At 35.7% G+C, this 144,179-nt stretch overlaps 4 protein-coding genes across 11 annotated transcripts; 3 read left to right on the forward strand and 1 right to left on the reverse strand.

Annotated features, from left to right (window-relative positions):
• Positions 1 to 441: 441 nt before the first annotated feature.
• Positions 442 to 50,485, forward strand: cdk17 (cyclin-dependent kinase 17). 2 transcript variants are annotated; one of them, XM_052553997.1, is made up of 17 exons: positions 449 to 808; positions 26,079 to 26,227; positions 34,029 to 34,193; positions 37,938 to 38,071; positions 40,245 to 40,370; positions 41,842 to 41,898; positions 42,862 to 42,976; positions 43,093 to 43,187; positions 43,278 to 43,340; positions 43,478 to 43,601; positions 44,568 to 44,688; positions 44,770 to 44,867; positions 45,607 to 45,712; positions 46,056 to 46,098; positions 46,284 to 46,374; positions 46,464 to 46,541; positions 48,859 to 50,485. In XM_052553997.1, exons 2-17 carry the CDS (start codon positions 26,101 to 26,103, stop codon positions 48,894 to 48,896), a joined length of 1,581 nt encoding a protein of 526 aa, XP_052409957.1. In that variant the 5' UTR covers positions 449 to 808; positions 26,079 to 26,100; the 3' UTR covers positions 48,897 to 50,485. The 2 variants fall into 2 exon arrangements, with proteins under 2 accessions (XP_052409958.1, XP_052409957.1); XM_052553998.1 differs by lacking the exon at positions 34,029 to 34,193 and having other exon boundaries at positions 442 to 808.
• Positions 50,486 to 50,564: 79 nt separating this feature from the next.
• On the reverse strand, positions 50,565 to 67,198 carry LOC127956211 (ETS domain-containing protein Elk-3). The gene is made up of 5 exons (XM_052553999.1): positions 66,890 to 67,198; positions 57,691 to 57,899; positions 56,667 to 57,437; positions 53,418 to 53,540; positions 50,565 to 51,628 (listed from the first exon to the last, which is right to left on the reverse strand). Exons 2-5 carry the CDS (start codon positions 57,895 to 57,897, stop codon positions 51,512 to 51,514), a joined length of 1,218 nt encoding a protein of 405 aa, XP_052409959.1. The 5' UTR covers positions 57,898 to 57,899; positions 66,890 to 67,198; the 3' UTR covers positions 50,565 to 51,511.
• Positions 67,199 to 68,915: 1,717 nt separating this feature from the next.
• On the forward strand, positions 68,916 to 79,633 carry lta4h (leukotriene A4 hydrolase). The gene is made up of 19 exons (XM_052555068.1): positions 68,916 to 69,125; positions 70,023 to 70,153; positions 70,569 to 70,689; positions 71,572 to 71,640; positions 71,788 to 71,892; positions 71,972 to 72,024; positions 73,219 to 73,291; positions 74,328 to 74,468; positions 75,129 to 75,152; positions 75,263 to 75,333; positions 75,425 to 75,536; positions 75,720 to 75,864; positions 76,516 to 76,619; positions 76,862 to 76,932; positions 77,015 to 77,069; positions 77,172 to 77,267; positions 78,797 to 78,879; positions 78,964 to 79,068; positions 79,213 to 79,633. Exons 1-19 carry the CDS (start codon positions 68,970 to 68,972, stop codon positions 79,328 to 79,330), a joined length of 1,833 nt encoding a protein of 610 aa, XP_052411028.1. The 5' UTR covers positions 68,916 to 68,969; the 3' UTR covers positions 79,331 to 79,633.
• Positions 79,634 to 110,204: 30,571 nt separating this feature from the next.
• Positions 110,205 to 124,475, forward strand: LOC127956893 (transcription factor EC). Of its 7 annotated transcripts, none has more exons than XM_052555167.1 (8): positions 110,205 to 110,430; positions 114,424 to 114,669; positions 114,989 to 115,090; positions 117,435 to 117,552; positions 119,562 to 119,618; positions 120,350 to 120,425; positions 121,201 to 121,348; positions 123,533 to 124,475. In XM_052555167.1, the coding sequence occupies exons 1-8, from the start codon at positions 110,374 to 110,376 to the stop codon at positions 123,980 to 123,982; spliced, it is 1,254 nt and encodes a 417-aa protein (XP_052411127.1). In that variant the 5' UTR covers positions 110,205 to 110,373; the 3' UTR covers positions 123,983 to 124,475. The 7 variants fall into 7 exon arrangements, with proteins under 7 accessions (XP_052411127.1, XP_052411132.1, XP_052411126.1 ...); XM_052555172.1 differs by lacking the exon at positions 110,205 to 110,430 and adding an exon at positions 111,637 to 111,742; XM_052555166.1 differs by lacking the exon at positions 110,205 to 110,430 and adding an exon at positions 112,454 to 113,602.
• Positions 124,476 to 144,179: the final 19,704 nt, after the last annotated feature.

Raw genomic sequence — 144,179 nt, forward strand, 5'->3', positions numbered from 1 at the left:
ATTACTTGGAGAGGCATATACAGAAATAAACTAAAATAATAATAATAATAATAATAAACTAACCTTAAAATGATTTACTAACCCCAGTCTCCTCTATAGATTAACAATCTTTATTAAAACCTGGACCACAAAACTAGTCATAAGTTGCATCTGTATATTTGTAGCAATAGCCAACAACAATACAAAATTATTTTTCTGTTATGCCAAAAATCATTAGGATAGTAAGTATAGGTTTTTTTTTTTTGCACCTTTAGGTTTCAGATTTTCAAACATGTGCATTTCAGCCAAATATTGTCCTATACAAAGCATACATCAGTGAAAAGTTTATTTAAAAAGCTTCAAACCTACAACCTTTTGCCTGTCAAATTAGGTCGTAACCACGACGCCAGTTCGCCCACGAGAGCAGATGCGTCATAGCGGCAGTTAGAGAGCAGGTGGCGCTGTTTGTCAACTTTCAGATGATTGCTATGTTCAAATAATTGTTCGAGAAGGTTTGCCTCTTCCTCCGATGTCACCCCTGCGCGGAGGCGTCAGTAGACGGGCAGCAGCAGCACCCCTCCCGGCCACGAGCACCGTTCAGCGAACGCTCCAGGGAAACGATCGCCATAGTGAACCGCACGCGGAACGCTCTTCTGAGGACACCAGCGCCAGTTTGACCGATAAAGGTCGGCCGAAGAAGCTGAGCGTTTTGCGTCGGAAAAATCGGCTTGTGTTTGTGTGTGTTGGCGGAGAGTGGAAAGACGGCATCCGGCCTCCGAGAAGCAGGCGAGGGCAGGGACTCGCGTCCAAACAACGTTTACCGTCTCTGGTGAGTCTTCCGTGGCGTTTCTTGTAACGATCCGAATAGGCTGAAGGTAGACGTTAGTTGCGACGCTCTTGTAATGTTTGTCAGTTATGTTTAACCAACCAAACTGCCAGGTTTGGGGAGTGTTTGGAACTGATTAAATGTTGTTTAATCGACCGTTGGTTTGTCAACACGAACTATACGTCATGTTTAAATGCCGTGTTGTTGGTTTAGCTATGAAAGGAAAGCACAACCGTTGTTTTGAAGTGTTTATTTAAGCTTTGACTAGTACCGAATTCCACCACCTGGTTGAATAACAATCCTGACAGGCTTTGTAACGTTAGAGTTGTTTTTGTAGTTTTGTTTCACGTCTGTCTTTCCGTAAATAGAATCCATAATGTTGGAACTCGGTTGTTGGTTTGAATAAACATTATAAAAAGAGCTGTTCGGCTGAAGTAGTTGTTATGCTGTCGGGGAAAATGCAAAGAATGTTAAACAATTGAATCCCATATTTTTCTGTTTAAAATATATTTTATTGTCTGGAAAAGTTTTCAAAAGTTAGTTAAAGAACTTATTTGTTGTCAGAAATTTAAGTACAAATGTATGCGTGTATGTAATCATCCAAGAATAATAGGTGCTATTTTAAAATAATGTAGCATGCAGTTTTACAAGGAGAAACAATCAGTTGCTTATTCAAAATTGTAGTATGATCAAAGTCATGCTGATTTATGATCTTGTTTTATTGTAATAATGAATAACACCCTTTAAACATTGCATCTTTATTATGCCATTAAAGTGTTCACTTAAAAAGAATGCAGTGCATATTTGTAGTTGACAGTCTGTGCACTTTCAGACCCTTTAAATGTCAACATTTATCTGATTATCAATCAGTGTTTCTAAATGGCTTAATAGACAAACCACAGATTCAGTCCTCATCCACACATCTTCCTACAGTCAAACCACAGGTGACTTCGTAACGGGGGGAGATGTGTTGATGGGTTTAATGAATCGTGAACGTGGACAAATGTATCTCCGCCCTCCAGCAGAGCAAAGGGGGTTGCATTAAAATCTGTGACTGTGTAGGATATCAACGTGGTACAAACTTCACATGCCCTTCGTTATGCCAGGTCTATTTGTGAGTCGTGCAAATGTGGAGGATGAAGATGTGCATGCATTGAATTCTGCAAATGAGCACGCATGTATGCACGGATATGAGTGCATGTGCCTTCTTTGGATGCGATTATTGGCCCGTGGCCAATTTAGGGATTTGCCATCCCCGGGATGATGCCTATTTCTCAATCAGGGGCTCTTGAGATGGAAATGAGGGTGCGTTCCACAGCCTGGCATGCCGTTGTTGCATGCATGACCCAAATCAGGGACTGTGGTTTGGCTGTTCTCAGTCTGGACGGCTGGATGTAATGTGACCCACATGGTGATGGACGATTGTTGAGTATATGAGATATTATAGGCACGCCGTTGTTTCTGTGTATGCTTTAGCGTTTGATGATGATAGTCGGTGTAACAGGAGGACAATGGGTCCATGCCTCACCCAGATGAAGCTCATAATACAGTTTCACGTCGTGTTAGTGTGTTGTGAGGAGCAGGGTTACATGGCCTTTGTTGCTTCTGGGCCCTTTGTACTTGTGGTGGTGGATCAAGCTGAATATGCATGTCCCATAAAAAGGCGTCATGAAAAAAGCATCTCTCACTCTTATTCTCTGCTTGATTTCTCACACACGCCCACGCACACTTTGCGCTTTTATTTTTGTCTTTCTGATAAACTGTTCGTATCCATATTTCATCCCCCTTCTAGCTTTTCCAGAGTATGTGGTTGTGTAATGCGCCGTCTGATAGCGTGAAGTGTATATGTCTTATTTTACGGTTGAGCTGCTTTGTTGGTTGGTCAGTAATTGGTTGTTTTGGAGTCTTCAAAACATGTTGAAAGAGTTCCAAGCTCTGGAAATCTACAATTGAGGTGCTACAATCCATCAAACTGGGACTGTTCTGGTAAACTACTTGTCTAGTTAACTAGATTTCTACATTTAAAATATATATATATATTATTATATATATATATTTTTTGGATATTGAGTCTTTGTGCAAAACCCATCACCATATTGTTTGGGTGTGCTTGGTTTTTGTCAGGGGGCCTGTTCTTCAGTCATCGCTTATTACATCTGAGATGATATCATCGCGCTAATCAGGATCTGGCAAATTCAGTTCTTCGAATGCACCTGTTGTTGATGATTATAATGTCTGGATTGAGTTATCTGAGTTAATTGTGTGTTCATGGGTTGGTTTAAAAGGGGCTATGTATCGGTGCTCAAAACCACGATCAACAATGCAGCGATTGGCTGGCTGCAAGACAGCAATGTAATGACATCATATAATTATAAAAAAGATACCAGACGAAAAAAACATGACACATTTTTTGACTTTTATAAGGAAACAGCCAAGCGAACAAAACTATATTAATGTTAATAGATAAATGGAATGTGCACAGTTTTTATTTTATTAATTTTTTTTACATTATTCCCAATTATTTAAATTATTTTATATATAAATTATTATAAAATTATTTAAATTTCTAATATTTGTACAGGCTTTACACCTTCTTAAGGGTCAAGATCATGTTAACTGCATCTTCCGCACTCCCATCAAGCTTCCCACCCCTGAGATTTTAAAATAAGCACTTTAATATTTAGGTATCATGCTTTACATGTTCACAGTTTTAACATTGGTTATTGGTCACGTTATAAGCAGTTCATGTGAATGTAAGCATTTAAACAGAGTCTAGAAAAATTAATACGGGGGAAAAAACAGAATCCAGATCGTTTTTAATGGAAAATATAGAATAAAAAAAGGCCTTCAGAATTATATATTTTTTTTCAAATTTTAATAAGTTGCTGTTTAATATTGTAGGTTTCATGTCATGATTTCAGAGTCTAGAAAAACTAAAATGGAAAAAAATAAAATTTGGAATTTCATAGGGCCCTAGGAACATATTGCCATGCGAGTGTTGTTGGTGGTTACCGACGTGTTGCTAAGGTGTTCTGCTTAGTCACTAAATGGTTGCTTACCTTCAGTTGATCCTTCAAAGTATGCAGTATTTTCTAATTCTATATCTCCAGCTGAGTGTTATAGTTTCCCATTAAAAGGGTTTGTGGGAAGGAGACAAAATGATGAAAGAAACAAATTGAGTGTAAAAGTGAGAAAATGAAGTAGCAGCGTGTTTTTCACTCTGGAGACATGCATTGATTTGGTCTTATTGTGTTTCAGCAGAACGATTGTTCTTGCTTTCTTGTGTTTGTGGATGAGGTGAGCAAGGTGGAGGAAGCACATTGTTGCAGGCATTAATGTAACTTGACCTGTGCAGAGCAGCTAGCAGTCAGGCGGTGGGTTGTGTTATATGAGAACCCATGTCTCTTGTTCTCTCTGCAGTGGGTTCTTGTACTATCAGTAGGTCAAGGACATGATGGATACAGTTAATTTGTTGAAGAACAGCTGATGCTCTGCTCTTCATACAGTACAGATACCTCTGACTGCACACCCATACGCCTCTTCCCACAACACACTATTTTCATACACACCTATTCACACAAACCAGATACAAAAGTCAGTGTTGCTCCATGTGGTGGTCTTTCTCTGGTCGTTGTTCTTAATCTTGATAACTATCTTTCTCATGTAACCCACCAAAAACGTTGTCCAGTGTCTTTCTGAGTGCATCTGAAATGGTTTTTGGTTGAATCGGTTGAAAGAAAGGCACAGTATTATTATAACACTGGTTTCGGGTTCATCGTAAGCAGATTTGGTGCATATTTAAAGGCTGCATTTTGTGCAAAAAAATTAAAAATAAATACTTGGGATTTTGGAGAATTGCATATCAGAGTGACATACTGCCAAGTACGTTTATCCATACTCAGAATTCGTGCTCTGCATTTAACCCATCCAAGGTGCACACACACACACACACACACACACACACACATGTTTGTTTTTGTGAAAAGTGGGGACATCCCATAGGCGTAATGGTTTTTATTCTGTACAAACTGTATATTCTATGGCCCTACATCAACCCTACACCTAACCCTAACCCTCACAGGAAACTTTGTGCATTTTTACTTTCTCAAAAAAAAAACGAATTCTCTATGATTTATAAGCGTTTTGAAAAATGGGTTATGTCCTCATAAGTCACCCTCTCCTTGTAATTCCTGTGTCATACTCATGTCATTATACAAAGTGTCCTGATATGTCACAAAAACATGAGCACACACACACCATGAAAACACACCCAGAGCAGCGGGCAGCCATTTATACTACGGCGCCCGGGGAGCAGTTGGGGGTTCAGTGCTTTGCTCAAAGGCACCTCAGTCGTGGTATTGCTGGCCCGAGATGCAAACTAACAACCTTAGGGTTAGGAGTCAAACTCTAACCACTAAGCCATGACTTACCCTTAAAGTACATAAAAATACAGCTGCAAAAAAATTAAAACAATTGTGTTATAATAATTTTATTGTATATAATATTATTTTTATTTATGTAATTAGATGTTAAGTTATAATTAAATTTTAATAAGTTATTTAATGTAGTATATAATGTTTATCATTTTTAAGGATAATAAGGATATATACATTTTATCATTTATATATTTAGCAGAATATTTTTACATTAATTTTGATAGCAATTATAAAAAAAAAAGTTAACTGTTGTGACCCATGCATAGTGCTCTTTTTTTAATTATATATATATATATATATATATATATATATATATATATATATATATATATATATAATATAAATTTTCCCCCTTTATTTATTTATTTAAATCATTTTTGGTACTGTTAAAACAGTTGAGACTGATATAAAAGTAATTTTTTCCTGCATGCTGAATGTAGGTTAGTTCACAATCTTGAAGTGGTTCACACTTTTTGGACCCTGTTAGCAATGTAGACGTCTTCTGGAAAGTGCATATTGCTATTGGCAACAAGATCTCACTCCATTTCTCTCTTTCTCGTTCTGCCGCTCTGGTTCTCGTCTCTAATTGTCAAGAATGTGACCCTGATCAGGCCATCACATTTAGTGTGTATTGACAGTGATTCTTCCAGTTGTGACTATTCTCACTAGTTCAGTGTCACTGATCATATTGGAGGTGAGCACACATTGTTCAGAACCTTCTCTTCTGCCACTGAGGAAGTGGAAAACCTCACAGGAAGTGACCTAATTAGAGAGTTTATGCATGTCTGTCTTGTTGCTTTAATGACATCATAATTCTGTCATGTTCAGTCCCCACACATTTCTGTAAACTGCCGTCGGCTATTTGAACAATTGGTAACCTTTCAGGAAAAACAACCGGTTCCCAAACACAGGAAGAGAGGCGTGTAGTACAGGACCTGGATGTTGGTGTGTGATCTGGGTGAACCATTACTCGACTGTCTGATACCTGCAGCCCTGGACCCTACACAATGAGAGCTATTTCAGCCATGCAAAGAATGTACGTGTGTGTTTATTTGTGTGCAAGTGCTTGTCATTTCCCTCAAGTCCCAGGCTGATTTGAAGATGTAGGCTATTAACTAGATATATATATATTTCTGATATTGACATTTTGTTACTTACTTGGTTATATTAGTTAAAACTTTTTTTTTAAACGGTATGGAATATTACCAAAAGGCAACAAAAAAAGTCATTTTAAGTTTAACTTGCATTCATTTGCATCAAAATAATATTTCATTATGAAAAACAATAAATGTTATTATTTTTTAATAATAGTTATTTATATTTTGTTGATAGTTGAATAATTTTATTATTAAGTGTGATTATTAGATGTTTTATTTTTAAGAATGTACTGAAAGTTAAAGTTTATAAATAATAAATTATAATATTAATAATTAATATGTTATTACATTAAAGTTATTATAGTACTACATAATATTTAATAATTATTATATTATTATTTATAGAATTTGATGAATAATATCTGAAGGATAGTTTAATTAATTAGTAAATTTTTTATTAATGCTTTTTCCTGATTGCATGAAAATTGCATAAAGTATTTGAAAATAAATAGGCCTAGTATTGTTACTACTACTACTAATTATTATTTATTATTTTGATGACAGTTTAATAATTTAGTAATAAACTTTTATTCATATTGTTATCACATGAAAGTTATTAAAATAATACATTATTTATATTTTGACGATAATTTGATAATAATTATAATAGCAGAAGCAGTAATAATATTGTTAATACTGTATAACACAATAATATAATGCTACATTAATGCAATACTATACTATTTTTAAAATGAATATAGTATTAAAAATTGGAACTGAGTATTGGCCATTGGTCATTTAAACAAAAATCAGTACTGGTGTTAGGGGTGTCACGATTTCGATTTTAAATCGAAATCGATTGAAATTAAGTCACAGTCTCGAACTTCGAATTAAAAAATGGAATCGAAGCGATGCGAAGAAACGGGAGCCCGCGAGCTCATTTCAAACTCTCGCGCGCGTGTGACATGTACTCTGCGCGCAATAAAAGCCCTCGCGCGCGCACGCTCATTCCCCACATCCTCGCGCTCGATCATCTCACCTCTGCTTGCGCGAATAATTTTATTTTTGTCAGTCGTGGGGCGGGGCTTGCTGTTTTAGTTGTTATCTCAAATGTCATTGGTTATTCCCCTTTTCCTAAAGTCAGTATTCGACGCCTGTTAGAAAATAATAATTCACTTGACTTGACCCCATGACTTCATCAGTGGACCAGATACATGCAAGTAATCATTTCTTTTGCTTGTTTAATTTATTTTTGTCTTTAATGTAATTTAATGCATTGTTTATAGAGTAGATCTTTTGTAGATACTTGATTAACTGGAATTCTACTGATTGCTAGTGATTGCAGTCTTGTAATAAGAGATACACATATTTTACAGACTGGAATGATGCACACACACACACACACTGTACATACATACATACATACATAATATATATATATATAAATCTAAATCTAAATGAATGACAGTGAAGTGTTTAACAAGTGTTTTATCTTTAATCTTTTAAATAGATACATCGTAATATTTGAAGGTTAGTTTAGTTAGTTATTTTTTAGTGTTTTTGTTTGTTTTGTTATGAACTTGAATGTCATCTTTTGTGACTGCACTTACAAAAGAGAAACTGGATGGCAGTTTATTTTAAGTTTTCAATTGACTAAAGATATAAGTTATTGTTACATTATGTTGTTAATAAAAGTTTTAAATTTGACAGTGTAATGTGGTACATTGCAAACAAAGGTCAGATATTATATTACATAAAAGTCTAGTTTGAAAAATGACAATCTGTGCTTTAAAGAGAATAAATGTAAAAATCGAGAATCGAATCGAACCGTGACCTTAGAATCGAAAATGCAATTGAATCGAGGATTTGGAAAATCGTGACACCCCTAACTGCTGTAGATCACTTCTAATAACAGAGTTCCTGAAACTCTTATGGTAGTGCATGGCATTAGCAGCTGCAAGGTCATGAGTATACATTGAATGCACTGTAATTCGTTTTGCATAAAAACGTCTGCCTGATGAAATAATGTAAATATAAGCAGTGCATTTAGCATGTAATGTGAATGTATGTTCTGTCTCTGTGTGTGTGTTAGTCTGTTCCTGGTTCAGCTCTCTTTCTCTCTCTTGCCAAACTTCACATTCTGAAAGGTTTCTTTGTATAGTGCCGCACTGAGCCGGACTGCTTCAACATCCCACAAATACACTCACACGCTAAATTCTTACAGTACCATCCAGTGCCCATCTCACATTTGGGCCAACTATGCTGCATTCGCTCTGTGTGCCATGTAGTGGCCTACTTTCCCCTGTGACCAATTGTGACACCAATTGTGCCGTGCATGTCCATCTGTATGTGTTACGCTCTGATTGGCTGATAATCTCTGGATCAGATTCAGGATTGATAGATAGTGTTCACTAAGCAAAATTATTATTTTTTTATTTGAAAAAAAAAAAAAAGTCAATTAAAAATAAACAAGTTGTATTTGTTAATCTTTTTTTTTGATGTTCAATATGAAAATAAATGTAACTTAGTTCATTTATATTGTGTATGTGTCATCTACACCGTAATGTGACCCACAGACATAACTGCATTGAAAAGGTCACATATCATGTGTTTTATGCTCACGCTGTGGGGAATTGAGCTGAATTAAAAGGCCAGACTTCTTGTTACTGTGGTTATTGTACCTAAATTTGTATAGCTCTGTGTAAACAATACTTGCACAATGACTGGTGGGAAAATTTCCCTCTGCACTTCCTGTGAAGTGATGTATTGAAATGATGTGCATCTTTTCCCTAAGCCGTTGGTTTTGCACTAAGCATCGCAATTGTTCTTGGTGGTAACTTTTTTTTTTTAATCATTTAAATTGTATTTATTTATTAGTTTTTTTTTCTATTTGATTTTTTTTTGGTATTGTTTTTTTTTTACAATTAAAAATGCTTAGCTTTTTGTGCCAGAATATTTTTTTTTAATTGTAATATTTATTTGTAAATATTTTAAAGCATACAGTAGCTTAACTGTAAGTTAACTATATCATTAGCTTGTAAATTGGTGAGCTACTGCTTCTTCAGATGGCTTTGGCTGTTGGGTTGTGTTTCGCAGTATTTATTTTTTTTCAAAATCTCTCACCATGAATGTGCCATTTTCAAGCCACAGTGTCATAAATAGTTCAGTTTTTAAAAAACGTGTCTCGAGCCCCTGCACTATTTCATTCTAGCTGTTTTGGAGCACAAGAATGCGTCCTGTGTGAAAGGCCCCCTAGGGACATGGTTTCAAAAACTCTGTCTGTGAGACTCCGACAGAGTGAGAGTGTCTTTGAGACTTCTTTCATCCTTCTAGCTTTAAAATATTTATGGCGAGGCACATCGATAGGGAACAGACGCTTTGGTGTCACTCACGTTCGACTGAAGGAGTGTCTGTGTGTGTGTGTGTGTGTGTGTGTGTTCTCACAGTGATCTCACTGCTTCTCTCATCTCCCATGGTGTTTACATTCCAGCGTCTCTAAGCAACAGCGGAGCATCGCAGATCTCTACACTCACCCCCCCCCCCCCCCACCCCTCCTCGTTTTACTGCAGTAAAGCACACTTTGTTCTTGTACATAGAGGTTGATAAAGTTACCTGGAGTTTGCTTACATGGTGTCACCACAGAAATGTTCTTTCCCCCATCAGTATGTTATGAAAGTCTAAGAGATCAAATGTTTATCACTTGAAATAAAATCAGTTTAACTGAAATGATTTAAAATGTAAATAATAATCTAACAAAAATTAAAAAAAAAAGTTTAAAGAAAATAAAAACTCTATAAACATGTTTTAAAATAACATTTTATTAGTTATATTTTAATATAACAAAGACAAACAACAAAATTACTAAAACTAACTAAAATGAAAATGTAAAAACATAAAAATAGAAATGAATTCAAAATATTCATAAAAACTGTAGTATCTCATTGTTACTAAAATGACACTGAAGGTCAGTCAGTGCTTATATTGATTGTACATTTATTTTATATTTAATTCAGTGCATTAAAATGTGATATTTGAGCTGTAAAGCTGTCATTTAAGGTTTAACTTTTTTTTAATTATATTTTATTTGTATTACTTTTTTAATAATCTTAAATGGTTTTTATAGGTTTTTATTAAAAAAAAATATAATTCAGAATTGTATGTCCTCTCAATTAAAAAAAAAAAAAAATACTCTCATAATTCCCTTTTTGTGCAAGGTCTGCTTTCCAAGCATATATGGTTTACCCTGGGCTGTCCTCGCCGTTTCCTTCAGCTGTGATCGATTACAGTAGTTCGTTCTTGTTTTATTCTCCAGGTCTTGGGTGATTTAGCTGATGTCTGAAAATATGTGCACATGTGCACTGGAGATGTCCTTAAAGAAAAAATGAACATTCTGTAATAATTTACTCACCCTCAAGTTGTTGCAAACCTATATGATTTAGTTTTAACTGCTGAGCATAAAATAAGAAATTTAAAAAAATGTCAGTAACCAAGCAGCTGCCAGTAGCCATTGACTTTCATAGTATGGGGAAAAATACTATGAAAGTGAATGGTTACCATCAGCTATTTGGTTACCAACATTCTCAGCCCTCTACGTTGTGAGTAAATCACTCGCACACGCGACTAAATCTTCACTCTTGAGCGACTAGATGTCTAAAATTAGCCAATGGTTAATAAATTCTCAGATTTTACTCGCCATTATGTGAATTGGAGGCTAGGATTAAGTTTAGCTCAGATATATGTTCACTCGCCGAACACACTCTGACTGAGTGCTTCAGAGTTTCTCTCTCCGTCAAGCAATCTGTGATATTTTTCAGTTCATCTCATTGGATGTACCTGTGTTTAACGTTACCGTAAACTCTACTGTAAAGCACATCACTTGCCGTCGCTTTGGTGAGAGCAGAGAGATCGAGAAAGTCTTAAATACATGCAGAATTGATGATGTACTTTGTTGAAATTTCCTGTCAAAATAACAGAGCTCCTATGATTTTTTTTTTTTCAGCTTTTAAGAACTGCCGAGTTTTCGGTAGCGGGCGGAGCTAATGCGCAAATGACAGTCTTATTGGCTGGTGTTCACCTATTATCATCCCTGTTTTGATTTCAGCAAATCAGTTCACGTGAACAAAAACAACCTGATTAATATTCTTGAATCCAGCAGCTCGCTAATCCTTAGTGTGTTTTATAATGTGCTTATAAGTAGAAATTATCATCTTATGAGTATCAATATTCGTTTTATTTAATTATTTATTTTATTAACAGAAACAATGAATGACCAACAAAGCACCACCACCAGTCCAGTTAAAATGTCTATGCATTCATACATGGTAACCAAGTTTTAATTCTAATTACTGAAGTTCTATCAGTAAATAATACTTGTTTATCATATTATAATGCTTCACTGACTGATGTAGGTGTGTACTTTCAGATATTTAAAAAGCAGTGGCATTTAAAAAAATAAATTATATAAAAATTTTACTAGCCAATGGCGATTCAATTGGCAAGTTAGGGTTGATTCTTCAAAATGTGTTCAGTAGAAAAAAAGAATTCATACAGGTTTAAATGGAGTAAATGATGAAAGAATTTTCCTTCTTGGGTGAACTTAACTTCATGCTTCCAACACCAGTTATTATTGAGTGCAGAGTTGGCAATGGTTTAGTTAGCACTGTGGTTAATAAACTGGGCTGTTGCACTGGGTAAAGAGTAGGTCAGGAGATGTAGACCACCCTTCCCCCCATTAGTTGGTCAATCTGGTTGACTGTTATCTTTTGACAAATGCATTTCCTATTGAAACAGGAAGTTTAGGTGTGATAGGCCCTTTGTATAGCATAACTGGCATAACAAAATCATTAGTTGCTATCCATTTACATCTTTTGCTTGTACAATACAAGATGAGTTATCAATTTGCTGTCGACACATTTGCACACACATTTATTGTCCAGGTCAATATGCATTGCTAATTACTACATTTGGAAAACTTTATAGGCAATTTTCTCAATATTTAGATTTTTTTTGCACCCTCAGATTGGTAGAGCATTGCGTTATCAGTGCAAAATGTCATGGGTTCAATTCCCAGGGAACACACATACTGATATATATATATGCATATAGCCTATAAGTCGCTTTGGATAAAAGCATCTGCTAAATGCATAAATGTAAATATTGTCCTATACAAACAAACCATACATCAATGGAAAGCATATTTACTGTATTCAAGTTTCAGATAATGTATAAATCTCAGTTTCAATGTTTTTTTATTTTTATTTTTTTTATTTTTTTGTCGTTTGAAACATATGGTTTAAAAGCTAAACACATGAAATGCATGATGGTGGTCACTTTAGGGGACAATGATAAATATAAATTTTTTTCTGTACATTGTACAGTATCATTGAATGTATGTGTATGTGTGTTAGTGCTGCAACGACTCGTTGACGTCATTGATTACGTCGACTACAAAAATACATGCGTCAACGCGTCACACTCTTTGTTTACATCTCACGTAATGGCATACTGGGAATGGAGAAAGTTGCATTCTATCACAAAAACAGAGACCACTGTTATCAAAATTATGGGAATACTTTAAACAGAGGACAAATAAAATGGCACTTTGTTCCCTTCACAAAACCGATATGGTGGACCACGGCAGCACAACTGCGATACGCGAGCACCTCAGAGGAAAAGGCCTGGAAAAAACAAGCGCGTCGCGACCGCGTCACTTCCATTATGAGCGCGCTTATCGCGCGGCTACATTGGAAATAACGAACTTGAGCGCGCAAAAGACGTGAAATGACAACAGTCACAAACCACCGAGCTACCCAGAATCAGCTCCAGATCTCTGGAAACCATGCTAAACCATAGCAGAACCCTGACTACATTTTATGGTTTGTGATGCTAAAGAACATTTCATGACATCTCAGACAACTGTAAATTTATGGCTACTGTGGTTTAATTATAAACGCTATCATAAACTCATATTTACCATAGTAAAATAATTTTCTTTGCCTCTTTATTATTTTATACTGTAAAAACTTCAACCACATTGGTTGAAAATGAATAAAGGTTGAAATATTATATTAGAAGTTGTACTTCATTTATTGTAATACAAATAATCGTTAGATTAGTCGACTAATTGAAAAAATAATCGTTAGATTAGACGACAGAAATATATATATATATATATATATATATATATATATATATATATATATATATATATTAGGGGTGTAACGGTTCACAAAATTCACGGTTCGGTTCGATACGATACACTGATGTCACGGTTCGGTTCGGTTCGGTTCGATACGTTTTAGATACAGCAAAATGTAAAAACATCTCAACTTTTCAGAATGCCGCAAGCGCACCGCGGGTCATGTGACAAGAACCAACCAATCAGCTTCATCCTTTCCCGTAACAACGTTGAGAGCTCAGCCAAGATGAAGGAACAGCTGATCATAGTTGTATATGGATTGCAATTTTGAAATAAATTCAGTAGCAGAGCTACTGCAAGCGATTTTTAGAGCTGCAAATCCATTTATCCTTCGCTGAAATTTCCGCGTCTCATGGAGAGAGCACGTCATTGTTGCTTAGCAAAGACAGACGCCTCATGAGCGCTTCTGCCCGAGCGCTTTGGAAAGGAGGAGAAAGACGCGCTTAGCGTTTTCCATGCGTTTTTAGGCACGATATGTGAACGGCCCCTAAGGCGCTCGCTCACTCAGCACGCGCTGAAGGCTCGTTGCAAAATGTCTAATGCATTTAACAGACCAGAAATATAAGATCCTAAAATAACCAACAGGTCTGGTGTTTGGGTTGGATTCCCTGTAAGCTATAGTGTCTAAATGCTGCAGGGATAGTTTGCTGCGTGCATGTTTCTCCTTTTTTTCGTCTTTTCCCAGATAGTACTGACGCATATATCCCAGATATTCCCGATGTTTTTTTTTTTTTTTTTTTTTTGTAATCCCGCTGGTGTACCCTGTCATGTTGCAGATGCGACATACCGTTGTTTTTTTATCCACCACTCTCTTGCCATCACCATTATAGCTTAAAGGGAATCCAAAGTGCACCCAAACACCAGACCTGTTGGTTATTGGAGGATCTTCTCATTTCTAGTCTGTTAAACGCATTGGCTATTTTGCAACGAGCCTTCAGCGCGTACTGAGTGAGCGAGCGCCTGCTGAGTAGCCTAACATAAACATATAAGATGGTGTTTTTTTCTTCTTCGGGAGTGTCAGGGGCGTTGCCTGTTACGTTGTTTGGGTTATTGGGCTACCTTGTTGAACGCATATCATTATATTTCTTTCTCTCTCTTTTTTTTTTTTTTTCAAATATAATTAATTACTCCAACGAACCGTTCGGTATACATAATGCGTACCGCGTACCGAACCGAAAGCGTCGTACCGAACGGTTCAATACGAATACGCGTATCGTTACACCCCTAATATATATATATATATATATTTTAACTTGGTTTTCCATTTGTCTTGTCTTATTCATGCTTGTACAGCACTTTTGTATACACGCTGTTTCTAAAAAAGTGCTTTATAAGTAAACTTTGAAAATTGTTAAATATTATGTTCTGTACAAAAATTCTGTACAAAAAAACCATGTACCAAAATTACTAAAGCTGAATAAAAATGAAAGCTATATATATATATATATATATATATATATATATATATATATATATATATATATATATATATATAAACTAATCCAAATTACAAAAAAATGCATAAACTTAATTCAAACTGAAAATTTTAAATAAAATCTAAATAACAGTATATAAATAATTCTAAAATTACTCTGCCAAGCAGTTATTGGAAATTTAGGTCAGCCTTTTCGATTAATTTTTGATGGTTAATTGTTCAGCTTTTTAAAGTTCACTGGTCTATTGATTAAAAATGTGTTTTTGAGTTGTTAGTTCAGGTCTATGCTAGCTAAACCTGTTTGTTATTGAGAGCAGAAGAAAGTCTGGAATTATTAACTTTGAGTCAGACGGGCGTTAAACTCCCTGTCCAAAGTTTGTTTAGATTGCATTGCACGCTAAAGAAGCTAGCACACTGCAGTGCCACCATTCCTCATAAACCGACCTAGCTGCTCACATGCACTGAGTTTTCAAACCTTTTAATATATTTATAGTATCAAAACCAGTAAGTGTAGGTTTTTTTTTTAATTATTTATTTGTAGTTATTTTTAAATTCCAGAACGTTGTCCAAGGATGCAGGGAAATCTTTTTGGCGCATTACCCAGAGGGCTCAGCATGCTTTTGTTGTTTTATTGTGCTATTTGTTTGTGATTCTGCACTGGAAAGTTACTCACATGCTGTTTTTGTTATCATGGCATAAAATAGGATCATGGGATTAGAAACCTGATTCAGTCATTCGGGTGTCAGGACAGTCAGATGAACTGCCACCCGACCCATCAGCTGAGAGCTCTGAGCGAGTGCTAAATGTGCACTTCCTGTTTCAGCAACGTTGATTTTGACCTCTGTCTTGCAGTGTGTTTTGCTGAAAGGTTTGTGGCGGGAGGCAGAAGCCCGGCTGATGGAGTGCCGGAGTGACACATCTGGGTGATGGAGGGAAGCTGGCCTGGGCTACGGGCTAAAAATATAAGGCTAAGTGGAGTAATGGAGCATCTCTCTGGCGTAGAGAGAGAAACCAATGTGGGACATTGTGGATGCTTCATGGACACAGGGAGGGACGGGTGCTCTTATTCACTGAGCTGTTAGTACTCGCCCCCTTAAAAACTCTTCTATCAATCGCTCACCTGACAGTTAATAACCAGGAGTACCATTGTAGTACAGTTACAACACAATGTGATAAGCCAGATAATTACATGTTATGATTCACTTTACTTTTTGTCCAGAGCAGTGCCTCATAAGTGGTTTTGATGGCCCGCCAGTTTCAGTTTCTGCTTGTTTAGATGACCTGCTTCTGATGATTTGAACTGTTGCATATGACACAAATACCCATATAAACAGATTTTAAAAATATGTATACAAGGATCAATATTGATTCAATATCATGAGGGGAAAAAAGAGAATAGCTTTTTATTGATGTATTATTGTTTCGAAACTGCTTTAATTACAATGCCTTGTTTTTTATGTAAACCTTACTTATAAACAATTTTATAAATATTTTTTTTATTTGTTTGGATTTCGGTTGTGGTTTTACTGTGCTTTTGAGCATGTAAAAGTATTATTATTTTTAATTGTTTATTTTTACAATATTTACAAATGTTTATTATTATTATTAATATTTCAGTTTGATTTTACTATATTTACATGGGTTTTAATAATAATTATAATACATTTTATTATTATTATTATTAAAACCTAATATTGTAAAAACAAATCAATAACATATTACAGTGTTATTTATTTAATTAATATGAAGTTATTTGTTTAAAACATATTTTGGAATTCTATGTAGTTTTGTGAAATATCTTGGACTACTGTGCCAATACCTTGGTGCATGAATATTTATTCATCTTCATGGTATTCCTTTCTGTACATGCTCCTTTCAAACTTTCATCCCTGTTGGTCATATGGACACAGACTGTATTATCAGTCTGAGTCTGACCTTCCATTGACACTACGTGTGTGTGTGTGTGTATGTGTGTGTGTGTAACAGAGACTGAGAACAGGCAGTTCCCTGCTGGAGTCAGTGCTGCTCGGTGCTTCATTCGTCATGGGGGATTGTGTGTGTGATCATCCTCTTATCTCTCGCAGACACAAACACGTGCAGACACATTAATGAGCACAATACTTTCTAGACTGCTGTGAGTGGGTGTTAGGCAAGGTTTTGTCTATTTTCATTCATAGGCAATCTCCTATATTTGTCTAGTACTCATAATTTTGTGTACAGTACGGAAGGACAATACATTTGATAACAGTTGTATTCCATCCTGTGTGATACATATTACTTTGAAATATGATTGGATGGCATTTGTGTAGATGATCTTGATATTAGTATCTTTTAGATACTTCCAACAGTGTCAGACACCTGAGTTTATTGACATGAGAACCATAATTAGTCATCTAAACAGGATTGGGAATAAGGTACTGATTTGCAAATATAAATTATATTTAATATTTTACATTCAGTTATTCAGTAGTGCTGTCATGGGGCTTCAGAAAATAAATTATTAAATTAGATTATTGTGTTAAATTATGTAATATATCAGATTATATTTATATTTATAGTAGTGAAGTTTGACCATTTGATTGCACATTATTTCTTGTAATAAATGGTAAAAATGTTATCAGAAGTACTGATGTTTTGTATAGTAATTGCTTAATTGCTATATGACTGGTCCTTTGATCTAAAATATAGTAATACTTTGAAATAATATTACAATCAAAAATAACTATATATATACTCATTTATTTTCTGTTTGAATGTTTAATGTAATTTATTCCTGTGATCCAAAGCTGAATTTTCAGCATCATTACTCCAAGCTTCAGTGTCACATGATCCATCAGAAATCATTCTAATATGCTGATTTGCTGCTCAAGATGCATTTAGGATGATTATCAGTGTTGAAAACGTATATACTCAAATATTTTTGTGAAAACTGATATATTATTCAAAATCTCATTCTTTTCGGACTCCTCTGATTTTACATATATTCCCTGGGGTATTCATTTATCTTTCTTTTATTCTGTGTTCTTGTTTATTTACGTGTAAGAATTTGCTTACAGAAGGGCAAATGTGGTCTGTTGTTGTGACGCTTCATCGTTTCATATCCTCAGAGTCTCTTCTCGTTCGGTCCTGCAGCTGAGATGTTTTGATTTTAGAGAATCATGTGTGTTTTTGTTTACTTATGGCTGACAGACTGCATTATCTGAGTATCGCAACATTCCTGTCTCAAGGATTTTTGTTTGTTTGTGTGAGCGAGACGGATGGAATGGAGGATGGTACTTCACATGGAGATGCTGTTGTGACTCCTAATGATTGTGATTGAGTTTTTCTTCTGATTTCTGACTTGATACTCGAATAATTAAGTTGTGTGCTAAAACTCTTATGAATTATGACATTTGAATTCAAGAAGGTCTTAAAGTCTTGAGCAGCATTTGAGAAGACATCTCCATCAGGACTCTGTCTTCATGAAAAATTAATCTTGTTTTGGGTCTGTCCTGATGGATGGCTTGCTTTGAGATTTTCCAGCTGAATATTTCAGTGTTTATGTTGATACGAGTGGGCTTATATAAGATTCATTGTGACTGATACTGTAAGCTGCCTAATGCACTTAATTGAGTGTTTGTGTGAGTGTTTTGTATAATAAACTTTGACTCAACATATTAACACTCAGCAACCAAAGGGAATTGTGGAAAGAATTCAGGAATAAATACTCAGGTCAAAATGATTAAACTGATATATTTTGCATAATGGGATTTTGCAATGTTTCGAAATGTAAAATAAATAACTAAACAGTACCATTCAAAGCAATTCAAGTCACTTTTATGCTTGATCAAGGCTGCATTTACTTAATCAAAAATGCAGTAAATACATTATAATTGTTCAATCTTATTTCATTTTAGAATAAAAGTTTACCACTATAATATGTATTTAAAATGCAATTTATTCCTGTGATGTAATGCTCATTTAACATCATTACTCCAGTCACCAGTGTGACGTGATCCTTCAAAAATCAATCTAATATGCTGATTTGCTCCTCAAGACATATTTCTTATTAAAATTATCAATATTGAAAACCGTTGTACTGATGGTTTCTCAGGATTTTTTGTAACTTTACATATGTCTTGATTAGGGCTTGATAATATATGATCATGCGCATTTCGTCAGTAAAGTCGGTTCTGTGATTAGCGGTAAATCCCCATCACTTGCAAATTTAATATGCAATAATATGCAATCTTAAGGCCATAAAGTCCTGGCAACCTAAAACCAAACTATACCTGAACAAAAACTACTGGAGATCATATTACATTCACCAACACTACTTCTCTCATGCACAAACACAAAGCGACACGTCCTTTTGCCTTCGTCATTGTGCCTGACATCAGCCGTCCTGCGACTCTGCAGGCAGTCGTCTGTATGAATGCATTTATTCCATCTGTCTTCCCATCAGTCATCATGAGAACATTGCTTTTTTTTTTTTTTACAGCTGGGGGCGAGAGTGATTTTGAAGAGCGTGCTAATGACGCGCTCAAGTGCTTTAAGCATCGTGGAGAGGACGGACAGATGAAAGAAGCTCAGAACAGCCAGATCCCCCGCTCGTGCTCCTCTTTCTGCGGCTCTAATTATGCTACACTGTGTAAACGCCGGGGACGATGCATCTTTGATGTCCTGCGGAGGGCAGATGTGCTAATGCACGCTAACAGGTCAAAGCGAACACGTCAATAGGCCCAGATATCTTTCTGACGTCAGTAGCTGATCTCTGGAGCTTGGCTTTTTCAAAGGTGAAGTTCACATAATGGGTGTAAGCAGATGCTTTCACCAGGCCGGGTATGAAGCAGCTTGTACAGTCATGCGTGTGATATGCCTAATTTCACTCGCTGTTAAGCGTACTAGCTTTCTCTATGTTAGCCTTTTTTTTGTCATTTTAGTCTCACTTGCCTGCAGTTTGGCGCAGACGAGCAGAGTTGCCGTGGAGATCTCATGCTTTGTAGTCAAACACAAAGACATCATTCTGCTTCTTCTATGTCTCTTTCTCTTTCTCTCTCGCTCGCTTGCTCCTTCGCTTGTTTTGTGCCGCTTGCTCACCCACTCAAGTCAGCCGCTCCATCTCTCTCTCTTTGGGTGTACGGAGTGGGTAAATTCCAGATTCTGATCTGTGAGAAAGAAGATGCTGAGAAATCCCAGGAAAGACGTGTTGCCATGACGACGGAGATGGACTTTTTGTTTGTGTGTATTTGGGAAGAGATAAAAAGAGAATCGAAAATTCCCTGGCTTGTCAATCTTAACCGAGAATCCTCCAATATTCATTTGAGATTCGAGATGTGCTTTTCAGACTTCCCTTATAATTTCTGAGTGACGTAAAGGTTAAACATTTGGGTAGATTTTGAAAGGGAATATATATGAAAAATACGACTTTTTAGGTTGAATTCTGGGGATTTTTTTTTTGTATGGGACCATATCAGAATAAACCAGTATTTGCATTTATTTTTAATTATTGTTCATATTATCTATCTGATTAGTGCAAACAATGATGGTTGCAAACAATATCAGGGTTTTTCTTTAATATAATAAAGACATTAAACATGTAGGTAAAATGTAAATACCATTTAAAAAAATTTAGGTAAATAAAACCAATGTGTTTTTTTTTTTTACAGACATACCATGGCTGCATTTACTTGATAAAAACAGTAATGTTGTGAAAACAAATGACAATTTAAAAGCAGTTTTATATTATAATATATTTCAAATATCATTAATTCCTGTGATGCAAAGCTGAATTTTCAGCGTCATTACTCATTTTTGAAATCATTTGCTGCTCAAGAAACATTTCCTATTATCTGTTTATAACAGTTATATTGCTAAATATTTTTGGGGGAAAAGTTTGAAGGAACGGCATTTATTTGATATATAAATCCTTTGTAACATTAAAATTGTCTTCTAAATGGCCAAGGTTGAGAGCGCAAACCCCGTATTATCTGTTATTCTGATCCCAAAATGTTTGTCTTTGGGATCCATTTACCTTTTTAATCCTCACAGGGTGAAAATAATTTGGTAAAGAAGTAATTGTAGACTTTTCTATAATAAACCAAATGATTCAAGGTGTCTGCGGCACAGACCGTCCCGCAGGTTTAATACTTGGGGATTGTGTTAGTGTTCATCTCAGTGTGTCTGTTTGACTCACTAACCCAGTTTCTGTGTCTCCAGGCTACACTTAATTAGCCTGTTGTTTGATGCCTCTGGCTGGTGACTGGTGTGATGTTTGATGTCAGGCCTTTCCGCTCTAATTACCCTCGGCCCGTGGTGCCACCCGGCTGCTGGGGTCGTCCCAGAATTCATCAGTCCTGGTGTTTTGTTTGGATGTGTGAGTGAGTTATTGGGTAAAAAGCGGTAATGTTTGCAAGCTCTGCAGGTTTGTGCAAGTGCATGTGTTTGTTTTCGGGAAACCGTTGTGAGTTTGGGATGTATTATCTGCTCCTGGCCGCCCCCAGCCCGCACGAGGTGCATGAGGGTTTTGTTATGGTGTGGGTAATACACCCTCTCTGTCCTACACAAAGACTCCTTATCTCTCAAGAGGAGCGCATACAGTCGAGGTGGGCTAATCCCAGCCCGAGGGATGTAAACAGATTCTCTCCCGGCCTTTGATTCCCATGCTCATGTATGATTGGATGACTGTAAAACTACTCATCTGGAGACAAACAGAAAGATGGAAAGAGCAAAGTAAAAGAGACGATAGCAGAACAAATTTAGCAGTGTCTGACAAACTGTGTCATGGTGGATTCTGTTATCTATCTATCTATCGATCTATCTATCGATCTACTGTATATTTAGATCTTAAACTTGCCATTTATAGACTGGAGAAATGATGCTGAAAATTCCGCTTTTCATCACTACATTTTAAAATTATATTAAAACAAAAAACAGTTTCTTAAATTGTAATGATATTCCAGATATTTATTATTATTAATATTATTATTATAATTTTTTCTTGCATAATTTTTTATCATATAAATGCAGCCTTGATGGGCATGAGAACATAAGGTAAATAAAATAAACAAACAAATATCTTACTGACCCCAAACTTTTAGTGTATGTTAATGTTGTGGACAAAATGTTTTTTATTGTATGCGTTTAATTTAAAATATGATATGATGTCCACTGTTGATTACATTTAATAATCTAGACTGTATAATTTCTGTAGACCAAAATCCCCAACTACAACATGCATATCAAATGACCTATAACCATTTTTGCATATTTTTCATTATCAGTCTTAATGCGGCCTGCTGTTCCCCCTCCAGCAGCCCACTTTCCTATCAGTGTGATCCCCCGGAGAGCTGCTGTCTGGGGACGGATATTGCACCAGGCCGGGGGGCTTAATGATGGGAGGTGGCGCATTGACAATAGACGGCACTGTCCCAATGCCATTCGCTCATTGGCCAACAATGCAGCATGTCACTGTAACAACAGTGTCAGTGTCCTGCCGACCAAAAAGTAGACAAACCGAGAGAAAAAAACAGTACGCCTGTACACTTACTTTTGTGACGCGTTTATTTTATTGAGTCAGATTCAAGAGTAGTAGAAAAACCTTTAGAGAAGCCATGCATGAGTGATTTTACATTTTAAAGGGTTGTTATTAGTCTTGACGCAAAGTGATTAACCTTTATAATCATGCTAAAACCACCTGAAGAAATTGCAACAGCAATAGAAGACCAAAATGTATTTGAATAATTATTAGGAATGATTTAATAATTTATATAAATTATTAAATTTTATATATGCATTTATTTAAATGCATTAAGTTAATTTTTTTATATTTAGTTAGTAAGTTTATATTTAAGGGAAGATAGTGAAAAACTTTTTTTTTTTTATGCAATGGTCAGATTTGAGATTTTGTGGAAATAAAACATCCAAAACACATTTTTTTTTTTTTTTATTGCTCTTTATCTATTTGTATCCGTATATTTCAATTAAATACTTAATAAATACTTAGCTAGAAATCTCTACTCTAGCAGTACGTATATAAATTGTCTCTTTTTTCATTTAATAAAAAAAAAAAAAAAAAAAAAAAATTATATATACCTGGCTATGCGTTCTATACTAGACTAACTGAGACTTGTCATGGCACTTGTATTCTGTTGTTGTTCTCTTGTTGACCTGACTGCTTCTATTGTTCTCATTTGTAAGTCGCTTTGGATAAAAGCGTCTGCTAAATGATTAAATGTAAATGTAAATGTAAATGAACGGGATGGTGACTTCGGTGAGTGTTAAAGTGTCTGTATGTGTGTGTTCAGGCTGGTTGTTCCTTTTCCTGGCAGGTCTGACAAAGGAATGCCAACTGTTCAAACACAAGCCCATGAAAACACACGCTTATGGCCACAGGGTGTGTCCAGACCCTGCCGTCCTGCATAGCAGAGTCAGATACCAGCTGTTTGAGAGGATGTGCTCTGTCAGCATGCACATTTAACTGTCCGTCGGTGCTATATTGGCCTGTAGCAGTAGTCTAGTAGTCTAATCATTCATATGAGAGCTTGTGGCCCCCCTTTCTTTAGACTGTGTTGGGTAGACAGATGGCATGCATGCTTGTGCATGAATTTATTTGCGAGGAACCAATTTCAGATGCTCTGACTGGCCGTTTCCTGTAGTTGCGGGCAGATCTGTGTTTTTTGGATGAACTTTTCACTCTTTGTGGCGTCCTGAAATCAGACACCATCTGAGTAGAGCCATCTCGCTGTAACCTGGTCTTTCTGCACCCGGCCTGGTCTTGCACAGGGGCCAATAATATCAGTATGTGCTGTACTTTTGGTTCAACTAGGAGAACCTTGGAGGGTTTAATTTGTACCTTGCTTTTGTGAACTCAACAAACCTTTAAGTCCTGTGTGAACTTGGGTGTGTGAAGTCTGATGGTAAAATACAATGGACAGAAAGAGTCCCGCTGCCTCCCATAGCAAGGTGTTTCCTGTCTAAAACGGTGCAAAGTCAGCATGTATTGAGAGAAATACACAGGCACACACACATTAAACTGTATTAAAAGCCTTTAGAGAAACCATGCATGAGTGATTTTTACATTTAAGGGTTGTAATGCATTACAATTAACCCTTTAATCATGCTTAAATCAACGTTATGCATTCCATGAGTAGTTTATAGCTTTTATAAAATGGTAACAGCAATGCAAATCTAGGATGACAGGATTTATTTATTTAATTATTTTAATGATGAGGGATGCAAGCTATGAGGTATATTTCAGTATTTACATTTATTTCAATGCATTGGCATTAGGGCTGTGCAAATTAAGGGTGCTCCGATCATGATCGGCCGATCGTTATGTGCATCTCGTCAGTAAAGCCGGTTTTTGGTGCATCTTCTCAGTTAACAACGGCTCTGTGTAGTAACAGCTGCTCTATGTGAAATCACGCACCTGATGGAATTAACCGCTGATTAGAAAACCGGCTTTACTGACGAGATGTGCATTAACGATCGGCCGATCGTGATCGGAGCACCCCTAGTGCAAATAATCAAATGTGATTTTCATGTGATTATGAACACAATATTGCGTAGCTTGTCAGTGAACTACGGCTGTGTGTATTAAATGCCTCTCCATCTGAAAGCACACGCTGGAGATTTGCTACAGATCACAGGACTGGCTTTACTGACCAGATGAAAATCACATTAGATTATTTGCACAGCCCTAATTGGCATTTGTTCATTTAAATTTATTATGTGTTTTTCTTTTCACATTACTTATTATGTACCATTTGAATACATTTATAAAAAAAATATATTATTATATTATAATACTTAATATTTTATTAAAATTAAATTTATATTTTATATAATACTGTTCTTACATTTAAACCTTTGCCTTTAACTTTCATTCAATAAGAAATGTATATTTTAAGATTTGTATTATTGTTTAAAATGTATTATTATAAATAAATGTGTGAATATAAATAATATCTGAGATTTATTTTAGCAATCTCATTTGAACATTTGACTTAAAACCCTCATTCAGTCATAAATTATTACAATTATTTGTTTTACATTTTACTCGTTTTACTCTATTTTTTTTATGTGTTTTACTGTTAATAGACCCGATGTTATTTTATATTTAGAAAATACATTGGTGTAAAGGGAATTATGGTGCATGTGGGAGTGTGTGTTTTAAAAATGCACAACCATGTGAAGTGCCTATAAAAACAAAATACAGTCTCATGAATATTTGATTAAAGGCCTTTGGATTATTAATGTGGAGTTTTTTTTATTATTTGTGCTTGTCACATGCAAGTTTAAATGCCCTGCTGTGTAGTTTAAAAGGCTATCTCATAGAAACTTACTAACACACACACACACACACCCCTAAATGAGGCCTTCCTGTTAGTCAGTATATATTTAAGACCCTATGAAATGGTTTGACAAGCATTTTTTCCCTTTTGAAACAGGAAGTTCGTGAAGGACTCTTAATTTAAAACCACACTGAAAGCAATCAAATCTCATTCAAAGTTCATTCATTCGAGCAATTGTTGGTTGGAAAAGTAAATGAGAAGGTATGAGGGTTATGACTGCCGAAGATGCACCAGCAAGCCATAATTTCTTTCTTTAATCAGCTAATCGTAGACTAACATCTGGGGGATGGAATGTTCTCTTTCTAGTATTTTATTAGCATATGTCTGCGTTTACTAGTTGAGTCATCAGTATTTTGGTCTGTTTTCCTGGAAGAGAAGTACAGTAAATTCGGATTGACATGCAATGAAAGCCACAAACTCTCATTTAAATTTAATGTAAGATCATTATTATTATTGACATGTGATAGCCTAAACCAATTCTAAAATGCAAATGCAAAATACTCTGAATCTGTTTGCATTTGTAGAAATGAACAAAGGCATGATTAATGAAACATTGTCCTTTTTTTTTTTTTTGGTCACTTTGTCCTCAAAAATGAGTCAGAAATACACACATCATAGGGTGGTCTCAACCCTCAATGCCACAGAACTTAATAATAAAGTGATAAATTCAGTTTTTAATGAAAAGGATTTTTTGCACACTGCATGACCCGCAGATATTCACTGGCTGCTGATGATTAACGCTGTGTGTGTATGTGTGTGTGTCTGTCCTGCAGGCCCCCCCTGCCTCAGGGGCCCATGGAGAGGATGAAGAGGTTTAAGAGACGTTTGTCACTCACTCTGCGTGGAAGCCAGACGATCGATGAATCGCTCTCGGAGCTGGCCGAACAGATGACCATCGAGGAGAACAGCAGCAAGGACAGTGGTGAGTGTGTGCGCTGTACCTTTCCTGTTGTTTGCTGTGTCTATATTGTGTGTGCAGGGTCACTGTTAATGTTAAGTAGCTCAGATTAGAGGCTGATTTATTAGCACTTTGATTAGCTTGTGGAACAAGAGCTCTGGAAACCTGGAAGAGGTCCATGGGAGCGGAAAAAGACCTCTTGTGTTACCACTTGGGTCGCAGGGGCTCTATAAACTGATTATTCAATTTTCTAACAAAACTAATTGAGTAAAGTCTATTTATATGATGTCACGCACCACTGCAGTGTGGAAAACCTGTTTTGCATGCGTTCAACATAAATTTTTTTTCACATTTTCATCTTTATTTCACTTATATATTGCTCCCTCAACACACTGTGTATCACTCCACTAATATTTAAAGACAAATATTCTGCATTCTTGCAGATATGTGAAAGACGGTTTCGTGTTCGCTTTGGCCTGACCTCTGAGATTGCACTTGGGTAGTGACTGGACCCTTGTGTTTCTTTTTGAAATTTACAGAAATAGATCCTGGGCATTAAATCGAATCCCTTAAAATAACTTAGAACGTGTACTTAGTTGTTTCATAACTACTTCAGTTTCAGTATAAGTTACTTTGACCAGTCAAGTCATTCTGGGTTGCTTAAAACAGAAATGAGAAGCTTGTGTTTTTGTGAACTCTTACCACTTCTCTATACCCTTTGGAGACTTTATTCTCCCTTTTTTATGTTAAAGGAGTGCAAGTTAAGCTCAGTCAACTGTTTGCTGATTGCATAATGATTATCAACACTAAATAATTTTAGGGAATAATACTTAGTCACTTAAAATGCTAGTTAATGAGGACCATATTTAGAGGATACTTTTTGTTTTGTTTAAATCAGTGTTTACATTACATAAATTTTACTGTTCTTTTAGGTTTTTAAACATTATGTTGTCTTGACAGTGTAGTTTTTTTTTGTGTTTTTCCCTCTCCCACCTTAAAATCCTGTTAATACATTGTTTGTCTTGTGTCTGTACTATTCATGGTTACTTGAAATGAAATGTTAACTGAAATAAAATATATAAAACTTTTTAAAATATTTCAGCTAGTTTCAAAGGCAACATCTCTAATATTTATTTAGTTTAACTTGGTGCACTAAAATGACTAAAACTTAAATAAAACATTAATAGAAATTCTATAAACACTAATTAAAAACAACGAGAAGTAATAAAATTTTTCTTACTGTAACCAGGATTTTTGTTTTATTTAAAGAAAACGAGCTTGTCTTAATGTCTTAACTTTTCATTCTCTCTCTTTTTCTCACGATATTTACACCCAGAGTATTTAATTTTTTCTGGTTTATCTGTATTGACCACATTAGCTTGCGTCAGTCACCCTGACACAACCATTTCTAGCTGCGTTGAAAACCTGTCATTCTGATCTGTCATAACTGAAGCCTGCACCATTTTTGTGACCATAAACAGTGCTGAGCCAGGACTGATGTGAAAGTCTGCTGTCATGCTTCCAGTCAACCTGAATGCCTGAAGCAATGCAATTTGAGTTGAGAAGAATCTCCCTGTTCCTCAAAGTGCTTTTTCTTCTCTTCACTCTTGTATGTTCAGCTAGCTAGTAATTACTTAACAGCAATGACACCCCTGTGAGAAGAATGAGAGGAAGGGAGCATGTGACAGCTTGTGAGAGACGGGCTAAATGAGCTCCTTTGCTTTCGGACTGACCTGACGGATGGACTGGAATCAGACAGATTGATTCAGACTGTACTATGAGACTCTGTGTAAACTGGAAGCCAGTGTGGTTTGAGTTCCAGTGAATGCATTCCTGCTTGCCTTCCATCCCCGGTGCACCGGCTGGGTGTATTGAGTGCTTGCCTGAGGTAAAACAATAACCTCATTTATTGAAAGTACAGATTCAACTACCTTGGCCATTTCGGCCCAGACTTGGAGCACCTATGAGGGAGGGTTTTAATGCAATTGGGAAATGTGGTAAAACATTTCTTGAATGTAGAGTAACTGGGTCCAGGCCTTGTTGCTGAATCGAAAATCACTCTTGAAATAGGACACATTCAGCTGAGGGTGAGCTTGCAATTTTTTTTTTTTTTTGCAATTTTTTTTTTTTTTTGCAATCTTTTTTTTTTTTTGCAATCTTTTTTTTTGTAATTTATTCTGGCAACAGAATTTCACATACACATACATATATTCATATGCACTTAAGAAAATCATGCATGTGAACTGGTCCCCAAATAGCTATCTAAAGCTTATACTAGGGGGCCATGACAATCAGGGAAAAAGAAAAATGAGAATAAATAAATAAAATAAACAAATAAATAAATAAATTAATTAATTAATTAAAAAAAAAAAAAAGTTAAAAAAAAAAAAAAAAAGCATGAACTTTATGTAATGAACTGAATCAAACCCAACCTGATCTCGTGAGGAGAAGCAACTACATGGTGTTTTTGTATGATTTGAGTCACACAAAAAACATGCAGTTTTTGCAGTTTTGCCCCTAAACCTAACCGTCAGTGGGATGTAAACAGGTCAGGAAAAAAAACATGCGACTGAGATCATACGAATTCATGCAGATTAGCCCTTAATTGACCAAAACTTAAAATAGTTACTAATTGCGGCATTATATTTAACCATTATAGATGCATTAAATCACATTGTAGGCATCAGAATTATGCTGTGTTATTGCATTTCTCACTTTGACCAAAATATAGTTAGAAAAAAAGCACACATTTGTCTGAAATGTACACAGTCCCAGAATATTTACCAGTGCGACCTACTTACCACAGATTAAACTAGTGGTTGATTATTTTTTTATGGTTGATGCCAGTATCTGCAATTAAATTTAATTTATGCAACTATTTATATTAATATAAAATATAGCATTTATATATTGCCATTGGCTATATATTTATCTACCACTAGTTTAAATCAAAATTAAACATGGACATATCTGATTTTGTGCCTATTAGCGAGTGTCAACATTTCAGATTAGACATTTACACTAGTGAGTTTTCGTTTTAAAACAACGTTTTAGAATTAAAACGATCCACGCTTACACTGGCATTTCAGCTGTTTCAGAAACTATCTCCGTCTACACTACATAACCAAAAGCGCATGTCACATGACCATTCATGCACCCTGGGCATGTGCATAAAAGTGTAAACAAGAAGTCAATTGCTATTCACTGGCAGGTTCAACAATGAGCATGATGACGAGGAAAAGCAAGGACGTCTTTTCGTTGGACAGATGATGAGGTGGAATTGTTAGTCAAATTAACTAATGATTACAAGAAGGCCGAAAATGTCAATTGTGAGTCATGCTTAAACAAATAGACCCACATGCTCGACAGAGACATGATATGGTTATTCGGTCGTCAAGGAAAGGGAGAGATCATGTGGGCATCCACGCCATCATTTTCGAAAGTCTCCGTTTTGGTCCGTTTACAATTAAACGAAAACGGGACGAACGTGGAAAACGCCGAGTAGTGTAAACGATAGGTGTAACAGTAGCAAAAGTTATGCATTTTAAAAACGAAAACGCACTATTGTAAATAGGGCCTTAGACATTAGCTGTATATGTAGATATCGAGACAGCTTAGTAGGGTTGGCACAGAGTCTGTGTATGCGTTTATCTTTATATCTGAATGAACAAGGCCTTATCTGCATGTCCTGATGCATTGCAGCTGGTAACATTTATTACTGTGTGGACATTGGTCTGACCGCAGTAAAAACATCCTCTCTCTCTTATGCCCTAAACACTAACACTAGCATTCAGAAAATGCAGGGGTTGTATTTATTCTTTTTTTACTTGCACCAGTGCGAGTGAACAGGGGTGTAAACGTGCCCACTCAGCTCTGCATGCACACAATGACAGTGTGGATGTTTTTAGGGCTGTGTGTTGAATGTGGGGAATGGCAGTGCTGTTGACCCGCCGATTTTTTTTAGACAGACTTATGAATGTTTTATGAAGACCATGTCATTACGTAAGGAACTTATGCCATTCTACTTTTTCCTTCAATCCACATATTGGCAAGGGTTTCTAACTTCTGCCAGCTTCATCTCGGTCAGGGTGAATCCTCAGCCTCTATAGCCCATTTGAAATAACGTTCAGAGGAATATTATGCACTGTGATGGCTGTAAAATAATCGTTACTTTAAATAAATAACTTTTATTTGAAAATAATGTTGGAGATGTATTTTTCACGAGGTTTGTTGGGACATCTGAAAGAATCATTATTTAATTTAAAGATTTATAAGTTCTGTGTTAATTTTACATTAAGTGAGCCAGTTGATTTATAGTCCCACTTTGCCCTCAGGAAAGATGTGCATGCAATATGGAAACGAGATCAGATGAATGAAAGTTTCCGTCTCTTTAATGTGTAGAAAATTACACCCTGCTTTTAGGTTTCACATCACATTTTTAAGATCTAACTTTTTAATGTGCAGTTATAGATGAAGTCAGCAAGATGTCATATGCAGGAGGCACAGTTTAGCATGGAGGAAGCATATATATATATATATATATATATATATATATATATATAGCTCACTTAATATAAATATATATATATATATATATATATATATATATATATATATATATATAGCTCACTTAATATAAATATATATATATATATATATGTGTGTGTGTGTGTGTGTGTGTATGTATGTTCATGTGTGCAAGATAATGTACACGCACACAAAACATTCTTTATTGTCCCCATAGAAAGTAATTGGTATTTTCTAAATACCACTCTCTGCATTTTATAAATTAATGTTAACATTTACAAAGTGACACTTTTAAAAACTTATTTTATATATTTTTTATAACAGTATAATTTTTTTTATCAGTGACATTTAAGAACTGAAAAATATATAAAATTTATTTTATAAATATTTAAATGTGTGTGTTTGTGTTTTATGATATTATATATTAATATGTTGTTGTTTTTGTTATTGTATTATAATGCTTTATTTACTATTATTTAGTTTGTTAATATTAATAATTTGCAATATTATATTATTAACTAGTCCTTTGCCCACAAGAAAGGCATGTATACTATATACTAAAAAAAGAGGATAGCTGGACAGTTGTTTTTCTGTACTGCTTCCTTAAATTTCAGCCAGTCTTTGTTTTTTCATGTTTGTGGTCTGGTGCTGCCAGAACAGGACAGTCATGTGCACCATCTGCCATGCTAAACTTATTCTTTAGAGTCATGTGTGTGGTTTTGTGCTCAGTAGTTCCTCTACATTTCGAACACTCTCTGAAGACACGCCCCATCTCATTAAGGAAGAAAGAGAGCGAGTTTATGTCTGCCTGTGTTCATTTTGGCATTCAGGGTGCTGCACAAAGACCCCTAAGAGGCCGTCACTGGAGACTGTCGACACGGCAACCATAGACCCATCCTCGCTTTGGGCCCAAGAGTTTCTGCTGACGTGAAATATTTTCCTCAGGAGTGCTGTTGCTTAGCAACAAGACGGATAGGCATAGAGTTTAGATTTTATATACTTATGCACTGTAAAATGACTATCTTCTCAGTAGTGTGAAAAATAGCACACGTCTATCCAGATTCCAATATTTTGTAGTAATCGCACCCTCCGATGGTGTCGGTCAGCGGGACCTTCCTTCATCTGACAGCGTGACATATCGTCATGGCCAGACCTGCTGAGCATTAACCGGAGAACATTCCAGAGTTTCCATGATGCTTGTATGGAAATAAAGTCCCTGTGCACAGCTGGCCGTGAGTGGGACCTTACCACATGGGCTCGGGCTGATCAGACCTGCGCCAGGTGTGTGTGTGTGTGTGTGTGTGTGAGCCTGGTGTTTGGTTGGATTGTCCTTAGTAAGCAGGTTGAAAGGCCTGTTGTAATGAGAGACACAGCTGTGGTGTGGGAAGATATGAGAGACAGAGAGAGAGCGACCACAGTGAAAAAGAGAGCGCTCTCTGAATAAATGAAGATACGACACAGTCAGCATTTCATGCTCGGGCATCAAAACAGAGTGTGCAAACAACATTGTTTAACATGGAATCCGAATTGGGCTATTGATCTACCTATTTTTATTTTGACTTTCCCTTTTTTGTTGACATCATCAAACCCTAGTTCCCCTCCAAACTTAATAAAGACACCAGTTTTTACAATGCAGTCAAAACCTAGATGTTTTCTGTTCTGTGTTTTTAGTTAGGTGTTGTTTCGGTGTTGTTTGATGTTTTGGTTTTGTATTGTTTGTCTCTTCTTATTTTCAGTCATGTTAGAAGTAAAATGATTTGTGAACAACTTCATTTTGACTTAACCACTTCACAAAAAATCCCAAAGAATAAAATCAAGCCTGCCTGTTTTGTTTTTGTTTTTCCTTCGCTTCAGTCATGTAAGAAGTAAAATGGTTTGGGGCCACAGTTGCTTTGTCTTTATTTTTCGGAATATATTTTTTAAAATAAAAAATATTTTTTCGTCTTTGTCTTTATTTTTTGGAATAAAACATTTCATTTAAATATTTAAACAAGCCCAATAAAATCAAAATCTAAAAAATATGATTTTTCTGTTTGTTTTGTGATCCAGTTTTAAATTGTCTGTAAATATATAAATCAAATTAAACCCAAAAATGATATACACCTTAGATTAAGCCATTTACACATAATTTTCTATTTTTTTTAATCAGCTTTATAATGTAAGACTTTATAAATTAAACTCGCAGAAATAAACAAGTTACAACATTTTTACTACATTTTAACTTCAATATTCCATTTGTGTGTGTGTGTGTATGTGTATATATATATATATATATTTCTATTAGGGAGCCTCTGGACCTGTTGGTACCATTATCAAGTGATCAGGATGTTAGTGCTTTTTGACCAAGGAATCAATTTTGACCTAGGCGGATGAATTTAATAGAACATTCTGTGGCTGAAATACTGTTTAAGAAAGACATTTTAGCTTGGGTTGTTTAGAGACAGAGAGCCTCACTGTTTGTGTTGTTCTAGATCTGAGCATGCTGCGGTAGAATGACTTTTAGATTACAATGTCCCAGGGAGCAGCTCTTTATCTCCTTATGTAATGCAGTACCACTGCGGTGCTGTGTGTGTTTTTCTTCATGCGTGTGTGTATGGGTGTGTGTGTGAGCTCAAGGAGGGGTTGGTTGACCGGACAGGTGGTGTGAGCAAAAACAGGTGGGAGGGACAGGTGCACACACACACACACACACACACACACACACACACACAGTGCGATGGTCATATAACCTCCACAGTCGTTGATTAAAGTTAATATATGCAGTGTATATTTTATATGAAAGGCACATGGGTGTCAAGTGTCAGCAGTGGTTCTATTGGTTAATAATGTGTTGTCATATCAACAGCTATTTAATAATTAACTCCCTTTTTTGATTAAAACTTAAGTTTGTTTGATTGATGCTTTGTCATGCCTTGTGTTGATTTGGCTCAAGTGGCTCCAGTAGCAACAGCTGCTTTCCTATTGGTTTAAATGTTGCTATAGCAACACCTTTGCAGTGATTGGCTTGTCTTTCGATTAAAAGTGAAAAGCACAGGAGGTGTTGCCTTCCCAGCATCACTCAGCTTGATGGAAAGTGAAAGATATGGGTGATTATGTCAAGACGTCACCAGTTTCTAGAAAGTTGTCAGTTTCCTTTTAATTGCTGTAGCTTGTCTTTGACCTCAGCATAACCTCATGTAGTAAAGTAATACTTTTAATGAAGTATTGGCTGCTTTGCACCTATGAGGATATAAATCTATTCATGCAATTACACTGATGTTTTGTGTGTGTATTGATGGAGGTCTCGTTGTTATTTCAGAGCCCATTGTGAGGAATGGCCGGCCGCCCTCCTCCCACAGCATGCACTCGTTTTTGCACCAGTACACGGGCTCCTTTAAGAAGCCTCCCCTGCGCCGACCGCACAGTGTCATCGGGGGCAGTTTGGGGTCCTTCATGGCCATGCCTCGAAACGGCAGCCGTCTCGGTGAGTGGCCAGTCATAACACGCTTGCAGGCTGTTTTCAGAGAGCCTTCATTTAAAGACATATTCAGAAGCATTCAGCGTTAAACATGATTCTTTAAAATGACAAAATTCAATCCATTGCAATGGACTTTTCAAAACAACAAAAATTTGATATTTTAATATATTTTTTAATTACATTAATCATAATTACATATAATATTTGTTAATATAATAATTTGAATATTAATAATCTTAAAAAAAAAAATCCGGATGAACAACAATTATTAAAATGATACTAGTTTTAATTATTATTATTATTATTATTATTATTAATGTTTATGTTAATAATTTGAAAAAGATATTATAGAATTAGAAAATAATAATAATAATATTTTTTAGAAAATAAAGAAATAATGAAATTAACAGAAAATAATTTTAATATTATACTTCCCTGTCATTGTTTACTTTTTTAAATAATTGTTCTAAGTATGTATTAGTATTAGGCCCGGTTTCATAGATAGGGCTTAGCCTAAGCCAGGATTAGGCCATAGTTCAATTAAGACATTTAAGTAATTTTTATAAACATGCCGCGTAGAAAAAAGCATTACTGTTGTGCATCTTAAGATAAAAAAAAACGAAGGCACTGATATATTTTAAGATCAGTCAGTTCAAGTTTCTTTCAATTGAAACAGCTCAGATGTACATTTTAGTGTAGAACTCCTCTTAAGCCTTGTCTGTGAAACTGAGGGTTCATGTTTTAAATATTTGGCTCAATCCTCTGGGTTGGTTAATGATGGATCATTTTTAAGGATCATGGTGTGGATGAAGCACACCTGAAGCTTGTGAATGACTCAAGTCGCACTCACCTACAACCAATCCCAAATTTGCCAAGACCACGCCCACTTTCACTTTATTGGCTACTTCAGTTTGACTGCCAGCGAGCAGTTCTTCTCTCAACAAATGTTTAGTTATATTAAAGGATCTGTCATGAGTCAAAAATTCAGCTCTGCAAAATCTTGCTATGCGATGAATGTGAGTCGCTCAACCTTATCTCCCTGTCGTCATGGGAGCAGTCATGTCTAACTCCGGTGTGCATGCGTGCAACTGTGCGAGTGGGTGTTCACACACACACACGCGCACACACACACACACATATGCACACTGGCAGGATGTGAGTCAGGAGAAGGTTAGTGGGAGGCGATCGAACAAGAAGTGTGTGTCACAGTTGAACGGTTCCGTCCGGCTTCCCTCAGAGTGAGTGTGTGTTTGTTTGGAGCTTCTCATACATCAGACTGTTATTTACCAGCATCTCAGACACAAGTCCAGACATGTCCCGCCCCAATTCCTGCATTCTTATCCTTACACAATGATGTCAGTGAGCGGCTGTTTGTTTATTTGGCACCGTTTGTGGAATTTGTAAGCTGTGATGTAAATGCGTTAGGTGATCATCTAGAGTTTCCTTGAATAGGACGCATTCCAAGTCAAAGACAGTCTGGAGTTTATTAGAGTTTGACCCACTTTCGTTCTTGCAGGATTTTTCCATGCCACACTTGGAAAAGTAGAACACTGCGCATTCTAGACTTTCCCAGCATTAGTGTTTAAAAGATGGGTGGAGGAGAGCAGAAGACAGAGAGATTGGGTGAGGCAGACAGATGACACGCATCAAAATTACAAGTGAGGTTGTCTCGGGCTTGACGGGATGAAAGAGCACAGCGCTTCTGATGTTGAGAGGAGGACGTGGAAGGAGATGAAAGTCAGGAAAGGGAGAGTGAACTGAGGGAAATGGCGTGAGTTGACAGAGTGACTCGTTACCTCACAGTATGTCGGATTTAATAAAAAAAAAATAAAAAAAAGGCACATTACCTGCGACTGCACACACTTTCACACTTCATCACACACACCATCTTGCTGTTTCAAAAGACTTCATTGGTGTTGAAGGGATGCAGAAATGAGGCCACAGCAGTTGCTAGTCATGAAACTGGATCCCTCCTCATGTCTCTCTAATAAGATATGTCCAGGTCACATTTCACCCCAAGGTCAAAATATAAAAGAAATACCAAGAAATTTTATTCTGCATATAAACCATGATGCCTAAGATTTTTTACACTGACATTTTTTCTATTAATTCCCCCAAATGATTTAATTTAATATTTTCTATTCTGTTCTATTCTTATTCTATAGCTTCGGGCGTCGTGAAGTTTCACTGTAGAACTCATCCGATGCCAAATTTGTAGACATCCCCCAACCCTAATACCAATAGTACACTTTGATTTTTTTGTTTTTTGCCCACATTTCAGTAATGATAGTTAATGAAGATAATGCGCTTCATTCTCTTTGCTTCATTCTTTATGCAAAATACATTTATGATTTTCTTGTGGTTTTGGAATAAAATATGACTTAGACATCTCCGGACAGTTTCTGAAAGATTCACTTCTCTCCCTCTGGTCTGAAGATATCCGAGTGGGCAGACAGCAGACTGCTGTGCCGTAATGGATGGCCCTCAGGTTAGATACTTTTTACTGCCTCTGCCAGATAAAAGAGCGGGCCGATATGTCACCCTTGGGGGACTCCTCCTTATGAGGTGAGGGAGGAGGGGGCCTTACAGCAGCAAACAGCCTGCCATATATCTACACAGCCCACACGACCACACCTTTAGACTTTTTTTCTAGTTCCCAGCTCTCTTTTATGCGGTAATATAATCTCTTTTCTTCCGGAACAGCTTTTATTTTCCATTGCTTTTAGGCCGCCCCTTTTCCAAGTACTAAAAGACTGCATGTACAAGCACATGTACATGAACACGTGTTGACTGGACAGGACTCTTAATTCCCGGCTGCTGGTTTTCAATTTGTGAATGTGCATGTGGTTTTTAAATCCTGATTACATCATGATAGGCCAGCTCAGATAAGCTGGATCAAACTTTTATGTAATAGAGAAGAGTTGAGGACATTGTTCACAGACAAGTGCTGTATAAACAAAAAGCACATGGGACAGTGCATATCCCTTCACACTTTTCTTGTTTTCGATAGGTGACAGGTGAATTTGAACAGAGGATGTGTGTCAGTGTCATGGTTGACTGGTTTTCATGAATATCAAGAACTGCGGGAAAATTATTAACAGACGTTCAGCTTGATGTGCTGTGCATATGTCGCTTTATGTACACTGGAATGAGTGTGTGTGTGTGTGTGTGTGTGTGTGTTTAAATGGAAAAGGATAAATAAGGTCTAAAATTTCCACCTTGAATTAAACTATTAAATATTACATATATATTTATAATATTAAATTATTTTATTTATTTGTCAAATTGTGAAGTTAAAATGTTTTTATTTAAATAATAATTTTTAATCACTTTAAATATAATAATAATGACACTCCTTCATTTAAATTGAGTTAAGTTTTTTTTCTCTCAAATTTTCATTTACCTTTTGAAAAGCCAAATATAAATATCCAAATATCCAAAAATAAATTGAATTTAATTGTATAATATTTTTATATTAATTCTTTTCAGTATAAATTAAATTCAGTATAAAAGATGATGAAAATGAAAAAATGAAAAAATATGATCAAACTTCCATTCTTTTAATTGGGTATTAGTGTAAGCATATGGGAAGTATTGTAAGTATTAGGATTCAGCTACTGCATGTACGAGTATATGTGCTAATAAAACCTCCCAGAAACCCTTTCCATAGCTCATCAGTTAGACCAGAAGCACCTCGCACCACATATATCACACATTTTCATTTTGTAACCTCCTCTTCGTCTCTTGCAGACATTGTTCATGAGAATCTGAAGATGGGTTCGGATGGAGAGAGCGATCAGGCCTCAGGGACGTCATCAGACGAAGTGCAATCGCCCACCGGTGTGTGTCTCCGCTCCAGAAGTCACCGGCGCATATCCATGGAGGTAAGATAGACTGTTTGTGGCCATAAATGAATCAGCTGCACAAACCTGCCACACACACTCACTTATTCACAGGAGGAGGTAGAAAGCGTGCGTGTGTTACCCTGAAAGCTTCAGACTGGGTGATGTGTCACTACTGAAAGCTTTATTTTTGGCCTTGGGTAGGTGGAGGGATTCCTCTGGTGGGTTTTCTTTCTCATCCTTTCCTATTTTCTCCCACGTCCTGTTAGTTTTTTTTTCTCTTCCCCTTTCTCCTTGCTGAGATGATCTTAAGAAACGTTGAGGTTTTGTGGGCAGGTGCAGATGTTATAAGAGGAACTGCAGTTCGAGAACTCTCAGGTGTTATACGTCAGGTTTTGAAGATTTGAGATCTTTGACTAGTTTTCGTCTTAACCAGCCACAACCACAACAAATAACAGAACATTTCGTAAATCAAGATCTTTGGTTTCTTTTTTGTCAGTACGATTTTGTTTCTGTCTAGGCTAATAGAATACGTAGTCCCGCCCATTGTGAATTCTCATTGGTCCAAAATCCCACTCGTTAAAACTATGTATTGAACATCAAATATGTTCTGATTGGCTACGATTATGATGCGTAATGTGGCTTTTTCATTTCCTTTGAGTACAGAAAAATCACTGTAAACAGGCGTCGCATTTGCTTCGTACTGTATCAAACTGTGATTTTCAAATCATACAGATCTGTATCTGTCTGTTGAGGTTGGGCTGCTGTTTGATATTAATAACTGGCTTTCTGTCTTACCGCACACAAGGATCTGAAAGGAAGGGATTAGTCCTTTTTTTTTCTTTCTTTTTTCACTCCTTCCATTTCCACTTTCTCTTTTTCTCTCTGTAGTACATTGTTAAAAAGTTTGAATAACACTGTTAGAGGATTTTGAAATAGACTACTTTAAAAAAAAATCAGAATTAACCTGAATGCATCAAGACATTCACGTCACACTCTTGCTACATAAAGCTTGTAAAGCTTCTTATTCTGGGGTTTTAATTGCAAACCTCAGTCCAAACTGGTTATTTGGCCATGTGTTCCTCCCTCTCTCTGTCTCCGGGGCTCTTTTGCCTCCTGCTGTATGAATTGGGTTACTGCAGCGACATGCACAGTTTAAAAGCCGATAGATGTGTAGATATCATTTAACAATCCACAGGTAAATCTCATGAAGAGGTGTAAGGTCACATTAAAACATTTCATAATTAAGAGGGGGAAAAAAAGAGAAAAAAAGAAAAAAAGTTCTACTATTATGATTTTGTGACATTTGCTAATTATTTTCAGTCTTTTTGATTTTAGTTTTACCACCAACATATCCTTACTATAACATATATAAAAAATATATAATGTACATTATAATTTAATTTATAAATAAATCATATTAAATAACAAAATTATTTATCCATTTGAAGTTTGTAGTTATAGAAAATATGCTCATTTTGATTGGTTTAACCTTTTTAATAAAAAAATTTATAAATAAAATTAATTACCAATGCTTAGATATAATGTTTGCTTGTAATAATGCATAATTTACTAAGACTTTAAAGTTTTCTTTTTTATTATTATTCTTTATTTACTTATTTTTTTATTATTATTATTTCCTTTTCAATATTCTGCCATGCCATTTGAGTGTTTTACTTTTTTGTTCAAATTCATTGATTCTCAATAGATTCTCTTTGCTGTGACAGTTATGAAAATCATCTTGTCTAAACACTTTAAAAAGTGGCACAAATGGTTATATCTTGCATTAAAGTGATGAGAAAATGGTAATGGTTGGTAAATGTGCTTAATTTAAAGATTAATGTGCTGAAGTTTGTTATGAAAAAGTTTTTCTTGTGCTGCCCAGTGAGATTATAACATGCTGCGCGTGGATTTAAAAGTAGCCTGTGGGTGGAGAAAAAAGTCATGCGCGAGAGAGAGATGTAAATGCAGGAGATTCATGATGGAGGGTTATTTATGGAAGATGCTAATGCTCTGGTTTGAGAACGGCTTTATGAAGTCACGCTATCTTATTTAAAACAAGCACACACACATTCCTCTCAGACGAGACACACCAAATGAATAGTCAGTCACCAAGCATCAATTATTAATCTGATTCCTACTTTGATATGAACTGAGCTAATTTTGTCCCTCGTGACTGATTTGCTTGCATATGTGTGTGTGATTTAATTCTCAGGACCTGAATAAACGCTTGTCTTTGCCTGCTGATATCAGGATTCCTGACGGTTACCTGGAAAAACTGCAGCTAAGCAGCCCTCCGTTTGACCAACCCCTCAGCCGACGGTCACGTCGAGCCTCGCTGGTGAGTTTGCATGAATAAACCCTCTGAATTATAGATTATGTATATTAATCAAAAGTGACAGGGAAGACATTCGTAATGTTTACCAAAAAAAACAATTTCAATTAAAAACTGTTCATTTTAACTTGTCACACAAATAAAATATATTTTGAAGTATTTTAAAATAGAAAATCGTACATTTAAATTTATTAATATTTTAGAATATTAGTTTTCACTTTTTCTAAAATAAATATAAAAACTAAATAAATAAATGAAACAACAGAACTCAAACTTTTGAACCATAATATATTTTACAATCAAGTGTTGTCTGTGAAATGCATTATTATTATACATTTAAAGGATGGGTCATTTGAAAATATCAGGATTTAACCACCCTCATTTTGTACCAAATCCATTTGACTCTTTTTGCACACATCTAAGATGTTTTTATCCATCAATGCAAAGTCGGTCAAACGCCAGTGTTGCTAATATATGTTAATCAAAGCTTGTAATGCTTTTGTATTTGCATTTGCATTTTTCTGCCAAACAGACATGGTTGAATCTCTTCGATTGCATCCAGGTCATATTACACACAAAATGTAAAGATTAAAAAAATGATAATTATATATATATTATATATATATATACCTTTTAAAAATAACATTTACATCGAATTAAAAATATAAAAATGTGTTTTGCACAAAGAAATGTCTTGATTTTTTTTATGAAGTCCATACAGCTTTTGCACTGCAGTATATTGTACGTTTTCAGAAGCTGTGCAATGACTTTGTGGGTCACGGAATAGAAATAGTGCACACGCCATACATGCAACTTTTAAAGTGCTTTTTTTGCAGGTGGAAAACTCATGGTACATGCTTTTTTGTATGCAATGAAGAGTTTTGAAGGCCTTTTGAGCTCCATGATTAAAAGAAATGGGTTTGGAATGGCATGAGAGTGAGTTGAGCTGTTTAAGACAAAAGATTATGTCTGAAGAATATTCAGCTGTAGTTATTGAGTCCACAGCAAGCTTTTCAAAACAAGACGGACTGCTGGAGATAAACCCGGCCTGTGGACGAGAAACCCAGTGTCACACATTGTGTCGTACTCTCAGTGGAGCACAAAGACACATACCATGTTCTTTGTCTGTTGGCCGCATGCATAGAGGGTTTAGCATGTGAAAAACCCCCTGCTTTTGCGTCTGGGCTTCTTGGCATCCATTGTTCTTAGCTGCCATCCGTCTATCTCGTCCCCAAGTCGAACCCTCAATGTGTATGTAAAGGAGAAGGGGTTTATTTTGCCATTCTGGTGCCCCCTGGTGTTCATGGCAGTCTGAATACTGTGTGTGATTAATAGCTTTGTCTGGGAAATAATTTGGGCTGCAGATATCAGAGACAGGTGTTTCTCACTGATAAGGTCTGTTGAACACATGCAGGTCTGTTCAGCATTAACCAGATCGCATTAATGAAGCAATCTCTCTCCTTCTCTCTTTTTATAGTCAGAAATCGGCTTTGGGAAACTGGAGACCTACATCAAACTGGACAAGTTGGGAGAGGTACGATGAGCCTAGTTCTGACCTTTCATCAGTATTTTGCCCTGTCAGAAAACTGCATTTAAAAGTGATTGATTTGGTGGATGATACAACAGAAGTCCTGGACTTACACATCACACAGAAGTTTTAATGAACTGATACCATTATAAGAATACTCTGTTTGCAGCTCTTTCTGCCACTGTGTTTATCCCATAACTGAACATGTTCAATAATAAGGGGGTCATTGAGATGATCTTGGTCATTGATACTAATCTTTACTGTACATAAGATATTTTTCAAAATACTATTTTTATTTATTTATTTTTAGACTTAATATTTTAAATAAAAAAGTTTGATCCTTGTCTGAATAATTAATCCATTAACTACATTTCTAGTGTAAAACTAGAGTGCTGAAAAAAAAATTGTGCTGTCAAAAAATTATTAATCCATTAAACACGTATCTGTTGTATATAACTTGTGTGACTGTACCTAAGATTTTTTAAAGTACTATTTATTTATGTATTATTATTTATTTTTCTTTAGTTCTACTGTAAGGGTTTAGTATTCAATCATAATTTATTTATTGAAGCCAACAACATTAGGTTGATTGTCAGTAAATGATTAATCCCAAAGCTGCATCCCTAGCATGAAACTTGTGTGATTATACAAAGATTATTTTAAGTTTACATTTATTTATTTATTTGGGTTAGATTTGACTTTATTTTTAACCAATAGCATTGGTTGATTCTTGTCAGGAAATGATTCATCTATTACATGCATCCGTAGTGTAAAACTTGTGTGACTGACATTTTTAAGAGTATTGTTTATTAAATTTTTTTGACCTACAAAAGGGATGTAATTCATTTATTCATTAATTTTACTACAATAACATTGCATGATACTTGTCAGTAAATGATTAATATGTTGTTACATACTTAGTGACTTTTTGCATTCTGAAATCTAATCATTGCTATAATTGTATTATAGGGGACGTATGCCACCGTTTTCAAGGGGCGGAGCAAACTGACGGACAACCTGGTAGCTCTAAAAGAGATCCGATTGGAGCATGAGGAGGGCGCTCCATGCACAGCTATCAGAGAGGGTGAGGAATCTCTCTCTTTGTCTCTTTCTCTTCATCTCTCCTCAAAAGCCCTTTGGATGCCAAGATATTCATGTCTATAGGGCCCTGAATTTATCCTGCCATTTTCTCTCTTTCAGTGTCATTACTGAAGGATTTAAAGCACGCCAACATCGTCACGCTTCATGATATTGTCCACACGGACAAATCCCTCACCCTGGTCTTTGAGTATCTGGTGAGTGAACTTCTCATGCTGCTCCTCTCATTCTGATCCATTAGTTTTCTTGCTCTATTTATTTATTTGTTCTGTGATGGCTTTCTGCAGGATAAGGATCTGAAGCAGTACATGGATGATTGTGGAAACATCATGAGCATGCACAACGTTAAGGTCTGTCCTGTGTCTGTTTATTCTACACCAAATGGATTTAAAAAAAACATAAACGGTAGATTTGTTGGTATTAGTGCAATGCAAAACATTAAACATTGTTTCTGGTCTTCTAACCTGTAGTCCATGTGTGGTTCTAGATTTTCCTGTTCCAGATCTTGAGAGGACTGGCGTACTGCCACAGACGCAAGGTCCTGCACCGGGACCTGAAACCACAGAACCTGCTCATCAATGAGAGGGGTGAACTCAAACTGGCAGACTTTGGTATGTTTAGCGATCACACTCACTGATCTATACATAGCTAAATGAAACCGGGCTCTTGCCCACTTCTTTCTTCCAGGGACTGTTGAACGGAACGCTCACACTAGTCAAACAAACCAGGCTTTGGGGGTTAAGATTGCCTGGTGTGAGCACATCCTAATTATTCTCCCACAGCCCGCACACACGAGTCTCTATCTGCCCATCAAGTGTTGTCCCGTGATCGTGCAGGTCTCTAATAGGAAGGTGCCTGTTATAATGTTATGATCGAGGCTCTGGACTCTGAGCATAACTTGTTTTTCTATAACAAACTATAAAATATTTCTATAAAAACTTGAATTCCCTCGCAGTGACAAATAGCTTTGAGTTTATATTTAATTTGATTAGCTACATTAATGTTATAAATTGAGATTATGGAAAATAAAATATTTTACTGCTACTATGTTAAAGGAATACTGCTTTAAAAAAGAATCTTATTTGTTTAAAGTGTTTGCAAACCAGACGTTATTGCACTTTGGTTCATATAGCAGTATCTTTTATTTAAAAAAGTGCACAATACACTACTTTTGAATTCATTATTTATTTTTTTTATATTATAATATTTATATATTCAAAATATGTATATTACTATCATATGTAGTTTATTTTTGATTAGAAATACTTTATAATATATTATACATTTTTTGATTTACAAATTAATTTATTAACTTTTATTTTATTCAACAAATACTAAGTGTAATATTTCACATGTAAATTTTAGTATATATTTTGTGAACTTTATATGTTGTCATTTGTTTTTTTTATATTATAATATGTATATGTACAAAATATGCATTTAACTTTATATCATTTTATTCATTTTTCATAAAAATGTTATATACATTTAAAAAAAAAATAATAATAAAATGTATATGATTAATTCAATTTATATAATAATGTAAGTGTAAAAATAAAAGTTTTTTTTGTTTGTAGGTCTGGCACGAGCCAAGTCGGTTCCCACTAAGACGTACTCTAACGAGGTGGTGACCTTATGGTACAGACCTCCTGATGTACTGCTGGGATCCTCAGAGTACTCCACACAGATTGATATGTGGTGAGTGATGTTTCACATTTACATTCAGTCCTGTCCTGTATGCTCTGTCTTATCCTCTCTCTGTCTCTTTCTCTGTCTCAGGGGTGTTGGATGCATATTTTATGAAATGGCTGCAGGTCGGCCGCTGTTCCCAGGATCTACTGTTGAAGATGAGCTGCATCTAATCTTCAGATTACTGGGTGAGCGGACACACACACACACACACACACACACACACTCACTCACGCCCGGCTTTCCAACTAAATGATTCAATTCAGAGCCTGTGTGATGAAACACACACTTCAACTCCAGACATTACGACATTAAACACACACACACACACACATTCTCACACCAGATGTGTCATGGTGTACAGTCTCAGAAGTGCTTCTCACCTGCTTTAAAAACAAACTGCAACCATCTGAGCTGCCATGCTTGTCATTGCTGTCCACACACACACACACACGCTGCATGGAAACAGTGAGATCACATTGTAGGTTATCACAGTTCAGTTGAAACCCTCACCTGATGTGTTTCACTGTGCATCCTGCAGTGTGGAAATATCTCAGAAAAAAAAAGACCTGGAAAGGAGGTTTTAAGCAATATATATATATATATATATATATATATATATATATAAAAAACTGTAGCTCAAAACAGTGCTGCATAATTTTAACAATGCAATGGTCATGGTATATATATATATATATATATATATATATATATATATTAAAAAAAAACTGTAGCTCAAAACAGTGCTGCATAATTTTAACAATGCAATGGTCATGGGTTTGATTCCCAGGGAAGCCATGAACTGATTAAAAAAGGTTAAAAATATTAAATGCAGCACAAGTTATTTTAAATAATTACATCTGTTAAATGCATTAATGCAAATCAAATTTTAAGCAATTTATGGGATTTGGGCTTTGTGTGAAACAGGTACACCTACAGAGGACAACTGGCCCGGCATCTCGTCAATCGAAGAGTTCAAATCCTACAACTTCCCCAAATACAAGCCTCAGCCCTTCATCAATCATGCACCCAGGTACCTGCGCTCTATCTGTGTCTCTCCAGCTGCTGCTTTGCTGTTTCACGCGGTGTGTGTTTATGAGTTTGTGTGCTCAGTGTCTGTGCGGCGGCTTCAGTGTGTTTGTCTTGCCACACAGAGCAAATGACCATGACCTCAAAGCCTGTGTGTGAGTGTGCGGATGCTGCTGTGTGTGTGTGTGTGTGTGTTCTGGTGTATGTTAGAAAGCCGTGTGCGTGCCAGTAAAGCAGGATATCCTGTGGAATTTCTGAGGCTGTTTGCTTCCTCTTTTACGGATGCCAGTCTAATTTGTCAACCTGCCGGTCACATCTCTCTCACTCTCCTCCCTTCCCATCTACAGGTTGGATACTGAAGGAATAGAGCTGTTATTGTCCTTTCTAAGGGTAAGAATGTGCCAGAACAATGGATTGCATTAAATACAAACGCAAACAATTGTAAATGTTTTTCCATCTCTTTATCTTGAACACTCTTATTTTCCCATTAACCCTTTTAAAGCATTATGACAACTTAAACTTCCCTTTATCAGTCTAACAAGGCTTTTGTCCTTTATTAATTTTTTTATCTATAGTATGAGTCCAAGAAGAGGATCTCTGCAGATGAATCAATGAAACACTCCTACTTCAAGAGTCTGGGCATGCGTGTGCACACACTGCCAGAAAGTGAGGATCTTTACACACACACACACACGTACACACATCACATAATCACTCATATGTCCTTATTCTCATGATATGCTGTGCTTGTCCAGGCATATCCATATTTACACTGAAGGAAGTGCAGCTTCAGAGGGACCCCGGTTACCGGAACTCCTCGTACCCAGAGACAGGTGTGTGTTTGTTTTGTTCTTGTATTTTTGTTCAGATACTCTGATAGTAGTCAGTCAGTATGGGTCAGTGTCCGTAGTTTTGGGAACTTACACTAGGTGGCATTGATCGTGTAGACCAATAGCTGTTGAACAGGTTGGGTGATGTGAAATGTTTAGATTTGGGCAATTATTTAAAATTATTAATTGTACATTATTAAAAAAAAAGGAAGGTTAATTGATACCTGTGACCTCCTTGTGGATTAACATAAGTGTTATATGCCAGCAAAATCATGACTATCTTTTAATAGCAGTGTCAATGGATTTGTTTATGAATTTAATAAAAAAAAAAAATTTGATAAATGAGTTAAATATTTTGTCAAATAAGTGACGTTTCTATTTTATTTGATTTATCATATGGTTTATTATGAATGTGTATATATAATGAATTTTATATTTCAATAAATTTAATATTTTTTAAGTATTATAACATTTTCTAAATATTCCAAAAATATTTTATAAATATATTTATTATTTTAATTAATAATACATTTTATACATATAAAAACATAAAAAAACATATATATATATAGATATAGATATAGATATATATATATATATATATATATATATATATATATATATATATATATATATATAAATTATATACAAAATACTATAAGAATAATGGGACCTTTTTGGATTCATGATGTAGGGGAGAGCAGGGGCGAAAGTACCATTTTTCAAAAGAACTTCATTTTAAAAGATAATGTTGTATAGAGAGATATATTTCCGCTGTGGCCAGTAACTCAGACATGTGGTCTAACAATACCAGGTGGTATTTTGTAGAAATGTAGAAAGACTTCAGTATAATTTCACTTTGAACATAAGTTGCACATTGTTACTTTCGACCCCATCGTTTGGGACGGAAGTAACACACAGGTGGGTCAAAAGTAACACAACAATATAAGCTAGATTTTTTTCTGTTAGTCTTATTTTTCTTAAGTATACCTGATTGTGACCTTCAATGTATTTTTATATAATAATAAAAAAATTCTACAGAATGCACAATATAAAGTTTAATCACATTAGCATAATAAAAAAACTCTAAACATAATGTAACAGAAGGCCTATTTATGTTTCCATACAGTTGTTTTTATGCATGAATTAAAAATTTGCATTAAAACATCTGGAAACACTGCAAATTCAGAGGTGTAAAGGCTAAGATATGGCTAAAAACTAAATATAAATGTGACGTAGCAGCTGCCCAGAGAGAGATGCTCCTCTATGTCCAGAAACACCCTCTCAAAAACATCTGGATAAAACCAGACCTCTGTCTGTCTTTCTGACCCTCACTAAGACATATTCTTTTGGTATAATATGACATTAACATTTGTAAGAAATGATGCAAGACACAGAAATTCACAATATAGCTTGCACTGGAACAAAATAAATACTTTTTGTGACAACTGTTACTTTCGTCCCGACAGGAACTTCTGACATTTAAACTCGATTTAATTTTATATAAAAAAAAAATTGAAAATGCAAACTTTGGGATGTGTTAAAGCACTAAATAACCTGTAGATTGATCATTACTTTGACACATGAAACAAGAAAAACAACACGACAAATAAAAAAAAAATTACCGCTTCAATAATTTACTTTTTGTACTCGAAAACAGTTTTACGTACCTAACTTCAGGAAACGATGAGGAAATCGCGTGATATTTGATATTTGATTCTGGGAATGCAAATGCAAAAAGGCTCGGAGAAAATCGCTTTGTTACTTTCGTCCCGTGTTACTTTCGCCCCGGTTCTCCCCTACTCACTCATTATAGTTTTGTAAACTTAATAAATTGTTACATAGTGTACCTTTTAAAGTTAATTATATACATTTAAAAAAGCATTATTTTTTTGCTTGTACACCGTGGTCTGTCCTCTAATAATAGAACTAAATATGTATTTGAATTATATATTTAAAATATTTGAAATATTTTGTAACCTTGCACACTTTATTCTCTCCCTAGTAATATTACTAATATATTTTATAACTACTTTTTTATTATTATAACAAAAATATAAATGAAATATTCGCGTCATAGCATACTCCTTGTTTTCTGCTCTAATAATATAACCAATATAATTTATAACTAAATATATATTTTAAATTATATGTCATTTAAAAAAATATATTGTGTAAACTGGTACACCATGATCTCTTCTCTATATAAAGCTAATACATTTATTCACTGAATATTTAAAATTATTCATTATAAGACATATTTTGTACACCTTGTTCTCTGCTCCTTTTCACTCTCATCCTTCTGTCTCTCTCCTCACAGGCAACAGCAAGAACAGACGGCAGAGCATGCTGTTTTAAGCTGCGTTCCCTCACACTCTTGCCCATCGCTCTCACACTCTAACACACACACACACACACACACACACACACACACACACTTGACGGATCAGTTCGACAGCTCTTAGTCTCCGTGACTGTGTTTTAAAGACTAACAGACTTAGTCCCCCCTCGCTCACAGAGAGAGGGGTGTTTGTTGCATGCGTGGTGTAGGGGATCGGCCGAACCTGTCGAATCCCCCCCCAGTGTCCCACCATCCAGCATGCAGCCTTGAGCCAGAGCGCCCATCGGCCACTCGTCTGGACGCCCTTCCCCTGTGTGACGCTTAGGGTGTGCGAGTGTGTGAACATGTATATATTTATTGACGGAGGGGTTGTTTTGCTGCTAATTGACTACTGTCTCTACGTAACTTCCTCACTCTCGGGGCGCCCCTCGTGGATACATCAGTCCCATGTTTTTGTTTTGTTTTAAAAGAACGATTATAATTCTGTTGAAACATAATGTTGATATCGCAGCTGTCCATTGTATTGTTTTACAGAGGAGGAATGAATGCCTATACGAGTGTTTTGACTTAGATTTTGGTTTTCTGGCATGGGGATTGTGCTTTAAACCGAGCGACAGACTCAAAACATTCATTCCAGAACCTCAAATTTTAACGTATCATTTCAAGAAAAAGTGAATTTGTTCCTTAAAGGCCGCATCACGTGAACCAGGGACCATCTCGACCAGGTGGACTTGCAAAACGAGAGTGGAAAAAACTAACACTGGACCAGCAGGAACTTTGTGACCTCACGGTTTTGAACTGAGAACCGGACCATCCCTCCTTTTGCATTCATTCAGAGTGATCCTATTGGAACTGAAGTGCTTGTATGCCAGATGTGTTTTTAATTCTTTCTTTGACCTTTAGAGCTCCTGATGGATCATCAAAACCAGTTTCTTCTATTAATAGAGCTCTTCTGTAGCTTCCGAGTGTATGCGACGCTTGTAAAAGAGCGAGAAAGTGAGGTTGTATGTGTGAAAATGGAGAACTGTAACTGTACAGAGCCACTTGAAAGGCTCAATGCAAGCGATGGCTATGAAGATGAGCTAGTTTCATTAACAGTATTAAGAGATTTTTTTTAATTTTTTTTATGTTACATATTGACCCTTCTGTGAATAATGGTATGTTAATGTGGCATGTTGGAGTTCGACTGTCCCACATTTGAACTTGATTTTATTCAGAAGAGAAAACGATATTGTGTGTATAAAAGAAAAATGTAATAACAAAAAAAAAAAAAAAAAACTTTTTGACAGCAGCGTTGGACCAATGTTTCTTTTTCCCAGCATTTATAAACATGAAGAACGCAGAAGATATCAAACAGATTTTAGATAACATTTCTTTTAAACTGACAGATGTTAATTAATTGTTTTCTGGAGATGCGTGCGTGAGTGTGTGCGTGATTGCGTGTGTATACGTGACGCATGGAGTGCGTGGTGTCCTGTAAGCTCCGCCTCCGTGAAACACTGACGCTCTCAGTCCCAGCTGTCGGCTGAATTGACCGTTTAACTCTTTGTACTACAGATATTTATTTCTCTTAATCAGTGAAGTAAACATGGTCTGTTTCATACAACGAACTCTCTGTCGTATCTTTATTATGTGTGTGTGTGTGTGTCTGTGTCTGTGTGCATTTCATCCACAAATGCAAGGTGTTCGTTCAGACGCGGGAAAGTTGCGTCGCATTCAGCGCTTGTTTTTATTTAAAAAAACACAAGGCACATTTTCTTGACTCTTGAAAAGCAAAAAAAAAAAAAAAAAAATTATATATATATAAAATTAATACGGGAATACACTTTTTTAAAAATCAATTCATTAATGAAAAAAAAACCCGGAAGCTATTACAAAGCTTTTCTTTCCAATATTGAAATGGAATTTCGTCTATTACAAAAAGTTTTTAAACAAGAAAATACAAATACACAATTCTTACACAAAAAAGGCACAGCCGGTAGTACATTTGAAGCACAGTGCATACAACAAAATATTATACAATATAACACCAGACAAACAACAAACGAACAGAAACCCGGTTCACAGCCTCAGAAAGATAAAAAAGAGACTTAAATGCTAATGAGATTCCTTTAATATGGATTAAACATTTCTTCTTTTTGAACTGCTCGAGATATTTCCAGTTGAAGCACCGTGGGAATGGAGCAGGTCTACGCTGCTTTAAACGTGTTTTACGTCGTTCTGCATCGTTTGTTTCTATCTGAAATTGAGATTATGAAAAATAACTTGCCAAAAAGTCCAGTCTAGAACACTTTCTCCAGGATATAGTTTATCTAAGGCTCCGTTTCCACTGACTCACCGTCTTCTCAAAAGGACACTTCATGTTCTTTGGCATTACCTCACCATAATTCCCTATTTTAAGAGCTTGCGGAGGAATTTTGGTGAGCTGTTTGGATTGCAGCCTGAGTTAAAGAAGAAAACACACAGTTTGCTGGTCCAAAATTCATCAGAACTGAAGGGTGCTGTAGGTGAAGGTGGCCACAAGGGGGTGAAGTGCAGTCTGGCTCAAAAATGACATGAAGGTCCATAATTCCTTCTTAGTGTGACATCAAAGGTGTAATTCTGGGGAGGGGGTATGTGGAGTGTCCAGAAATCAGGATTTCTGGCCGCTGGAGGAGAGGAGGAGAGATGATGAGGAGGAGGAGGATGATGAAGAGGAGTCCAGGTTGGGGAGGGGTAATGGGAGCGGCCCGTTCAGCAGAGTCGGGAACTGTGAGAGTCAGAAAGAAAACAGGACATTGAGGTAATGCTACACGTACTGAATCACAATGTCCTCATGTGCTATGTTTACTAGTTATGGCGAAAATGCTGTATAGTGAGGAGGAAAAAACATTTAAAATATTGTATCGGGAAATGTCATATAACCATAAATTAATCAGATCAAATAATAGATCACATCTTAATGGTTAAATCTAATTGAGGAATGTCCAGGTATTATTTAACAGGATATATATATATATATATATATATATATATATATATATATATATATATATATATAATTATTATTATTGATTTTTTTTGCTTAAATTAAAGTTAAATACTAGCTGCATTTAATTTATCATTATTATTTTGGTTAGTTGAGTCTGTTTGTTTGTTCATGTTTATTTATTTAGTTTGTTATTTCTGATTTTCAGGTGAAATGAGCATGTGTCCATATATGTATTATTATTACTATTAGTAGCAGTATTGTTCTATTATTTATTATGTTTTTTATTTATTTATTTATTTTTTACCTAATAAAGATACAAACAAATGAATAACCCTGTAGGACTATTTTGGTATTGTGACAAAATTTTCAGGACATTTTTCCCAGAAATCTTATTCCTGTGTTACAGAAAGGAAGGTTTTTTTTATTATTATTATTTATTTAATGATTAAAATCATTTCTAAAAATACCATGAATTAAATTCAGTACAACAAATGCCACCAAAGAGTGTATGTATAATAGGGTTTAAAAAAAAAAACCTGGACACTTCTTAACAGTTTCTGTAAATATCTCCATAATACACCTCAGTGAAGAACACCCCCCCCCCCCCCAAAAAAAAGAAAGAAAACCCTGTCTTTGTGGTTCACAAGACAAACACTCGTAGTCCATCACGGTAGCACTAGGAGAGGAACTTCCTGTTATGTGATAGCTGACTATACACACAGACACAGTCTTTTTCAGTTATCACCCCCTCCCTTTTTTAACAGGAAGCTGTTTTTCCCCCATATCCAATGCAGAGAGGAAACATCTGTAGCTTATTTCCAAACCTTAACCCTAATACACACACACACACTCACACACACCAGTAAATCCATTTCCCGGATTGACTCAAAAACATCTCACAAGTATCTATTTTTTCTGATATATATTTTACAGGTATAGAAAATCAGAAAAAACAAAGAAGAATTTCTATGTGAAAGAAAAAAATCCAGACGTGCCACAAAAGTTTTCCGCTGCAGCCAATAACGGCAGGAAGGAAAATCATGTGACCAACCAGAAATCTCCCACTACGGCCGCCCAGGGAGGAAGTGAGAGTGGGGGAGTGAGTGTACGTCTGTCTCTGTGTGTGTGTGTGTGTGTGTATGCGGTAGTAAAAGTGCACATCATGAACTGTCACCATTTCTGTAAAGGCGGAGCCAAACAGTCACCCGTGGTTACCTTAATGGTTTCCTGCTGGCTAGCGATGTTTACAGTAAAGACTGGAGTCTCCCCTCAAAAAGCAAGATGAGCATAAATATAAAGTTTGCGTTCTGTCTTTTTTGTTCACTTACACACATACACACACACACACCTCCCTACACACTCACTCTCCCCGGGGCCAGAACAGGAAGTATCCACAGGATTTCCCCTCTCGCTCACATGAAGGCTGAAACATGACACCAAACACAAACACGCTCGCGAAACAGACAAATGAATCTCTTTCTAAAACACAATCGCATGTCACTGCGAAAACACAACCTCACAAAATCAGTTTCCTATTTTTATAGATTTGAGAATGTTTTGTGCGTACCTGAAAGAGTGACCCGTGGCCCTGTAGCCTGGCTGGGCTGAGAGGGGCTACAGGACTCAGGCTGCTCCAGAAATGAATGGAGGACAGGAGAGGACTGGGTGTCAACAGCAAACCAGAGGGAGTCTGAAGAGAGAGAGGAGTAGGGGGAGGTATTGTGAAAGGGGGGAACAGGAACATGAGATGTTATTTGTATTAGTCACTGAAGTCATGGATCATGAAATCCCAATTCAAAATGTCTTTTTGAAACTTTGGAAAGACAAATGTGAGTCTCTGCATGTCCAGACACGTCTTCGCGTCAGTTTGAAGGCAATAGCATGTGAAACCTGTCATGCACAAGTAGTCTGAGAAACCCTTTAAAAAAAATCTTCTCAGATTTTTTCACCTGAACAGGACAAATTTGGAGTGTTAAGGGTATGTAGCACAAATGCAATGCATGTATGCACGACTGTCCTGGACATAGTTGACACTTGTTTTATTTGTCCAAGTGGCTGGAGCATTTTACTCAATCTCACGTTATGAAATAACTGTCTGTTGTAGATGTTTCAGTATGTTTAAAGCAACAGTTAACCCCTAATTCAACTTCTGTCATGTGCTCAAACTCGCGTCATTAAAAATCAGTTTAAATTTGTCTCTTGTGGACAATCGTCCCAATTTTAATTTTTTGAAGGCAACCAGGGACTGATGATCTCAAATACAGGGTTGCCAGGTTTTTCACAACAAAACCTGCCCAAATGCTGGTCAAAATTAGCCCAATTGTTTTAAGTGGGGTAAAACAAACTTTTTTTTTTTTTTTTTGATGGGGTTCCCCTTGTAAACCCCCTGGTATTGGGGTCACATATACTGCGGACATGAAAAAAAAACTGACTTGACAACACTGCTTAAAAGGCACCATTAAATTAGTCCATAAGGCTTCTGCAAATTTTCTGATGTCCTACGATGTCAAGTTACATGCCATACTAAATGTAAATGAGGATGTGATGGATAGACTTGCGGGGTGTACACCATAAACATCCCATAATGCTCTTCTGATATAACGAGATTTTTCAAACTGGACTTGTCAATAAGTTCTTTGCTGATTGTCTTTCACAACAATGCATCTTGCAAATTTACCAGTCACTTGCTTGAAGATGCGATTGAAGCATACATTGCGCTTTCATGGGAATCGCATTTCCCAATTCACATCATTCGCAGTGCCCCACGCAAATTCATGTCTTTGCATTGATTTATATATGTAATCTACTCGCGCAAATAATGAAATTAGCTTTTGGTGTGTAAACACCATTTACAGTCTTTACAATGGCACATAGTGTATGAAGGTCTTAGATGATGTAATTCTCACCAACTTTCAACAGGGTTTTATGGAGTTTTATGTCTGCTGAAGGTTTTTTTCTAAAATACAGGTACGTTTCATCAGCTGGACAGTCAGTATGCTTTTAAATAATACAAACCACTGAATGCACTGTACTTCTATCCCTCACAGTCTCATTTTCATTCCTGTAAAAAATAAATTTTTACTTAAGTATACTTCAGTTACTCTAGGCTAGGGTAAAATAAAAAAAAATTCTAACCGTTCATACTTTGTATGCTCAACTTGAACATGCGCCTTTTATAGTTTTGCATTAATTAGTTTGACCACAAGTTGACAACACTCCATGACCCGTTGTTTAGAGTCAAAAAAACAAGCGATGGTGATGGCCAAAACAATAAGGGTCTTTTGCTCCGCACTCAGAAAAAAAAAAGAACTCAATACCGCAGACATCAGGTAAATGCTATTATCGGGGTTTTCAATGTTCGTGGAGTAAATATTTTTTATTGCCGGATAGTCAGTGTTTTGTATGCATTTGGCCAATCAGTGTACACGGCATCAATTATAGTTCCTATAGAACTGTTTTAGACCCTTCTCTGATATAGGAGCTAGTTTAGTTCCTAGAACTAAATAGGTTCCTAGTTCTCACGGTTTAAACACGCCAAAAAGCGGGAACTTTCACGAATAGTTCTAGGAACTATAAAAAGGTTCCTCCTGTGCGAAAGCCCCTATAGACACCTGCGATGACAAATTGGCTTAACATTTACTGTATATGAGAAACTCTAGTTTAAATGTGTAAAACGTTCAGAGAGAAAAATGACAAGGATGCGTTTGTATCAAAACTAAGTCATACATGTTTAGATTGTCATCGTTTATTTACTCTTATGTCAAAGAAAATTTTTGGGTGACCTGTCCCTTTAAGAGAGAAAGTGGGAGAAAAACCCACACAAGCATGTAGCTTCCCATGGGTCATGGACTTTGGCTCACCAGGTTGTGGCTATAGGGCAGCATGTGAAATCAATTTCTCGTTCTCGCTCAGTTTTTCTCTGTCCTGTGTCACTATGCTGTAGTGTGTGAGATTACGGACATATGGCTTTACTTACAGGTCTCTCTTTTCTCACTTAGGCCATTCTGTCTGTCTTTTTCCTCTTCCTGTCTCACTCTACCTCTTTTTAAAAACGCATTTCTCCCTACACACCCAGTAAAGGCTGAAACGAATAGCTGTATAACCAGAATAGGTGTGTGTCCTGTCTATTTGTTACCTGTTGAAGGCTTATAAACACTGCCGGAGAGGATGTTTTTGTGTTCATTTATAGCTCAGTTCCAAAATCTAGTAAGCTTCCTACAACGAAATGAAATCCAATCCGAAAGCTCTACACAGGCATTTTATAGTTTTATAGTTTTAAAGTACAATTCTAAAGTATGAGAATGATCAAAGTTGCTTGGTCATCACTAACATAATTAGACCAATTTTACCTATTTGTTAAACAACTGAATCCAAGAGAACTTTACATTAGCATGTTGCTAAGCTAACTAAACAATATTCTAAAGAGCACAGCAAAAATTATTGTCTAAAATGTCATTTTTTATTTATATGTGAACAATATTGATCAATAATATATGATATTAAGTTAAATGTAAGCATTCTGGCTATGCTTAGCTTAGCTGTTCACTGTCCATTAAATATAGCTTTACATTAGCATGTTGCTAACCTAACTACACTATATTCCAATACAGTAGTACAAAAACTACATATAGCAAACAAATGTTGTGTAAAATAGCACATTTTTCTTTTAACAGTAATTTTTGGTATTGAATGAAATCTATTTGACATTTTTTTCTCTTTGAATGAAAAATCCTTTGCTTTGATTATTAGGAAACAGATGTATGTGTGGCATAAATATACATGTTAAAATGTAAATGAACATGTGACAGTTTAATACCTGTGCAGTGAAAAAGGCTGGTGTAAGTGACCCTGAGGGCAGTGCTGGGCTGTTGAGGGCGATGGAGCCCAAGTCACTTCCTGAAAGCAGTATGGAAGGGGCGGAGATTTCCAGCCCTTTGGGTTTCCGAGCTTTGGGAGGCAGTCCGTTGCTACCGGTCCTCCTCTCAGGGGGCGTGGCCCAATTCTGGGCTCGCTTTCTGTGGCCGGATGATAAATTTAGAGGCTGAGCGCTCTGCTCTGATTCGTCTATGCGAGCCTCTGGGCTGCGCTCCGGCCGCAGCGTGTAGACAGGGCTATGAGAAGGGGAGGGGCTACGAGATGAACAAGGGGAGGTTTTTGAAGCGAAGAAGACCTCCCCGGATGCAGGTGGTGGTGAGGAAGCCAGGGGAACGGTCTTTTCTGATCGATTAGTGACAAAGCGAATCACCGTTTGTCCCTCCTCCCCTCTATCACCCTCTCGCTGCTTCTCAACTTTAATTGGACGCAGCAGCGGAGATGGGCTTTGGAGGGAACTGACTGTGAAGGACGAGTAGAGACCAGAGTGGAGATACTCGTTCCTGTAGGCGGGGCTTCTCAGCGATGACAGTGACAGCTTTGGAGACTCCTCCCCCTCGCCGCAATCCGACTCCAACTCCTGCAACATGACGCCCCCTGCGATGTGACCCCCATCCCGACCGAGCTCCACCGCTTGGGGATCCATCTTCAGAATATCAGGGAACGAGACGAACTTGTAAACAAACTTCTGGCCAATCACCTTCTTTATGATGTTCTGCAAAAGAAAACGGATTACAATACAATTACAATACACTCAAATGGCAATTTGTAACTATTTTACATAAATTGGTGGCTAATTCGTATGAATTTGTACAATCTTGGTCGTAGGTTTAATACAAACTAATAATGCCCCATTGATGATTGGTTGTGGGGTGTACAATTCTCCATACAAATCCCATTGTATAAATTCATTACAAAATCACCACCTCGTAAAATTGTTGCATTTATCCAATACGAGCGTGTGTAACCTTGTCATAATAGTAGCGTAATGCTCGGCTAAGTTTGTCGTAGTTCATGTTGGTTTTGTTCTTGCGCAGGCCCCAGAGTTTGGCGACTTCTTCCGATTTGAGCAGCTTGAACTCGCCGTCGTTGGATGTCCAGCAAATCAGGTGCTTATGGCTTTGGTCCAGCAGTAGCTGCAGCAGAAACTGCCACAGCGTGATAGCACTCTCCATATCTATAAACATTAACAGTTTACATTTTAATAATCATAACTGGGCAGATATTCTTTTCCAGAACACAATTATAACCTAGTAAAATTTTTTTTTTTTAAGAACTTTTCACTGAAAAGTTCAGAACTAAAAATGGTTCTTCTTTTTCGATGTGGAAAACCCATTTTTGTAAACTTTATTTTTAAGAGTGTGGGGTCATTTGAGCAATTCAGATTGTGAGTTTGAGACTGTTTGAGAGTATTTTTGATGGATTCATTCCAATGAATCGTTTAGAGAGTAATTTGTTCTTAAGTCAGAATGTTCAAACTATAGGCTACACTCTTATAAAAAAGTTCTTTATTGTCATCAATAATTTCATGAAGAACCTTTAACATTCATGGAACCTTTCCAATGCGCAAGGTTCTTAAAAACTTACTTTTGATTAACACATGCTCTTCACACCAAGAAAAAATGCTTCTTTTGAGAACTCCTCAGGAAAGATTCCATATTGATGTTAAAGGTTTTTATGGAATGCCAAAATAGAAACTTTATTTTTAAGGCTATTGCTGTTTTGTAACAAGAATCAAGAAGAATCAAACTTTAAATGTGGAAAAATATAGAAACTCTTTGGTCATTTTTGAGCGAGATGCTAATGGTCAAATGAAACTCAATGATCTTTGCTAAACTAAGCTAAGCTAAAAGTGCTACCACCAGAGCCGGAGATTGGCTGAATGGATTTAAAAACGTTAAAACTCAACTGTTTAACTTTAGGGGAGTTTGAAAATGAAGTAGAGTGTTCCTTTAAGGACATGTTTAATGATCCTAATAAGGTTTAAGGATCTGAAGGAAGATGCTGTGGTACAGCAAAGCCTTAGTATATGTCTGTGAAATAGCGCAGACCGGTGCCTTGTTTCAATTGATCTGATAATCAGACATCTTTCCAAGAGTTAACTGCATTCGTAAAAAAAAAAAACCTTCCTTTGACCATTTTCATGTAGGTTTCAAACAGGAAGTGGTGAAAGGGAGAGGCCAGAGCATCAGCCGTACAAACGCGGCCACATTAAAGAACGCTCCTGAATTCATCGTCTTCCTTTAATTTCCCCTTTTCCCTCTGCACTCTTCATCTCTCGCATGAACAAAAAACGTCATTCCTGAGTGCCCTCCCACAAACTCTGCAAGCATTTCCTGTTCTGTTGTACATTAACGCACAGGCTCGTAAACAACAAAGAGCTATCAGCCGGAAAGACTGACACGGGAATGAATTGCAAATAAGCAACATGTTCCAGCATCGACCGTACTGCTGAACTCTCTGGGTGACAGAGGTGTCCGCTCAAAGGCGGCAAATACACCCACTGGTGAACAGAGATTTCTAAAAGGGTAAACATGAAGTCTATCTACAAGATCCTGTTTAGGAACAGATTAGAGTGACCAGGTAGAGATAGGTGGGTTAAGAGGGCACAAAATAGTTGAAATGTCCCAAAACTAGAGCCAAAACATACAACTAACAGAAAGGGAATTCTTAAAGGTATAGGCCACTCAAAAATTAAGATTCAGTTCAAAACGCCAATAAAGTTAAGATTAGGGGTTAATAAGTTAGTTTTTTTTTTTTTTAATAAACTTTTTTTTATTCAGCAAGTATGCATTAATTTGATCGAAAGTGACAATAAATATATTGTTACAAAAAAAGTATTTAAAAAAAAAATGCTGTTCTTTTGTACTTTCTATTTATCAAAGAATGGTTTCCGAAATAAATAAGCAGTACAACTGATTTCAACATTAATGATAATAAGAAAAATGATTAAATCAGCATATTAGAATGATTTCAGAAGGATTATGTGACACTGAAGATTCGAGTAATGATGCTGTAAATTCAGCTTTGCGTCACAAAAATAAATTATATTTAAAAGTATATGAAAACAAGAAATGATCCTCTTGGATTGTAATAATATTTTCTAATATTACTGTATTTATTGTATTTAGATCAAATTAATGCAGCCATGGTGAGCATAAAAGACATTTAAAAATTTTTTAACCATAGTTTAGCTAAATCTGAGTTCCATTTGATCAAAATACCGGCTGATCCAGAATAACAGTAATAAAAAACATGAAGTCAGACACTTCCCTTTAAATTGTTCTGCTGCGTAATCCTTGAACATCACCCAAACTGTTATTATCAGACTTCAATACTGCCGAAATTAGTCCAACATGCACAGACACAATACTTAATCTTTATCCACCATGACCGCCCGTGATAAGACTGATAGATCGTCCAGTTTTTGTGAATGGGTTTCAGAGCACAAAATGGCTAAAAGTGCCCTTTATATTCTGGCACTGTGGTAGGACACAGACAGGAAGCTGCGATCTCACGAAACAGGATGTGCACAATGATATCTGCTCACATTCCTTCAAGAAACCTTAGAAATAAACAGAGTCTTTCATTGTAACATTTATAGTTCAGACAACATGATTTGAGTGATGCTAAACTGTCCTGCACAAGACAAATAAAATAAACTGACAAAAAAGGCAAATTAATGATTGTTTCAGCACACTCAGATATAGACAACAAAGCTGCATTCAACCTGGATCCACTGGGTGTAAGATAAGGGTTTTCTAATGAACAGGATTGAGTTTGTTCATCCTTGCGGTCTGGGATTGACTCCAACAGGAAGGTGCAGTGGTTCAATGTTAAAAGCCCAACAGTACAGGAAGTTTAAATCTTGCTTGGGCCACTTCCTGTGACCGTTGTCGTCATGCCCTTTAGCCACATGCTTACCCTTAGTGTACTCTCATAACCTCTTTCTCTACATCCCTGGTTAAAGTTTAGGAAATATAAAAATTATATATACATTACAAAACTGGTAGACTTTGACCAGGAAATGCAACATTTTCATTGTTTTATTGAGCCTTTTATGGTAACAAGACTAACGTTTTACTTTTCAAACAACAGGTAAGTTAACCTGTTACAAGTTAAAATAACAGGTTGAAAACAAAATGCAATATACAATTAGAACATACGAGGGAAAAATAACTAAAATAACTAAATAAATGTATATATAAAATTTGAAATAAGTATTTTCAGCACACTTGCTACTTAATATTTCTAGAAATGTTTTCTCAAGTGCAGTTATTAAATCTTTAATTTAAATATAAATAATTAAAATATATGTTTAATGACTTAATTTTCTATTTTGAAACATGAAAAATCATGAAAATCAGTTTAGCTAATAACATGGCAGCAAACAAATAAATAAAAACAGACCAGTTGGTTACAAACAAAAACAAATAAATAAATTATCATAAAATTAATCAAATATGATTTTGTGCATTACCAAGTTTTCTAAGAACACATAAAAGCACACGTTTCAATATGTGCATGTTTTCATTGTATGAAAATGAGCAGCATGAACATTTCTCAAAATTTCTCCTTTTGTGTTTCAGAACAGAGTTAATTAAGCAGCTTTGGTACATCATGATGCCTCATGAATGACCACAGACTTTTCATTTTTAAGTAAACTATCCCTTTAAGAAACATGCATATACTTAATGTGTTGCAGCACAGAGTTTCTACTTATTTTTTTTTAGTGGATATGTGGTGTTTAAGACAAACTGAAGTTGAAGGGGTGGTGTTGAGTGTTGGGATGCAGGACAGCAGGAAGACCTGGGTGGAGGAACAGTAAAGGACCTCAGGTTGAGGTCTGAGAGGCGTTTAAGGGAGGAAACCAGTTTGACTCGCATTCAAAGCTGCCAAATGTGTGTGTGTGTGTGTGTGTGTTTGAACACACTCCTCAGTTTCAACTAGCGTTACATCATGCCCTTTGGTAACTGTAAGTCAGTCAAGTAAGTCAGGGCGGGCTGGCGTTTACTGCAGCTTTATTTCTGTCTGAGCCAACACTCTCCGGAGACAGATGGAGGGAACGAACGAGACGTGGTAGATGGAGAAACGAGGCTGGCTGACTCACATGTGTGGATAGCTCTGACACGGAGCGTGTTTTATTGGCCAAGTGGAACTCCCTGGTTGCAGACGGCCTTATTTTGGAAAAGTCTTTGTCATATTTTTGACAAAGACACATAAGCTTAAACTTTCACCCTGGTTTTCGCTCATCAAACTGCCGGCTCTGGAAGTCATCAAGGGATTGATTGAATAATGAGCCGAAGGGAGCAAACGACCCCAAACTCTAACAGGACAGGCTAAAATCAAACCGAAAACACTTGAGGTCAACATGCAATGGTGTTCGTGACACATTATGCTTCTGTAATGTGATGTATTTCCAAAAAATGTCATTGGGAATCAGTAGGATTTAGAAAAACGGTTGCAAAATGAGTAAATATAATATAATACTTATAAAGAAAAAAAAGTTCTTAAATTTCAATGTAGTAAAGTGATGTATTTTCTAATAAAACACTTGGTTTTATCCAGTGGGAATCAAGTTGATCATAAATAAATAAAAGTTTTAACAGTAAAATATGAGTATAATAGTATTTTGTTTGTTGTTTTTCGTTTTGACTTGGTAATGTGACATATTTAATTAAAACACTATATTTTATCCTACAGGATGCAATTAAGGTGGATATTTTATGAAAATTAGAAAAGTAAAAGTTTATTACATTTTGATGAATAGACAACTCTTGATTTTATTCACTGGGAATCAATGTTGCGAAAAAGTTAATGTTTTAAGAAAATGAGACATTTGACATCTGTACATAAAACACTTGATTATCCATCAAAAATCAACTGAATTGTGAAAAAGGGTTGTAAAATTAGTAAATATTTTAAGAAAATAAGTGGTTTTTTTACAATGTGATGATAGATTATGCTTAACAATAAGTAGACAATTCCTGAAAACCTGGAACATGTATTAAGATTTTGATTTCATGTAGACGTTCTGCTTCATAAATTGGTGTGCACTACTTTTATTTTTGTCTTTTCAGTTGCTTTTGGTTGGAATATCAGCCAGAGGGAGTGTAAAGAGACACAACAGCAAGATTCGGCCAAACCTGTGGTGACAAAGGAGGAAGTGCTCAGAAAATGCTGCCAATACAGACTACAGATATTTATCAGGAAGTATTGTGTGCTCTCTCTCTCTCTCTCTCTCTCTCACACACACACACATGCTCACTGAATACTACATATCTGACACAGATCTCATTATACATATTCATGTAGCAATTTACAGTCATATTTCATACCTAACTCTTGGGCAGAACATGAAAGCTCGCCGTACGCCACATACCCAGTTATTTTTTCCAAACCCCCAAAGACGTGAAATAAAACCATTTCCTGCTCCAGCATCCTCTGAGCAGAGCATCTGCGTTAAACGACCGTAAAACTGTCTATATCAGGACTTCCTCCAATTCTCCTTTGAAGGGCGTCTTCCTGGGAATGCCGATCCCGAACTGAAAGGTAGGAATTCCTGCTGCGGGGAGCAAACACGGGAACGCGGGGACCACACGGACACAAGGCACAAATGGGAGGTTTCCTCTTCTCTTTTCATGCTGGCACACACCTCTCATCCATATGGACGTCTAAAGACAGACATGCTTTGTGTGACACCATGATCAACGAACTCATTGATACCCAGATTAACTGCCCTAATCAAAGGGAATAAACACAGCGAGCTGATTTCCAATGCTCTTGGCAGTTTGGAGGGGTTTCTGCACAGAACGTGTCTGTAAAAGTCATTGTTAGATTATCAGAGGAGAAAAATGGAGAGAGAGAAAAAAACTGCACATGCAAACTCTCTGTTTTATCTTTCACTATGAGCAATGACATAAACTGTGCAGAAGCCAAGTCTGTTCTAAGACACACAAATAAATAACGGACCGTGTGCGCTAAACAAAAAGACACACTCGAACACAGCACTGCATTGGCTCTGTTCTTCTGGCATGCATCAGCGTCATGGTCATTGGGTTTAAAGATGTTTTAGCACACTGCATGAAATTTAGGATGAAATAAATGAATCATCCATAGTTTTTACAGTTAGATGGCATTGGTAAGTCCACAGGGATTCTGTCTCTCAACATGTCAATCTATTTTAACAATAAGAGTAGTACTCTTTAGTTCTGTTTAAATGTGTTTTTTTTCCCCCCAAATAGCGCGGATAATGTGAAAAAATCTATAGATACCATCTAAGCCTAAGAATCAGTAAGAAAATGAACTGTTTTACCACTTTAAAGGCTTATTTACCCCAGAAAAACTTTCAATTTCTGAGTTTACATTATAAAAAATACACTGAAAAAATGTGTTGTGAAGTAAATACAGCAGAACATATCTATTAATTTCTTCAATAAATTATCTGAACTTTAAAATCTACTCAAATACTTATTTACATCTTTAGTTTATCTATACCGGCGTCTCATATTCGTTAAAGTAGAAAACTTTTTAAAAGTATAACATTTAATAAAATCTACCTAAACTACCTATACATTTATAATGCACTGTTCCCATAATGCATTGGGAAATTAATAATTAAGGTCATGCTTTTGCACAATTTGTCAGTTTTATTTGCACTTTTGTTAATCTGTTTGCATTTTGAGTTAAGTTTCTACTGCTCATAACTTACCTATCTACAATAATAGTGTTTTTGTGTACCAAAATTTTGCTAGTTGTAGTTACTGTCCAAAAAATGTTCATGTATATTCATTATTATTTTTAAAGTTATTTAGTTTTACCATTTTAAATACAACTACCATTGCAAGTTGCAGATATATATGAATTTTAGATATTCATTTTATTTTACAAACTAGATTTTATAAAAATTGCACTTTTTGAGTCATTTTTCAGTGTACAGCTGAACTTTTTTTTTCTCGGATGGCCATAGGTGAGAAACTCTTGTGAGGAGACTAGCTTGTTTTCAAAAAATGCCAATGGAAAACACCCAGCCCATCTAACCATACAGGAACTAGACAGGAGGAACATGTCTGTAGACACAGAATCAGGCAACAGCTCAATTTGTCAGTGGCTTCACAGGCAACATACAGTATACCACCTGATAATGCTGATTTTTTAAGTTTCCCACACTGCGTGCGCTTGTGTGTGTGTGTGTATATATAAAAGAGGAAAGAAGAGAATCTTTGAGGTGAGAAGATGCACTCCAGGCTCTCTCCAGTGTAAAGTGACACGCTCACACCGTTCAAGACTCATGCAACAGACACAAAGGGACAGTTCTGACCCAAAACCCCAAGCCCAGTGTTTTGAATGGCCCCCAGACAGCTTTTAAACACCAAACTTGCCGTCGCACTCACAAACCCCTCCACTGTAGCACCAGCGGAAACTCGTAATGAGATTAGTTTGTGTGCGCAGACATTACTTCGCCATGACTAAATGTGCGCTCTTCCTGCGCACACAGACTGCAGTGGAAAATTCAGGGAGCTCCTGCTGAAGAGAGGGAGAAAAGAGCCGTGAAGGACTTCTCTCCACAACCACATTTCTCCAGAAAGAGCTGCAGCTCTTGAAATTATGCAGACAGATCTGAGAACGTCTGACGGCATGTCTGTGTCCATTCAGAAAGAATGTGGACACTTTCAAATATCAAAAAAGGAAAACATTCCTTATACTTTAAACTAGATTTTGGAATGCTTGCATTAAACCTTTTTTTTTTTTATCTAGTTGGCTGTTCTATTGAAATAATGGTTCCTCTTTTAAGCAACTTAATGGAAAATACAGAAATATTATGGCACAAAAATATAGATATAATAATCAAAAAGGGCTTGGAAAGCATTCCTTGTTTACATTAAACTAGGTATCGCTGCATTTTACTCTTTGCATTAAACTGTTTGAATCTAACTGGCTGATCAAAATGATGGTTCCTCTTTTAACCCATTTCAGGGAAAATACAGTAATATTAAGGCTAAATAAATACTGAAATGGCAAATAATAATCTTACTAATCACAGTTGATAGTTTATTTGTTTTACCACTGAGCTTTTTAAATGTCTTGTGTTTGAAATAATGTCTAGACGCCAAAAACGGCATAATTGCAAATGTATCCAACCCATCTAACCATACAGGAAGTAGATAGAAGGAACGTGACTGTAGACTTTACACGCAGTGTGTCCAAAACTTCAAAACAGAAGGAAATGGCATCCAAAGCGGCATTAGATTTAAAGAAAGAGGGCACAAGCATGCTTTAAAAGCAAAACATCTCCTTCTAAATGATAATACAGTAGTTTAAAATGAAGACCAGAAGTATGTGGACACTTTCTTGTTGTTAGAGTTGAACATGGACTTGACAAACTACACCTGGTTGCTATGATACGGCACTTGTGGTGAACCTGGGGACATCTTGGGTTAGATCTGAGGAAACTCTAGCATCATCTGCTATCTGAAGTCCATACATGTATGACTTACAGTAAGTCTCCAAACACATTTTGGGCTCACAAACATCAATCTCCTCCAATCATAATAAATAACCCCCAGCATATGCAGACGCAGGAGTAACATCAGCTATAAGGCTGAACTGAAGTTTCTTTGTTTGCTCCAATGACTCATTTTCAAGATGCTGTCTGCTGCCAGTTTCAATCCGGAAGCGCATGGCAATTAGTCTGCTGCTGTTTCCAGACAAACCAGAAACTCTACTAGTGCGTTTAAAGCGCCAGGAGCCAAATTTCACTGTTTTCTAGCAGCACTGATTTCAAATATACAACCAATAAAATCTTTCAAACAAACATCGCAAAATCGTGAGCTCAACAGGTATTCAAACTTCCTCAGCCGTGCGTAAACGGTGCGTAAATTGCGCGTAAGTAACGGGAACCGTGGACACTTGAAGTGTCTTCTGTGTCTGTTATTGCTCAAAGAGATCTATTCGTTTTTGAACACTAAATACTTTATAGCTGTACACATCACTTCTGAACATATCAAACAGCTCCGTCGTTTGGATACGTTCATTCTTTTTTGGGGGGATATCAAGTTTCAGTCGTGTACTTTGGAAGGTTTCTCCTTTCAGTGTTATTAGGAAGTAATTACACGTTTAAAAACATGCATAAATCGTTCGAGTAGCATGGATGGATTATTCACATACCTGTGCGTAATGGTCAGGCTTTTTGGGGTCCTCTTTCGCTTTATTAAAAAGAATTCCGTATAATGGGCTGTTTTTCCATGCTGTCGGCCGTCTCGGCAGCTCTCAGTCGGACTGTAATGGGATCCCGACTGTTTTCTCTCTCTCTCTCTCTCTCTTTCTCTCTCTCTCTCTCTGAGCAGGAAGTTGGTGCAGGCAGACAGCGAGCCGGCTCACTTCCTCTCGCCGTGCGCTATTCCCCAGGCGCTCGGCCCGTCTGTGTAAACACGCTTTTCCTCCTCCAGCCACCATCCGACGTTCAAGAGCACGAGCACACATGCGCACGCAGTATACTGTAATCTGAATCTGCTGCGAGCGGAGCGCACTGACGTCACCTTCTTCCTATCCGGGACCCGCCGGGAGGAGCCGTGTTCCTTCCTCTATACACATTTTGTATATGAGTGTGTCTGATTCTGACGTTTGGGGATCGAGTTGCTAGAAAATGTCCCATAGCTTTACTAAATCAGGGAGAACAAAAAATGCAGAAAAAAAAGAGAATAAATAGGCCATTCTGTGAAATAGGTGATTTTCCTTTTGAAATGGTGACTTTTGTTCATTTTTCAAAGGATTTCAAACATTCTGTTAGACAAAAAATGGGTAGTAATTTGTAAAAAAAAAAAAAAAAAAAAAGGGCCAATTAAGTTAGCCTCTTAATTTATATTGTGGCATAGCCAGCTAGATTAATAAATTTTAATTTGTACTGAGAATATGATTGTGGGTAACTTGCCTCACCAGCCTCGTTAAAAGTGCTTTAAAAATATTATAATTATATTTTCCCACAAATATACACATTAAAAAAATATATAATTGATTAAATGACTAAATAAATAAATACTTGTCGAATATGTTTTATTGGCATATCAAAAGACTTTAGACGCGCAATGCAACAACAATGCAACAAACAAGTGATATTAGCATTTAAAGTGCCTCTCAAAAAATAAAACGTAGGCCTGTATCTATATTTCTGTAGCTACTACAAATAAATCTCTCTCTTGGTAAATGAGTGGTATGGGGCTCCACGGGGGGTGGAACCATCTTCCGATTTCCTGGAGGGATATCCACTGACCACTGACAGGAAGCCGGATCCTTCAAAACACACACACACACACACACACACACACACACACACACACACACACACTTGACCAGTCTCTTGACCTCTTCTTTAAATTCTGATTTAACTGATGTTGCTAATGTAATAACTGAATGGCTGATATCCATGAATATGCCTGAGTCCGTCCACTTGAGATGTTCACACACTGACATTTTAAGGGGCATATGAAAACAATTACTATTTCAGTAATAACCCTGTATTTAAAATGTCTGTTCATTTGCCGCCATCTAGTGGAGGGTAAAGACATTACAACAAGCGCCTGTGAACGTCTTTAAAAGAACTGAAGTCCGGTCAATCTTTCTTTAACAGTAACAATTAATGTTGAATTAATATTAATAGCAGAGGGGGCATTAGGATAAAGAAAAAGAAAAAAACATTATAAAATTATGTTAAACATTTTTATTAAATTAGCATGAAATTAAAGCATGGTGGGGAATTGCATAAATATACCTGCATTGTACTTTAAACATTAGATTATTTAATTTCCGCGTTACTGTATTCTATTACAATCATGAAAGTAGCCTATGTGTATCACAGTAATGTCACAGTGTAAAAATCTTTCTTTCTTTCTTTCTGTCTTTCTTTCTTTCTTTCTTTCTTTCTTTCTTTCTTTCTTTCTTTCTTTCTTTCTCTCTCTCTCTCTCTCTCTCTCTCTCTCTCTCTCTCTATCCTAAAATCTTTACTTAAAATCTATAATTTTGTATTTGTATCAACGTATAAGCTACTTCCGGCTGCGTTTGTGGTCCAGGGTCATATTTGAGTTATATGAACACCCTCAGCCGCTAGAGGACAGTAGTTCATCGTTCTCGCCGTGGTTGTAGCTCAGAAGAACTACAACTCCCATGATGCCGTTCACCAAACCGGTGTCACGTGAATGTGTGTGGGTTAAAATCCATTCGCAGCACGAGCGGAGTGTTCTCTGTCTCAACCATGGCTCCTGTGTCAGACCCCAGCTCTTTTTCCTCTCTCTCCAAGTGCGCCACCAAGCACTTAAATCTCATTTACCATGTTGACTTTGACAGGCACGTGCTCAAAGGAAAAGTCGCCCTCACTGTGGAAGTTCTGGAGGATAAATTCGCTTCTCTGGTACGGTTTTCATTTGGTTCATCAAAGCTGTCATTGTGTTTGCTTGAGTTAATCACTACACCTCACAATCACATACACACCTATGTGTGCATAAGATGCAGTGTTCTGTATGCTTCAACATTGTTATTATTGCTTTAGTTCATTTGTAATAAGTACTAGAATCTAATGGATTGTTCCCTGAAAAAGATCGCTACTAATCGCTAATAATATTTAATTATAAAGACGGTTTATTTAGCCATGCATGTAAAATATGCTCATCTTACAGTAACAGTAGGGTTGCATATCTACCTGAACTTGATACTGTATTTAAATCCGCAGCGTAACCTGATGACATTTAATCGCATTCAGAGTGTGTCGTTTATAAATTTGATACATTTATTCAACCATCAGCGTTTGCAAATGCATGTGCGTATTCTTTACTTGTCATATTGTCAATAATGTAAAATGTATCTCATCATTAATGAGGTTTATTAGTCACGTACTGTGTACCTGGTTTACTGCACGTTTGACCTGAACTTTGATTTCAGAATCGTCCAGATCACATTGATAGACTTTTACCTGAACTTGTTGTACAGGTGCACTTAATAAAGATAAATCTAAGCTTACATAACTGCTATGCAGTTTGCATTTCAAAGGTATGAAGTGAAAACCAATATACCAAACATGGATTTCCATGAATTGTTTTGACAAGATGTTACCTCAACCATAAAATACCTACTATTAAATATCAAAAGTCATGCCTATTTAAACATGAAGTTTGCAAACTTAAGCCATACACCGCAAATATACAGTTTTTGTTATTATATCTTTTTTTTTTTTTTTTTTTACAGATTTAGGTATATATTGTTTGATTAATATTGTCTCTCTCTCTCTCTCACTTTCGATCCTTCTTTCTAGACGCTGGACTCCAAGGACTTGAAGATCTTTAAGGTTTCTGCAAATGGCCAGGCTGCGCAGTTTGCTCTGGGGAATAAGCATAAATTTAAGGGATCCCCGCTAGAGATCACTCTGCCTTTTGAACTCTCACGGTACTGACACAAACCTGTTCTGTACTAAGGAAAAGCAGTTTGGTTTTCTACTTCTAATATTTGAGTTATTTGTGTTAAGTGATTCACTAACAAGATAAATGCACCGTAAAACATGCCTGCAAATGCATGCTATGTTTTGCGAACAAAGTTATCGTCAGTGAGCTAAATTTGTCTTGATCTAATCAAGGTCCCCAAAGGAAGAATATTTAATTATTATAAAGTAAATATATATATTTAATTGAATGCATTCATTTTAAAGGAATAGTTCACCCAAAAATTTAAAATGAATTGGGTGAAAATTTACTCACTCTCTTGATGAGTTTGTCAAGTCAACTTTGACAGTCCTGTTAATTTCGATGCAAAGTTTTTCCTCATTGTTCCCAACTTGTATTTAAATGATCTGTGTGTGTTTCAGTGGGCAACATGTGATTGTGGAGATCGAATACGAGACATCTCCTAGTGCTACAGCACTGCAGTGGTTGACCCCCAAACAGACTGCTGGGAAAAAACATCCATACCTTTTCAGCCAGTGCCAGGTATGTCCTCGCTATGAGTGGGTGATATCATATGACCAAAACTTTTATCACTATTTTTAATTACTTATTAAAAATGTTAATTAATTACAAGCAACAGGACAAAAATACAATAAAATAAAGACACAAATGAAATGGACCTAGCTGGAAACGTCAAACTCTATTGGTCTACCAGAAATAAGAAATACCACATAAGATTAAAAAAAAGAAACAACGGCAACAAAATCTTACCTGTATAAATTTAATATACAATACTATGCTTTTTAATGTTAGACACCGTTTTAATATGTCTTTGGTTTTTTGATTAACATTAAATGATACAAACAGCAGCAGGTATATTAGGCTTAATGCACAGGTACAAAATCTGACACAAATCTGATATTCTACCTGCTGTTTATGTTCACTTAAGACATAACTAGTTGCATTTATGTTGCCAAGATGGCATTTTGATTTAAAAAAAAAGTATGCATTTGAATGTTCAAATGCAATAAGACGACAGAAAGTAGTTTTAGGTTTTGAAATCACTTGATTTTATACCACAAGCCTTAAACTTGAAAGCAAATTCTAAACCTTTGTGTTTGCATAGGACTACGACATCACAATCATCCAAAATCTCAGATTCAGTTTATTGTGTGTACCGGTTTTTATTATTTTTTTCTACCAATTAATGGTCACCATTTCTCATCTTATCTCACTTTCCACCACAGGACTTGTGGTTCATGTGCAATTTCCTTGAAATATTAATATTTATGCAGTCATTACATTACTTGAGTTTTGGTGTAATTAACCTTAAATATGGTGTTTTTTATGCATTTGCAATGTGATCAAACAAAGGTTTCCAACCCTTTTTTTTTTTTCTACTCTGACTGTCTCTACCTACAACAGGCCATTCACTGTAGGACCATGGTGCCTTGTCAGGACACTCCATCAGTGAAGCACACTTACTATGCTCAGGTAACATGCATGAATTGCTTGAAGAACTAGTTATATACTCAATGAAGCAGCACTGAAGTGCATGCCAAAACATCTAAACTAAAAGGAAACTCATTAAAATCCACAGTAGTTCTGCCGGTAACACTGGAACATTTTTCTGTGTCCCAGGTGTCTGTCCCCAGAGAGCTTGTGGCATTGATGAGTGCGTTGCGTGATGGTCAGGAACCAGATCCGAGCGACAGCAGCCGGGTCATCTATCGCTTCAGGCAGCCGGTCAGTATCACATTTTTTTATTTTTTATGAAGCGTTGTTTTTCCACATGCTGTCTTCATATCTTCTTCTTTTTCTGCAGGTCCCAATGCCCTCTTACCTCATTGCTATTGTTGTTGGCGCTTTGGAAAGCAGGTGATCTTTCTTCTGCTGTTCTTTCTCTTGTCTTCCTTCTGTTTTGCCAGTTTTGATTTTAGAACCATGCTCATATTTTCATATGACCAGCCATATTTACATATTCAGCATTCAGTTGTGGCTGTTGTTACTCGTGGCTGATGTATTTCACATTCACATTGGTTGGCCAATCATAAGAAGTCATTTATATATAGAAAGGTATAGTAGCAAACATAGCTTGTTTTAATTCAAAAGGGCCATAAAACAGTGGAAAAATGGTCACGTACACTGTTGATCAAAAGTTTGGAACAATGATTTTTTTTTTTTTTTTACATTCACATTTACATTTGATCATTTGGCAGATCCTTTTATCTAAAGTGATTTACAAATGAGGACAACAGGAGCAAATCCACAAAAGAGCAACAATATATAAGGGCTGTGACAAGTCCTGGTCAGTTGTACATGGCATTAGCAATAAATAAAAAGAAAATAGGTGGATTGAATCGAAATAGAACAGATATTTCTTGTGTTAGAGGTTCAAGTGTAGATGGAAGAGATGTCTTTAGCCGTTTCTTGAAGATCTGCTCGGATGGAGTTGGGCAGATCATGCCAGCAGCATGTTCTAATCAGTGTTGAAAACAGTTGATGGCTCTAGTTCATCAGTTTAAAACTGATTTTTGGATGGAATGTTTAAAAGATAGAAAGTCCCTTTTGATCAATTGAATGCATCCTTGCTTAAAGTATTGAATTCTTAAAATCTTACTCTAAGCTGAGTAGAATGGTAGTTTATCATCTATATATATATATATATATATATATATATATATATATATATATATATATATATATATATATATATATATATGCAACAGAACAAAATGTTAAGCAGTACAACTGTCTTCATCATTTATAATAATAAGAAATGTTTATTGAGCATTAAGTAGATACATTAGATTTATTTCTGAAGGATCATGTGACACTGAAAATATTGCTTTGAGATCACAGGAATAAATTGCATTTTAAAATAAATTAAAATTGAAAAGTTATTTTAAATTGTAAAAATTTTCCACAATGTCATTATTTTCACTGCACTTTTAATTAAATAGACGCAGCCTAGGTGAGCATTAGAGATGAATCTTAATAATTCCAAACATTTAGGATCTATGTGCACACCTCCTAGATGAGGTGCAATTGATCTTTGTGTGCGGTTTACAGGGAAATCGGCCCGCGATCCAGAGTTTGGTCTGAGAAGGAGTATGTGGATGAGGCAGCGTTTGAGTTTTCAGAGGTGAGAGGATTCTATTCTGATGTTCTAGACTGAGTTTTCGGCACTTTTGAATGTTAAAGAGATAGTTCACCCAAAAATGAAAATTGTATGTTTATCTGCTTACCCCCCAGGGCGTCCAAGATTAAGGTGAATTTGTTTCTTCAGTAGACCACAAACTGAGATTTTTAGCTCGAACCATTGCACTCTATCATTCTTATAATGTAAGTGGATGGGAAATATGGCTAAAACTTACAATAAAACAAAACAAAAAAAAACATACACAAAACCAAATGAAACACTATGGCTCGTGACAATACACTGATGTGTAAAGACACAAAACAATCTGTCTGTGCAAGAAAAAACAGTATTTATATAGTTTTTTTACCTCTGATTCACGCAATGTGCAAACTGATCAAACTCTCCTGAGCACGTTCTATTGTGCGCATTCTCAAGCAGGCTCGTTAGGTGTCTTCTTCTTCTTGCTTTATGGCGGATTGCAGACTTATAAGTGCATTAACACCACCTATCTATCAAATAGACTACTGACATTCTTAATTGAGATTGTAGATAGCGTGTCAGTGGTCAATTTGAGAGATAGGTGGCAGTAATGCACTTATTAGTCTGCGATCCACCATAAAGCAAGAAGAAGACTCCTCACGTGCCTGCTTGAGAACGCGCTCAGGAGAGTTTGAACAGTTTGCACGTTGAGTGAATCAGAGGGAACAAACTATATAAATACTGTTCAGTTTCTTGCACAGACTGATCGTTTTGTGTCTTTACACATCAATATATCGGCACTAGCCTTGGAGTTGAATTTGGTTTTGTTTGTGTAGGTTTTTTTTTTTGTTGTATTGTATGTTTCAGCCGTGATTCCCATCCACTTACATTATAAGACTGACAGACCAATGGTTTCAGTTAAAAATCAAAACACAAAAGTTAAATTTTTGGGTGAACTATCCCTTTAAGACAGATTGTGATAAACATATTTTACACCACTTAACATTTGAATTGTAATATGACTAACAGATAACACTGTTTGCTGCTTTCTGTTCATCAGACTGAGACCATGTTAAAGACGGCTGAGAGTCTGGCAGGGCCGTATGTGTGGGGCCAATATGATCTCCTGGTGCTGCCTCCATCTTTTCCTTACGGGGGCATGGAGAACCCCTGCCTCACATTTGTCACTCCCACTGTACTGGTCCGTAAAATTCCTCTTCATAAATATATGCAGCCTTCTGCAACTATTAGATGCGTTCACACAGCCATGCAAAGCCACATTTAGAGACTAAAGTTAACAAGTGTTCAATCGCGTTCTATGTAGGTTCTGGACAGGTTCTTGTTCTTGTTCAACTAGAGAGGTCAAATTAATTTGTCAAAAAGTGTGATAACCCTGAATTTTGTTCATGTTTATAGAATATACATCTGTTTTATAATGCATTATTTAATAAAAAATAAACAGAAATATATACCAGAACCACATCAGTGTAAAAACAAAGATAAATAAAATATTTAAAACTAAATGAAAGTAATAAAAATAGTGTTTGTTTGTAGTTTGTAGTTTAGTTTATTTATATCAGGACAATGTGCAGTTACATTAAAAAGATGGCTGCACCAGATTTAGCATTATGCTAATTTCCATCTGTAGTCCTACACAATTAAAATTATATAACAAAGGCAATTAAAATATAAAAATTATATAACAAAGACGGTTAATATGATATAAAAAGGCAGTTTACAGAGAAGGTATAAAATGCAAATATAAAGTGCAAAATTAGCTAGTTGCATTGTTATAAGGTACTAATAACAAGTGAATATATGGATATTGTTGATGGTCTTACTCTATCGTTGTGTTTTTCAGGCTGGAGACAGATCCCTCGCTGGTGTAAGTAATCTGTGCATCAAAACATTTTTAGGTTAATGACTGTGAATTTGTTCCAAATCACATATCTTCTGCTAATTTGAATGCACCCTGTGCTTTTGGTTTTGCCGCAGGTCATTGCTCATGAGATCGCCCACAGCTGGACGGGAAACCTGGTGACTAATAGGACCTGGGAGCATTTCTGGTCAGTCAGACACACTGAATATGCCGATCAGAAGTTCGAAAGATCCTGTTTTCTGTGATATGACCCCTGTAACAAATGTCTTTCTCTGCAGGTTGAATGAGGGTCATACGGTGTACATCGAGAGAATGATTGCCAGGTGTATGGAGAGTGAACAGCTCAGGCAGTTTAAAGGCATCGGAGGGTGGAAAGAACTTCAAGAGTCTGTAAGTCACACATACATTTCACACTTAACTTTTATCTGATTATCACAGGAAATTACAGCAGATTATTCTCAAATCATGCAATTTATGTCAACTACTTTTTTGTCATTTGGTGATTTTCTGTTTCGATATCCTGATGCAGTTTACTGGCAAATCAAGTCACTGCTGTATCGTTTTGTACTGTAGGTCAAACAGTATGGAGCGAATAATGTGCTCACAAACCTGGTCCCGAGTCTGCATGAGGTGGACGTGGATGAAGCCTTCTCCTCTGTGCCATATGAGAAAGGATTCGCTCTGCTTTATCATCTGGAGGAACTGATGGGAGGTCCAGGTACACACAAAATGATTTCTCCTCTCCAGTTTAAAGTGCCAATACTGCTTAAAGTAGGTCAAACGTTAAAGTGAAAAATAGAAATTTCTGTCATTTATTTTTTATTTATTTATTTTATTTTTCTCCCCCTCATGAGTTTCCAAACCTCTAAACTGGTTTCTTTCATCTGTTTAGCACAAAGGAATATATTTTTTTTAATGTGGATTACCAAATAGTGGATGATATCCATTGACTTTCATAGTACTTTTTCCATGATGACCGAATGTATATACAATATCAACAACAATAACATTTATGTTAATAATATATAATATTTAATATATTTTAATTTTATTTATTTATATTTTTAAATTTAATTTTAATTTATAATATTTAGATAAATATACAACCAATCAAATATACTTACATATTTAAAGCAAGCTTAAATCTTATATCTTAAAATACTTAAAGCAAGCTAAAAGTTAATTATAATTGTTATATTTATTATACGACAATGTCAAATAATTATATATATATATATATATATATATATATATATATAATATATACAACATCTATATCTTCAAAATAATGTGTAAATAAATAAGCATTTAAAGATTTAACATTTAAACCAATAAAAGGAAAATACTTTCTCTGCCTTTTTAATTCTAGAGGTCTTCATGGGTTTCGTGAAGTCTTACATCCAGCTGTTTGCCTATGGCAGTGTAACCACAGAGGAATGGAAGAACTATCTGTTCACTTACTTCAAAGACAAGGTGAGAACTGATTCACTCTGTACATAAACATATAGATGCATAATTATTGTATGCAAGATGCCAGATAAAGCCCAGTAATATAGGAATACACATATGTTTTTATAATCATTTCAGTCTTTTGTCATAAAAAAATTATAATAGTAATTTGGAAACATTCACGATGGGGTCCACCAAAAATCCTGTGAGAATTCTAAAACCAATTCTATTTCCTGTTTAAATGTCTGTGTTTGTTTCTTTGTCAGGTGGACATCTTGAATAAAGTGGACTGGAATGGATGGATGCACACTCCAGGAATGCCCCCCGTCAAACCACAGTGAGCACTGGAGCACACGCTTGGAGTGTGTGTGTGTGTGTGTGTGTGTGATTTGATTTTAACTTGACCTCTTTGTGCACAGGTATGATACCTCTATGGCAGATGCCTGCACTACTCTGTGCCAGAGATGGGTGAAAGTGAGCTGTTCTCCTATTAAACCACACCAAAGCCTTTCACAGTTGTGCAGCTTCTCTAAATAACATTGAGTTTAAGGCTAAACCTCCTCTTTCTCTGTTAAGGCAAAAGATGAAGACCTGGCAAGTTTCACTGAGGCAGACGTGAAGAAACTCAACTCTCCTCAGCTCATTGAGTTTGTGGCTTTGTTACTCCAAGAGGTAATAAATACTTTAAAATCCTAAATTGAAGGAGGGACCCAAGTCATGTCTAGAGACTACAGTATCAACACAGTATATATTTTTGTCAAGAACATCCTAGAATTGACCTTAGCACTTCCTATACTGTAAAAAAAAAAAAAAAAAGTTTTAATGTGAGGACGACTAGAAAAGAAAGAAAGGGGTGGGGGGGAAATATATACACATGTAAATGTAATGTACAGACTGCACATTTGTTTTTGTTTTTTTTATATTAATTTTTTTATTATTTAATAACAATTTAAATATTGTTATCAAATGGTTGCATTTTATATAAATGTGATTTAAAAAAATATATTATTTCATAAATTGTATTTCAATATTGAATCTTTTTTTTTGTGTGTAGATACCTATTTAATTTTTATTTGATGTAGAAATCTAATTTAGTCTTAATGTCTCAGTATGTTGTTATGCAAGTGATGCTGTAAAAAAAACACATTTAGTGCTGCAGATTAAAAGACGCAGGAACTGAAAGCAGTAGTAGTCTTAAAGGGTTAGTTCACCTAAAAAGTAAAATTAGCCCAAAAATTACCCTGCAGTCATCCTAGGTGTATATGACTTTCTTCTTTCAGATGAATTCAGTTGGAGTTATTAAAAAAAAGGTCTTTGATCTTTCAAGATGTTTGATGCCACTCAGTAGGTGTTGCACTCCATCGGTCCATGAGAAGTTTAATAAAAAGCACATCCATAAAAAAAAAAAAGTCTCACATGGCCTCCTGTAGTGAATTGATGTGTTTATGTAAGACAAATATCCATCTTCAAAACGTCATAATCATTTTAATCTAGTTTGCGCTCACAGTCGTAAACTAAGCAGTTCCGGGTGAATGACATATGAGGTCAGCTTTGAGCATGCCGCTCAGAAGTGACACGCGGAAACGCAGCGGAGAGATCAAAACAAAACAACGGTCACTAATAAGAAGTACAAAACGAGGATTTGTAAAGAAGAATGTCGGAGGATTTCAATATTAACCAAGAGGAGACTGGTTTTCGATTGCTAAAGTAAAGAAAAGTTGCTTCGTTTGCTCCTGTAAACAAACGTTGGTTTTCACGAGACTCACCAGCACATGCACAACACCGACCTCATACTGTATGTCATTCCCCTGGAACTGCTTTGTTTACAACCGTGAGCGCAAGCTAGATTAAAGCAATTATTACATTGTGAATATGGATATTTTTCTTACAAAACCACATTGATTCGCTACAGAAGGCCTTTCACCCCCCGGAGGCATGTGAGAGACTTTTTTTTATTTTTATAATGAATGCACTTTTTATTAAACTTCTCATGAACCGTTGCAGTGCAACACCCGCTAAATGGCATCAAACATCTTGAAAGATCAAAGACAATATTTAAAATAACTTTTGACTAGATTCATTTGAAAGAAGAAAGTCATATAAACCTAGGATGACTTCAAGGTGAGTAATTTATGGGCTAATTTTCAATTTTGGGTGAGCTAACTCTTTAAAATGTATCTGTTTTCTTCACATATTTCCAGGCTCCCCTTCCTCTGTCCCATGTGAAGAAGATGCAGGAGGTCTACCAGCTGAACAGTGTTAAAAATGCTGAGATCCGCTTCAGGTAAGCACCCTGTTGTTGTGGTTTTTTAATTATATGATTACATATTTCAGTATTTGATGGTATCAAATTGGTTGTTTTATGCAGGTGGTTGCGCATCTGTGTGAGGGCACATTGGGAGGAAGCCGTTCCCCTGGCGCTGAAGATGGCTACAGAACAGGGCCGAATGAAATTCACTCGCCCACTCTTCAGGTAAATTCATACAGTTGTTTAGAGAAGTCCATAGTCATACATACTTTATGCAATTTCTTTGCAACAATGAGCAACCGTGCACACTTCTGTTTTTAATTGTCCAGAGCTCATCAAGGCTATTTTCCTTTTCTCTTTCTCCTTTAGGGAAGTTTACAACTCCAAGTTCAGTGACGAGGCAGTGAAGACTTTTAAGGAGCACCGTGGAACGCTGCACCCCGTCACAGCCATGATGGTGGCCAAAGATCTGAAAATCGATGGCTAAAATGCTGTTTCTGATCTTCTTATACACGAGCAGTGTTTCTATGCGTCAACCTAGTACTCTAGTTCCTAGTGAAACTGCATATCACACCAGGAACAGAAGAGTTATTGTGCAGAATGGTTTTCTCTTCATTGGCCAAAGCTTGTATGTTTTCTTTTTTAATCTCTCAGTCTCAGGGCTTAGAACAAAACAAACGCATTTTCAGTATCATGTAGTTCAGTGTTAAAAAGAGTTTAAAGGATCCGCTATATCCCTTTATATGACATGTCCACGGTAATGGTCTGTAATAAACTCATCTGTACTAGAGGTTTCGGCTCTTTTATCCAGCACAACACGTATCCTGGTGAACAGCACATAAACATATGCATTTCATATGTACGTTTGATTAACAACATATATATTTTTTCTTTAGGTCGCACAATTCTGCACATGAAAACTGGCATTTGCTCATTCTCATGTGACTTTCTTTCGAAGGAAGTCCAAGATGACTTGCACTACTCGTACAAAATGAATCGAATGCATCACAAACTATATAGTATGCTAGTATACTAATATAGTAGTGCAGTGTGCACAGTGTATAGTAGTAGGCCTACATCATTTGGGACGCAGCCAATGTGTTTGATTCCTTTGGTAAAAGTTGAATTATATATCAACTTTGATAGAGTTATATATTATTTGAATTATATATATATATATATGTGTTAGAATACTTTATCCTATTGTAACTTAATTTGAGAATACCAAGCAATTTAAAAAAAATGTGCAAATGACTTATAAAAGTGCATTTAAAATGTTAATATTAAGTTTCATAAAGTGTTGGAATGTCCCAGCAATCGTCTCGACTCTATAGCTCGTCAAGGGGATAAATATCTTTAAGCAGTTCAAATGTATGTTTTTTTAACGTGTATACATAATTCTTACGGTATTTTGCTTGACTAATGCTAATGATATAGTGAGAATATGGTGCAGCTGCTGCTATTTATATGGCCAAAAAGAAAGATGATATTTTGATGTCTTGTAATGTAAATCACTGAGATCAATATAGCAGGCTACTTATATAAAAAAAATATAAGTATATATATATATATATATATATATATATATATATATATATATATATGTCATTATCTCCCAGTAATATATCTTATTAAGAGGGAATTGAGATACTTCGTTTTCTGCGCTTTAGTAATAATGCTGATTTTAAAATGTAGACCCCATTAATTCTAAATGAGCATGTCTACCTACATCTGGAGGATCTTATCAAGCCTACCTCAACTTAATCAAGTCATTCATAGCTGAAGGCTCGAGAAAGCTGATCTCTTGTGATGAGGTTTAATTGGAGAAGCTGCGCCCTCTGGTGGTCGCATACACCATTGACACTGCCTCATTTCAGAAGAGACTGAAACGCAGAATCCAAATGTGACCACCAGAGGGCGCAGCCTTCAATATGAGACACAGCAACTGACATCAGATGTGTTTTCTGAAAAGGTTGTAGCTAACCTCAGAAAAGTGTCTCTTAGGGAGCATAAAGACCTTTAAAATCATTAAACACTTGTGGCTTCAGAGGAATGATCTGCTTACAGCAGGTGAAACCAATCCTGCTCCTGGAAGACCACTTTACTTAGGCTCAAACTGAAAGGAATTCTATGCTATAGTCTAGGCAGGGGTGCCCAAACTGTTATAGTCTAGGCTCTATGCAAAATCGAGTGTTTTTATATTCTTAATGTCTTTGTGTTGTTAATTATGTACCTGAAGCAAGACTTAAGAAATAGGTGAAAAGTTCAGAGGTTGCTGGTTTGATCTCAGCTGGATAACTGTGATGTGTTTGAAAGAAGGCTTGCGTCCCAGAGCGATGTCCAGCTGTGGTTATTCTCAGCCTGAAATAAATAAATAAATTAATTTCACATTCCACTTGTTGCGTTCCAATTCCACTTAAAGGGATAATTCACTCAAAAATGAGAATTATGTCATCATTTACTCACCCTCTAGTTGTTCCAAACCTATAGGAGTTTCTTTTATTTTACTGAACACTAAAGAACATAGAAGAAGAATGTTGGTGACCAAACAGTTTCTTGTAGCCTTTAACTTTAGTACAAAAAAAATACTAAGTTGATGGCTTTGGTTTCCAACATTCTTCAAAATACCTTCTTTAGTATTCAACGGAAGAAAGAAATTAATGTAAGGTTGGAATAACTTGAGTAACGGTATATAACAAAATGAACTTCAGGTTAATTAAGTCGTTTTGATTTAAAATGTATTTAATGCAGTGCAAGATGTTCATCACATCCGCCACTAGGGGGAGACATTACACCACAGGAGCCCTGTGTATGCTTTACTGGCTCAGAGACGGCACTGGACTGATTTACAGTTGAGTTAAATTAACACATAACACTAATTTAACTTCTAAATTTAAATTTGCAAGTTCCTAACACACACACACACACACACACACACCAGCATAAACCAAAATCAAATAAAAACACACATGCAGATTTAACAAAGTCTACATAAATATTTGACTGTAATGTATGTAATGCATATTTGTACATTGAATTATATTTTTTCTTTTCATAGTGTGTGCATCTACAGTAAGTGAACCGGGCTGAACCAGCGCTGCTTAAAACAAGAGAACGTGAAGCAGGAGTGACACTGTTTGAACAGATCAGGCTCTCCAGGACAAGACGGAAAGAGAAACATGCCTCTTTTGTCAAAGCCAGACAAAGCCCCACAGACCTTAAAGTGGGCAATTCAAAATTCTGAAGGGTAAGTTTTCACAAGTAAAAAAGATGGAGGGGAAAAAGTTATCTAAGCCATTACGTTCCTTCACAATAGCTCTGGTTGAAGTTGTGCCTCTTCTGATCTTCTCTCAGCTGGACTTCTGCTTTCCAGCCTGTCTTCTCTGATCTCCAGTCATCCGAGAGGCTTCTGCCAGCCTGCGAGCTGTCAAAGTAGCCCTGGAATCAAACGCCACTCCATGCTCAGCTATGATCAAAGGAACACAGGTAAGGCAGCCACAGAGACACATACAATTGGCATCTAAAAAAGTAAGCCGTCTCCCCTCACACCCCTCCCTCCCTCCTGCTTTTTTATCTCCTGACTACTCTGACACCGAGAGGAGAAACGTGAAGCACACGGATCAGAATAAAGCAAAGTGATCAGGTTTTGAAGATGTGGGGGGAAGTTTGTTCTCGCCAGAAACTTTTGGACAAAGGGAATTCTGGGATAGAGGTGAGGGCGCTGGGTAAAGGGACACTTAAAACGCTTTTTTTTCGGCTTTGAACTATCTTTTCCTTGCTTATAATCCTCTAAACACTGAGATGCCTGTCTCAAGTCAAGCACATCTTTCATTTCTTGACAAAATTACCACACACAAACACACACACACACACACACACACACATAAAATATATAGAAGGGGCTGGATGTCAAGGGAAGCTATCTCACCAAATAAAGTACACAAAGTTTTTTTTTATTTTTTTTTTACTGGATTTAAATTACAGTTTAGAAAAAAAATGCAAGCTTAAGAAAGAAACCGAACTGGCTCATCTAGTCCCTCAAAGAGAAGAATATTTTAGTAACATTGATGTTTTTTTTTTTTTTTTTAATTGGAGAATAATATCAAATCAAATCAATCAATCAATAGGAATCTAATCACTACCCTTCCAAGGTTTGGGGTCAGTAAGAGTAAAAAAAAAAAAAAAAAAGGAATATTGTGATTCATCAAAATGCATTAAATTGATCAAAGGTGACTGTAAAAGCATTTATAATGTTACAGAATATTTTTATTTTTAAAATACAACTTTTTATTCCTTAAAGAATCCTGGATGAATGAAAATGTCCTTACTTCTGAAGGATGATGTGGCTTTGCATCACAGGAATGAATGACATTTTAAAATACATTAAAACAGAAAATGTTGTTTTTAAATTCTAATATTACTGTTTTTACTGTATTTTGGTCAAATAATTCAAGCCATGTTGAGCATAAGAGACTTTTCCAAAACATCAAAAATGATACCAAACCCAAATGACATTTCTATTTTGTCTTTTAACGTCATGTTAATAATGACGGACGGCTCATGTGACATTTAAGTCATCAGAGTAAGCGAAACAATTAATGATAGGGACACTGTGTGGTTTACAACACACGCACACAAAACACAATCAGAAAAATATACATGACACTAAAATAACAATATACAGCAAATACTATTAAATCTAATAATTATGGAGCAAAAGTTTATATTAAAAATGAATAACATCTCACTTTCTAGGTTCAAGATGCATGTCAGAAAGTGTAGAGACTTCCCATTTGCACCCGGTTCCATGGATGAAAAAAAAAGAGGAAATAGATAAAGATTTATCTAGGATCAAGTCTTGCTGATCTTGATGGCCAACAGTTCTAGCAAGAGATCAACCAACCGCTGACTTCACAGAAAAAACACCTGCAGCCGACAATCACAGGTAATTTATATCTTTCATTAAACTCTGTTTGCCACACACACACACAGACGAGAACTATTCACCTAGCTGGCTACTTCTGCTACGTGTTTATGATGAAGAAATATTACACACAAGTTTATGTCCGGTAACCAGGGATGCTTATGCATATGCTATAATATGTTATGAGAGAGCAGATATATACTGTAATTTAATGGTCTCATTTAAACAATATTTCAGTAAATACACACAAACACACACACACACACACACACAATATCCAAATTTGCCAGTTTATCACACAATCACTTTTTGAAACAATAATCAACAAGAAACAAATCTATCCAACCTGCCTAAGGACGCGCATTAAGGATTAATATTTCAGTTAGTAATCCTAAAACTGCATGTTGTCCTTTCATACAAAGTGAAGATGTTTACAATCATTTACTAAAATGTCTTGTTGTATACCGAAAGTAGTGGATGTTAAGTCTTTAAAAGGGTACTAAAATGTCTCTGGAGGTACTAATACATTTACATTTATGCAATAGGCATATGCTTTTGATATGCATCATCTTCAGTCAGTTGGCATTGATTATTTACATTTCCAAAATGCTTAAACTAATAAAAAGCTACTAGTTGATCTAGATAAAAGTGTTTGCAATGTCAAATAAATGTCAAACAGATCTTTTGGGAGGGGCTTTTTCTGAATCTGCTCTTGAGTAATGCATTTCTAGTAATCGCTTTGTGTTTGCAAGATTAGAGTCTACAGCAACAAAGTGACATGGCAAAAAAAGGATAACTATTAAAAAACAAAAAAATAGAGAAGCGGGTGCCTCCACCACATTCTTTAATAAACTTCCTCTATTGGTCTCATCACATACCGTATATTGTTTTACATACAGGAAATTCCATCTATCATGGGATTTTTCACCCATTACAGGATGTGGTTTCCTTTGCATTCATATTAAAGGGAGCCACTTATGGGGGCGGGGGCACATGAGTGACTTTCACAATCACAACACGAGGTATGACTTCACAAAAACAGCACATTGATTTATATTTGACAGTTAAAATGATTGTTCAGAACAATTAGCCATATCAGGGTGATTGAAAAGCATGGACAAAGAAAATAGTGTGCAATGGGCTGAATGCACCCATATGTAAAACTCCTTTCTAAAACACCTCGTCACTAAGAACGGCAACACTTCAATATGTGCATTGACAGTCGGTTGAGCTTGAGATAAAGTGATCAAAGATTTAATGATTTTTTTATGTTGCACAGTTTTGTTAATCATTTTAATAAAAAATAAATGAACAGAAAATCAAATAAACAGCTAAGTACTAATTACATATACATTGCAATGTAAATTGCAATTGTTATTATTTTTAATTCTTTATGTTTTAGAATTTGTTTTTATAATTTTTTTTTTTTTTTTTTTTTTTTTTTTTAGAATGATTTCTTTATATTTTATTATTTTATTGTGGTATAGCATATAGTTGGGCTAAAGCATATTTAGATGCATTTCATTGTCCAAATGAAATTACAATTACAATGCAATGTTCTACTTGTTATATATAATTGTAATATAAATGTATATTAAATTTACATAATTTGGGATCAGAACAAATTTTCTTCAGCTGAACTGTCCCCTACACCGTAATATAATTATGAAATAAAAAAAACAAGTATTATTTTTATGATTACTATTTTGTATTAATAAATTAATAATAATAAATATTCACCACCAACTTTGGGAATTGGGACTAACATATATTTTTTCTTTAGCTCAGTGATGGTATCATTTACCATAATAAAATCTAAAACATGAAATAATTATAAATAATAATAATAATAATAATATTTTTATCCACTTTTGTAACAGAAAAACGCATTTCCTTTAGCACCACTGTATGCTATAACACAATAAAATAATAAAATATAAAAATAAAGAGATAATTCTGAAAAACATTATGAAAACTAATTCTAAAATATAAATAATTAAAAGTAAGAAATAGACAATTAAATTATCCACAAACTTTAGAGCTAAATAAAATAATAATATAAAATTATGAATATAAAAAAAGAAGAAAAATAAACATTTATAAGCCAAACCTTGGGGCAAGGAAACAAACATTCTCATATTTAGCAGTTGTCGCTCATACCAGGCATTACATAATGTTGCATGTCAGGAGAGATATAAAGCAGAAGTGCGGTGCGGTCGATGGGCAATAATGCTGAGCATCTGAAGACTAGCATATGGGAATCTTTCATGAGACCACAGACACGTGGAGCCAAGAAAGAAAAGAACATGCATGAAGATATCAGAGACAGATGAGCAAGAGCCATCCACAGATTAATGTCATTTATATGAAGAGAGAGAATGAGTGAGAAATTGAGAGCAAGAGATTCGCAGGTGTTGATCAATGTCAGGCGGCATGCAGAGGTGATCCGAGACACAGACAAGGTGAAAATAGAGAGGCAAAGGAATCGAACATCTGAATGACAATGAGATAATGGATAAGTCAAAAATCTGAGACACAAGGTATGAGGAGGAAAAATTAGAAACCGTGTGCATAAAGTTAGGAGACATGGAGATGGACTGAACAGAACCCCATCATTCCAGTGGCTTTAGCTCCAGATGAACCCTAAAATTAATTCAGATCTCATTTTTGCTGCATTGTTTTCTCATAAAACATCTTTTACAACGCTAACTCTTTTCACATTTAGTTTACTAACTCTTTAACAAGAGTTACTAGTACCCTAGTTCACATATGCATGTATTTAAATACAGATATTTAATTAAATATAATGTTCAGATTTTATAGATTCTGTCATACTGTTTTACAGCAAATCATTAAAATATAACTAAATTGACAAAACAAGGCATTATAATTATATGATTATATAACTTAATATAGTTATAAATAAAATATCCCATATAACCATATCACATAGACATCCTACAAAGGGAGCGCTAGGCTTAAAATATAGCATAAAAGGACAAAATATTTGTTTAAGTGATTATGTTATTTGAAAATGAATAGTGATATTGATTTTTGAGCTTGATGTACTAAACAAAAGAGCACTTTTAGACCCATAAGGAATCATTAGTACTTCAGCAGAACCTAAAGTTTATGAATGTTTTTTTTTTTTTGGAAGCACAGTGTAATAAAATCCATACAATGTAATTATTATTGTAAATACAATAACCAGGTCCTCACCCTGAACCTGCCAACAAACACAAGTACTTTCCTTATATTACCCAGTACTTAAAGTGCAACATTATTGTTAATGATTTGTCATTTTAAAATGATCACTTTTCTTTCATATCTATATTTATTTTAATGTTTCTTTAAGCTACAATGGGGCTAAACTCTAGTCCCAAACTACTACTATTATTTCATAATAGAATTTCACTGTTAACAATATTCTCAGTACTGTTACATAATTCACATTTGTAAATGGAATTTAATCATAGAATACAGCAACAAAAGTTTTTAAGAGTCATGAAATATGAAATTATGACTAAAATATACTGTAAGTAGACTTAAGGGGGAGATATTATATAAATATGATATACAAAAATTATATAATTAAAAAAAAAAGTATAATAAGCCAGAGAAACTCACTTCTGATTCACACATCTTTGCTTGCTCAATATCTGACCATCGCCCACCCAGCTCTCAAAGGTCACAAGATCGCCACTGTCCTGAGAAAGAGAGGTGTAGACATAACATTTTTACGTAACATGCTAAAGAAAGTTCTCATGACAACAGCGTTAACAACAACTGTGACCTTGGACCACAAAACCAGTCATAAGGGAAAATATCTTGAAGTTGAGATTTATACATCATCTGAATGCTAAACAAATAATATTTTCATTGATGTATGGTTTGTTAGAATTTGACAATATTTGAAAATCTGGAATCTGAAGGTGCAAAAAATCTAAATCTTGAGAAAATCACCTTTAAAGTTGTCCAAATGAATTCTTAGCAATGAATATTGCTTATCAAAAATTAGGTTTAAATATATTTACAGTAGGAAATTTCCAAAATATCTTCATGGAACATGATCTTAATGATTTTTGGCATAAAAGAAAAATCCATAATTTTGACCCATACAATGTTTTTTGTTTGGCTATTGCTACAAATATACCCCAGCTCCAAGATCACATTTATATATTACAGTAATACATTTAATATTATTAATTTATATTATATTAATATATGCAAATAATGTTGAGAACTAGTGTATTCTTATTATCAGCACATTTTATTACATAAATTAATGATTTATTAAAAAACTTGATCTTGACATCCCACTTCAGTAAATTTAAATGTTAAAAAATATTATTTAAAATCTGCTAAATGAATTAATCATTATTTAACAGATTTGTTCAATTGTTTGACAGAAAAAAAGTATGTTATGTATTAATTTTTTTTAAAATACATTAATAATTTTATTGTATTATTTTTTAGTGGTAGTAGTAGTATTTTGCATAAATAATCTAAATGATTAAAAGATACTGTGATAATATTATATTACTCATATATTAAATGCATTCCATTTTAACAATCATAAACACTACTGTAATATTATCATCTTCACATTTTATTATATATTTATTCAAAATGAAATTATCTTGATACTTCTGACGAAAAGTAAAAAAGAAAAAAGAAAAAAAAAAGAAATTGAATAATAATTCTGTGAAAGAAATGAGTCACTTTATGAAACTGTGTAATGATTGACGATGTTTGCCTAATAGACTGAGTTTCATTGTGCAAGCGAAATAAAAACTGAAAGTTAAGCAAATGATCAGATCAGATCAGATCTTCTCAAGTTTTCAAAGCCGACTTCCATGCTGCCTACACAGTGTCCTCTTGTGGGAATCAGAGGAACTGCAGTCAAAGCTGTAATACTCTGGGTTCCTCTCCGACATTCAAGTGTGATATCTATCCAGCCCAGATAAGTTCATAAAGGGCAGGAATCAAACATCTCGGCATTCACATTCCAGACTTCATATTGCTTAATGACAGGGAGGAAGTCTGAATTGCCTTGTCGAGGAGAGGCGGTTTTGGTGCTCTTATGAGTAGTGCTTTCATGACAGCGTGGTGATGAAGGAGCTCTCCACAGCGAGCGATGGTTGGAGAGCCCTCGAGAACATGTCCACCCACCCTGAGTCTGTCGCAGCTCTCGTATCACACGAGGCAGGGTTCAGACACAAGTGAGGCTCGGCTCACCTCGTCCAATCAGTGACAGCGGAGGGGTTCATGGGAAGGTGAGGCGCTGCTCAACCTTGGCCAATCAGAGATGACATTGAATGTTTCCTGTGGCTCTTGGGTTTGATCGAGACTCAATGTCTGAGATGAGACTGACTCGAGAAGAGCGCCGGCTAGACAGACACGAACACAAGCCTTAACTTCCCTTTCTGGTGCATTTGGGAAAAGCTGCTAATATTGTTTCTTCTGCATCTGAACTATGTGCCAGTAACATAATAAGAAGAACTTCCCCAAACAGGGTGCACAAGAAAACACCAACAGCAGTGGAGGGGGAAGTTTATCGCATTATAAAACACAAAATTGAAAATTTACTCACCTTCAGTCCACCTAAGATGTAGAGGAGTTTGTTTCTACATCATAACAGGTTTGGAGAAATGTAGCATTATATCACTTTCTCACCAGTGGATCATCTGCAGTGAATGGGTGCCGTCAGAATTAGACTCTAAACATATGATAAAGCATATGATAACAGCTGATAAAAAGTCACAATAATCCACACCACTCCAGTCCATCAATTAACATCTTGTGTTTGTGAGAAGCAAATCCATAATACGAGTCCATTATCTATAAAAATGTTTCCTCCAGTCAAAAAGTCCATCCCGTTGTCCTTTTACATCGAAATCCACTGACATATTTGTTTATAACAATAATGTTTTGTACAGTTTTCACTTGTAAACAGTGCTTGATCTGTGCATACATCTCTCCTGATTCAGACAAGATTTCTTTTTTCACTGAAGAAAGCAATATCAAGGATAGAGGACTTAAAATGTCTTTATGATCTATTTGTTTAGCACAAAGACTTTTTGCTCAAGACTCTAATTGTTGGACGAGTGGTGTGGATTACTTGTGGATTATAGTGTTTTATCAGTTGTGTGGACTCTCATTCTGACGGCACCCATTCACTGCAGAGGAGCTGATGTAATACAACTGATGAAATACATAGGAACTATTCGAACATTTGCAGTAAAGATCAAGAAATGTTTAAATGCATGCTATTGCAATGCAATGCAATGCAATAAAAGTTAATTAACAGCTACTATAATATAATTTCTGTACTATATATATTTTAATAATACTAGAATCAGAATACATGGGTAACTAGCTAAAGTATCAACATGTTATGTATGAAGCATTTTGGTTAGACAAAAGACAAAGATGCAAAATAAATGAATAATAAAATATAAAAATTACCAGGAATAATAAAAAATAAAAAATAAAATAATAATAAAAATATGTTTTCGGGCATCCCGAGTTCGAGTCCTGGCTCGTGGACCTTTCCCGATCCCATCCCCACTCTGCTTCCTGTCTAAATACTGTCCTGTCACAATAAAAGACTAAAAAAAAAAACCTTTTTGGGCACATCTATATAACAAATAAACAAAGACATATAGAAAGCTCATCAAAGTAGTTCATCTATTTACCATAAGCTCACATGTGATAAATAAAAACTGAGTTTAATGCACTGTAGGAATGACCCAGCTACAACAGCTTTTATTTGAGTGTGTTTGAGATGCATTGCTTCATCTCTAAGTCAGTCCATTATCCAGACCCAGCGACTTGGGACCCGAGCACAGGCGAAGCACCATAGCCCTGCTCGGCATCTGAGGAAAGCAGAAAACCAAGAATTAACTGTGAAAAGAGCAAATAAATAGGTGCTTCCACTTGAAAAGCCTGTAACAAAGCCTTTTGAGGACCTGAGAGAAGACATGAGAAAGAAAGAGGGAGAGAGAGAGAGAGAGAGAGAGAGAGAGAGAGAGAGAGAGAGGAAACAAGTGTTTTGTCTCAGCCCAGAGCTGGTGGAGGGGCAAATTGCCACACAAGGCCGTTTCTGAGGGAAAGCTTTTAATGAAGCCCGGGGGGAAAGGAGAGCTCATCAGACTGAGGAACATCCTCTAAGATCTCTCTTTTTCTCTCCCACACATTGTATATCACATACATTCACATATACATACTCTAACGCTCTTTCTCTAGACTTTTTACAAGAGCATGGCAGGATTTTATCCTCTGAGGGCATTTTGCGCTGATACGCATTTCACCTGAGGCTACAATTCCAAAGTATATCCTATACTCTCTTGTCTCCACCTACACAACCAGCTAACCAATGACCCATAAGCCTGAAGGCTTTTACTATACATTGTAAATCACTAGTTAAAGCTCACCAGTGTCTCGTTGACCTCATCTCGACCCTGGTGACATCCAAAAATGACCCCTTTGCAAATCAACAACACTGACAGGGAGAAAAGCCACGTTTATCATTAAAAAGCTGATTTTTAGTGCCAGAATGACTTGTCACCTTGTTGCTTACTGGCTCAAGTTACTCCCATGATATTCTGGGGCCTCATTTATGAATGGTGCATAGAAAAGTTTCTATATATATATATATATATATATATATATATATATATATATATATATATATATATATATATATTTTTTTTATTATTACTTACACACATACCAACATACAAGTCGGGAGATCACACACTTTGCGTGAAACTGTGGTATGTTGATAAATGAGGGCCCTGGTGCCTAGATATTGCAACTATCTTTAATGCATTTTACTGTAATTTGTTTTATTATCCAAGAGGCCTAAATCCTAAGTGCAAAACATGTGATCACCTGTCTGAGACGTATTGGCAAAATGCACCAAAAAAAAAAAAGCTTCAGCAAGCATCAGTAATTAATTATTTACAAAAAATGTAAATCAACATGCCAAATGCAGCAGGTTGTGGGTTTAGCACGACAACCTGTTTGCCGGCATGCCCCTTGAATCCAGATGAACCCCAAATATAGGGTTTTACTGTTTGGTAAATTGTAGTAAATAGAAAAATGGCTTGGGATTTCTAGCCTCTAAATGTGTCAAACATCGGCTCTGCTGCAGACATAGAGACCTGTGACAAAAACTCTGGTTTAGTGTCATTACCTTCCCTCATTATAGTATTAGCTCTATAAAATGCCCCTGTTGTTTTGGGAGGAATACTTACTCGGCTCATAATGGAGAGGCTCACACACAAAAAGTGACCCAATGTGGACACAAACCCAAGTGAAGCACAGACAAGGACGATTGTCTCAAATGAAGGAAGCTAAAAGCAGCTCTGTCCCCGGAATGCTGACAGATGGACAGGAACATTCTTGAGCAGCATTTCAGTCCATCTCTGAGTCTGACTGGTGTCTAGGATCGCATTTTCTACTGTTCGGCAATGCTGACAGGAAGAGAGAAATAATGAGGGAATACAGAGAGAGAAGGCAATTTAACATCACTTGCACCATGCATGGAAGTAGAGAGGTGTGAGCAAAAAAGAAGGAAGACTTGCCAATTACGTTGTGCTCAACCTCCTGCTCCTCCATAATGGAGCTCTTTCCTTTCACAGTGCTGTCTGGCTCTCAGCGTGGCCTCTCTGATTGTGTGAGGCGTCACGGCCTCACTGATCTCTTGCCGATACAATGAGATCCTCAAGCTGCATAACTCTACATCATACCTACATATCGCAGCATATCAAATATCTGAATTTAAAGCATGTAGAAGAGTCGAACAATAAAGAAGAATCATTCCTTGCATATGCACCGTGGTCAAACATGGAAAGCGAACAGCTTTTTAAAATGTATCATTTAAAGTGTAGCTACATCAGGATGAGAGAGACAGATACTCAAATAGACAAAGACAGTCAGATAGATAGATAGATATGAGAGTCAGACAGACAGATAAATGTTGAGTGGACTTTAGTTTGGCGACCTAGTTTTCTCAGACTTCCAGCTCTGCGTGATTCTCCCTCCAGTCATCCCTGTGTCTGTCAAGTTCATTAGCCCCTCATCATTCAGGAGAAACGGCCCAAATCACACATTGTCCCGCAGAAAAGACATGTTCTCATAAGCCCATTACGTCTGAGATCTCAGAGTGGTATCTGTGTCCGTCAGAGCCGGTCATGCCACAGTCTCAGGAACAATGTCCTCTCCTCAGGACCAGTGTGGGATCAGCGCTGAAGAACAACAGGCCATTTGCAGCCACTTTCCAGCTCGGCACATCATCATAGACCAAAAATATTCACACAAAGACTGAATCAAATCAGAACAAGTAATCATAAAGAAGAATGGTGCAATGTCTACATGTTTTCCAAGCCAATCATTTAGACTTAGTATTGATATTCTTCTGTAAAAAACACTTAGATAGTATGATAAAATGAAAAATCATTATAAGTTTCCTTCAATAATATATCACAATAATGTGTAAATGACAGTGCAACATGATTCAAACACTTTCAAACCGTCCGTCACTTTCAGATGAGAATCTACAGCTGTTTTTTTTTTTCACTGAAATCACTGATCGAGTGTGACAGATGAACTGAGAGACTATATTTGCGGCACGCTGCCTCTCATTATTCCAGCTCTGTTTCAATCATCTCATACAGAGCTGACGTGAGTCTAAACAAAGACGCATGGCAAAACATGATCACAGGCTGAAAGAAAACATCCCTCAAATGTGATTTCAGATGAACCCAAGGGACAGTACAATCAACTCACTTATTTAAATTCATTTGAACATCTTTACAGATTCTGGCTTACATGTCACACAGAGTTATTCAAGATTTAAATCCAAGCAGAATGTTTTGAAAATGGCTAAATTTGAGTGAAACAAGCATTGAATGAACACATTTAAATCCACTAAATAAAAGGATATAAATAATGTAGATACAGTGACATATCACATTTGATAGCTCGCTCATCTGTCGTGTTGTGTTTTCACTGTGCAGCATTAGGAATCCACAATGTTCCAGTCATTCTCCACTGCTGAATCGGCCCCTGCGACTAATATAGCAAACCAGCAAAACCAGTGGGTCCCAGGACCCTCGTTCTCCTCCTGCACCTACAGCTACAACAGCGAATCAAACCCAGGCCCCCACCCCAACAGTCGGCCCTCCACCCGGCCCTGGACTCGATGGGAGGTATGCAAAATCACATTTTGTTTTTGCTTGATGGCATTTAAATGAATAGTTCGTTTTTTCTTTGCAACAATTTAGCATTAAATCATCTGCTCACCAGTGGATCCTCTGCAGTGAATGGGTGCCATCAAACAGCTGTTGGCAGAAGTGATGGTTTAAAGTTAAAATACCTTGATGAATTTGTTTCGTTCAAAGCTTTACACTTCATCAGAAAGTAATTGGTGAACTGGAATCATGTTTTTATCAGCTATTTGGACTCTCATTCTGACGGCACCCATTCACTGCAGAGGATCCAGTGGTGAGAAAGTGCAATGCTAAATTTCTCCTAAACTGTTACATTGAAGAAACAAACTCCTGAGGGAGAGTAACTTTAAGCTAAATTTCATTTTTGGGTCAACAACCCTTTGAAATTGTGAAATACAACATTTTAAGAGTTTATGAAACTGAATGCTTTCCTGGATTACAAGCATGTCTTCTTGGACAACATGTCTTGACTGATATTATTAGGTGGAACTGTGAGTTAAGTGGCATTCACAGCATATATTAGATCAATTTGGGTTTTGTGTTGACCAAGTCAATCTTTATTTGGCAGTCATTAGCACCCATGAGTTCTGGCAGCATCATTACAGCTGATCTTAATTTAGTTACATGCATCATAACACAAATTAAAATGATATCTTGGGGTGGAGGGAGCAAGAACTCACACATGATCTGAGAAAGAGAGCGAGAGAGAGAAAGAGAGAGAGAGAGAGAGAGAGAGAGAGTTAATCACTTGGCATTTATGTAAATGTTATTATTATTACATTGTTTCATTGGATTATGACTTTATTCTAATAAATTAAGGACATGAATAATATTAGATTTAATAATATATAAAAATATAAGTGACAGGGTGACAATCAATGTGCCATATAAAAGAAATCAAATCTATATAAAAATTCTTAGATACCAGGAATAAATAGCTGCTGAGATTTCATATTTCATTAACAGCACATGTAAACACTGTAAATATTAAACGTGTGTGAAATGCATTGTACAAAATCAGTCTTTTTTCTCCTTTCTGCCGCATTGACACTTAACCTCATAATGTGATTATAGATGCATGCCTGTGTCCGCACATTTGAGTCAGAAACCACCCAAACAGCCCTTTGTGTGGCAGAACTCATTTGTCTGGAATTCCGCTGCTGTGGATTTGCTGGTGGTTGTGTTTCGGAGCGTAATTCCACACTATGTGCTGACAGAACACAAGACCTCTGTTACTGTAATCACACTAGTCACATTCGACAAGTGTTTATTTTGACTGTAAAAAGCAAAAGGTCCTGAACTTGGGTGTGAGTTTGTTTCTATATATTTTCGGTCACTTCTATGTTTTTTTGTTTTAGTTTTTTCTTTTGCAAAGGATTAAGGAAAAGCCAGTTTTGTGAGTTGCTTGATTTTGAATAGTTCAGAAGATTCACTGAGTTTCAGTTATGTTTTATAAAAGTATCAACTTTGTCTCAGATATTTGACCTGTTTTTTTTTTTGCAAAAGTTGGCATAGTGATAATATATATATATATATATATATATATATATATATATATATATATATATATATATATATATATATAATTATTATTTTAAATAAAAAGAAAACAATTTGAAAGAATAGAAAATAATAGAGAATGCAAGTGTTAGTGGTTTAATTTTTTTTTTTATATAAATATTTTTATTTTATTATAAAATGTATTATTTTTAAATGATAAAAAATAACTTAAATTTATCACAGGTAACTTTATATATAAAAAATTTTAACAAAAAAAAAAAAGACTTGTAATAATACATCTAATTTGTGATCATTTGTTATTATATGAGTTATGATCTTTTTTAATTGATCAGACAAAAGAAAAACACACTTCAGCTGCACTTTTAAAAACTGTCAGAAGAAGAAAGCTAGAAATCAGGTTTTCAGACGGAAAAGCAAAGCAACAGTCAGTTTTAGGGGATAAAAGGGGAATAGAAGAGGCTGGAGCACATCAAAGCTGCCTTGTGTTTGCTCTGGTCCACAAGAGGCCTTTCATGTGTTAAAGTGTGTGTGTGTGTGTGTGTGTGTCTGTGTTTTGGTGTGGGGCTGTGTATTTCAAACCCTGCAGCACTACCTGTGTTTGGAGGAAAGAGTCTCGTCTCTCTGAAGCGCTCTGTCCCTTGAGGCTACGGCAGACGTACACACACACTTTCACTCATGAAGGCACAGATGTATAAGTGTGTATCTACACACCCCCTGTCTATACGGTTTATCTCGAGTGTGTCAAAGGCAAGTCGTGGAGTTGAGGGGTTATGGGAAGATGTGTTATAAGGAGACGGAGATGTTGGGGGTGATGTTTGGATCCTGACTGACTAATAGGACCAAAGCAAACTGTGAGGGGGACCACCCACCCGGTCTGGCTCAGACCTAAATTCTGTCTGACATCCTGGAAGTCACTGGACTGGCAGGAGGAGGCAAGGTCAACAAATGTATAATGGGGCAGACAGTTGTGTAGCGTAGATTAAATTGAATTGTGGGGACTTTCCATAGATTTCTATTACTTTTATACTGACCAAACATTATTTTCTGTCCCCTTACCCGAAACCTACCCCTTACAGAAAACCTGTTAGCTTCATCACACACTACAGGCCGGTTCCCACATTGTCAAAAATGTCAGGTTTTACTATCCTTGTGGGGACATTTGGTCCCCTTAATGTAGCATAAACAAGTACACACAAAATGCAATTATTGAAATAGACATTAACTGAAATAAAAAATAAAATTTGTATAAATAAACTATAAAAAATATAAAGTATAGACATATTTAAATCAAATATGAGAAACTAATATAAAAGACAAAAACACTACAAAATTACTCAAACTTTAACTGAAATTAAAATGAAAAGAGAAAATATAAATAAAAAAAAATAAAAATATTAATAAGAACTACAATAGTATATTCTAAAATAACACTTCCTCGTCATACATTTTATTCTTTTTTTGATAACGCACTTCACTGAGATCGGTAATTATGTATTTTACTACTAATTTATAGAAATGCATTTATTGGTGTTGTGTCAGCTTATTAAATGTCTGGATGTCCCAGTTTAAGTGTATGTTTATACTACCAAAAAGTAACCAATTTGGCATTATGCATTTATAGAACTTGATTGAATTGATGGACAAATAAAACTGATACTTATGCACCCATTCGCTATGAAATCTATTTTGCAAGGAACAAGCATTTCTAAGGCAGGGTGGGTGAAGCGCAGCTCTAGGGAAACATGGTGGCACATATAAACGCATCACAAAAACAACCTCCAATGAACTCAATTTTCCAGGATAAGAAGAAAAAGGTGAAAAGAAAGACAAATGGAACGGAAGAATGATGGAAATAAAAGCAGAGGAAGATTACCATCAAAATCCACTTCCAATCATTGTGAATCAGCAGTGAGAGGAAGCCGAATTAGCAGCAGTGATTATGACAAACAGCCAGCAATCAATTGCAACATGAGAAGATGGGTTTTTTTCCAGGACAGCTGAGTGACTCAGTCCAATATCGTCACTCTTCTTCCTTTCTAGACTGACTCTAAACAGAAGTACTCTTTTACTCTCAGAAATTGGGAAATTTTTTTGCACTGCTTTAGTTCCAGAATTAAATGTACAGTATTAAAGTACAGGGATGATTTTGCGCAAACTATTTTCCAACAACATTTAAAGGGTTGCATTCGCACCAATAATGTGTGCTAGGAATCGACATAAGCCGGTCGTCAGTGATGTAATTTGAGTGTGCCATTTAATCAACCACGGAAACAAAGAACAGTGTTAACAACAGGAGGATGAAGGACGCTGTGATCGGAGCTGTTTTTTGTTGTCTCGCGGGTTTCAAAATAATGGTCATGGAATGTTGACTTATACGTAAAGCTACTGAAAGAACGTAAAGGAGGACTAAAAATCTCCAACAACAGCACTTCAGCATCCATCCATCTATTGCTGTTCTCCAAACTTGCCAAATCAGCTGCTACAAAGTTTACAGTATGTTTACACAGCATTTGAAATCATGTCGGGTGAAGGCGTTTTCGAACGTGTCTGGCCAACCAATGTATACTTGTGTCACGGTTAGTATCAGTTGTGCTGGTTAGACCCTGCTCCAGACTATAGGAGCTAATTTGGGTCTTGAAAAAGGCAGTTTGGTACTACAATCACACCCAGTTCCGGCAAGGCAAAAAGTGGGTATTTCCACAATTAGTTCTGGTACTATGAGTAGATCCCATGGTGCAAAAGGCCCTAACGTGAGCAAAAAGAAATTAAGCAGAAACAATAGCGTTTCAATTTTTAAACACAACTTTAACTCATTGTCGCCATGCATCATGTTCATCAGCAAATGCATGCAATGTCAGATGATGCACAGATCTAGGTAGGTGTGTTCAATGCATTAATTGGCTGAAAAATGCTTGAATAGCAGATGCACTTGCATCAAGTAAGGCCTGAAACAAGTGATCGGCCATTTTACCACAAGCTTCATTCTTTCCTCAACAAAGTTGGTGACTGAAGTCCTGGCATGTTCAAGCCACATTAACAAGCAAGCATTATCTCCTTCATAAGAATAATGCAGTACATGTAACAGGTGTCTGCCAAAATTCCTGTCTTATTTAAACCGCCCGTCCCATACCAGCCCTGTAATCCTATTAGGTCTAATTGAGTGAAGACGACAGTCTTTTTCAGTTAAACCAAGTACAGCCACTAATAGGATTCAAAGGAAAAAGGTTCAGTGCATGGAATATATGCTAGTGTATGCTTTTAGCCTTGAGCGGGGCAGAGCGCTGTGCCCTGGGGCACCTGTGGGGTCTGATCTGGCCAGAGGGCTAGACAGGACGTTAAGAGGGAGGGGGTCTATTTAGGTGCAGTATTCAGGTTTTACTTTTTACACTTTCATTTTTAAATAAAATCCTGCAATCTAAAACTGGTTTATTTGGCAGACTAGCGCTGGGTAAATATTGGACAGTTATTTTAATCCATGCTGGGTTGTTTTATTTAAAGGTGTCATAGAATGCATTGATACAGTATTTTACTGTACCCCAGTAAAAATAAAAAAATGAAAAGTGAAATGATCAATACCCCACAGATAATATTTCATAGCTTGTTGAAATTGCCACTTTTAGGGTATGAGCCAAAATGCTCTGTTTATGGCCATGTCCCTTTTAAATGAGAATGATGCCATACAGCATAGTTTACAATATAACATACTTTTAAACTCAACATACATGCATAAAATTTTTTAAATTTTAAAGCATTTTAATTTAAGTGTATTTAACCATTCTCTGTAATTTACTTTCAATGCGGCAAAAGGCGTTTCCATCATGCTAAATGACCACTGCTGCCCGACACCTCATCCTTATGTTGCGTTGTTTAAAATAATATAATTTACAACACAGTAAAGACTTTATAAATGAAATAAAATGTACACAAACCTTTATTTCGCTGAGAACCGCTCTTTCCTATAGAGGACTCAAGAAGCCTGTGCTGTGACTGTAACTCTGGGTTATTTGATCGGAGACAGGAGAAAATAACCCAGTGTTAAAGATGACCCAGCACCTGCGTAAAAAATATTACAAATAACCCAATAAAATGATCCAACCAGCTGAACCCAGCATTTGGGTAAAAAACAAATAACCCAGCAGTTTTTAAGGATGTGATAGTAAAATAAACCTTCAGAATGTGTACTTCCACTTTGTGCTTTAGTGCAAATGTGAGCAGGAGATGAATCTGACAAAAACATGCAGATCACATTTCAAGCAAAATGGCTATATCCATATAATAATAATAATAATAATAATAGCAATAATTTATGTTAAATTATTTTAAATTCTAATAATATTTTATTATTAATAATAAATAATAATAAAATGATAAATTATCATTACAAAACATGATTTTAATCATTAACATGATTATAAAACAGTGGCATTATTGTCTGTTGGGATGAGATGGTTCTTTCATGTGATTTTCCACTACATAGAATTGCTTTGATCGTATTGATTAAACGGTAAAAGACAAGAGAACTAGACTCTTCAAAGATACTATCTGTCTGTCCAGACTGACCTTTGGCTTCTGATCAGAGTGAGTCTATGTCTGTGTTTGATGGGGAGAGGTGTATCAAATAGGGCCACTGTGGCCCTTAATATGGTGTATCAGTAGGGGCCCTCGTAAAACCCCCAGGCCGGCGTCTCAGAGTCATGGCTCGGCCACACTGAGAAGTTGTTGGCATCTTTTGGACGAAATAGCTGAAAGAGACACGGGAGTTCGTCTCCAGTTGGAATGTGCAGGTCACTTGTAAGAGTAATAGAACATGAAGATTATAAAATAAAATGTATATAAAAAAATAATATTATGTGAATTAAAGTAGAATTATTCTGTGGAATCAGTTAAATAAAACTATAAAGTGGTGATAAATCTTTCAATTTTGTATACATTCTTCAGTTTACGTCAAAAGCAGGAAAGTGGCTAGGTGTTAGCGAGTAAAGGAAGTCAGATAAATGCCAATCAAGATCTGAGGAGAACGTCATTAGCATTTCCTAATCTCATTCAGATTACTCTGTTCGTCCCATAGAGGAAAGTTAATCTCTAGAATGATATTTCTTTTGTTTTCCAAACTCTTGTGGAATCCTCTGGGTTTCTCCACAGGCTCCCAACAGGCTTTTTATTGTGGTAATTCAATCCATTTGCTTACATATAACTTGAGAAGATCTTATGCAAGATGAGAGAAACTGGGATCTGCACTGATCCTCATGGAAGATGCCATACAAATCATTTAACATGAAGAAAGGCCACTTTCATAGTCATAACAGGAGTGAAAGCATTCTATGTGTGATCAATTGGCTCCCACCGTGGAAAAAGCCATGTTGTTTCAAGGCTACATACTTTAAAAGCAGTGAGAATAGAAATATGGAGATTATCTTGTTTCATGTTACACTGCATTTGCAGCTCAACCCCCCATTTACATTTAGTCATTTAGAAGACGCTTTTATCTGGAAGCAATCAAAATCAGAAAAAAGATAGAATAGAAAAAGAATAAACTAGTTTTAGAGGACTTTTTTGCTTTAGTTAATTGTATAATAAATAACAAGAAAACTAATAGATAGAATGTAAAAAGATTAGAGAAGCTATTTAACCCCCCCCCCCCCAAGAAAATAAGCAGTTAGTAAATGAATAGAAGTTTTTTTTTTTTTTTCAAGAATAGGATTAGAAGAGTTAGAGGGTCAAATAAAGATGAAAGAGGTGTGTTTTAGCCAATTAACTCCCTTTGATAAACACATTTCAAAATAACAATTGTGCAACATGGCTTAGACTCTAATTAAAAGAGTTAACACATTAACCCCGGGTCAAGCATACCAGTGATTTGCATGTTTAGACCACAAATCTGATTTAACAACTGCACACAAAGAATACATTTACTGGTTCAGTTCTCTCTGCATTATTTGCATCAATTGAAATAATTCTGTTGTCCTTTATGACCCAGGTGTGAGGAAATCTGAAATCTAAACTCACTACTAAAATGTTTGAGTTTCTTGTTTTCTGAAAATCTAGAAATATCCGGGATATTTTATTTTTTATCAATAATGAAGGAATTCATAAACATTTCTATTTATGCGCAACCCAAGGGTCAATTAAATCCTTTATCATTAATAGTGAGTTGTGAAACAGTAATTATATCACTTTATTTTGTTGTTTAAAAATATATTTATTTTCATTTGTTTATTTGTAAATAGCTAAATATCAGTTTTCAGTATTCAACATAATATTGGCGATATAACAGTAAATTAAAATATATTATATCATATTATATCATTAATTAATATAAGAGTGAATATAATATTAAATATAAAGAACATTCCTATAAAAATATGAAATGTAGTGAAATTAATACTTTATTATTAACAATGTTTCCCTTAAGTTGCCCTCATGAACGGCAATTTTTTGCGATGAATATTTAGTCAAATTTTAGGTTTCTGTAAAAGATTTTTAAAATAAACCAATAAGTAAATACAAACAGTATAAATGAATACATACATACATAAATTCGCTAAACATTCCCCAGTTGGTTAGGAGTTGTTCTACGGGTCACCACACTAAACTATTAGTTACTGTAGTTGACCTAACAGACTCCCAGTCAGACCAAGACCCCCAATAACTCAGAGATTAGAAATGACAAAAGAAGAGGTAGAAAGAGAAGTTGAACAAGAGTGATAGAAAGAAAAAATATCAAAGAATTGGATTAATTGGCATAATGCAAAGTATCTGAGCACAGCCAGAGAGGGTGTCAGCTTTTGGAGAATCGCTGCCATTCTCAAAGCTGGACCGTCTGCACAATTAGCCGGACGAACTCTGACCCCAACAGAATAATTAATGAAAAACAGAGGATGAAGACAAAATGTGCAGAGCCGTTTGAGTGAGTGAGGGAGAATAATACATCAAAGAGTGTCAGTAATTGGCCCTGTGGCTTTCATTCCTTGCCCCATTTCTTTCAATTCAATGACTCAAAATAATGGGTTCAGGTTCATTATCAACAGCTCGTAAGCTTATGAGTGCTAAACGGGCTTGGGGTGTTTGTCGATGGCTTAGAGGGACCCGCAGATGAGTCTACACAAGTAATGTGTGATATTGTTGTGCCATAGAGAGCGACAGTTTGGCTTTTAAGAGCGATACTTATTGGCGAAATCAAAATGCTGGAATATAACTGGTACGGTCCGGTAAGTCAATTCAGCATTTAATGCTTTCTATACTAGAATCACAGTAGATTCAGATATTGTTTATATGTTGGTGGTCATATAAAATTTATTATTTTGGAGAAAGTGCCAGTATGTAAAAACTTCAGGGTACAGAGAAAGTTTTTTTTTAAATCTATCAAATCTTTCCTGTGTTGCAACAAATTAAACTGTAATGAAAAATTGCATTACAAACTAGCTGTATAATAATAATAATAATAATAAACATATAATGTGACAGTGTTATGCTACATTTGAGAAGGTAAATTCAATCTAGATAATTTCATTCACATAATTGTATCATTGGTGTTGCATGTGGTATAGTGACGGGCCATTTTACGCTTCATATTTTTGTCTTCTAAAGTGTCCCACACTAATGTGACATCAGCCATAAAATCACAGTCCTTGTAAGGAAATTAATTTCATGTGCATTTTTTTTTTATATTTTGAAAACAAAAATGGCTACCTAGGTTGTTGGACTTTATATATTTTAGACCTACGACAACATAATTAAACATATACTTTAATACTAATATGAAGTCCAAACATGTTTCTATAAATTTCAATATATGTCCAAAAAAAATAAATAAACCTAAAAAAAAAAAAAAAAGTGAAAAGCTCTCTCTTTATCATGTACCATTTTTGAGCAGAGAATGCAAGATATTACATATATTTTTATTCTCGGTGTTGTGCATCGCTTGTTAAAGTGTGTGTTTGTGTGTAAATAAAAGCATGTGCGTTTACAGTGTGGCTTTCATGCTCTTGACTCCTGTTGTCCTAGAATATCACGTGCAATTAGCTCTGCTCACACACATAACAGGCTAACATAAGTTGCCAACATGCGATGAGCTAAAGTACCTCATAACGGTTCATTACAAACCTAACATACTCCACCTCACTACAACGCGGTACAGGATTGACTTTGGTGGTTTTCCCATACCTGGGTGTGCCATATCAGCCAATTAATAACCTAATAGGTCTTAAAGTCAGGCTTTTGGTTTGAGGAGCACCCTGCAGTGATGAAAAGAGAAGCATCGTCTTATATTAACGTCACCCGAGTACTCAGCTGAGAGAAAAACGAGATGAGAAACAAAAAGCGAAAGCCCCTCAAGAATGTGGGATTCCCTCCAGTGGAGAGTGTTATTGTTCTTCATTGCAGTGGCATGGTTTAAAATCACCATCTGACAGCCGTTAATGCCATATCGCTGGTTTATAGGAATTCAAAGGCCAAACATAAAGAAGGAAAGAAATTAGAAAAGGAATTTTTTGTTTGGCACATAAAGCATAATTAATATCAATACACTTAAAGGGATAGTTCACCCAAAAATGAAAATTATGTCATTAATAACTCTCATGTCGTTCCAAACCAGTAAGACCTCCATTTATCCTCGGAACACAGTTTAAGATATTTTAGATTTATTTATTTATAAAACATTTTATCACCAGGTTATACTGTGTCATACTGTAAGTCACAAATGTGAGAAAGTTACAATTTTGAGATATAAAGTCACAATTATGATGACATATAAAGTCATATTTTGAGGTCAGAAACTGAATCTAAAATTAAAAACTGATTTTAGACTTGATGAGTGAAATCCTTAACCAGTAATTATGAACTGGAAAAGTTATAAGTCAGTAAGTACATTATTTATAACATCTTAAAAATTTCTGTGAGATTTCAGAGCAGAGTATGATGTCAGTGTCCCATATTGAATATTTAAAATAATATTGTGATTGTGAATATAATTGAGTAGTATATTAATATGAAATATTTAAATGAATCTTATAACTGAGAAATATAAAATTGCAATCACTATAAATGAAGTAAAAATTATGTATGTAAGATATATGGCAATGCCGATTATGAGAGGAAAAAGTAGCAATTGTATGATATAAAGTCATAAGAAGAAGAAACTTGAGAGCTGTGAAGTCACATTTCAAGATATTAAAAGCTGCATCATGAGATACAAAGTTATAACTGCGAAATATAAAATTGCAATGAGGAAAAAAAGTTACTATTATTAGAAATACATTCTAATTTTTAAATATAATTGAGTTTGCATTTTTTTAGCTACAAAAAATTAAGTTGCACTCGTGGAATAAAGCCACAATTATGAGAGATGGGAAATAGTTAATTGAGAGCCATTATAGTGATTATAGTGATTATACTGCGAAACATTCCAAATTGTAAAATATAAAATCATAATTGCTATAAATAGTGAATCATGAGTTTTTTTTTTGGTAAAGCAAAAGTAGGCTTCTATATAAATGTGTAGGCCTATGCAATTTCATTGCATTAGAAAAACAATATCAAAACAAGTATTTCTGATTAGAAATCTGATAAATGAAAAGAACTTGGCACTGTTGCAAAAAAAAAAAAAAGAAAAAAAAAAGGCTTTGAAACCTGAAGCTAATTCTAAGAAAAGCCACTTGGTTTAACGTTTTGTTACCCACATCCAATGACATTCAGACATGTGACTTAAAATACTCTTTGGGCCATCTGTAGATGATGCACCTGTTGTGTAATAAACCTCTCTCTCTTGGTATCAGCCGCGTTGTATGTGACCGATTTCCAAACATACCTAAAAATATCTGATACACTACAAATCAGAGGTGATTTCCTCCATGACAGTCCAGAAGACCAGCCTCTGTTCCCGCCAGACGGACAAGGCCTTTCTTCAATCACACTGGTCACTTTGTACTAGCGTCTGTTCTTCTACTCCATCAAATTCAACTCAGGCTTTGCTGATTTATCAATTTGGTCTGGGAGAGAGTGTGGAGAGTTCGGTCTGTGGAAGGAAATTACAATGATCCAATTTAAATCGCAAAATCAGTATATTAATCTTTAAAGAAATGTCTGGATATTACAAATCATTTGATTAAGTAGTAACAAAGAAGAGGTCTGAAATATGAAAAGTTCACCCTCTTTTTGATAACACTGTCATTGAGCTCATATTTATAGGTTTCGTGAATAAACCTTTGTTTCCAGTAGCTACGCAATGCAATAACGTGCATTTCATTTCATTTAACACAATTGGAAGACAATTCAGTGACGTCTGAGTAGAAATGGAGCTAGAATGTTGAGCGTAGTATGCACAGAAGTGTATATGAACAAATTTACTGTATGTGTGTGTGGATTATCGGTAGATTTACAGTATGTGCATTGTGATGGCTGAAAGCTTTTACACTGTTTGAGACGGCCATACACACTTGTGCCTCTGTGTACAATATGTCCACACATGCACATGGACGCTGTTTAGATTCTACACACACACACATAAATGACACTGACTTGAAGAGAACGTGGACACAAACGTTTCTTTGTCGCTCTTCAAACCGCGTATTATTAGTTCGGGTAAGGTCAAAGTTGATCTAATTTTCTGCTTAGTCTTCATTAAACAGCTATTGCATTATTTCATTTGACACAATTAGATTTCGGCCGTAATGAATATATCTCAATCCAAAGCTTTTGAACAGGGCTTTGCAAATTTAGCCCACAAATGCACTTTATGTGCACTTGGAAGAAAAAAAAAAACTTTTAAAGTAAAATATATTTTACTCCTGACCACAGGCCATACGATCACTCACATCATAAACTCAGATTTCAGGATAATGCCAGCAATTGTGCGGATATCTGGAGTGACAACCTGTTAAACTTTTGATACAGCTTTCATCTTACACTCATAAATAAGAGTTTAGACACTTTATGTACAATCTTCCAATCAGATAAGACATGATTCTCTGTTTAAAGGCCAAATTTAATCCCCCGTTTCAATCCTTCCTGACATTTGAAGTAAAATGGATTGATTGTGTTCAGTTATTTTACAACGGTCAGACCAGACAATGACACGAGAGCTTGCAGACTTCAAATAAAACAGTCTGGTCTGATATGGAGTCTATAATATAGTTTCCAGCCAAGGTAAATCAGTAGCTTTTACTGTTCATCATACCTAATGTTAGTGATTTGAACAGAAGCATAAGCCTAAGTATTAAACTTCGGCTTGTCCCTCAATGTTTGCCCCTAATATTGTGACATATTATTACTATTTAAAATAAGTGTTTTTGATTTTAATATATTTTAAAAAGTAAATTAATTACTCCAGTCTTCAGTCTCGCACAATCCTTCAGAAATCAATCTAATATGCTGATTTACTGCTCACGAAATATTCTTATATTCTCTGCTGAAAACAGAAACAAGTTCTTTTGATTAATATAAATTTCAGAAGAACAGCATTTACTGTCACTTTTGATCAATGTAATGCATCATTAAAGAATAAAAGTATTGCTTTCTGTACATACTAACCCCAAATTTTGAAAAGTTGTGTACATTTATATGCATTCAATAATGCTTATATTGCTCTCTATCTGTTTGCTGTGTTTGTGTACATCAGAAATGTCCTCAAGCGCTCCAAGTTCCCAGTGATGAGACCTGAAATTAACTTACGATCTGTCGTTATAACACAACTCTCCACAGCCAAAACCCAACAGTGCAGGCAAATCCATTTAGGTGATTCAACCCAGTGATTAGCCCAAACCCAGATAAAGAAGGCCTTTCAAAAGCACAGCTTACCCATAACCCCTTGCTCTGAGAGTGCTGGGTCCTTTTTGTGAGTCTGGCATGTGGAGGCAAGTCATGTGATTCGGTTTGGTCATTTTGGGTTTTTAAGGGGATCAGTGCAAAGTGGGGGGCCGAGTTAGAAGATCATGGGATACGGTTTGACCAGTCCAAAAAAAGTGGCTCGGCCCCCAACTATTGAGGATCAATTTCCTAATGAAAGCAGTTTATTGATCAGGTTTACTACGGCCACTTTTCAGTGTGTTATATGAAGCGGATAGCTTGTAATCAAATAGCAACAAATGTGTTTTAGAGTCGCCGTTTGTATTGGGTCTGCAATTTAATCTGCCCACGCACAGGGGCGCTGGGTCTGAATGGGACAGGGTACAGTGAATTCCTCTCAGGTGTGCCTGTGAACAGTTTGCCTTGTCGTCCCTGAAGAAGTAGAGGCTAATTGATTTACACCAAAAATCGCATTAGATGTAATCGCATCTTTACTGGGGGAACCAAATTTCTATTCATCCCTTTCGTAAATGCACAAATCTTTTAGCAGCCTATGAGGCTGTTTGTGTAACACTGCCAACAAGTAATAGTTTTTATGTTTTTCTGCCATATGCTACCGGTCTCATGTATGGTGGGTCTTGTAAAGGTGCTTACAACAGAGTTTTATATTCAAAAACGTGCCTGTAGACCACCCACTGAATATTCGGACATGCAAGTCTTGCTGAAAATTTTTAATAAAAATATAAAATATAAGTCACTTATGCACACCAAGCCTGAAAATCTTAATTTTCAGAGCGGTTACAGTTTTGAGGTCACTGTATCCTCAATGAAAGAGAATCCAGGTGAATTTCATGTACGTATACATTTTGGTCATCTTTCACATACTACACAGTATTTCTTTTTGTTGATAAACTGGATTGCAGCACCGAGCTCAGGGAGGACAGTTTGGCACTCCTACCATACAGTTAAAATGAGTGTAATATTTAATTTATATATGAATCATTAAAGTCTTCTGGTTATTATGCATTCCTTTTCTACTTGGATAAAACAGCTCTCAGATGTGTGAGCTGGACTTTGAAGTCTCGTCTCAGAAGCGGCCCAACTCTTACAGGAAGTAGCTCATGTTTTATACATACTGTATGTGGGACTAACAAAGGTGAGATTTTGGACCGGGCCCAGAGAAAAACATGGAAAAATGGCCAACCAGGAATTTCAGTAAGGAGTAAATATACAAACACATACAGAAACACACACACACACACACACACACACACACAAACACACACAGAGACACAGGTTCAAAGGCACTCTGGTCCATTACTAGAAACTTTCCCCAGCATTTCCTTTAACACAGGAAACAGAGCAACAAAAGGATGCTGATACACACGTCCTGTCTACTTTAGGGATCTGCAATGATTTCTACACTTTCTAAAGCATCTTCTTGCTTTCAAGAAGCGTTCATATGCTACAAACCAACTACAGCATTTGAGACGCTAGTTTTATACTGTGCTTGATTTTTCGGATTAGTTTATATTATCGTAGCACAAAAGCACAAATACATTTTTTTTTTACATTTCTTATAATTGCAGCTATTTATAGCTACAGTTAGCTATTTATCTGTAGCTTTATATTTTGCAATGTGACTTGATATCTCCCATCTGCTACTTGATTTCTAATAATTGCAACTTTACTATATTTCCAAATTGAGACTTTAATCTCACAATATTTCTCCAGAACTCCCAATTTAGATTTCCTTTCACAAATTGGCAAATTTTACGACTTTAAATCTCGTATCTCCATATCTCACAATTGCTAATAATTTTCTTCAAATCGCCACTTTTTATCTCACAATATGATACGGTATCATAATGACTCACAACTGCAAATGTATATTACAATTGCAAATTCATTTCTTGTAATTATGACTTTGTTGTTTAATTGTAATCTCACAATATGATTGCATATTTCACAACTGCAAATTTATATCACACAAGTACTAATTAATGCTTAAAATTTCAACTTAATTTCTCATAACTGACCCTAAGCAAAGAGCTTGATTGAAAAGCCATCTGACCAATCATAATGACAAATCTGTCCAACAAACAAATCAGACAGGAGAGTAGATTAACTTTGGTGGACTTAAATTTGCAAAATTCGGCGCGTGATAAGTTTCCTCTTTGCTGCGCAATTTTTCATTGCTAAAGAAAATGATGTTTACTGTGAGAGTGGTATTGTTTGTCGGACATAGCAACAGTCACTAATGTGGGCGGGGTTTTGTGAAGGATAAGTTTCCAATTTAAATATATCAATGTGACTTTATCTGTCATAAATGTGACAATTTGATTAAATCTTATTTTATTTATTTATTTTCACTTTGAGTCGGAAATTGTCTTACAAATTCCTCATCTGCCTCGCTTCGAAAACACTGACACTGCTGAAAATGATACAACAAATGAATGGTGCAATATAAAAAAAAATTGCCCTGGAAGACAAAATTGAATGAAAAGCAGTCAAAACAATGTGCTTCAGCCAAGCTTTGCTCAGTAATTTTAACCCAAGAGGCTTCAGCAAGCAGGACTATGCACTTCTTTGGCCTTGAGTGTACTTGGTGGTGTAGTGAACACGAGTGCACATGCAAGCAAGTGTGTCCACACTTGTGTTTCGTTTGATTAATTTTTATGTACATCGTGTGTGCTAAAGAGATAACCTCTCAGGGGAATGTGCTGAGCAAGGCTGTAAAGATAGTTAGACAGGAAGCACCAAGAACAAAACGCTCAGAGCCTCTAGCACCTGAAATTCTGCCTCCGTCAGGCCTTTGGCTGACCACTAGAGCAGGAACGATCCCGTACAGAGGAAGCTGATGTGTAATGCCTTCCTCTCCAGACCAGTGTTTCTGCACACACAGCTCAGGAAAGCCACACACACATGCGCTTAGTTATCCTTCTGCTTTCCCAGCCGGGTTGCATTCACACTGGACTGAGTGAATCCAGCTCCTCTTGAGTTGTGGTTTAAGGGCAAGACTGCAGGCCGTTGCTTTCATGATACCTGAAGGCCTTCTTTAGGACCATGAGCCACTCCTGTGTGGTTAAAGTCATCTCCATCACTGAGATTCAACTGCTGCCGGTACGTAGCTGCAAAAGAGAGAGAAATTAGGATGAGAGTTTAAGTTCAAATACTGTTAATGTGTCTTGAGTGTAATGTTAATGAAAAATCAAGCTTGGAAATGGTTTTGAAACCTGCTTATTGTGGTTTATTGAAAAACTTTGGGAGCTCAGGTTGAACTTTAGTTACTCAATCTGTGAAATAGTTTTTTTGGAGAGACTACTTCCTGTTGCTCGACTTGTAGAGTACAGTATGGCACTCAAGGTCATGGGTTCGATTCCCAGTGAATACACACTTATTTTGTTTAATGCATAAATGTAATTGTCTATTATATACAGTATATATTTAGGCTGGTTCCTTGTTAAATATGAATAAATATCTGTAACATTTTGTAGAAGGTTATTTTTTAAATTACACGTTTTAAAAATCTATAAAATGACTACAAAATGTGAACTGGCAAAAAGTATTTATTTACTCTCAAAAATAAAAATGAAAACAAAAGGTCTTTCAAATAATATAATAAAAATGATGCTAGAGCTATATATTTAAAATTATTATTGAGAAAAATGTAATATTAGAAAATTTTGTAAACACATTGCATGTATTATTTTAATATTAAATAAAACATTTCATATATATATATATATATATATATATATATATATATATATATATATATATATATATACAAGAAAGCTATAATTAAAATTAATGATACTTTGATGGTTTGCATTTTTGAGTCTGATTAAATTGTCCAAATATGTTTATTGCTGTTGTAACATACATCAACATAGCAAGAACACAGCATAAAATGATAAATTCACAAACTTAAACCTGTTTTTTAAGGTAAAGGAACAATATTTGATGTGAATGTGATTCTGCTCTTTGTGTGTGTGTGTGTATTTTACTTTCTCTTCCCCTCAGAAACTTTTGTGGTCTAACAGCATCGATGCTAAGGAGTAATATTCAGTATAGCACAACTGATTTCTTCAGAGACAAAAGTTAAAAAAAGAACAGCATGAAGAACTCCCATCTGTCAGAGTTAAAAACATATCCTAAAAGTTTATATTGCAATGTTTTAACTTCTCTTTCCAGCTTACTATAGAACCTGACCTTTTGGCCAGGAAAAGGTTTTGTCCATAATTTGTACAGCCGGTAAAAATCATTCCCCTCCCCAGTGTTTCAAAACAGATTTTTCTGAAGTGAAACCAGAACTTGACTAATCCTGAAACAAAATTAAGCAACATCAACACAAGCACAATACATTATACCTCGCCATTCAAGACTCACTAACAGGTTTTCTAAGCAAGATACACTTACAGTCTAAATTAAGGTAATGGATTATTTTTTTTAAATATATATATTCATTTAAAATTGATTTGTGTGTCCATCTGCAAAAGGTGAAGAAACTGTTTGTTAGTTTTATGTATTTCCATACAGTCATTGCTCGTCTCTGTCACTGCATCGTTGCTTTTTGTGCCTTTGAATAATATAATATAAAATACAATTATTACTTTAATATGTTGCTATTATGTGCCATTCTTCTCTAAAGGGGCAATCTATCTATCTATCTATCTATCTATCTATCTATCTATCTATCTATCTATCTATCTATCTATCTATCTATCTATCTATCTATCTATCTATACACATTTAAAAGTTATTTGAATGAATACATTTTACTAACATTATTAAAAACATTATTATATATAAACATTATTAAAAGTGGAAAACAACAGGTTTATAAACTAGCAAATCTCATCTAAACTAGGGGATGCTGGAAAGCCTACAGTGAAAAATGTATTAATGATGTGTTAATGTAAAATTAGCTCATAATCTGCAGGCTGAATGTTTAGTAAATGAACCTTCTAGAGTGTCTAAGTATGGCGTCTAATGCATCTTTACACATAGCGCTCTCATTGTCTACACTGCATTTGTGATCAAAATCACTTCAATCACATTACAGGCTGTAATTAGTTAATAGTCGTATATCCTGCGTTCACAACAGACAGGGGAGATGCGAGTCAAGGATGTGGCCCTCTGACACAACCAGGATAACCCTTCCCTTCCACACTGCAGAGATGAGCCCTCAGACACACAATGGCTTCTTTCACCTTTGCCTGGGATAAGAGAGAAGTTACACTCTTAGGTCTTTTTTGTAGCCAAATCCAGTGTGCGTAATGAAAAGAGCTTTGCAATGGCTGATAAACAGAGACAGACCTCCGCTGAACTGTTGAATGCACAGTCAGAAGGGCATAGAAGATCCGATTTGGTCTTTGGGTTCATCCTTCAAGGGCTTAAATAACCATTTCGGTGCATATGGGATAGTATTTCCCATTTAAGATTTCCACTGAAGGGCGATACAGTCTGCCATCTAATAAATGTTTCTAAATCAATGATTGTGAGAAATAAACGCCTCTTTTGTTAGAGCAAACAGCCATTTTGATCAAATTAAACATAACTTTAGTTCACACAATTGAGTGTTTTTTGGTCAGCGGTCAGTAAGAGTTCATTTTTGGATTTTTCAGAAAATCCTCAGAGCGCCATAACAGTAACTCAACAGTTGTGCTTTTGTTAGCATGGACAACATAATAAGCACTACTAGAGGTCGCCTCCATCACCCAGAATGAATAATTTCCTCCTATATTTAGCTTTACGATATCTTATCGACTCAAATTAGAGGAGCGACCGGGTTCACGACAGTTAGTTTTTGAGACCAGATACAAGACAATGTTGTCTAGTGAGACTGATCCAGAGACGGGCCCCTGGGTCATTTGGTAACCGCACAGAACAAGCAGTATTTGTCTCGGACCCCCTGAAGCAGAAGTGGCAGAAGAGGGAAGTCTGGGATTGGCCGCTTCACGCAAACAGAACTGGGCGGTCCCAGCGAATGAGGGATATAGGCGAAAGATCTCGGCCCTGTGGTGATCAAACCTGTCAGATCAGTGATCTCTCTGTTTGAGGTGATTACTACGACCTGCAGTAAAAAGGAAAGGCCTGGCCTTAGTGCTAATTAGGTCACTGAGATCCTCCTGCTTGCTTATAAAGACCGGACAGGGACAAGAGAGGACAGTCACTCGGCTTCCTCTCCACAGCTTGGGATCCTACTTTAGTGGACGTACTGGGATTGAGAATGCCACATTTAACTGACTGTAGTTTCTACAAGATGAGAGACGGAGCTCGAGTTTCCAATGTAAGGACTTGCTATGTTCTGCTTTGACTTGCGCAAGACGACAGCCGTTTTGGCGCTTGGTTAAAGGGTAGTTCACATGCTGTCATTATTTACTCATTCTCATGTCATTCCAAACCTGTAGGATTTCTGTTCTTGTGCAGGACACAAAAGACGACATTTTGAGGATTTTCTGTTTATTTAATGGAACTCAATGGGGTCCAAAAACAATATTGGCACCCATTGACTTTCATTGAATAGACAAAAAAAGAATATCTTCTATTGTGTTCCACAGTCATACAGGATAACATGTGGGTGAGTAAATGATGATTTTTCGGTCAACTGTCCTGCATATTGCGTATCTTTTAGGCTGATGTTGGAATTTACTGGGATAAATCTCCCAAAACTAAAATTATTCACCTTTAAGTTGTTCTGAACCTTTATGAGTTTCATTCAACTGTTGAACATGAACTGAAGGAAGATATTATTTTTAAGAATGTTTTTAACCAAACAGCTGACGGTACCCATTGACTTCCATAGTATGGGGGAAAAATACTATGGAAGTCAATGGCTACTCTCAACTGTTTGGTTACCAACATTCTTTTTTGAATTTGGATTTTTGGGTGATCTATCCATTTAAGTCACGGGTTAAGAATGTTTTAAGCAGGTAATGTACTTAAAATGAGAGGCAGGGTTTGTTATATGAACAAATAGGCTGAATAAACTGCCTTTTTCTCGCTGGTTTTGGTTGCACAGATGTTGGGGAAAAAAAGTGATATGAAAGACACTTGCACATAAAGACATCATTTATAAACCTAAAAATGCAATTTTTTCTCTTACTGAAGGTTCAAAATCACCTGGAGAACTCCAAGTACCACCTCCACCAGACTCAGGCCCAGCAGGTCAAGCAGTACCTAACTTTGGGCAGCAAGCTTGCTAGCCAGTCCCACCCGGTCGCCCATCCTCACCCGGGCCAGACCCTGGGAACGGTACCCATCATGCGCAACGGACACATGCCGCCCGTGAGTGACAGCAGCTTGCCAGAAAGCCCTGTCACCCTGCTCACGCTGGCCAACCATCACGACAGCGAGGTGAGTACTTCTACCTGTGTCACAGTCTGTGTGTTTTTACTCATCAATAACTTCAAACATTCAGCTCTGATCACGTTGACAATAAAAGGATGGGTCAGCGGCTCTGATAAGAGGTGCTTCTTCATCACAGAGATGATGAATCATCTGTTATTGGATTAAGGGCTCAGTTTTATTCACACTTTTACTCGGCTTTGACACAGTGACTGATGATAGTGAAAATGAGACAAAAAAATTCAAACAAACATCTCAAATTAATTGACAAACTCATCCATTGTTGATGGAGGAGAAAGAGTGCGCTATAATCAATGTTTTCTTTTAGTTTCCAATGGATGAAGTTATTGATGATCTTATTAGCCTTGAAAGCGGGTTCAAAGATGGGGGTTTGGATTGTATGGAGCCAGGCATCATAATGCAAAGTAATGTAAGTATAAGTCAAGTTCATCTCTTCACTGTGTTGAAAAGTTACATTGTGTGTTTTCAATGATGTGTATAGGGGTATAAAAAGTATGGAGGAAATTATAGTTAATTTCTGTTAATCAATGTCAAAATGTTACTGAACTGAAGTCTGTATGTATGTATATATATATATATATATATATATATACACACACACACACACACACACACACAAATCTCACAAAACACAAGGTAGATTATGAAGTTGTACAATATTCTAGAATAAGATCTAAAATAATATTAATTCTAGAATATTAATATAAAAACGTACAAATTTTACAGTACTACAAGTCAAAATATACTATTTAAAGTCTACCACTCAAATAAAACCACTCTCTCTATATATAGTTTTGTCAAGTATTCAATTCTATCATTCTAAAATATACATTTAATAGAATATTAAGTTCTATATCATTACAAATGAATATTTTATCACTAAAATCATTTTAGTCTCGGTCACCACTGAAATATGTACTTTGTATGAAATCATAAGTATATATATTTTTTTATATTTGTAGAATAATGTCAATATCAATAAATACATTCTAGGTTATATCATTATGTAATGTTATATTATTTATGAAACATTTATAAAGTGTTAGAAAAAGTATAACTATAAAAACTATAATAAAACTATAAAAATAGATTTTTAATGCATCATATAAACCTCCAGTAAAGTGTTAACATGAAATGAAAATGCCAAAATCAAGTATAAGTACATAAATATACACATATATAGATAAATAAAACATGTCTGAATCCAAAATGTAAGCTACATTCATGTATAAGGATTTAAACACATTAATAACACAAACACGTGCAGGTCTTTGGTATGCTTGTGAAAAGGGGTTTGTCTTTGCGTGAGGTCACACCGAGTCCAGCTGAGAGTCAAAGGGGAACAGACTTAAATCTCAGGCTTTAAACAGTGGAACAATACAGATTAGTCTGGTAATGATCGGTCGACATGCAGAGAGGTATGTCTCAGACGAGCCCCACTATGTTAATGAGTGATCACTCCTCCAAAGCCTCCTCCAAGTATGTGTGAGACCAGCATGACTCTGTTATGGTCATACTGACGTCTGTGGAGGGACAAAGCGTCTCTTGAGTCATGATTACAGCAACACCTGAACTCACTAGAGAGGTATGTGATACTGTTGAGCAAAATAAAGAGCATGACGGGAACGGATAAGGCAGATAGAGAGCGAGCGAGCGAGCGAGAGTTTTGTATCTGAGTAAGCAGTCAAGCATCGGATTGAGCTAATATCTTCTCTCCCAGTGGACTTGTTCAGAAATGATAGCATGCTTAAACGGATCAATTCGTTCTAATTAGTCATACAGCACGACGCATCAAGCCGCTTCCCCGTGTCAACATATCTGCTAACATGATGGGAATGGATTGAAGCGATTACGATGCAAACAGTCAAGGGGCCATGGCAATCTTTCATGTTGATAAGCGAGCTTTTTCCCCCCACTGAGATAATGGAGAGAGGAAACACTATAGCGCCTGCTGCCTCTGTCTTCCTGTAACGCTCTGACCTCCTCTTTAATCCTGCACACTTCGCTTTTTCATCCATAACGCTGACAGGAATTGGTTTTCCACAGCTCTAGCTTTTGTGGGATTGGAAGTCAGGAAAGAAGAAAAAAAAAAAAGAAACTCAATTCAGGCTTATTACAGTTAATAATAATTAATAATAGTAACAATAATGTATAGTATTATAGTTAATAGTTAATAACAGCAGTAATAATAATATAAAAAATTATAAACTTTAACTTAATATATAAGCATTATATATTAAAATTGTTTTTTAATTAAATACATTTATATAGATTAAAATAAAAATAAAAAACTACAAAACCACAACAAAATTACTATAGCTTTTACTAAAAATCAAAATTAAAAAATAAAAATAAAAACTAATTCAAAATAGTAATACAAACTATAATAATATTTCAGTTCTACTATAATAACACTTATTTGTTTAGCAAAAAAATAAATAAAATAAAATGAATTAGCTCCACAAAGTCCTTATTTGTCTCTTAAAATGCTGCATCTTTTTGCAGATTTTCAACAGGATTTAAACACCCATCATTCATAAACCTTGTGTTAAGTTTTACATTCTATTATACTTTCATTTGGGAAAAATAAGCACTCCCAGCTGTAATCAACACACTTTATTCCTCAAAATTAGCGTATAATAAGTCTAAGCCTGTTGAACAGAGCAAATAGACGTACATGCAGAAGAACGACACAAGGTTAAGATTTAATGGCTGTGTGTACATCTGACTCACTTTCTGTCTTTCCTCTGAAGGTGTCCCTGAATAACAGCATGCTGGAGATGTACGGCGGTGACCAAGGTATGACCGCCCCTCACGGTGGACTGACACCCTCATTGCCCACAAAGCTCTCAGTTAAAATGGAGGTCACAGGTACGGAGCACAGAAGGGCACAGACGCTGTCCGAGCAGGACCTGTGCTGTTAGCAAAGGCATTTCAGAAAGAAACATTTACAAGAGCAGTTTACATTAAAGAGAAATCAATTAAGGTTATCTACACCACAAAGATGTCACTACAGTTTTGAGACCATTCATCTTGTGATAGCATTGACAAGGTCTTAAGATTAAATTTTCTTACCATATTTAACTTATTTTTTTATTACATTTTATCTATATTATATATGTACTTATAAAAAGGCAGACCTCACACTCAATTTAAAATGAAATTGTTGGAAAAAAAAATCAATCATAATATATGCAGAATATCAATATTATCAATAATGATATCAAAGTCTATTTTATATAATTATGTATTTCATAACATTTTTAAACGTATTATTGTATTGCATTATTTTATAGCTGTATCATAAAAAATTTAAATAGCATTTTAGTCCTTATTTTACCAGATTTAACATTTACATTTATGCATTTGGGATACTTTGCTATTTTTCTGTTTTATTTCAATTTATTATTTCAAATTATTGAATGTTATAATATAATACAATGATAAATGTTTTCGTAATACATATAAAAATATATTGCAATAATACTATAACTAAATATGTTTCTTGGTTACATTTTAAACATAGTATTTACATAGTACAGTATATAAACATAGTAAACATAGCATAGTATATTTGATGATATATAATTCAAGTCAATATGAAAATATGATTCAAAAAATAAGCTTAATCCACTGCATAAAAAGTATGCCAAATGGATTCACGTAAATGTAATTTACAGAAATAAAAAGTCTTTTAAAGGTTTATGAAGGCAAGACTATTAAAAACAAGACAACACAATATAGTCTTTCATTCTGGAAATTCAGGAGCATACTGTAAATAGATCTAGCAAAGCAAACCCAGACGGGTTTATTCCATGTGTGTTATTCCAAAAGCCAAACACAAGCCTGTATGTTTCATGTTATTGTCCAGCTGTCTTATTTTAAGAGTCAGCGTGCTCTGTGTTTAGCTCACTATTGTGTTGCTCTCATTCTTCATTATCACTGCTTCAATGAGCGGAATATGGGAGCATGTATTCTTAGCATGATAGACATGGCACAATGCCTCCTTTGTGGGCGCCTTTTTTTCTTATGAATGTCATGCATCAAGTAAAGCTAATTGATTCAGGAAATAGAAAGGATGCCTGGAGAACTCTTCACTCTGGCAGGAAAATAAGTGCATTACTGTCTTTTTAACAGAAGCGTGCTGCACGACGCTCTTGTTTGGTTTCGCGCGGCTCAAATGACCTTATTGAATCAGCAGAAATGAATTAAGAAATCCAATCACTGCTCCCAATTGTATAATTTGGAAGAATGCGAATATGAATGCAGAAGCATTTGGCCTTCCTCCTCTCACCCGCTCCGGGATGTCAGCAGATTGGTTAATTGTAAGGTCAGGAAGGATTAAAAGAAGATACACAGCTTTTCTGGTGTTGACGAGTCTGGGGTGAATGAAAACAGGGTTGCACTTTATTTTACAGTACGTGTACTAACATGTACTTATATTGTACTTACAGTGTATTTATCTAAGAAAGTTCTGGTAATACAAGGTAACTACATGGGGTAGGGTTAGGTTTTGGGGTAGGTTCAGGGTTAGTACCTAGTTATTACATAGTTATTGTAATTACTATAGTAAGTACATAGTATGTACATGAGGAACAGGACTGTAAAATAAAGTGCTACCGAAAACAGCTTATTCACACTCAAAAAGAGGGTTTGTATTGATGCATGGCTGCATGTGATGGGTTCAACAGAGGTTAGGGTTGTTTTGTGAGTGTTAGGCAGGGGTCAGGAATCTTATGGAAGTTGCCAAAACTAAGGACATTACTAATCTGACGGCTTTCTTTAAAGACACACTGTGCTTCAGCATGGTGTTCAACTCACCTTTGGAAATAAACTTGACGAGTTTCTGCAATAACCTTCCCACATTTCTTCTCTTACAGAACTTGACACCAGAGTTATGGCCAAAGAAAGACAGAAAAAAGACAACCACAATCTAAGTAAGAAGTATATACGCTTAAAAAACTATTGCCCTGTAAATGCTTCCAAAATCATTTAAATTAAGGCTTGTTCACCCAAAAATAAAAATGATGGTATCATTTACTCACTCTCATGTTGTTCCAAACATGTATGAGTTTCTTCTGTTGAACATAAAATAAGATGAAGAATGTTAGTAGCTGACGGTAGCCATTCACTTCCATAGTATTTTTTTTTTCCATAATATGGAAGTCAATGGCTATAGTCAACTGTTTGATTAACATTTTTCAAAATATCTTCTATTTAGATAAGGACAACAGAATTTGAGTTTTTGGGGGAACTGTCCTGGTTAAGAACAAGGCTGATACTTTTCCCAAATCTCCAAAAAACTGTTTACTTTATTTTATTTTTTGTTGTTGCATGCTTTAATGTGGATCAAATTTAGTACAAAAATCAAGCAAAGCTGCTTTTCAGTCCCTGAAAAATTCTTGGTTGCTTTGTGATACAATAAATATTCCATTAAATTTGTCAAATGGATTCTGACTAGGTCAGAGAAATTATTCTAAGAATAATAATAATAATTTTTTTTTTTAAGACAGTCAAGTCATTCTCAACAAAATATGCGGGTTATATATTTAATTGATTTATTTTTAATAAAACATCATGCTTCAATAAAGTATGCATTATTTATGAATCATTTATATTAAATATTAGGTTTGTGGTGAATGATAAACTTTGTTCTCGCAATTGGCAGTTGAAAGACGACGGCGATACAACATCAACCACAGGATCAAGGAGCTCGGAACGCTGATACCGAAGTCAAACGACCCGTAAGTCAAAACCTTCCTGCTTTCACGCAATAACAGTCGAGCTGAACTCTAAAAGTCTGAGAAAAAAACAATCATGTCTGAGATAGACTCACGAAGACAGGGCACAATGACACTGAAGTAGAGAGAAAATGACAGTACAGTGCTCATTTCTCAAGGAAAGACCTACAGAGCGAACAGACGCCCATCTGAATGATGGAAATGAGGTTCAAGGCAAAGTATAGAGCATTTGAACTAAAGTTTAAGCACAGCTGAACCCAGAGATGAAGTACAGTGCAGATGGCGAGTCCATTGCCCCGGCTTAATTGAACTTTTTATGGAATTTAAATGGAAGGCTAGTGCTGTCACCTTGCCATTAACACAAGATAAAGGAGATTATTAGCTGCGATCAGGCCAACATCTTATTCCAAAGAAAGAGACAATTTCACGACACTTTCCTCCTTTTAAAAAGTAATGGTATCGGGAATGACTGCACTTTACTTCGGCTTCCGAACTCCAATTTTTTTCTACCTCTTCCGACACCTATTTTTGCTCAGGGATTAATTTTACCATACAAGGGGCCATAGAATGGTCTTTCTGCAGACGTACTTAACTATTCCATTAAAATTCCCCATTCAAAGGCAAGGTAATGTCCGAGAATGAATAATTGGCCATGTAAATCACAGTTTCTAAGTCCTGGGAAGAAAGGAGACCCTTGTGAGGCTTTTCTCTGTGTCTGAAAGTTCTGCTGATGCAAAGGCGGTGTTGAGAAAGGTTATCTTTTCCGTTTCTCTGGCAGTGATATGCGCTGGAACAAAGGGACGATCCTCAAGGCCTCGGTGGAATACATTAAGTGGCTGCAGAAAGAGCAGCAGCACGCCCGTGATCTCGAGAGCCGACAGAAGAAACTAGAACAGGCCAACAGAAGACTCCTGCTACGAATCCAGGTAAAGAGACTAAAAGAACAAGAGAACGAGCGAGAATGAGATGTAGACGTGAGAGACGGCAGAAAAAGATGGTTGTAGGAGCGAGCGGCGGGGATGTAACACAAAACAGAGGAACGAAATGCTGAAAAAAGACGAGCTTACATTTCAAAAAAAGTAGAACAACTACACTGAAGCTTTTTAAGATGATGCCATCTTCATAAACTAGCAGATGAAAATTAAATGGAGCATTTATGTGAAACAAGAACATGTAAATTGTGCCGACAGAATTCAATTAACCTTCATTTTATAATAAACACTACTAAAAAAATAAATAAAATTATTGTAATGGTTTCAACTTAAGGCCAAAAGTTCAGATTTTATACATTTATAAAACAGGTAAAATACTTATTTCTTAAGCAGTAAATGTTATTTTCACCAACTAAACTAAAGCGGTCTAAAATGAATAAAAAATGAATTGGTGAGCCTAAAAAAATAGTGATTCTCGACAATGAATGGCTTTCCTCCATTAAAATAAAAGCATTTAGGAGGCCATAGTTATTTACTCCCTAAACTTGCTCTTCAAAATGTTTGTACACAGCCATATAATGTTATGTTTTAATACTCTCGCTGGAAAAAAGCCGTTTTAAAATGACAGTCGCTCAACTGACAAACATAGTGTAGTTAGCAGTGTTAGTACAATAGCAGGACAAACCAGGTCTCAAATATGTTCAACTAGTGGGTTTAACTGGTCACATGATCGCCATCTAAACCAGGTTATACTGAAACAATAACCTGTGTGTGTCCTGGCCTGCTTCTGTTGATGTTTTGTAACGGTCCCATCCTCGAAACATGGCGAGCCGAGGTAATAACCTGATTAATAAATAGCAGCTACAGCTTCGTCAGGAGCGGAATGGGCCTAGAATTAGATTATGAGGGCTAATATCTTTGAAGAGCCGGGCTTCTCGTCTGAATTTATGCATTACATTTCCACAGTATTGACACATTCGCAGACCGGGCGCGAGTCTTCTTCACACATGTGAAGACATCGCAATTAGCCCTCAAAGTAATTACCCCGAGGCTCCCTATCCAAAAGCTAATGCTAATAATGCCTCAATTGAGTGTCTGAAGATACCCATGTTAAGAGGCAATGCAATAGCTCATTTAAACTGTCTCCGCTACACACAGATAATGTGTGGGAGTAATGAAGAGAGGAAAATATGAAGCCATAGTTGTTAGTGTAGACACATGCAAGAGTACTAGGTTAGTAATCAGTGTTCATCTCATCAACAATGTAAGTGACAAAAGTGTTGTTTTCATGATTATTATTTTTTGAGTTCGTCAATGATAGCAAAGACGAGTCAAAGCATGCACATCTTCATTATATTTAAAACAAATGATCTGAATATAGACGAAAATAATACCAGATAATTAAAATTATATTTAAAAATATAAAAATAAATGTATATTAAAATATAAAAATAACACCAAACAGTAATGCCTGATCTAAAATCCAGCATAATAATATAATTTTTTAATAAGGTAAATTAACCCACCAAATTCATTCTATACATATGACACTAATCAGATATTTATAAGTGTATAAAATATATAAAATATTCGGTTTAAAGGTTTATATATATATATATATATATATATATATATATATATATATATATATATATATATATTTTTTTTTTTTTTTTACATTATTGAGATATTTAGAAGATTATTTTGGCCAATTTAATATTTATTCAATTTAATATTTTCACTTGAGCTCAAGGACAAAATGTCAGATATTATAAATGTAGAAAATGAAACCTTTTTTTTTTTTTTTTTCTGTCCACCAACTATGATTAGATGCCATTTTAATCTATAAAACTGACTAAAATCAATAAATAAGGCAATGAAATGTTGAGTTTCTAAGAATGCTTCTACCAAACAATGGTGGCAACTTAAGGCCAAAGGTCTGGGTCATTTAATAATAAAGTTTTAATGGGAAGCCCTGCTGGCTGGACGTTACCTCAGAATATATCATTGTGATGAATGAGTTTTTGAAGTTGAATGCATCCCTTCATGTGTTTATGGGGCAGATGATGGCCTAGAGCAAAATAGAAGAAGGGAAGAGACCAAATTAGAGTGTTCTTTACTATAACTTTTTTGGTCAGTTCATCTTTAACTCAATTGCGTGTGTGTCATCATTGACAGGAGCTGGAAATCCAGGCTCGTGCTCACGGTTTGCCCAGTGTGTCTGCTTCAATGGGAGCTGCTGAACTTTCATCTCATCTCCTAAAGCAACAACAGCAGCTGGTAACACCGGCCACTTCGAGCACCCAGGCGGGCCAGCCACCCGTCTACCCTCAGGAGGACATGAGCAACCCAGAATACACCCTGCGGACATCCTTACCTGCGGCTATGGTTGCGGGGAACGCCGGAGAACAGACCGACGGCTCCAACACCTACTCCGATCCTCTCTCCCACTTCACAGACTTCTTCTGCAGCACCTTGAAGGAAGAGCACCGGCTGGACAAGATCCTGATGGACGACCCTCTCTCGCCTTTCGGGACTGACCCGCTCCTCTCCGCCGGATCGCCCACCGCGTCCAAAGGGAGCAGCTGCCAGAGCAGCTTCAGCTCAGAGGAAGCAGACGAGCTCTGACCGTCCAGATGCTGACCTGTAACACTTTGTAACTGACCTCCCGTTTCAAAGACGACGAGAATCTTACTCCAATGTTGAGTCAGACACTTAAAAAAAGGGAGATTGACTGATTGGTCCACTGACACTGACCTAAAAGTCTATACAGCAATAACTCCGGTTCATCTATGATGACTGGATCACAAAATGTATATTTCTGAAACATAATGACATTGTTGACACGGACTACTTTCGAGAGAGATCTTTTTGTGCCTTATTCAGAGCAGAAGAGATCAGACCAGAAGCAATGCAGTCACTATTATGCTATGCAAGAAACCCTAATGCATCTTTCTATGTTTCATACACACTGTATTTTTCCAGAAACATACTGTTCATGTATTTATGGTTTAATCCCTGTATTCTTAAAAAAAAATGTTTCTTAATCTAACATGTTCCTTTTTATATATAACTCCAGGGGTGTGGGGAAACACAATAAACCCCTTTTTCATAAACTGAATATATTGTCTCATATTTCCTTCATATTTAAAGTTTCAGTCGAGCTCAATCATCAGCTAAAATAACTATTGCACAGAATCTACTACATGCCTTGTGTCATCTGATTATAGTTTATACTTTTTAGCAATATAATTCTAAAAACATCCTCCTCCAGATAATGGTACATACCTGTATGTCTTTTTGACTATATTTATGAAGACGTTACTTCTATATTGTTAGTAATATTTCAAGATGAACTCAGGTTTACTTGATTATCCACACATCGTTTTGAGAAAAATCATGTTAAAATCTTATTAAGTATCATGCATTATAGGTTTTAACCCCACTATAAAAACTACATAGCTTTGATCTTAAAACTAAGCATTTAAATAACATCTTTAAAAGAAATATTATTGAGAGATAAGAGTTGCAACTGATATTTGTATGCATTTTATGAAATTAGTCAGCTATACAGATCTCAGTGATTTACATTATAATCTACAGTATCAGCATTAAATTTTTTGGCCATATAAATATCAGAAACTGCACCAAATTGCATATTTTACTCAGTTTGGGCTCTGAATAATTATTATTATATTCTGGATTCTAAAAACACTGTGGAGAATAAAATTCTTAACTTGTTTACTCATCTTCATGTAGCTTCAAACCTTGACTTTATTTCTACTGAAACACACACACACACACGCACGCACACACGCAAACACACACACACACACAAAGATACATTTTAAAGAATGTTGGCAACTGAACTGTTTTGCTGACCAGAAAACAAACACAAACATTTATTTCTTAACTCCTAATTATGTTAAGAACTTCTTCTTTTTTTTTTAATCCAGCCCAAGATTGTAGACCCCTGTTACAAGCCCTAATTACACGCTAATGGTCTTCTGAACAACTCTGACACAAAACCCATCCACAGCAGAAGTTCACCACAGTCATGATCAAAACCACACGAGACCCTAAATCCCAAACGAGTTGAGTTCTGCTGCATATACAAACACTAACGATCATAAATAGTTAGCAACAACATGGAACACAAGTCTCTTATGAGTCAAGTTGATTTAAAGTTTTATTTTGGACTTGCCCAGAATAGGCAGGCTTCTAGAGGAACATTTCATTAGCAGATATTATTTAACCAAAATCGAAAATGAAATAACACATTAATAATACAACAAACACTAGCATGCTGAAAAAACACGTCAATGCATTTCGGCAGATAGCCCGTGTTCATCAAAGCCAGGCTAAATTAATGTTTGAGAATGTTATTAGCTTATATGTTTCTCTGTAATGAAATCGAAAAAGCTTCGACTTGCATCTCCGCCGCAGAAGGAAAATAAAATTGAACTGCCACATCATTATCAAGCTCTGATACTCCAACTACAAAGTGCTGAGTGATGTTTACGCTTAATTGGCCAGAGCAATTACCCAAAGTAAATATGGATTTTCATTAAATTACAAACATGGACGAGGCCTCATGGAAGCGCAATTTCCTATTTTCTTTTGCTCAGCCACTTCCAAACCATTTTTCCTCCGCAAATATAGTCCTTTGATTTACTTCAATATGGATAAAAGAATTGAAAAAGGAACAAATATGTTCATCGCAAAAAAGCAATCATACTATATGCTAGAACGGTCTGCGAGATTAGAGATCTACAATTTTTGTAGTCAGATGAGAAAGTATACAAAAAAAAAAAAAAAAAAAACTGGTGTAGGATTTACTTTGAAACAATTGCCACAAATAATAGCAAAGAAACAAGTAACATTGAATTAAGCATGAAATGGCATTTTCTTGTAAAAAAAATAAATAAATTAAACAAAAATTTGATTACAGAATTTTGAATTTTCTGAAGACAATCTGTGTGAAACTCTATGGTGATTTGGTGTTTTTGTGCATGGGTACATGGTTTCTTACTGGTCCAGATCAAAAGATTCAGTACAACCCTAAATGCAACTCTTAAGTGATTTTATTTTCACTGGTTGAATGGTCTGCTACATGCTACTGAGATACTGTATATTTTATTATGCATCAGAAACTAAACTAGACCAAATCCTTTATTTTCAAACATCTTCAGCCATATAAGTCAATATATTTTCTTTTCTTAGAAAAACTGTACCTGTTGTGAGCTGAATGTGTGGCTGCTGTCCTGTGTGTCACCAGCAGATGGTGGTAACAGACTGGGATGCTCATGTGTGCCACGCTCTGATCTCACACAGAATGAGAACATGTTTCAGAACAACCTCTGGATTGTGCGGCAGTCTGATTTTAGTGACTATAAATCTGGGAAACAAAAGGAAATAGGAGATATTAGAGGGAAAACCTACAGCTCTGCATCTTAGATTTGTAAAATAATCTGATGTTATTAGTGTAAGACTATAAAAATCAATCTGTAATTTAAATCATTCCTATCATCTGATCAAAAATAACAATAAAAAACATTGGATGCATCTAATGTGCAAGTAAAAACAAGTATCTAATATCTAATCTACTTGGTTTTGAAACCAGGGTTATTTTAGATAACTAAAACTAAAACCATAAAACATGCATGTCACAAATACTATAAACTAGACATATTTACAAATAAATAAATAACAACAACTATTAAAAATGACTAAAACAAAAATATATATTTTTAACTATATGTGATGTGATTTTTTTTATATTAAGAAAAAAATTACTGTTTCTCATTTATACAAAACAACACATATTGCAACAAATGAAATCACATTAATAAATTATGAATCATTTTTATTATCATTAAAAACTGCAGTAAGGCCACTTAAAATAACATTTAAATTAACAATTTACACAAACATCGACTGGTCCCAGAAAAGGTAAATGTCTAGATTACACTATTATAAGTAAAAATAATTCACTAGAATAGAATATTCCAAATTCCTAATCAAATCACTAATAAGAATAAAGTGTGTTTAAATGTGACAAATAAGGCTTATTAGCAGGACATCAAGGCTCGTATTGATATAAAGGTGATCGTAACGTCCCCAGGTGAACCCCACTGACCAGACACTGCCACATCACTACACAGCCTTCCCATAATCCTCTGGGGCCGAGCCTCCATTTTGTGTTTATAGGACCACACCCAGCAGTACTTCACAAAGTCCCACATCACTGGCCGGACAGCGGCGAATTAACATCGAAGCACAAAGAGATGAAAAGCCTCCAGCTGGGGCAGCGCTATAAAAACCCCTGAATGGGATTTCCAGAGATCGAATGAATTGAACCAGATGCCAAAACATAACTTCAAACAAATTGACTTCCAATTATTTAGACGCACACTTCCAGATGTGCCGCAGATGCAGACGGGGAGAGCAAAGGTATCTCGGGCTTTATTCCACAATAAAGATGGGGTACGGTGGAGTGTGTTTTAAATCACTGGGATCAGGGCAGGATGTTGAGACGAGAGAGTGTCATTAGGACAGAGTGAACTGACAGAGCTCCAGACAGCCATTAATGGACAAGATCATTTACAGAGAGAGAGAGAGAGAGAGAGAGAGAGGGAGGGAGAGAGAGAGAGAGAGAGAGAGAGAGAGAGTGAGAGAGAGAGAGAGAGAGAGAGAGGAGAAAGAGTAATCTGGAGGTGCTTTGGAAGTGTTCTTGCAAAGAAATTTCTTCAGTGCTAATTTGCCTCCTGCCAAACCTTCATTCTGGAAATGAAATCACAGGGAATCAGAGGGAAACTCGCTGCTCTGCTTTTCTAATGCATATACATGAGTGCATATTAATACACAGGTTTACTTACATTTACTAGAACATGTGTGACGCAAACGCACTTGGAGAGACTCTGGCTTACGCATGTTCCTTTTGCAAATGTACCACAATGAATCTGTTTAGAAACCACCGTAAATAAAAGTGATTGTACAATACATGGTTGTCAGAGGTAGATACAGATGTGTGGAAAACAGAGCCACTACAATCCAACTATAAAATACAAACAGTACATATTATATGTATATACTTACATAATAATGTGAAAATTGAATGAAATAGAGAGAGAGAGAGAGAAAGATAATTTTCTGTCATTGAAGCTCTCATAATGATATATACTAATTATTATTTAATAATAATTTATACTCACACACACTGTGTACAGTATATATAAAACGTTGCATGCGAAAACATTACAACATCATTAACTAAAGATGATTAACATGATTAAATCAAACAAACAGTTTTAAATATTCTGTTATAATCCCTGTCACAATCATTCTGATCATTATTTAAAAGTTGTGTGTGAAAACATTAGAACATTAACAAATAAATACGATTAAAATGATTCAATTCTTTTTCAGTAAGAATCTTTCAACCTTAATCATACTAATCATAATTTTTTTTAATTATGCATAATATTGACAAGTAACAATTAATAATAATTATAATTATTAAATAAGCAATTATATAAAATTAGATACATTTGGTGAAAACTATGTTTATGCACACAAAAAAGATGAAATACAAAAAAATACTAAATACTAATATTAAAAGTAATAATTGTGTAAAATGAACAAAAGCGATTAACTTGGTAATTTGCAGAAATGTACTGTAACTTATAATCATGATATGATGGCAGAAACAACTGAAATTGTTTATAATCTTTTGATGACGTTGCCAGCAGATTTTAGAAGTTGCACAGTTTAGCTAAGTGGACCCTAAAAAAGGTCAAGTATCAGCTAACTGGCCTGTTAATGGGCCGTTATACTGCTTACTAGTAAACAAGTTGATAAATATGACTATTAATGTACATTAAGTTTACTGGACAGTGAATAGAGCTTCAAAATAAGCCACATCTTATTCTGACTGATACCTGTCCCAGCGCTGTCAGATATCCCATGGCCCTCTGGGAGCCCTGTAGATTTTCTTTATGCTTAATATCTGTAATTGACCAGTGCAAAGTGCAAAGCATTCATTCCATTATAAGCGGTCGCAGTGTGTTTGGGGAGGCCGAGCTGGGAATTCTGAAAGGGTCCACGGGGGCTCTTTAATTCGAGACCCCGTGCCGGACTATGCTAATCCACCAGTGGTCCATCAGTCTCTCCTCATAACCTCTGATAATCTGAGTGACCTTGGAGGGGCGACGGATGGCACCTGTGATTGATTTGTAATTCAAAACGAGAGCGACAGGTCCCGGGCCCTCTCCTTCCTAAACACTGCGGGGAAATCAAGAAAATAACATAAGCGGGAGTGAGATATTAATCCGAGATACACTGCCACCGTCACTTGGAGGTGTTGGAGTGTGTGTGTGTGTGTTCTTGCAGCGGTGTCAGGTTTCGGAGGCTCGTTATCACACCAGGATAATTGGCTCTGTGTGGGTCGGCCCGTTTGACCAGGACTTTGTGCATTATTCATCTCCAGGCTTGCAGCGGGCAGTCGCCACGCCCTTTAGAGAGAGACTTATTTATTATTAATGGATAATTGTTTATTAAATGCAGAGGCTTGACCCTATTATGCCTATTACAGCCTGTGCAGTATACACTCGCCGTTTGACCTACTCGAAAGACTACAGCTGCAGGAGCGACATGCTGATGAAGAGGATGATAGGGAATGAGGAAGAAAACAGACTAACAGGTGCAGGGTCAAAAGAGAGTCAGGGTTACATATTTATGACTGATTTAATGCTGCTTTTGAGGGTCATGTGCTTAACTTCCAATGGCAGGCAGGTTGGGATATCAGTTTTCAGCTTAAACACTCAATTATAATTTTTCTTCCTTTTTTTTCAGAAGAAATGTATTAATCCATATCTTAACATTTTGACATTTAAAATTAAAAACTGTTATTGCAATACAGAGTGTCCTTACATTGACTACACAAATATAAAAATTGAAATAACTGCTATATACAAATGAAAATAATATTATTTAAAAAATATTATTCTCCAAAAATAGAGAAAACATTAATACTACAGTAAAATATCAATATTAAATACACTATCAATAAAATAACGTTAAAATAAATATAAACATGTCATTCAAATGACATTATTCTCCCAAAATAGTAACAACATGAATACTACAATAAAATATAATACAAATCCTGAATACTAAATTGCTTTAGTAATAAGTTATTATGTATATACACAGTTCATATTATATTTATTTCTAAATTATACTTTTAAACAAATAATAAATAATATTAACATTAAACTCAAGAATAATAAAATATGTAATAACTATCATTGATATATATATATATATATATATGTAATAGTATTATTAGATTATTATTACATAATACTATAGTATAGTATAAAATAGTAACAATTTATTATTATTATGTTGTACATAAATCCCTTCAATGAATGCAATAACTGATTTGTTTTATTTTCTGTATGTCTTTCTGCATAAGTGTGGCCATGGGTAAAGGATGTCATTTTTTCTTGGACAGTAAGTTAAAAAAATTGTACAAATTCTAATTTAATTATAATGTTTTAATTGTTCTTTGGCTCACTTTAATTCCTTTCAGCTGTAATTGTTTCTTCCTAATTAAAGGAAAAGTCACTTAAATGAGTCGTTCAAACGGGTCACGGTTTGAGTGTGTTTCAGGAGATCGTGCCATTTTTCTGCACTCTTCAGGGACGACGGGCCACTAGAGGTCAGTGTTGCAGCAGAATTCACTGAACACCATCCTAACAAGCCAGAACATTCCACAACAACCTCACTGATTGTTTTAATTGAACAGCGATTAAAGCAGCACCATAAGCAATCACTAAAAGCTTTAAACCATTCTTACAAACAAGAACACGGCTATTTGACTCTCAGCAAAATTACTGATATCCCAGCAGGAATTTGATGGAACTACTCGAGAGCATATGAAAAAAAATCATTTCATTTTTTATCAGTATAAATAGAATAAAAAGGCAGCTACGCGGAGAACACGTTTTCCATTTGCCTTTTAGTCAGCAAACATACTTTTACAATTTATATAAATCTGCAACAGTGTACGTTCAGTAAAATATCTGCCAAGGACTTCAATAACACCCAGGAGTGTGTGACAGAAATTAAACAGCCTTATTACAATTTACACGTGTTGAAGAAAACATGAGAGACTGTGTGGGAGAAACCACACATGGATCCAGAGAGAAATCGGAGCACAAGTGTTTAATTGTGCTCGAGTACTGCTTTACTTTTTTGTCTTTTCGACAGATTTACTCCACCTGACTTGTGATGTGCTATTAGCAGATTCACATATTGCATGATGAAATCAATTCAAGCTCGTATTTGGTAAAGAGGACGAAAATATTGTAGGTGTTACAATCAGAAGGTGGGATATGATTTCTTTCCTTCTGTTGTGCTGGAAGGTGATTATCATGAAGTGTGAGGCGGAGGGATGGAGGATTTGTGTGGAAGAAATGACACTTCTGAGGAGCAAACACTCACATTTTAGTCTGATAAAAGGAGGATGGAATCAGAAACATAACAATGCACATAAATCCTCATGTGAAATGCAATTACAGTTAAAAAAAAAGGGTTATATTTTGTAAATAATAATAATAATACCAATATACAGTATAATAATATATATATATAAACAATAAATAAATAAATAAACGTTCATAGACATTTCATCTCAGTTAATATTAATAATAATAATATAAAAATCCATAATGAAACCGGATTTAACTCTATATGAGAGTGACATGACATAGTCAAGTTAGAGAGAGAAAATACATATATCTTTGCATAAGATATATATATATTTTTATATGCATATAAAATTCATACAAATATATATATATACATATGCATATAAAAAATATATGCATTTTAATCAAAGATATATGCATATAAAAATAATAGTAATTATAAATACCAATTTATTATTTTAAACTATTGTTGTTTTAATAATAGTAATACTAACAATAATAATACGTACAATACTATAAGATTGGTTATATGACACCTAAATGAAATGTCATTGTAGTTTTCTATTTCTCTTTTTCTAAATATACATTCAGTGTAGAAGTGCATTAGTATATCTCTCAAGTCCTTATTTATGGATGTGTTCAAAAAGAGCTCTTGATAGCTGTGTGAAGGAGCTCTGTGTATCTGTTACAGTAAATCAGACGCATCTAATACTGTGTGTTGTGGATTAGCCCGGCTCAATCAGAGACAAACGCAACAGCCATCCAGCAAACGCGGCGCGCAGGATCCCTCTGAAATAAAGAACAAATGAGAGATAATTATGGCCGAAGGAACAGAGGTGGGGGGTTGGTTACACTCACATGCAAATGCTGCTTTGTTGCTTGCCGAGCATCCTAATACCCTGAGAGTCAAATACCTTCCTTTTTTTCCACATTATGGAATTTGTCATGTTCAGTTGGAGCTGTCATATTCAAAACTGTGTGCGCTAATGTGTGTAATCTGCTTTGCAACACATCAATTATGATGGATATTCCTCTAGCGGAGGTTTTTCTCTTTTTTCCTCCTTGCGTTGCTCTCGGTAATCACTCCACGCTTATTAGGAAGCCTGTTTGGTAAATAATGATCTCCACTGAAGGATGCTAAACACGAGAGTGTGAGCGAGCAGGGAAGTAAACGTTGCAGGAGGGAAAGGCTGTTTATATATTAGTACCTTTATTATATATAATACCCTTTATTATGTATTAGAACCCTTTATTTGTACATTAAAATCTCCAAGTGTGCATATATCAAAATGGGAAAGGCCAAACCTGAGCAGTGAGTCTGTTTTTCTTTTTTTAACAATAACTATTTTTACCAGGAAACTGTGCTGTATAGCTGTACATGTACACCTACCCAGAATGCCTTGCTCAACGTCCACCCACCTACAACTGAGCAGCGCTGCTTTTGTATTGGTGCTACTTTTTTTCCAGCAATGATTTCTCAGAATTCAACACTCCTTGAATTTTAGAGTAGAAAGATTGTCCAGTTATTTAAAAAATACAAATGAAACCGATAAGTGGAATGCATATGCTAGCAGAAAAAAAAGAAAATAGAATACATTTATATCAGGGTTATTATAGTTAAATCAATATAAATATATATATATATATATATATATAAATATATAAATATATATATAAACACACATGTATATACATGAAAAAAGAAAAATAATGTAATAATAGACAGAAAAAATCTCAATGATACTTAAATAAATCTATCTATCTATCTATCTATCTATCTATCTATCTATCTATCTATCTATCTATCTATCTATCTATCTATCTATCTATCTATCTATCTATCTATCTATCTATCTGTACCTCTTCCATCCATCCATCCAGAATAACACTCTTCTTCATAGATTAGAAAATGCTTATTAAAATACTTAAAATTATACCACACATAAAAAAAAACAAACAAAAAAAAAAAAAAACTTGCCAGTTTATCAATGTCTCCTACCTGCATACTACTCCAGAAATGACAGACTGCTTACCGGAGAGAAAGAAAAGAGAGAAAAAAGATTGTGTGAGTGAGAGTGTAATCCCTCCATCAGCTCTCAGTGTAGAGGTGATAAAAGTGAGCTCTTAAAATCCTCTTTCACCACACAACGACGAGCTGTTTGTTCACAGGTACACCTGACACTGCAACTCCTCACAAACAAACACACTTCAGCCAGGCCTCACCTCTCGCTCTGACCCTGTTTCCCCTGCAGAGCTCTGTGAAGGGATGAAGAGAGGCTACAGTCGCCGCTGGGAGCACAAACGTGATGTGATGATGGAAATCTGCCCACCGCCAGCTTCCTGTAGAAGGACATGGGTAGATGTCAAAAACAGAAAAATGCATGCATTATGTCAGAAAAAAGAAATTTCATTATTAAAATCAAGAATTAAATGCCATTAATATTTTTCTGCTTTCTCAAACTCATGTATAAATTAATAACACATTCAGTCAATTAAAATACAGTTAGCATTAAAACAAGATACAGTGTTTGTGATTTATTTTTTTGGAAACGCTCCATGGTTTAAGTACTCAATAATAAATAGTTTTTTTTTTTTTTGATGAACAAAGATTTAAGTTAAGAAATCATATGAATGTATAAGGGTGTTGTGACTGGTGACCGTTTATTTGAAGTTTCCCTAATCTGTCAATAATTGGTTCATTTTAAGTGGTCCTGCTGTGAGACGAATGAATTTTTTAAAAGTTCAAATATTCAGTTTCTTAATTAATATGAGGTCATTAAGTTGCATGAATTATAAGTATAACATAATTAGTATAACACTGTTTAATATGGTTTTAGAACGTCTAGGATGTTCCACTACACTCCCAAGATACAAAAGCTAATTTATTTACTACTAAATGAAACTTACTAGTACCTTAAAGGTACATATTAGTACCTAAAGTGACAATTCAATTTACAAATAATCTACCCAAATATCATGGTATTACTATTACTGCACCATGGTACCATATATACATATATAAAGAACAGCACAGAAAAGCATTCTGACAGTAGACTATCTTTAAATGGCTGTTCTGTATTTGAGCTTGTAGAAATGAGGCTCTCCTTTGGCGCTGTAACCTGGATCAGTCCTGGCAGTGTAAAGCAACTGCATGATGGATATCTGAACTCCAGACCAGAGAAACTCAAGAGTTCTGCATTGATCACAGTCAGATATGATAGTTATTAAAAAAACTGCCTTACAGGAATGACTGTGATGTATAAAGAAGTCCAAGCAGATTGGCACGTCTTCATTTCTTTCAGATCTGAAACTTGAGGAGAAGCATTTCAAATTGATTTAACGTGCAGCACATACTGTGGCTCCAAAAACGATTCGAAAATGTAAGGCACACCTATAAAGGTCTGAAAATCATTGCGTTACTTTACAAAGTATGAAACCCAGTGTAATACATTTAACCCTCATGTTGTGTTCTGGTCATTTTGACCAATAGAGGATTACATTTTTTTCCTAAAATACTTTTTCACATTATGACTGTCCACTTTATTTTTCCCATAAGAATGGTCATGGGCATTTTTTTATTTAATGTGTCTGGCTTCCGGAGTCATTCGTGTCCAGCTATTTTTAGCTGGACAAAAAAAACTTGTTTTGCTGCTTGATATTGCAAACTGGTGTGTATTAGCATGTTATTTTAATGTATCATCTTAATTGTGAACACGCTATTCATAATGTTTGTAGTGCAAAGAGTTTTACATGTTTTTATTCTTCTCCTTATTTCCCTAACAGCGGCTAATGAACCTGAAGTCTCACACATTCACAGAAAACAGCTTACTTCCATATTGAAAAATAAGGCGGATAGTCTATTACTGATTTTATGCACACAAGATATCACAACTTTACAGTTTCACAACTTACTTATGTTTTTCTATGCTATATTATCACCAGATATTGGATTCTACCTTTCTTGTATTCTTTCAATTAGCACAGGTTTTCTCATTTCTTTGTTTTATCTGATTAATCACAGGTCTCACTGGTCTGAGCTAATACACCTCAGTTTTGGAGTGAATGCTGCCAAAAATATACAAAAATTATATTTTTTTTCACACCAAACTGAGATCAAGCTCATGAGACTGCATATATATATATATTTAAAATTATATAAAAATATACACAAATGTATTAGAATAATTTGTAATTGTCATACATTTTTAAGTGTCCAAATAATTTTTAGGGCCATTTTCTTTCAAATGAAACTTTGCTGATATCTTTAACTTAAATTGTATGTCCATCTCCTATGGCTTCTTTCCAATATAACGGTATTATTTTGAATATTCTCATATTCCTGTGGTTTTCACAGCCAGAAAAACAGGATATGAAGAAATCACAGAAGTTCCCTGAAAAACAACACTTGCTGTTGCACTTGGCTTTCGACACACCTGTGGAGGGAAACAGTGGGCCGCTGTGCCCCTCCGGTCCAGCAGGGGTGAACTCAAGGTGATGTGACACACCTGTGGATCAGCAATAGGGAAACGTAAACTACATCGCATCTCAAGACTGAACTCAAAAGGATCGAGCATATGGAGCACGCAGAAAATGGCTGATTCAAGCAGACAGCTGAAGATCTGCGCATTAACACTTCGTAACGGCAAAAGAAACTTGCGGTTTGCCGCAGACAGCATGCCTTAACTGAGATACCCAAAACAGCTTCACAAGATGTAAACCCAGCACTTTTTTTGGACTTTTTTGGATCTAACGCCCAACAGTGTTTTGAAACCAGATCTCTCAGACCAAATGGTTTAATCAGAAAAGTGTTTTAGTTCAAATCAAGCAATATGTTCCTTCTCCTACAACAATCTGCTAAACTAAATATAGCGTGCGGCCTGTGGTGTCCGAGCCACATAATTCAGTCTGGATCGCTCTTGCAGACAAACACAGAAATGTTATTTTCACACGTTCCTTATCACCCGTCCACGCTGCAGGATTTAGCGCTAAACTAACAGCCGCAGGTCAGATGGCTTCGCTCACTAAACTGCTCGTATGTTAAGAAAGATGTTACGCTCCTGTCACAGCGGCTCCCATCTTGTTTTACCAGGTGGAGCCGCCACAGTCACTCATGTTTTGATATAAACCAACTGGAGAGGACCGATACCAGTTCAGCCAGAGCAAACAAATACATCTCGGGCCCCACTAACACTGCCACATCTGACACCCATTAACCATGTATCAATGGATGAGAAAGAGAGAGAGAAGCTTTAAATTGGCCAGATCTGGTTTCACAGCTAGTAAATAAACAGAGATCCAGGCATCATCCTTCATTAGTGATGGAGGGGCCCTGGAATGTGAACGCAAAGATGCACACCTGCACTAAGGGGCCACTTTCCAGGCACTCAACTACAGCGCACTTTAACTGATCGTCTTACACACTAGAAACAAACTGGTGCATTTACTTATTTCACACTAAACTGAATGCATTCTGCAACTGACTCATATCACTAGACACTAAAATTTAGATATTTTTTGTAATGTTTTTGAAATAAGTTGGTTGCATTTAGTTGATCAAAAATACAGTCAAAACAGTAATACTGTGAAATATTATCATTTGGTATTTTAATATTTCTTAAATGCACATTTATTCCTGTGATCAAAGCTGAATTTTCAGCACCATTAAACCAGTCTTCAGTGTCAAATGATCCTTCAGAAATCCTTCTGATATGCTCATTTGGAGCTCAAAAAACATTTCTTATTAACGTCAACGCCGAAAACACGTTTCACTGCTTATTTATTTTTCTTCAGGATTTTTTAATGAATGGAAAGCTAAAAAAAAACAGCATTTATTTGAAAAGGAAATATTTTGTAGCATTATCATTACCGTCACTTCTGATCAATTGAAAGTTTCCTTGCAGAAAAAAATATTAATTTTTTTTTGTATAACTTTACCCTTTAACGATCTAATTAAATTAAATTAAATTAAACTTAATTTAATGGAACATTATTTTAAATTTTATTAATGCATTTTGAATGTATCATTAATATTAATGTTCTGATGCTTTGCTAATTGTGTATAAACATTCCTGCCAATAAAGTTCAAACAGATGCCAAGGCATTGCAATGTATTATGTATTGCTCTGAATGGTTACTAGAGTGTTGCTAGGCAGTTGCGAGATGGTCTAAATGGCTGCTTATTGGGCCAAGCAGGAAAAAAACTACCTCCAAGTCTCTATGATTCTTTAATATGAGTTTATATATATTTTTCACTGGTTTTATTATTTATTTACCAAACCACCTAATAATAACAACAGCACAACTCTTCTCTACAACCTCAAGCACAACACAAGCCTGTAGCCCAAACGCTGTATTACAATGCACTAAAGTTTGATCAACAGAAACAGAAATCATCACTAAGTCAACTTCATTCTTCGTTAATGAGTCAATAACACATCCACTTTTTGAACACAAGAGACCAGATGAGTGTGTCAGGATGCGTTTAACAAAAACATGCCCTGGATTTTATTTCCTCTCAGTTCAGCGCAGTTCTTTGCTGATGAGAAATCTGCTGCGTTAAGCGATTCCAAGTGCAAGGAGGTCTCCTGGGACCGCTAAATTGTTACAAAGCAAGGAAAGGCTTTTGCGTTGATGGCTGAAAAGTGAAAGGCACTCATATTGGTAACAAGGCCCTCCAGAGCGAGCGCTCGTCTACATCGACACAAAGCCAGAGAGAGCAGAAAAGAGCGAGACAGACACGCAGGCGAAAAAAGGTGGCTCTGCGCTTGTTTCAGTTGGCACACCTGCTTTGAGAAACTTGGCTCCAACGGAGAGGTCTAAAAGTTAATTACACCCTCTGTATGGCCAAGAGAAATGTTGCTAACTGACGTAACCTGATAATAATTTCAATTTTGCTGACAGTTATAAACTCATCAAGTTGCAGCAAAGGGCTCGCACAACGCACACAAAGAACGCCTGTGTCTTCAAATTCAGTCCCACGACTAATTCACTACCCCTCTCGGCTGTCTAAATTAGCGTTTTAATTTATAGGTGAAAATATTTATTTGTTTAACAAACAGCATTCGCAATGCACATAGTTTGTGTTGCAAACGTGCTGAAAACAGCATTAAACTTAACACGCAATCACACTTAGCGCCAATTTTGTTTCCATGGCACACAGAAACACGAGGCACAAACACACACAAGGGAAAGCGTCTGTCGTCTAACATCTATCGTTTGGATGCCAGTTACACTGACACACTATAATTGAGCTAACTTTTCTCATTGTACTGGAACTTGTCACCCGCTGGCAGCAGTTGTGTAGCGTGTGATCTTATAAGTTTATTTAAATTTGCTTGTACAGTATATAGAAAACTGTCAAAAGCAGCACTCCATGTCTAGAGATGTTGAAAGAAATGGGTTAATATGTGTCAATGAAATCATGCAATGTGTAAAAAAAAATTTAACAATGTAAAAAATAATAATAATCATGCAACAATTTACTGTATTAATAAGAAGGTATTTTCTGTTTTTTTTTTTTTTTTTTTTTTTTTTTTACAGGTGTTTAATCTGTATTGTGAATTTTGCATTTCATTGTGTTTTAGGGTTAACGTAAATGTCCGTTAAGTTAATGGATAATGTCCTGACAGAAATTTTTTATTTTATTTATTTATTTTTACAGTGTAGTTCATCCCAAAATCAACAGAAAGAAATAAATTTTACTAAAAGAAAATGGATATTTTTTAGTATCACCAAGATATTTGGATTTGAGGCTAATAATAATAATAATTAATAATAATTAATAATAATAATAATAATTGAGGATAATAATAATAATAATAATAATCTACATATAAATTAGATGCAAATTACTTTAACTTAGAGAAAAAATATATTTTAAAAGATTTTAAATGTAAAGAATGATATTGTCATAAAATTTAACAAAAACAATAAAAATGCTTCAGTAACACTGTAAAGTGAAAATAAAATATGACCTGAATTAGTTTTAATTTTAATGAGGTTTATCCAATAAGATCATGACGAACACATTTCACCACCTTTGTCAAGGAAAACAGGGGAAGCAGTACAAAAGACTTTTCCTTTCTCTCCCCCTCTGTCTCAGGTTTTTTTTTTTTTTTTTTTTGCGTGGGTGTCCGACTCAGGAGAGTTCATGGTCCTCTCCGCAGAACAAAGGCCTTCAATCATACTACACAACACCACCCACAGCATCCAGTTTTCCACTGCCACTAATTAATATTAATTAAAAGAACTTGCATTAGTGCTAAATTTGTAAGCATATATGAGCACAAATAAATAAATATAAGATTTATTACAACAGCTGCAGAAGGTTGTTATTGACCAATCAGAATCAAGTATTCCAGAGCACCATGTTATAATTACACACATAATCACACCCAGCTCCAGCCCTGCTACAGACATTACAGTCTAATTTAATAAGAGACTCTGAGTCCTCCATGGCTCTATGAGTGTTACACATGGGATTTTCTCTCAACTACAACTTCTCAGATTTCATTGCATCATATCTGAGGTGCAGGACACAGCAGCATGGAACAACCACCGAAAAACTGTCACAGCCAATCAGAAACAAGATACGGTCATAGCCAACCGAGTGCACTTCCAAATCCATCAGAGAAAACTCAGCTAAAACACAGCAGAAACACTGCGGCATCCGAAGACTAAGCTCTAAATAAAGGGGAGTAAAACACAGAAAACTCTGCGACCATGTCAGTCGAACCCACCCTCATTACACCAAACCCATCATGACCCTAACACTGAATCTGTACACACATGCCATTAGTCACAGACAGACAGCCAGTTCTTTTGGACCGAGAGGACAGCTGAAGGTCGCTCAGATGTTGAGGCAATCACCCTAATGAAAACAAACGAGGCAGAGTCTGCTCGCTTTCTCCGTAATCCAACACACCAGTCCAAGAGAGAAAGAGAGAGATCTAAAGGGTCAGTACCTCAGCATTGTTCTTTAATTTACTGTTTCCAGTTTAGGTCCATTCAAGGGGAGATTTAAAGGCACGTGGAAACAAAAGGGGCTGAGAGAATAACTCCAGCACAAACAGAGACAGCACACTTTACAAGAGTAGTTGAATTACGACCTCATCTTTAAATAAGAAAGAATGATGCACAAACGCACATGAACAAGACTTCTGGGTAATAAAGACCAAGAATGGTGTTGCAAAACACCATTAAATACTAATGCGAGTCTTGAGTTTAGCTTTGACCAATATACACACAAAAATACTCCTAAAATCACACTGAAGTGTTAACTTTAGCAAAAATAAACACCTAAATAAACACAAGACTCTAAAGACTCTTGTGAATCTTTTCTAAAACAACTTTTTTTAAAGAATAATAATAATAATAATAATACAAAGTTATACTATTTTACAGTCTTATTCTAGAAAACTTGGATGCAACTCATCAATATTTTATAAAGACTGTGAATTTTGATATTCAGTCTTTCTGCTAGCTTTCATATTTTATTCTAAGTGTTATTTATGGATTCTTTGCAATTACCTGTGAAATTTAATACATTTCTCAGCCTACACCAAATGTATATATATATACACACACTCACACACAGCCCGTCAAAAGGTTAGATTAACAGTAAGATTTGTAATGTTTTTATTTTTTTAATAATTCTCTTCTGCTCAACAAGCCTGCATTTATTTGATATAAAATACAGCAAATATTTTACTGTTTAAAATAACTGCTTTCTATTTGAATATATTTTAAAATGAAATATATTCCTGTGATTACAAAAAGCTAATTTTTTAAGCATCATTCCTCCAGTCACATGATCCTTCAGAAATCATTCTAATATTCAGAATATTATTTTTCTGGTTTCTTTGATGTATAGAAAGTTCAGGATAACAGCATTAATCTAAAACAGAAATCTTTTGTAACATTATAAATGCATTTCTCATCACTTTTGATCAATTTAATGGATCCTTGCTAAATAAAAGTATTAATTTCTATAATCTCTCCCCTGGTAAAGTGTATAATGTTACATAGGCTTTTTAGGATTTTTTGTTTATTTAAGATATTTGGATCTTTATATTTATCAAAGAAAAAAATCACCTGTTTTAAATATCGATAATAATATTAATACAACATATTTCTGGATCACAGATCAGCATATTAGAAAGATCATGTGACACTGAAGACTGGAGCAATGATGCTGACAATTCAGCTTCGCATCACGGGAATAAATTGCATTTTAAAATATATTAAATCGAAAAATGATTTTTAAAATTGTTATAATATTCCACAATTTTATAGTTTTCTAATTTGTAATGATATTTTACCATATTGTTTTTTTTTAACCAAACAAATGCAGCTTCTGTGACTTCTTTCAAAAACATTGATTTTTTTTACCCCAAACCATATATTTGTTGTAAGTTGTTGAAACAGGGATGCTATGAAAATAATAATGAAAATAATAATGTCCCTGCTAAAAGAGAACAACCTGACCAGTGAAGACCAGCTTGGACCAGTTTGACCGGTAAAAAAACAACTTAGTGGCAAAGTACTTCAGACTGGTCTAAGCTGTTATTTTCAGCAGGTGTAAAGGCAGGAGACAGGAGCAGACAAGAACTGTCTCTTCATTAGCATGGTGGCTAATTAATGAGCAGTTGTAAATCAGTCTGAAACATGAAGGCAGCAGCTGGGGCTGCAATATCCCTCGACTGAGAGAGAGAGAGAACTGACTCATGAGTGTGAGATCATTGAGACATTAGCACTGATCAATAAGCAGAAGCCTACTATTGCATATAAACCATCCCAATGGAGGCAGTGCCTCAGGCAGGGTAGAGAGGCAGGAAACATTGGCTTTTACACAGAGCCCACGCGCTCTCACACTCATTCAATCACACACGCCAACAATTTCTCTAGACTGAGCAGCAGGTGTGCGATAGGTTCTGACGCATCTCAAGACATCTCAATAAAGGCATTATGGTGTTGTCTGACTATATGAAACTCTCATCCTGCATTATTGATGGAAGGGAAGTTGGTTTAAACACCTGTGGAGCGAACCAAGACGAACGTAAAGGCCCTCTCAACAGTAGCTGCTGGGAAAATGTGAGATGAAAGTGTTTTAAATGCATCTGGTAACCAAATGAGGCTCGAGAGGCGAGGATGCTGCTTTTTATGGCTCTTCGTTAAACCTTTAAAACAGCTGAACTGGCACACTGTTTTTCCTGTGATGACGTATTTCCTGTTTAAACAAGACGTTGGGACAGAACAAGTACTTTTGTAAAAAATGAAAAAGTGAAATAAACAATTAAATAAAAGAAATGAAGAAAGGGTTATTTTAGTAAACGAAAACCAAAACAAACAAAAAATATTGAATAAATAAATAAATGCAGACAGACAGACAGGGTTTTTTTAGTTAACAAAAATCAAAACAAAACACTTTTAGAAATACTATGTATCTAACTAACTAAATTAATGAATTAACAAATAAATAAATAAAGAGAATTAAATACAGACAGGGATATTATAGTTAACTAAACTAAAACAAAACACTTTTTGAAAACTAATTAAACTAAAGAGAATTAGATATAGACAGGGTTATTTTAGCTATCTAAAACTAACCCCCAAAAAACTTTTTTAATATTAAAATAAATAAATAAATAAATAAATAAATAAATAAATAAATAAACAAAATTAAATACAGACAGGGTTATTTTAGTTAACTAAACTAAAACAAAAACATTTTTTGAATACTAAATAAATAAATAAATAAACAAAGATAATTAAATACAGCAGGGTTATTTTAGCTATCTAAAACTAAACCCCCAAAAATGTTTTGAATACAGAATTAATGAATTAAAACTTAATGACAAGATGACAAAAAATATTAAAATAAAAACAAATTAAAAAAAAAGCTTAATGATACTAAATACTGAATAGAGATGAATCTCAACTACAATATTTTATTCTAATGGCATGATTGGTTAATAGTAAGAAAACATCTGTACATCTTATTGTGAAAAAAAATCTTATTTATTATTAACTGGCAACAAGAACATTAAATTCAAAGTAAAAGTCAAGTTTAATATATTTTGTCTTTAGACTTTAATACAACGACAACTTAATGTTCATATTTGTCCTTTTTTCCCCTCATGCTTTTCACATATTTCATTATTTTCATACATGTTTTAATTTGAAATCATTCTTCTTAGCCCCTACCATTAAAAAAAAATGCTCTCAAAATGAACTAATCTTGGACTGACAGATACACAATTCCAGTTTTCAAGAAAGATGCTATGGTCTAGATGCAGAAAAAAAAAAAACATGCCTAAAGAATAACGGCT

The sequence above is a fragment of the Carassius gibelio genome, chromosome B4, assembly GCF_023724105.1.
Source record: "Carassius gibelio isolate Cgi1373 ecotype wild population from Czech Republic chromosome B4, carGib1.2-hapl.c, whole genome shotgun sequence".
Taxonomy (NCBI): Eukaryota; Metazoa; Chordata; class Actinopteri; order Cypriniformes; family Cyprinidae; genus Carassius; species Carassius gibelio.

What these genes read in the sequence shown, in the direction of transcription:
- lta4h (XM_052555068.1), top strand. Translation starts at nt 68,970, where the DNA reads ATGGCTCCTGTGTCAGACCCCAGCTCTTTTTCCTCTCTCTCCAAGTGC. An exon ending in CTGCCTTTTGAACTCTCACG is followed by an intron (nt 70,154 to 70,568) that starts GTACTGACACAA and finishes TGTGTGTTTCAG; the next exon opens with TGGGCAACATGTGATTGTGG. An exon ending in TGTGCCAGAGATGGGTGAAA is followed by an intron (nt 77,070 to 77,171) that starts GTGAGCTGTTCT and finishes TTCTCTGTTAAG; the next exon opens with GCAAAAGATGAAGACCTGGC.
- LOC127956893 (XM_052555166.1), top strand. Translation starts at nt 113,543, where the DNA reads ATGCCACATTTAACTGACTGTAGTTTCTACAAGATGAGAGACGGAGCT. An exon ending in CCAACCATCACGACAGCGAG is followed by an intron (nt 114,670 to 114,988) that starts GTGAGTACTTCT and finishes GTTTTCTTTTAG; the next exon opens with TTTCCAATGGATGAAGTTAT. An exon ending in AAAAGACAACCACAATCTAA is followed by an intron (nt 119,619 to 120,349) that starts GTAAGAAGTATA and finishes CGCAATTGGCAG; the next exon opens with TTGAAAGACGACGGCGATAC.
- LOC127956211 (XM_052553999.1), bottom strand. Translation starts at nt 57,897, where the DNA reads ATGGAGAGTGCTATCACGCTGTGGCAGTTTCTGCTGCAGCTACTGCTG. An exon ending in CAGCCTTTTTCACTGCACAG is followed by an intron (nt 53,541 to 56,666) that starts GTATTAAACTGT and finishes CTCTCTCTTCAG; the next exon opens with ACTCCCTCTGGTTTGCTGTT. An exon ending in GCCACGGGTCACTCTTTCAG is followed by an intron (nt 51,629 to 53,417) that starts GTACGCACAAAA and finishes TGACTCTCACAG; the next exon opens with TTCCCGACTCTGCTGAACGG.
- cdk17 (XM_052553997.1), top strand. Translation starts at nt 26,101, where the DNA reads ATGGAGAGGATGAAGAGGTTTAAGAGACGTTTGTCACTCACTCTGCGT. An exon ending in ACCGGCGCATATCCATGGAG is followed by an intron (nt 38,072 to 40,244) that starts GTAAGATAGACT and finishes TTTAATTCTCAG; the next exon opens with GACCTGAATAAACGCTTGTC. An exon ending in CTCCTCGTACCCAGAGACAG is followed by an intron (nt 46,542 to 48,858) that starts GTGTGTGTTTGT and finishes CTCTCCTCACAG; the next exon opens with GCAACAGCAAGAACAGACGG.